The sequence below is a fragment of the Barbatula barbatula genome (assembly GCF_947034865.1).
Source record: "Barbatula barbatula genome assembly, chromosome: 6".
In the NCBI taxonomy this organism is placed as follows: Eukaryota; Metazoa; Chordata; class Actinopteri; order Cypriniformes; family Nemacheilidae; genus Barbatula; species Barbatula barbatula.
Window position 1 is genome coordinate 25151646 of NC_136765.1, and position 126144 is coordinate 25277789.

The 126144-nt window shown below is 38.3% G+C and overlaps 8 protein-coding genes across 10 annotated transcripts in view; 2 read left to right on the plus strand and 6 right to left on the minus strand.

Moving 5' to 3' along the window:
• dnajc17 (DnaJ (Hsp40) homolog, subfamily C, member 17) overlaps positions 1 to 24983 on the plus strand; it is a 31725-nt gene extending 6742 nt beyond the window's left edge. The window contains exons 7-11 of one of the 2 annotated variants that reach the window (XM_079458297.1): positions 676 to 704; positions 2169 to 2246; positions 3775 to 3855; positions 5607 to 5729; positions 23314 to 24983. In XM_079458297.1, coding sequence (XP_079314423.1) covers positions 676 to 704; positions 2169 to 2246; positions 3775 to 3855; positions 5607 to 5729; positions 23314 to 23433 — 431 coding nt within the window. In that variant the 3' untranslated portion in view covers positions 23434 to 24983. Of the gene's footprint in view, positions 1 to 672; positions 705 to 2168; positions 2247 to 3774; positions 3856 to 5606; positions 5730 to 23313 lie in introns of both variants that reach the window. The other variant, XM_079458296.1, reaches the window with a different exon arrangement.
• LOC306895217 (cdc42 effector protein 2) lies at positions 12428 to 16577 on the minus strand. Of its 2 annotated transcripts, none has more exons than XM_079458298.1 (3): positions 16071 to 16577; positions 15693 to 15783; positions 12428 to 13750 (listed from the first exon to the last, which is right to left on the minus strand). In XM_079458298.1, the coding sequence occupies exon 3, from the start codon at positions 13709 to 13711 to the stop codon at positions 13127 to 13129; it is 585 nt and encodes a 194-aa protein (XP_079314424.1). In that variant the 5' UTR covers positions 13712 to 13750; positions 15693 to 15783; positions 16071 to 16577; the 3' UTR covers positions 12428 to 13126. The 2 variants fall into 2 exon arrangements, with proteins under 2 accessions (XP_079314424.1, XP_079314425.1); XM_079458299.1 differs by having other exon boundaries at positions 15693 to 15842; positions 16071 to 16196.
• On the minus strand, positions 24969 to 27467 carry gchfr (GTP cyclohydrolase I feedback regulator). Its single transcript, XM_079458300.1, has 3 exons — positions 27297 to 27467; positions 26223 to 26317; positions 24969 to 25965 (listed from the first exon to the last, which is right to left on the minus strand). The coding sequence occupies exons 1-3, from the start codon at positions 27330 to 27332 to the stop codon at positions 25827 to 25829; spliced, it is 270 nt and encodes an 89-aa protein (XP_079314426.1). The 5' UTR covers positions 27333 to 27467; the 3' UTR covers positions 24969 to 25826.
• Positions 27468 to 46420: 18953 nt separating this feature from the next.
• Positions 46421 to 51909, minus strand: cyp1c1 (cytochrome P450, family 1, subfamily C, polypeptide 1). Its single transcript, XM_079459256.1, has one exon. It carries the CDS (start codon positions 49665 to 49667, stop codon positions 48081 to 48083), a length of 1587 nt encoding a protein of 528 aa, XP_079315382.1. The 5' UTR covers positions 49668 to 51909; the 3' UTR covers positions 46421 to 48080.
• A 16639-nt stretch (positions 51910 to 68548) lies between these two features.
• Positions 68549 to 75735, minus strand: LOC306895292 (adhesion G-protein coupled receptor G5-like). Its single transcript, XM_079458446.1, has 17 exons — positions 75709 to 75735; positions 75550 to 75626; positions 75131 to 75202; positions 73615 to 73776; positions 73503 to 73535; positions 72500 to 72541; positions 72014 to 72116; positions 71775 to 71943; positions 71563 to 71703; positions 71172 to 71285; positions 71059 to 71095; positions 70880 to 70977; positions 70478 to 70599; positions 69864 to 70129; positions 69696 to 69786; positions 69331 to 69614; positions 68549 to 69248 (listed from the first exon to the last, which is right to left on the minus strand). Exons 1-17 carry the CDS (start codon positions 75714 to 75716, stop codon positions 69115 to 69117), a joined length of 1953 nt encoding a protein of 650 aa, XP_079314572.1. The 5' UTR covers positions 75717 to 75735; the 3' UTR covers positions 68549 to 69114.
• A 607-nt stretch (positions 75736 to 76342) lies between these two features.
• On the minus strand, positions 76343 to 83468 carry LOC306895114 (uncharacterized protein). The gene is made up of 16 exons (XM_079458112.1): positions 83357 to 83468; positions 83078 to 83134; positions 82862 to 82942; positions 82558 to 82719; positions 80930 to 81046; positions 79622 to 80207; positions 79390 to 79549; positions 79178 to 79318; positions 78692 to 78805; positions 78570 to 78606; positions 78390 to 78487; positions 77836 to 77957; positions 77402 to 77667; positions 77234 to 77324; positions 76869 to 77152; positions 76343 to 76786 (listed from the first exon to the last, which is right to left on the minus strand). Exons 1-16 carry the CDS (start codon positions 83463 to 83465, stop codon positions 76653 to 76655), a joined length of 2559 nt encoding a protein of 852 aa, XP_079314238.1. The 5' UTR covers positions 83466 to 83468; the 3' UTR covers positions 76343 to 76652.
• A 3803-nt stretch (positions 83469 to 87271) lies between these two features.
• LOC306895814 (uncharacterized protein) lies at positions 87272 to 91547 on the minus strand. The gene is made up of 14 exons (XM_079459354.1): positions 91527 to 91547; positions 91371 to 91447; positions 91099 to 91164; positions 90921 to 91007; positions 90638 to 90796; positions 90397 to 90510; positions 89329 to 89428; positions 89089 to 89257; positions 88877 to 89017; positions 88615 to 88728; positions 88491 to 88527; positions 88327 to 88424; positions 87990 to 88087; positions 87272 to 87895 (listed from the first exon to the last, which is right to left on the minus strand). The coding sequence occupies exons 2-14, from the start codon at positions 91426 to 91428 to the stop codon at positions 87826 to 87828; spliced, it is 1311 nt and encodes a 436-aa protein (XP_079315480.1). The 5' UTR covers positions 91429 to 91447; positions 91527 to 91547; the 3' UTR covers positions 87272 to 87825.
• Positions 91548 to 111031: 19484 nt separating this feature from the next.
• On the plus strand, positions 111032 to 126144 carry bmf1 (BCL2 modifying factor 1). The gene is made up of 4 exons (XM_079459248.1): positions 111032 to 111151; positions 114398 to 114585; positions 115714 to 115892; positions 122815 to 126144. Exons 2-4 carry the CDS (start codon positions 114414 to 114416, stop codon positions 122917 to 122919), a joined length of 456 nt encoding a protein of 151 aa, XP_079315374.1. The 5' UTR covers positions 111032 to 111151; positions 114398 to 114413; the 3' UTR covers positions 122920 to 126144.

Genomic DNA, 126144 nt, shown 5'->3' on the forward strand with positions numbered 1-126144 from the left:
CACACACACACACACACACACACACACACACACAGGTGCTTACACACGCACACGCACACAGGTGCTTACACAGGCACACATAGAAACACACAGGGGCTTACACACACACAAACACACACACACACACGGGTGCTTACGCACACACGCACGCACGCACGCACACACACACACACACACATACACTGTTCATGGCATCTTCTGAACTTTGAACTGCTCTTTCCTTTCAACAAGACTAAAATATCAACATTGTAATGCTTGAAGTTGGTTAAATGTGTCGTGTCAATGTCTCAGGTAGCGCTGCAGGTGCTCATGGGCAGGAATTTGTCGTTCTGTAAAAATAAACAATATCTATGAAACACATTAAAATCTATCACGCTGAGGGACAATAAAAGCAGCGCTGAGGGGCAGACTTGCTCTTTGAGGATGATATATAGAATACAGGAAGAAAAGTGTGCGTGTTGCTGAGAGTTCTTGGCAAACACCATAAATCCAGACTCACCTCTCAGTGTTTGCACGCTAGCGGGACCCTCGGGGGTCCGTCGAATGTCTGCGGTGAGGAGACGTGCTGGAAACAATCATTGTTCCACTTAAAGCTTCTGTTCTGTAGAAAGAGACAGAGGTCTGACACTTTACCTGAGCTGACTGTTCTTCTCTCTTTCTTCTTTATGTCAGCAGGACGGGCGAATGTCACTCCTAAACTGAAGGTAGATGTTTTTTTCTTTGCCAAGACATGAATTACTGTCAATGTTGTCTATTGTTCGTGTTTGTTTTACGCACCTCAAATCATGATGATTGTGGAAAAACATGTGAAAAAATATGGTTTTAATTTTATGTCTCAGTTCAGTTATAAATTCAGAATAGATGTGAATATTAATTATTAAAAGCATCTCAGTGTGAGACCTCAAGAATCGCTTAATAATAAGACATTTCTGTTATGTCTTTAAATTCAACACAAAATCAAATTATTTTTTTTTATTTCTAAGGCACAAAGCAAGATTTACATTCGTGTTATTCTATAGTGTCTATACGTTTTCTGTTAATGTAAAATATAATTATTATAGGGCCTGTCCCCATATGGTTACCGAGTCGGTAAGCAATAACCCAAAACAATTTGGCATCTGCATAGCAGCACACTTAAATGAAGTCTTCTCTAACAATCACATAGTGCAGTGAATTTTAAAGATTGAATGTGTATTGTATACGCCCAGGTTTCTTATGGGAATCATTTGAGCTCTGTGACCCGTCGTCCTCTTTACTGAATCTTTACTTCAGTGTCCATTAATGAAGCAGAGAGAGAACATTAGCTAATGTGTTTGTGTTTTTAATCTCATTAATCCAAACACAAAACCTTCGGACGGATTCACTTCACCTTTGTCTGCTCTTGTCGGAACAATAAACACCAGCGTTCATTTTGCGGTGTGTTACGTCAGGTTTGGCGTGAACGCATTTCCCAGCAGCGTCTGACAGATGTCTGATAAACGCTGTGATTCACACACATCTCTGCGTGATTATTTTTATATGAAGTCTTGTCTCTCTCAGTGGGGACGGTCTGATTAAACACATTTATTTGGATTAATGAAGACTGAGAGGCTGTGCACAAAGGTTGTTTGATTTAGCGGAAACGCACATACTTGTGATGGCGATTCTCTCTGTAAGGGTTAGGGTAATTGGGTCTGTAATTTCGTTCATGCTGATTGAGAGGTCAGAGGACACTGAATCCAGATCTCACTGCACCCCAGATGACCAAAATAGAAAAGAGCATTTAGATAATAGAGCATTGATAATATCAATAAACAAGAAGTTTTACGCGCCACGCACAAACCATACACGGTCCCAAGTATAGTGAATAATACATGTGCAGTAAAATGATATACACGATAAAAGTGAGCATAAACAAATGTAGAGAATTAAGAAAATCTATTTTATTATTATTAATATTGTACAACAGCAGCAATAATAACATTATAATAATAATGTAACCTTCTCATTATTATTAGTATTATATTAAATATTATATCATCATTGTTTTTGCTGTTTTTAAAACTATTATTATTATTAGTAGTATTAATAATAATAGTAATGGTCATTTTAAACTTTATTACTTATTATGTATATTACTGTAATGATATTTACTTTGTAATGTTGACCGGTTCTGGTTTCTTTCTCAGTTGAAGTGGAAATGTAAAAAAGACGACGCCACTAATGCTGGATATTCTCAAGAATGTCTTCAAAACCTCTTTCAGAAGGTGAGATCTGTTTAAAGATTTTAAAGTGATGATGGAAATTCTGTCATTATTGACTCACTCTCTTGTCATGTCAAAGACTTTATTTCTTCTGCAGAACACAAAAGAAGACATTTTGAAGAATGTTGTTAGCGTCGACTTGGCGTTTATTACTTTTAATCTGATTATCTGAACCGTCATGGCGGTCTTTGCAGGTTACGTTGTTTTCAAGATGTGTGAGAAAGTGATCTTGTGTGTGAATAAACAGTTTTGAGTTCTTAATGAGATCAGTCTGGTGTCCAGCACCCGCGGGTCTCGGCGTTTGCATGACATCAGCTATTAAAGCGCTTTTATTTCTCCCCCGTGCGCGAGCCCCATTAAGTTTTGCAGCGCCTAGGGCCACGCAGTACCCTCTTAAAGCGGCGCAGGCCACCGTTACGGCCCCGGCCTCACAGACCCGTTTAGTGCCGTCGGGAGACCTGCTAGAAAATGTGCTCTTCACATGCAACCCACGGCACGCCCCCTCCAGAAACTTCTGGCAACAGCGGCGGGCCGCTCAGGAGTATGGCCAGGGCGTTAATGACGTCAGGACTCTCGTTGTAATCAATTGTCCCTCGACACGCACGTCTTTATTAGTCGGCATCAGCGCAAACAGCTCACGAATCTCCGGCCCGTTATGGACAACGCCAAGCGTTGTTGATGTAAAGAATGAAAACACTTCAGCAGCGAGTGTGTTTTGGCCTTCTTGAATTTGACATCAGCACAGGTCGAGTCCCGAGAGAGGTTTGGAAACGTTTGGAAATGTGAAAGAGGCATCCGTTGGGACTCTGCTGTGTCACTCTTGGCACGTCCACACTTTGAGTTCTGAATGTCAAATACATTCCCAGTCGGCGATAAAACAGATTTTCAGGGACATGGAGTTCTCAGAAACGTCTTTCTTGCTTAACGCTCATTGCGGTTAACTAAAAAATACAAATTCTGCCCTTACGGACTCGCCCACGCTTAAGACGTTTTAAAGATCGTTTAAACGATCAGGCGCTCTTAAACTTCTCACCTTTGTGTTGTAAAGAATAAAGTCACCTGGGTTTTCATTTGTGAGAAACTCTTGTGTAACGAAAGCCTTCGGGTCGGTGTAATGATGTTGTAAAGCAATTGAAGGGTCAGTTTGTGGTCAGTCTGGACTTCTTTATTCACTTTGAGGGCCAAAGGTCAAATACTGACCGTTGCAATGTTCACTCCCAGAAGATGTGAAATCTTTCTGGCAGGCAGCCGGAGCAGATGCACGGCTCATTTCAAACCCTTCAACCGTGCTGAACGTTCTCACTCGCTGGCGGGAGGAGAAGAGGATACAGGGAGTGAATGTAGAGGCGGACATTATTCAAACACGCTGACTGTTTCTCGAAAAAGTCGAGGCTTTCTCATGAAAGAGATGCTATTATAGTTGTTGTCAGACAGAAATGTATGAGGCATGATGGGATCTTGTCCAGTTGTCTATCGGTTTAAAAAATAAAAACGTGAATTTGTACTCGCATGTGTGTTTTGTGTTTTTCAGTATGGTGACGTGTTGAACATTTTAATCTCCAGTAAGAAGGCCGGCAGCGCTGTGATCGAGTTCGGATCAGTCAAAGCGGCTGTAAGTATTTCACAAAATCAAACCCATCTGCGGTGTATTACACATGTTGTTCACAAATTGGTTTAATCTTGTGGAAGCCATATTTCAAATGAAGTCTGTTTCATGAACATGAAGGGTTTTTCTTATTTCCATGAGAATTAAATACGCATTTCCTCCAAATTCCCTTTACTGTCAAATGTTTTTTTCCTCATGATTCTCATTTTTATTTTCTTGTTACTGTAACAAATGATTTATTTTTACGTAACCGTAATTTTCTTGAAGCTCAATATAATTCCTTAGGATTTTGTGTTAAAAATGTGTAAACCCACTTTGATTTTTTTAAAATATTTTGTATGTACAGCCCCTGCAAAAATTAAGAGACCATTTCAAAATTATGTAAGATTTTCCAAACAATTTATAAATTAGGTAAAATTGTAAAACAGTAGAGTCAGTAAGTGTGTTTGTTTGTTTATATATATATATATATATATATGTCCTAAGGAATTATATTGAGCATCAAGAAAATTACGGTTACGGTGTGTTACAGTAACAAGAACATGAAAATGAGAATCATGAGAAAAAAAACATTTGACAGTAAAGACAATATATGTATATATGAAGAGTTTGGTTCCAAAAGTTTTTTATTATATCGTCATGTTTTTATTATGTTAGTTCGCTGAATTCTTCTAGTTATTTTGGCTTAAATCAAACAAACCAATTGCAGTTTGATTGATATTAATTGGATTGCGCAATAAAAAAAACCTGATTTAAAAAAAGAAGATATCAAATTTTGGAACCAAACTCTTCATATATCATATGTTTTATGTGCTGTATATTAACAGTATTTCTCCCAAGTTTAAATCAGTATAATCAGTCGTGTCTGAAGTGTTTGTTGTAAATTGATTCTACAAACTTGGTGTAGAATCAGAAAGGCATGTTTTTATCGCATGTTGCATATCACAATATCAGGTCAGTTATGGCATTTCACATTTTATTTTAATGTCTTTCAATCCTTATTTTGAAGCATAAGATCTGCGTGTGTGGGGATTTCACAACACATGAAAGCGTGTTTAACGTGGAGCAGAATCGCTGGTGTTTCCTTGACCTGTTGACTGTCTGAGATTTCAGTCGAGGACTGTTGTGGGTTCGACTCCAGCATGCGGTTTACCCCGTCTGAGAATCAGGCCACAGTCATTGGCTCTGTGTGGGGCATGATGATGAGTCCTGAAGGCACATGTGTGTCTGCTCGCACACGATATTCTGTTTTAGAAACTCATTTTTGAAGCGTTTCTAAAACAAACATCTTTCCAATAGTGCAAAATACACATTTGTTTGAAACATTTCAGCGTGAATCCCACAAAAAACCACAATGGGATGACATGCAAAAAACGTCACGCTTCACATCTGATCCTGTGTGAATTTACACGGGATTGACATGTTCCATATGCGATCGTGTGTGAAAAACTAAATTCTTGTTTTCTTTCTGTATTTGTTGTTTATCGTCCTGCAGAGTTTGTTCCTGAAATCATGTGTCTCGAGCTGAAATGTGAAATTTCTTTCCTAAGCAAAAAAAGCAGACATCCCGACAGCCGTCCTTTTTCATAGTGGTGTGATGGTGTTGAACCCGTGACCTTTGCGTTGCCAGCACGATGCACTTTAGAAAATCTAGTTTTGTTTATCTGGTTTATAAATGGAATTCGAGAGAACCTCACGTATTTTACAGCATTGCCAGTCCTGTTTTATTTTATGACAGTTTTACGTTTTATTTGCAGGATCTGGCGTTTAGAAACGAGAGCGGTCTGACCGGGAACCCTTTGAAAATCACATGGCTGGAGGGTCAACCTGAGCCGGCGTCACACAACAACACCGCGGCAGATGTTTTCTCCTCTTTGCAGGTATAGTTTACCTGCGCTGAATCCTTCACCACCTTTACATGCGTGACAGTTCGGTCTGGTGCGGTTAAAACAGGAACCAAACATGTCTGTTTGAAACGCGGGCTTGAGCAGAACCGAGTTTAATCTGACCGTGACGTGCCCGTAAGTGTGGCCGCGCTTCTGTGCGTGAGTGTAACGTTACGGCAGCGCTCAAGACCATCCCGTGGATCTGGCACGCAATGTGAAAAGCATATTTTATATATCTGTCAAGACAAGTATGTAAACATTCAAGGTTTTATCGCTGTGCAAATACGTCCACCGAGTTTCACGAACAATACGTTTAGTGGGTTTGTTTGACTTGGACGGCACTACACGCACGCTAGAGGCTTTCTGGACCCCCAGCACGCGTCTCATTAACGTCTGACCCTCCAGAATCAGACGGAACGCTCGGTCTGAACACGGGGGTGGGGGTGGAGTGGCATGTGTAATGTGTGACTGGCACGAGATGTTGCCCCCCTCACAAGCCCCCAAAAGGGTTCCTGATCTCTCTCTCTCTCTCTTTCCCTCTACCTGCACTTCCACACGTTTCTCCGTCTTTAGATTCTGTGTACTTACTGCATGGTTCCTTTGAGCCGATCTCGTACCTCTGACAAGACCTTATGCCACGACAGAAGTCATCCAGACCTCTGACTATGTCCGTAGAGTAAAACTAAAGATATATATGTAGAGTCTGATGGAAAATGTCTTTTCTGTACTGAATGCAGTGTTGTAAAGTGATACTTCACCCAATTTACTCGCGTTCGAGTTGTTCCAAATCTGCATGAGGCCAATTCCAACATTATGGTTACATTTTGCGTTATAGACGTGACATAAAAATGCTCAGAGAATGCATTTGTTACGACCATATTGAACCATCTGTTTATATTTTACTAAACCCTTTTTGATAGTCTAAACAAATCTTCTATTTTAAAGAAAGGAAATAAACATGTTATGGATGTGACAAAAAAGGACGTGTTTTTTTGGAGACGACAAACTTTGGGTATTATTGCATTTTATTTCACAGAGATCCTTCAATGAATGGAGAAGTGATGCCTCATCATAGACCATTAAAGACTTTATTTAAATTTTCCATTTATGAGGAACATGTAGCGGATGTGACAATCCTGAAAACGGCTCTTACCTGCACAATGAGAAATCTCATGCATTACAAATAAAACAAATACTGTACAAAGTGAGATCTCACGTGGGTATTTGAACCACAGAATGTTGATATTTGTGCTGTTACCGTACTAAAACCATTGGTTGAATTTTTTCATGGTAAGGTTGACATTTTCACAGTATTGCCCATAAATGTCTTTGTTCTGATGAACACGGAGAAAGATATTTGGAAGAATGCTCATAACCAAGCAGATCTTCCCCCCCATTGACTCCCATAGTAGGAAAAATGCAAAGGTAGTCAAAACATCCTACATTCTTCAAAATGTCTTTTTCTGTGGTCAACAAAACATCTTCTATAGGATTCTGGTTATAAGCATTCTTCCAAATATCTTTCTCTCTTTTCCTCGGAACGAAGACATTTATACACATTTGGACATTTTATACACAAAATGAAAATTTTGGGTGAAGTATCCCTTCACAAGTGTAGTGTTTTGTAAACATTCAGACTAAATGACATTCAAACTATTGCGTTTTAAAGTTTGTTCTACATTTAAATGAATAGTTCACCTTCAAGAGGAAAATTCTGTCATCATTTACATGATGTTCTTTCTACTGCAAAACACAAAAGCAGATATTTTGAAGAATGTTGGTCCCCATCGACCACTATTGTATGGACACAAAACCAATGCTAGTCAACGGGGACCAATGGTTCTTTTGAAACTCAGGAGGGTGTGTAAAACTACTATCTACCGGAAGTTAAGTTTGGGCCACTAACGTTTGATTATGTCGTTGCTGCTTAAACCGTCTATAAACTATTGCTCACAGTTAGTGGTTGTTTTTTGATGTTTCTGCTTGTTGGGATCAATTTCACAGCACCACAAGTACAACACTTCACTTTTAAAGAAGGTGGCCCGGTTCCAGAAAGTAAAGCGCACTCAATTGAATCCATTTGGCTCTTAAAAATACCAGATTTGAGTTACTTTAATAACCCAGGTTGGTTCAGGGTGGGATTGTGGATCGGGGTCCGGGTCCAAACTCGGGACTTTCCAAAACGATGTGCACGCACCTTATTATGGCAACTGGCTTCACGTTGCCTATTTTTAATTCGGATCCTTTTCATGACTTTTTAGACACTAGTGAAGAAAACATGATTATGACGGGGTCATTCTCACTTTGTCTCACAGTGAAGAGATGAGTGCGTTTCTACACGCCAGCCAAGGTCAACTGAGACCATCTCTATCCCATAATTCCATTTGTGTATTTATCTATACATGTATACTGTATCTGTCATGAGCAATATTTTATATTTACTATCTGGGAATATGCGATGTATATCTAACAGTGAACGCTGGATGAGATTTTCAGTTTCTCATGTGGAGTTTAGCGTGAATGAATGTTCTCTGTGTAATTGTTCCCCGTTCACGACTCTGGTAATAAATCCACATTATTTGGATTGGATTTAGTTTCACCTCTATAGTCCGCTGTGTTTTCTATCACTCCTCCGCGCAGCGCTTCTCAGCGCTTGTGAAATTTCTTGGACCTGGAAATAAATGACTAATAACACTTTTAAGGATTTTTGTTTATTTTCTTAAATATATGCTCGTAACAGCAGTCGAGTTTGAGCGATAGGTTTGGTGTTACTCAATGTTTCTTCTCCAGGCTTCTTATCTGTAGTTTTTCCTTTTTCCTGTCTTACAGAGACTTTAAATGATTGTTTATCATGATTGATTGTTCATAACGTTCTAAGAAAAGAGAGGGTAAATTCGTCGTGCAAAAGCCATGTGTAAATCTTAAAGGTCTTTGCATGTCATGATCTGTCAGGTTTCTACGGAGATAAAAGTGCAAACTCTGAGAAATGTTTTAATTTCTCGCCAAACGCGTCGGGATTTCTGCCAGAAACAACAGGAGCTCCGAGCACATTTCCTTTTAACAGTTGCACAATTCTCCCTAAAATAAATGCTGAAGTGTCTGCTGTGGGTCTTGATCTGCTCTTGGCAGACTGACTTTGCTTCTCCTTCCCTACATTGAAGTCCAGGAGAGGTTTCTGGGAATTCTGGTGGGCTCTTTGACCTCGTGTTGGCGGTCACTGGTTAGTTTGTGGTGCTTTTGTGAGAGACAGTGGCACATTTGAACGCTTCAACGAAACTCCGATCTGTACATTTTGCAGATTTTTTCGTCTTAATGTTTTATTTCCTTTTACTGAAGAAGACAGCGATTTCACCAAGTTGTTTTACTGTGATTTAAATGAGTATTTCATTGTTAAAATAAATCTCAAATCTGTGTTTTGGTTTAAACAAAAATTTGTGACCGAGTAGGGCGGCACGATTCATCTTAATAGTAACTAAATCCACAAATCCAACAAAACTAATTACAGCTTTAAGCAAGAAAGCACATTCGAATGGGAAACAAGAAAGATGCTAACAATTCTAGTTTGAATAAATGAAACACCAAAAACTGTATGCGGAACCATGGCGAAGAGGAACTGTTCGGTTGATACATGAAAATATGGAGGGATTGTTGAATGGCATCGCTTGTAAGCCATTAATCGAACGATGTAAAACAGGAACATGAAAGGTATATTCCTAAAATAACTCATGGAAACACCTTAATCGTAATATTAGCTTGCACAGAATAAGGCAAAGAATTGGATTACTGATGTCCATGTAACCTTGGTCATTGTTGTGTCATTAATGTTTTAAAAGCAAGCAAAATAAGCACAACTGATAAGGTCCAAAAACCATCTCTGTCGGACTAAAAGCTTGTATCTATTAAACAGCGACTTTACATGAATTATTTGTATAATTATTGTAAATTATTGTATTATTTGAATCCTTCTTTTGCAAAAGGTTTCATTCCGGTCACAAAATGTTCATTTTTGGGGCAGAGTGTTAGGACGATAGCGTACGTTGAGATACGATGTGGAAGTAGTTTAATGGCTGCAGATTAAAACATATATGAATTGTCTGCAAAGTGTGTTAAACACGCTAAAGTGAAATTAAATGAAATGTTTTGAACTGACAGAATATAATTTTGAGCCAAATAATCGTGATGATCATTTTTCCCATAGTCGTGCAGCCCCAATGATTGAGCAAGTACACAAAAATCTTTGTTTAAAACTCTTTCTCTACCCTGATTTACGATGGTGGCCGTATCATGATGATGTAAAGTTCGAGCTGTCGGGTATGATTTCAGGGGAAAAGTGTATTTGACGTCAGAAAATAAACCTTAAAATAATCCGAAATTTTTTGTTGCGATAGAAAGACGATTTTTCATGGCATTTTTAGTTGCAGTCGACATTCGGAGGTGTAGAATGTGTAGCTCTGAAGTGGATCGGGTGTATCTGTAACATCTTTCAAACGCGACCTATGAAACTCACGACGATTGGATCTCTGCAAGACTGAGAAAACAGAGATGTGTTTTTTTCATCATGATGTGAAAATATTAGGTTGATGTACTCCGATGTCTGTTGTGTCCCATGCGTGTGGGTGCGTCTGCATCGCGTGTGCCGTCGCAGAGGTTTGGGTTTGGGAGCGCTGGAGGATCTTGCGTGTCAAAGTCGGTTGAGTTTCTGCTGGAAACGGGCTGGTTTTGATGATGAACAGCACGTAGCGTGCGTTATGCTTCTGAGAAGCTTTTGGGACGGGCTCAAGCTCGGTAATCGCATTTGCCGGCTTTGACTTACAGCACGATGCTCAGTGTTTGAATGTCAATAGTGAAAAAAAGTGAAGTCCGCTCCTGTCTGCAGTCTGTTATCACTCTACCTGCGCGTCTTGACTTTCTCCGCGACTTTCAGTTTGTTTTTCTATTGATTTCTTGCACGTATTGATTAATGGAGCTTGTGCTCCAGAACCATAAACCACTGACTTAAGAGAAATCCATTGTTTAAAAGTACATCGTGTTCTCATGCGATATTCATTCATGAAGGTCTCAGCAGACGGATCTGAACTTCAGCTGTGATTCTGCAATGGTGATTCATTTCAAATATGTATTGTGTTGACTTCATTCAGCCACGCGAAACCCTGTTACTGCTCCTGGTATAGTTTGGGGGAACACAGTCCGTGTACCGTGATGTGTCGGTGATGTTTTGGGCCGTATGAAGAGGAACGCTGCCGTCCGAGGTTACTCTGCAGTGGATTTAGGAGCGGTTGGGATGTGTGGTCGTGCGTGCCGTTCAGGGATTTAACTTTCAGCTGACCTATTCTGAAAACAATGCAAACACGATTAGATTTCCGATAAACAGGGCTGAGCAATATATTTAAATTCAGTGATTTTAAAAATAAACATTGGTCTGTTCCAATACTGGATTCTGATTGGCTGGAAGGTGCGCATTAAAACCCTTTACGCATCGGGTAGCTCCAGTCAGTTTGATTACATTTGAGATTAACTGACAAAATAAATATTGATCTAAAATTACACTGTAAACATCATTCAAAGCTTTAAAGGCGGGGTGTCCAATTTCCCAATTAGCTTGTTTAGACAAAGTCTGGCCGAGGACCAAAACAACCTTGTGGACAATCAGCAGTAAGGTGCACAGTGCACGGACGGACATTAGTCGAGCCGAGCGCTGACAAAAGAGAAAGGGAGGGGTCGGGTGTGTTTGTTTTGGTGATTTGAACATTAACAGCGGCTAAGAGAAATCAAACCTATATCTTGTCAAATGTCCATGGTATAAGTGGGATAGCCGTGCGTTTTTAATGCACTCCACTTCGTGTCAGATGGGTCTTTGGCCTCCGGGTCGTGCATTCAACACACGGCTAGCTGTGGATTATCCCTTACTTAAAGCATGTTTATGTGGCTTTATATTGCTTTTATTTATGTGGGTGTTTTTAAGTATAAAAAAGAAAGTAATCTATCAGCGATATGACAGATACTCTTTACATTGCTGAGCACTTGGTTAAGCTAAAACTCACCAGCGCCATCTTGTGCAACTAGCCCATTAAAGCAGCAGGAAGAGCTTAAACGGACAAATCACTCAAAAATGTTAAACATTGAATTATTCATCATCGTATCATTTCAAACCTGTATGAGTTTCTGTCTTCTGCGGGACACAAAAGAAAATATTTTGATGAACTTCGGTAACCAAACAAAACTGAACCCCATTTACTTCCATTATATGAACACAAAACCACAGAGACATTTCTCGAAATATCTTCTTTTGAGTTTTCGAACAACATAAGAGTAAATAATTGGCAACAGTATTTTATTTTGGGCTCCAAAGCTGATGTTATGTATGGTGTCGTCGCTGTCCTCGCGGATCCTTGGATGTCCAAATTCACTGTTTAAATTAATAAATATATGGAATTTGTCAAAATTGTTCGATGTTTGGAGAACTCCGTGACAACCATAATAAGTTACTAATATACAGACGCACGGTTGAAGAGGTGAAATAAATTCTGCTCAATGATTAGCTAGATTTCAGCACACATTGACTAACACTTTTCAAGAACGCATAACTGTATCCGGACAATCACCTCAACGCGCATGTAGGCCTACCGTCCCTTTAAGTGTCTCACTTATATATAGTTCTAAAAAAATGTATGAAAATGACAACTAATAAGTTATATAAAGCATTACATTTATTCAATCATTTTTTTATTTAAGCCTTTTATCCTTTTCAAGTAACCTTTAGCCCATAATGAAGCACTTTAACTACATGAGCAAAGCTCATTCACACACTACGTTCTCTTGTGTGTTGAATGATTTACTGATCAAATTGAAGTCATTTCTTATCGAGTCCTTCTGATCGCAATGTGCGTTCATACTGGCGAACTCGCCGGGAACAGAATAACACTGATTCAACGAGCCAACTTATAAACATTTTCATTTAGTAAAGAGTTAATTTAGGAAACCTTTTCAAGAAATTGAACACAAAACACCTAAACAGCTCTTAATAAAGCTCTTTTACTGAACTCTACAGCGTCTCACAGTGTTGGTCATGAAACAGCGCCTCTACAAATGACAATCTGTTTCATGCACGCAGTGTTTTTTGTGTCCGAGATGAAATTTAAGCAGGAAAAACCCTGAATCTCATGAAATGTGGAGTTACTTCTGTACAGCCAGACAGCCACTCTTTATATAACAGATTTCAACCCAATGGGATATTTTGTCTTTAAAAGGGTGTATGGTTTGGACCAAAAAACACGTTTCAGTCTGGAAAACAGTTTCCCAATCCTACATTTCCAGGAAGAAGTTCTTCGTTGTGCAACATTAAGCAAATGTTCAGCATTGTTGTTATCAGATGGGTCAGTTCACGCTCCGTCTCACTTCTGCTGGTGGAGTTTGTCCATCACTTGCAGGACGTCGTCCAATATCGAGGGTCCCAGATCCAAACTGAACGCTGAATCCATCTCATCCGCCTGCGATTCCTCCGAGTATGTTTGCGTTGAATCTCGTCCAGAACTGAGACTTCCGCGATCGGGACTGTTGGCCGGCTCAAGGGACGAGGGCCGCTTCCCATCGTCCGCTTCCTCGCTGTCCAGGAGGGGCATCGAGCTGCATTTCTGTCTTTGAATGACAGGCGTGTGTTCCCAGACGGGACTGCAGCAGCCCTCCACCGGGTTCAGCCGGGGGGGTTTCGGCGGCGGGCCGCAGGCGAGAAAGAGGTTCTGTTCGCTTTGAGAGCTCTGGAGGATCAGGCTGTTTCCCGCCGTCTTTAAGAAGGAGAGATCTCCAAAGCTGCGGTCCATCTGACTGTCAGAGCTGATGTGTGAAAGGTGTGTGAAGTCTCCGAGAGGAAGACTGATCATGTTGACAGACAGAACGTCTCTGCGGTTGGATGATCTCCTCGTCCATTTTCCAGACGCTGGTTTGCGGTGCAGCGACGTCCTCAGCGGCATTTTGATCATTCAGATCTTATTTGAGTAGCTCGTGGAGATCGGTTGCTTCTGAAGCAGATTATAGAAAAACAGTTTCGTCAGAAAATGACAGTAGGCATGACGCAACAAACCAGTGACTGATATAAACCATCTTTTCTAAAATTCCAGTAGAAATTTTGATGTTGTAATACTCTGTTGAAACCACAATAAATGCGAGGAAATGTTGTTAAGGCATTTTAATGAAGTTGTATTTGTTAACGCATTAGCATTAGCTAACATGAACTAACAAGGAATAATTCATCCTACTTCAACGAAAACATTTGCTAAATAAATTGGCTAACAATAACAGTTTTATAACAAATGCAAACTTATTGTGAAATGCTACCAAAATTTACAGGAAACATCAAATTTGTTTTTTTATTCTTTGCTATGTGTGATTTCTTTCCACAAATGTTGTATCCCCCCAAAAATGTGTAAGAGGGCACAGGTTCTCCGTGGGTCTCTGTGTGCAGCTCTGCAGAACCTTCACTTCACATGCGGCTTCAATGAAAAATGTTGTATTTCTTTATTAACTTGTTTTTATCTGATCCAGGACTGGTAACAGCGAACACTGTGTTTACACCGGATGCTTTAGAACCCATTGTACCCATCCGGTGTAGATACGGTTCGAGCGTTGTTAAAAGAGCAGAGATTTGCAGGGACCATAATCACACTGTACTTTAACCGCGGGTCATTTATATATTAATTTATTGCGGTTATTGCAACATCTTTACAGCAGTCTTTGTAAAGTGTCATAGTTGCAGGCTTGATTTTTTGTAACATGCATTCTGAGGCTGCAAGATCTATGTAAATGATTGAATTATCCTATTATAGTCCAAGACCGAGAGATTGCATTCTTTTATTCCAGAAAGAATTTTAAACACGTTTGTTTAAAAAATATTTAAATGAAATAGTTTTTACACAATATTTAGCAAGTGACTGCATATCAGAATTGTCTTCAATGTCGTGCAACCCTACTGCGTTCTCATAAAAAGACGTTTTGACATAATTCCATGTATAACATCAATTAGATGTACAGGTTAATCTGTCCCATTTGTTTTGGCAGCGTCCGGTTCGCACCTCTGTTGTGCGAGTAACGCTTCCTCACGCATTAGATCAGCGTTCGTGACTCGCAGCCCTCGCTCTTTAAATCCATACGGCACTACAGAAACATGTTTTGTCGGCCTATAAAGGTTTAATCCGCACTTTAGTATCAGCGGGAGACGATGAGCCCGAACATTACAACATTCCTTTACAAACATGCAACACGCAGCGGGGAGGAAAACACCCGACTGTTTGGAAGGAAACGCAGGATTTCGAGGGTTTCAACTAATAAAGATCTGAAACACCTGAAATTAGGTACAAACATTAACAACTGGTAACAGAAACACACTTGTTCATTAAATATAAAAGTGATGTCTAAAATATATATAATAATGAAATACAAAAGTGATGTCTCTTTGGCATATTTGTGTAATGTTTGCACTTTTAGGGGCTACCTAAGGTTGGTTCACATTTCGCATCTTTTGCGCGCGCAAGTTCTTTATTTTAAATGTAGACACGAGGCAGTTGCGGTTTTGGACGCGAACTGCAGATTGCCCCCAAAGCGTCAAGATAAAGATATTGGAGAGCTAAATTTGGAAAAATTTATTTATTTTACAAATTCATTCGGCAAATGCATAGAAAAACACAAAAGTTATCAGTTAATAAACTAAATATTGAGTCGAGTTGATCAGTTTAGTTGTTTCTCTCATGTTTTAGACTACAGCAGTCATTTAAACACCGTAAAGACTCATATGTTGCTTGTCTTTTTGCCAAATATTTAATTCTTTAAGCCGAGTTTTACTTTACATTCCAAACACAACATAGACAATCTTTAATTCGTCTTTATTAATACAATTAACGTGATTGTATAAGATCTGATCACAGTCTAAAGGGTTGTTGAGCAGAACGTTTGACAGCCGAGTCTTACCTTGAAAGATGTGCAGGTACAATGTGAAGTTCTCACGCCCTCATCTGAACAAGAGCGAATGTAAGACGCGTTTACGCCAACAGGACCAGACCTGTCGGGTTAGAAAACAAATCCATCCGATTGAACTTGAATCAGTCGATGATCTTCTACCTAACACATGTCATAAAGTCATAAAGGTACAATTCTCTTGCTCAACAACATTTCAATTGATTCAACTGACACATGAAACAGGTGAATTTCTGAATATGGATGTGAATGCTTTTGTTTAAGAATACAAACAGCCATGTTGCCTTTATGTCTTTGCACAAGCGTGACAGCGTGTAATGATTGTGGAAGTAATTCGAGGTGTCACTCCAGGCACAGAGAGATTTCTCTTACCGTATCTCAAAGACTCTTCACCGACTGAAGTTTTCTCTCAGATCAGGTGCTTTCTATTTTTCCCGTCCAACTCGATCCCTTGTCTTAAAATCCAGATCTTTGCATCGTTCCGGTATGGCGATGAGGAATGAACGGCAGGTATAGGTGAGATTGAGTTTCGTCTTCCTCTTTAGTGCAGTGTTTGTTTGGTCGGCAGCCGCGTCACACCTGGCAACCGGCACTCGCTCTTATACACAGAGGAAGCCTCGTCGCACCTGAGCCGTCTCGCCCTCGAGGTCTCTCTCTCATCATCACAGCACATTATGATGTTGTCGTTTACTAATGTCTGTGTCATTGTCTGATGTTTCATGTCTTTTCAGTGTAAGTTCAAAAGAACAAGGTCTGTCGCTCTGATACATGTATGTACAGGCTGACAAGCCTTTGCGCAAGTTCTGTTGACATGTGGTAATTCCAGCCCACACGCCCGCAGCGGCACACACATCAAGAGCTTCTTTTGTCTCCAGATTTACTATTGTTGGGTTTCCCAGTAGAGAGAACGACATGTAACGCATGACGTCAGAGGAAGTTAATCAATGGTGATGGCTGTAAATGTCAAGAATATTATGCGTCTGTGTGATCTTTTAAAGAAGATTTTATCGCTCGGTGAGATTTGATGTTTCATTTAAATATTTAAACTTTAATGGAAATAAAAATGGAATGAGTCCATGGAGGTGTAAATGAATGTAGATTGTCGAAGTAAATGTGATGTGAAATGTTTGAGTTCATCTTGAGATCTTCACTAATATTGACTTTCGATCGCAGACTTGACTGAGCTCAGATTGACACATTGTTGACGTCTCTTCTGAAACTCGGATGACTTTAGAAAGGAGTGACGATCAAAGTCTTTTTTATATTTGTAGGAAATATGTCATAAACTTTGCCGATGTCTATGTTGTTTCGCCGTTCTGACCGGAGCGTTGTTCAGATGGTCCATTTGTGTTCCATGACAAAAGTCTTCATTGCACGATATACGAGCGCTTTTTTAATCCAAACAACGTTTTATTTTAATTTTATTTTTCTGTCGTAAACAAATGGCTCCTGGTCAGTTCCCGGATGGTCGGAGGGGAATCTCGCAGAGAACACGAACAGGGTTTTCTCCTTTAAAAGGCGTCCAGCAAACAAAGAGCCGCCCGTCCGTCATCTGCTTCAGAAGATCCAGGTCTTTCTCTACACATGCAATCGTTCACATAAACCAAACATCAGCTCTTCATCATAACATTTATCCAGTACTGGAACTGTGAATTTCAACAAGCACTCATTCTGCCGTGACGAGGAACGCTTTCATGCAAACACATCATCAAAATATTAAGTGGCTTTCGCCGTCTCAGGCCAAACGTCCGCACCGAACGCGCCAGACGTTCGAGGTGAAACAGCATCAGGTTATTTCTGGAATGTACTTTAGAGGATGGCTTGATTATTTTTGGCCGTGTTATTGAGAGGCGGAGATCGTTGAGTTTGATCCAGACTCTTGGGCGCTGGGTCTTTCTGTTTTCTTGCTGCTGGGAAATGCTGGCAGATATAAAAGCCTCGAGCGCTTTCAGAATTATGAATTGTGGTGTCTTCGTGTAATTGTTGGTGTTTTTTGTGTTTAGTCTAAATGGATCATTTATAAACACGTAAACCGTTCTTGAGGTAGTGATTCTATAACTTTAATTCCTTAAAGTTTCGGATGACTTGAGACATCTGCTTTGTTTTAAAACCTTAGTGCCTTCGTGAATTTATTACTGCCAATTTATTGAGCTGCCTTCTAACCTCGTGTGTACACCGGACGCGTTGTGGCGCGATGCTAAAGTGATTGTCGCGTCGCATCCAGTGTGGACACGATTTAAAATTATAATGGGTTCTAATGCGTTCTATTGCAACTTGTCGCAACACTTCTGGTGGTAAGGACGCATTCTGATGCTAAGTCAACATGATGTTTAAAGCATAAAAATACCTAGCAAATAGTGCATGAGATAGTTCATAAAAGTAGATCTAGTACATTTCTATTTTGAGTGGATTGCAATGCATTCTGGGATTGAAGGATACATGGAAGAATGGCCTGTATATGTATATGTATATGAAGAGTTTGTTTCCAAAAAGAGATAACACTTGCATGCTTTAAAGCAGATTGCATGCTTTAAAATCCTTTAACACACGGCTAGCTGTGGATTATCCCGCTGATACCATGGTCATGTGCCAAGTTAAAGCTCTTATTGATGTTTACAGTGTCATTTTAGATAAAATTTAAGTCATTTTGTCAGTTCATTTCAAATCAGGTCAAACTGAGCTACCCGTGCGTTAAAGGGTTATAATGCACATTGGCTTCCAGCCAATCAGAATCCAGTATTCAAACAGACCACGCTATAAATATATATATAGATATAATAAAACATTATTTTATATCAGGAATGAAATATCATATTGGCTCTAGAATATTTCTTGTTAATAATCTTGTTGTTGTTATCATTGGAAGAATCCGTGTGGTTTTCTGGTGGTTTGTGGATGTTTACGTCCTCCCATCTCTTGGCTCTGGATGATGTGTGATTATTCAATCAGGAATGTTCGGTTTGGATGGTCTGCGAGTCTCTGCTCATAGAGCATTATTTGGACTCGGCGTTCATACACAGCTTGCTCATTGCACATAAATGAGATGAGATGTCAGGCTCGTGTGATTCGGGCTGAAATGCATAATAGCGGCTGTATGTAGTTCCATATCGGCAGTATATTCAATGCCATTGAGGCCGTTTCAATAAATGAGCTCAGATGTAAAATCGCTGTGTTTATATGATATAGTGAATATTTGAAAGCATATGTCTTGTGTAGATGTTGGCTGGGATTTCTGGACATGATGTGTGGAGCTGTGCCACAGCGCTGAAGAGGTTTTTATATTAGAGATCGGTGATATGCGCTGCACGTTTGAGTTTGGAGAGATGAAAATGCGCTTCATTTACGTGCCCTCACATTGTTGCAAACTGACTTGATTTGAGTGACTTTATGCTATTCCAATGAGTAGAAAATAACAATGTCCACATGACCATCTGTTTCACTAAATGTTTAGTTTATTAATAGCATTAGTGCTGTTAGTGTTAATCTCATGAGCGTCACAGAGATTACATGAAGTAATGCAGGTTTGGAATAGATACGAGTGAGTAAAAGATGACCGGGAGTATTTTCTTTGTCTTTATTTTGTATTGTGTATGTGTTGTCTCTGTATTGTGTCTGTGTTGTCTCTTTGTGTGTGTGTGTGTGTGTGTGTTGTTGTGTCTGTTGCCTATATGTTATTGTGTATGCATTATTGTGTGTGTGTGTGTTGTGTCTGTTGTTTTCACGTTGTGTATGTGTTGTGTTTGATTTGTCTTTGTATTGTGTTTGTGTAGTTTCGTCTGCTCTTTCCATGTTGTGTATGTGTTGTCTGTGTTGACCCTTCTGTATTGTGTTTGCAGGAGGAAGCATCTCTGTTTTTACACAATACCTGGAAGTTGTATTGTGTCATATTGTCACTTGATGTGTTTTTTTCATGATAATTGCTGTAGTGTATTTTGAGTTCACACACACACAACCTCTGTAGAAATGTGTGACTCTCATTTATCAAGCTGACCGCAGTCTGTCATCAGATCAAAGTAAATATGTAGTTGTGACCATCTTTTCTCCAGCAGAGCGTGAGCAGACCACCTCTCGTGGACGCTGTTGAAAGAAACGTCTCTGTGTAATGGTCTTGGGCTCGTATCTGAACCCGCTTGAGAACATCCATGCGTTCTTAACTTCACCCAGAGACCGAGTGTGAGGAGGGAGATGATCTTGATGTTGTTCAGTGTCTTGTGTTTGTCTGGCCGTGGGGAATAACTGAACCGTGATGGCCGCCAGATGCAGCTACTGATGAAGAGTGCGTGTTGAAGTCGTCTCGTGTGTGTATGTTTGTATGTTATATACACACACGCTGCTTTTGTGTGTGCGTTATAAATACGGCTGTGTCGTGTCGTGGTTACAGATCTGTGTACTCTACTTTACTTTTTTGTGGGTTTTCGAGGTCCCTGCTGCTCTCGTGTGTTGCTGCGACACATTTAGCAGTTGCGACTCTCTCTGGACCGCTTTGACTGCGGCAGTCAGAGTTTTCCAGCCTGATTCATCACACATACACACGAGCGCTGACGGTGATGTCATCGGCCAACCTGCTATTGGTTTCATCCCTCTGACCGCAAACAGGAAAACCCTGGAGCTGAGAGATGTGACATCAGCGCTGTAGCGGCGGCGCGAGAGAGCATGTGATGTCACCTGCGGCTGCTGAGTTTCTGCTCGAGGGCTCTTTGCGTGTTCATGAATCACATTTATCATCTCTGAAGCTTCAACAGAAGTGCTGTGTCGTGTGATTTCGATTAGGAAAAACAAACTCTTCAGGCTTTTACATTCGAGATGAGTCGTCGTCTTCTTTCCGATGAGAAAGTTCTCGTCATGCATCATTTTCAAGCTTCTTTACATGTGCATTCAACGCTGATAGCTGAATATTATTGATTTAAAATGTTCATTTATTATTTGAATTATTATTATAAAAATGATTGATTTATAATTAAATAGTTCATGTTTTATAGCACTTTTCACATTTTGACATTTTTGCAAAGCAGCTTTACGTTTAATACATATTTGCAAAGATGCACAAAGGTGCTTAAAAAGTTGTTCACAGAGATGCCATGGAAGAACCATTTTTGGTTCCATGAAGAACCATCTCTTCCTGACCTTTTTATAAAGGTCTTCAGATGTTAAAGGTTCTTTATGGAACCAAACGGTTCTTCTATGGCATCAAAGAACCCTTTGAAGCACCTTTTTTTTAAGAGTGCATGCTGAGAAATAGCATTGAAATAAAAAAGAAAATAGTATAAAAAAACAGGACAATGACCAAATATATGTAAAATCTTACAATCGCTACATTTTACTAGCTGTAATATAATTTAAAGTAATTATTAAAAAACTTAGACATTGTGTTGCCGTTCATATTCAGTGTACAAAACTGTGTGTCCACAAAATGTCACATTATTAAAACGTTGATAAAGTCCAACATTAAACAGATTTATTGTGACATTGCTGGTGACATTTGTGTGTTTATTTTCTATCTGTTGAATTTCAGTGGTATCGTGTTCTTGGCAACATGGTTGTCTGTGTTTGTCCTCTTTTTCGATTGAAGCCGTATTTACGTTCGTGTTATATTCTCTTTGACCTTGCATACTTTTGCTCGTGATTTTTGAGGATGTCCGTATTAGCACGAGTTTAAGTTGCTTACATCAGAGCTAGAAATACAGTAGAGTTCGATCCCATGACGGCACGGCCTTCAGCAATAGAAGATACTTTCATTAACAACATTTTCATTTTCCTGCTTTCAGAACAGACACGCAAACCAGATTCGAGCGGCTCATCTCCTCGTGACCCCCGTCTGACTCGTCTCGTCTGCCGTGACACTAAAACCAAACCGGGACGCTTTGTGTCATTCTGGGCCTGGATTCAACTCGCTCTTTAAGGAGACGCTCCTTCTTTTCCCTCCGTGTTGTTTAGTTTATTGAAGATGTAGAGGTTGTTTATTTACTTGGTTGAGATTGCGTGATATTTGGTGGTTAGGTGCTTGATGGAGGAATGAGCTCATGGCATTGGAATGCTAATAGCAGCCTCGCTTCCGGAATGCTACGCTTCCCTCTCTCTCTCTCTTTGCTCTTTTTTTCATGGCACACGAATAGTGGTTGAAGCGAGAGACCCCATTCATCTCTTCCAGATGCACAATCACTTTCTCTCCTGCTATTCCTAGTTTCAGTAGACACGCACATGCTGGAAGCCAGAGACGGCTTTCTCTGGCAGTATTGATCTCTGGCCTTAAAACCTTAACAACACGTTTGTTTTGCAGAACGGCCATGCTGTGTTGTTATTTATTTATAGTTCAGCGGGGGGTGAAAGATCCCTGTTCTTCTTTTTTGACTCATTACACCGCACGTAATCCTGCAGTAGAAATAAGGTCGGTTTGATATCGGCAGAATAGATCAGACACATGCTTCGTAAATAAATGAGGGATTACATGTCTTCATGTTTAGCATTTCGAAATGACACACTTTATACTGAATGACCGTTGAATTCTTCATTCTGAAGTGTTGACAGATTGTTCGAGATGCTAAAACACTATTTTCTGACCTCCGGCGTTTTCTGCATCAGGACATTTAACATCATTGATGGATGAATGAAAGAAATACTCTGAGTGTCCGCGTGTGATCTAATACTCTGAATAATGCATCGGCGAGGCCAAACGCTTCAGCAAACCTTCACAGCAGAATGCCTGAGTCAGGATTGTGACCTCAGATTCTCTGAAACGCTGTTGCGTGATCGAAAACAGGCCAGTCATTCGGGACGCGAGTATAAACAAAGCGTACCAGTTTTCTATTTGTATTTCTGCTCGGCAACCGCCGAGAGCTTCGAGCCAGTTTCTGGCCGGAGAAGAACTTGTTCGTTTACATCGCTGACATTGATCGTTTCAGATGTTTTTACAATAAAACTACAGGACTGCGAAATGTCGCTTGTTTTATTTCTCGGGGCGTTTCTGAAGTCGAGCGTAACTGTTGATATTGGCCGATTGAATTGAGTCCTCCGCATTAAATCTTTGATGTCTCATTCGTCCCACAGCGGTTGTGCTACAGATATCCTCAAATCACACGGCCTGTTGAGAAGTTTTATATTGTTTTTCCAGGAAAATCATATTTAGAGACCAGAATGTCAGATGGTGGAAGTGAAGAAAACAGCGTTCATTTGCTTTGCTCGCGTCTTAAAGTGAAAGTTCACCCAAAAATGTTAATTCTGTCATCATTTACTCACCCTGGTGTCATTTCAAACCCTTCCACACGACACAAAAGAAGATATTTTGAAAAAAGTTGGTAAAGGAACAACACTGGACCCCCATTTTCTTTTATTGCAAAAACACAAAACCAATGCCAGTTAACAACATTCTTCAAAATATCTTCTTTTGTGTTGTGCGGAAGAAAGTCATAAAGGGTTTGAAATGACACGAGGGTAAGTACATGATGACAGAGTTTTTATTTTTGGGTGAACTGTCACTTTAAGAATTTGCTTTGCTTTGTATGATGTCATTGTGTGATTTCCATGAAATAAATCCCTGGTTTAGCAGAACGTATATATGTGAAAATAAGAAAAACCAAAGTGAAACCGCAGGATATTAATTTTATGTTTGTGTCTGTAGGGTTCTCTGCGTAGCGAGCGTGACTACGAGAGCGTGGTGCTGATGAGACTGAGACAGGCCGAAGAGAGGAAGACACTGATCGAGCAGATGAAGAGAGATGAAGAGGACGAGACGGCGTGACCTCACACACACTTTGTTTTATTATGACTTTTTACCTTTTTGTGTAAATAAACAAATACAGATCAATAAAACTCCTCTGGGAGAAAAAAGTCTCGTTTTGATTTCTTATGAAACATTTTTACGGCAGTCATTTGACAGATGTTATTGTGATTATATAGAACTCTGTCAAAAATGTTTTTATGTGGTTGTAAATCTGACTCTTTCTTCAGTGGAACACAACAGAAGATACAGCATCTTCTCTGAGGTTTTGTGTTCACACAATGGAGATCAAAATATCTCCTGTTGTGTTCTGCAGAAGAACAAAGACTATTCTTTTTGGGTGAACTGTCCCTTTAAGTGTCCATGAGAAACTGCGGTGGCTATAATCATTGCTTTTCTAGCCATTTCCATTTATATGTATTCATTATACAGTATAAACATTCATGTTGTTCTTTAGACTCATGTGGCATCTTCATTCATGAATAATGTCGACTGCTTTCATCATGTGGTCTACAGGAGTTTCTCCTCAGATCTCTCATCATCATCTTCATCAGTCTGTGGTGACACACAAAGCAGTACAACACTGGAAAAACAATTACAGCTTCAATTTATTACAATTGGCAAATAGAATTTTGGAACATGTGTGTGGAAACCTTTTTCATCGTTTCTTTAGTCTGTATACTCTGAGCTCTTCAGTGATAAAAGTGATAATGTATGAAGCATGTTAGTTTTAGCCACAGATGCATTTTGTTCAGAACCGTCCACAGACGGGTAAAACCCGAATCAAAACACACTCTAAAGTGACCAAATACAGTTTAATTCGTTTTCTCCTTTAATGAATGTATAGATAACAGTGAAGAAATGTTGACATTGTCAGTAAGTATTGTCACAGACTGACCACTAAACAGAATCTTCAGTTTTGCTCTTTAATGTCTAGTCAATCTGGCAAATGTTGTCAAATCTAGTTCTTAGATGCGTTACTTATAATATCCTCCGAGTCACAGTGTCCCGGTGGACTATAGAAAAGCATGTGCACACGTCACGTCACACTTCTGTCTGATAATCTTGGATGTTGTAACGTGCATCAGATGCTTTAAGTCAATTGAACGAATCTGACTTTTAAGCGTGTCACAACTTTGGATCACATAAAACATTCGACTTGCAAGAACATTCTCCCAACAAAGATAAACGTAGCACTTTTAGTTAAAGGAGTCAAATGATTGTTTTGCATGTAAACATCTTTGCCTAAACAAAGATTTGTTGACTGGACTGGTCAAAATGCGTAAGAAAGTTTGACCAATTTACAAAACAGTCTTGCAAGAGTTCCCAAGATGCATTGCAGCATGTTCAGTTCTGTGTTTCTTATTTGTTTTCTTATAAAGACAAGTGTTTTAGTTCTTGCTGGCTTAATTTATGCTTTAATATTGGTGTTAATGTTGATTATCTGTTGTGTTTATAGTTTTTTTAATGAATGATTGTTTTTATTGTTAACATGGTTGAGGTTTGTGTGTTCAATGTTGAGATGTAAGTGCATGACACAATGGCAAAACCGATATAAATGTACTCAACACAAATTGACTAAACACTTATTTGATCAACATTTTGGTCTGTTTGAGGCAGAAAACATGTACAATTGTAATAAAAGACTAATACATTTGTTTATTTTCAATAATCAATCTATATTTTCTTTACGTTCAGCCAACAAAAAATATTTGTTTCTGTTGTTCATTCGGTAAACTTGACAATGTTGTGAAAACTAATGACTTAAACAGAAGTTTTTAAGTTGGGTGGGCTTCAGTCTCTGTTTGTAAAGTTAACTCAACACCTGCCTCTGATAGGTTGCCTTATTATTTTAAGTTGACTCCAAAAATGAAGTTGAAATATTCTTTATTACAGTTCCTCACACAAGCAAAGGTTATACTGCCATGAACATGAATTCTCATCTTTACAATACAAGAAACCTGGAATGTACCTGTAACAAAGCTTTGAGATGCTTTTAGTAAAAGAAAATCTTCAAGAAAACCCAAAAGAAGGTCACGATTTAGGGAGAGATTCAACACTTCATATTCCACATGCTTTATCAACATACTACAACACTTTGTGACGTAGCCCAACTTCAATGTCTGCTGTCCTTACATATATAATGACACCATTATTCAGAGAATGACTTCTCATGCATAAAGGTAATAAACTGATAAACCTGTAAACGTGTCGGTTCTCTGCTTTTCTTCTTTGTATGAAAAGTTCTGTTCATGTTAACATATAAGTTCAAGAGTCTCTTCGGCAAAGCAACAATAACACGTCTCATCATGATATGTCAATGAGCTTTAACTGCATCTTCGCTTTTATGAAAATTCCCTGCTGTGTACAGCACCTTCATCTCATCTCAAACACATTTATCATGTTAACCTGAATTACAGAGAGTCACTCGTTTCTTTGTGAAGACACCAAACCAGCGTCTGTCCCACACCGGTCATCGTCACAACCCTGTAGCGGATCTTCTCCAGTTTGTCTAAGACCACTCTCGGAGGTTCATCCACGTGGTATTCCGAGCTGTAAGGCGTTAACAAACAGTTTACGTCTAAATGCAAACTCGGGAAGATGAAGATTCAACATCAGCCAGCAGACCGAATTTTAGAGGAAGATTGACATTGCTAGTTTTGAGTTCTGGCATTATCAGACCATCAAACACTTGCATTTAGACCCCTTTTGGGACACTTTGATTTAAATGTACAAGAACCGACACGAACAGAATGAGATTCAGGAGTAAAAGCCATTTAAGGGCAGAAAATTTGATTTTTTACACTTACAAGTTGTTTCCCAGTATGGTAGTTTTGCGGGCCCCGAGGTATCTCATGACAGCGGGATCTGAATTTTCGTCCCCGACCGTGGTCGGACCCGTCTCCTGAAACAAACACCATTTGTTCAATATACTCACTGTTGCTTGTGTTCCATTTGCGTATTCCAAGAAATACAATGTGCAAGAAATTAAGACTTTGGTTCCAAAATGAGATTTGAGACTCGTTTTTCCAAGATTTCAATAATTATGTTTTTGTGCAATCCAATAAATATCAATCAAACTGCAGTTGGTTGGGTTTGTTTTAAGCCATAATAACGCAAAATATACAGCTCGCTAACTAAGTAACACAACAAAAACGTGATGTTTTAAAAATGGAGTTATCTTATTTTGGAACAAAACTCTATTCTAAGAAAAGAAAACATGTTCAACATTACAAAACATGATATTACAAAAATGTCAAAATCCTGAAAAGCGTAATTGTTGTGTCTTAAAATAAATGTCACTTGGTATGTTGTTATCTAACGCAGTGACTTGTTTGGCACACACAGAAACGGCTGAATGCAACATACAACTGACATGCTTATAAAAATGTCTAATTGTGTAATGCACATCGCCTAAAGACAGACACCTTCTGAAACTAACTTCTAAAACTATTCCTTTCTAAAACACACATCTGCTGATATAATGATACTGTAGTCTTGTATTAGTGGACTTTAACGCATGCTAGAGTTACACTTTTGTTCACTCTCACTTTGGTTTTCAGTTTCAAAGGTATAATGACACGACAGCTCACACAATCACAAATGTAACATTTCACTTCCTCATTCTTAAAGCAGAACATAAACACATCACGTGTGATAATAACATGCGATGCTCACACACACACACACACACACACACACACACACACACACACACACACACACACACACACACACACACACACACACACACACACACACACACACACACACACACACACACACACGTAGGTGAATTATATAACAACGTAAGTGTGTATAATCCTGTAATGCATAACATGAGAATGACAGGCGTCATGTGCTCGTTCACGTCCCATACACACCAGTCGGATCTGTGTGCTGATGAGGATGTACGGCATCGCGCTTCTTTCCAGCGGAGGGTCTCGAGACTCGAGTCGGAGCGTCGAGCGTGTTCTGTGTTCCCCCCGCGCGCGCCCGCGAGTGTGTGCGCGCTCCCGGCGGAAACACCCACCGCTTTGGACCAATCAGCGTGCGCTTCACATCTAGACGTTCGGTTTAACATGATCTTATATTAATACGATGGGCTAAATACATACAATTAAATAAGTAAACACTTGTGTTTAACACTCGACATAGAGAATTTCGTTCAGTATTTTGACACAGATGTTTACACAGATGTTGCTTGCTTGGTAATAGCATGCGTGATTAAGATCTTTAGACAATAACGGTTTCTGTAAGATGTTTTGGTTGATATTTGATGTTATACGATTTCGAAAGTAAAACAATTTCGTGTATCGTGTTAAAGTGTCTGTGATTATGGCAAGCCGTATTAGCTTTTAATCATTCTCAGTATTATGATTTTTTTATATCAACAATTACATTTGTATTAGTGAAAACTATAATTCTTGATATCAAGAATGGAATTTCTACTGGTAACGATTGATATTTTTTATATCAGTAATTGCATTTGCACTTGTAAAAATGTGAATTCTTGATATCAACGATGACGTCATCACTCGCAATGTGTATTCTTGATATCAAAAATTGAATTACAACTAGTAAAAAACCTAATTCTTTATATCTGTAATTGCATTTTTTACTAGTTAAATATCGCAATAGAATGCCATTTGAATTCAATTTCAGATATCAATAATACACGTTCATGTTAAAAATCTTATTTCAGATATCAGAAATGCAATTCTTACTAGAAAAAACATAATATTTTATATCAACAATTAACTTGTTACTAGTAAAAATGTTAATTACTGATATCAATAATTCGATTTTCACTAGTTGAAATGCTGATTCTTGATTTCTGTAAATGAATTTTAACATTTCGCATGAATTTAGCATTTGGTATTTCTGATATGTGACCCTGGATAACAAAACCAGTCTTATGGGTAAATTTTTCGAAATTGAGATTTTTACATTCACTGAAAGCTTAATAGTTAAGCTTTTTATTGATATATGGGTTGTTAAGATGGGACAATATCTGGTGGAGATACAAGAGTGTAAAACTCTGGAAGTTAAGGGTGCAAAAAATCTCAATATTGAGAAAATTGCCTTTGAAGTTGTAAATCAGAGGCACTGTAGCAGGCCATCCACTCACAAAAATAAAGTTCTTATATATTTTGGGTTGAAAATGTACAAAATATCTTTATGGAACATGATCTTTACTTAATATCCTAATGATTTTTGGCATAAAAGAAAAATCTATAATTTTGACCCACACAATGTATTTTTGGCTTTTACTAAAAATGTTCCCGTGCTACTTAAGACTGGTTTTGTGATATAGGGTCACATATCAGGAAATAGATTTCAGATATCAATAAATCTAAGAGTAATTGTAGATATCTAAAATGGCTTTCTTACTAGTAACAATCACATTATTTATATCAAGGATTAACATTGTCACTAGTTATTCTATTCTTGATATCAAGAATATACATAATCACTAGTGACCACACCATTATTGATATCAAAATTATGTTTTTTTACTAGTAGGAATTGCATATCTGATATCTGGAGTAAGACTTTTAACATAAAATTAAAAAAAAATTTATATCTGAAATTGAATTTGAATGGCAGTCTACTGTGATATTTAAATAGTAAAAATGCAATTACAGATATCAAGTATAACGTAATTTACTATTTGAAATTACATTTGATATCAAGACCCCCCTAGTGGCCACAATTAGTTAACTTGCAGCGATTTCAAACGCACCTAATAACAGAAAGGTCTGACTCAATCAAAACCTCTAATTCAGCGAGGAGGTGGGCTTGACCCTCAGCCAGTTCATTTACAGGAACTGCTTGATATGTGTTCATGCTATTTAGTTTCAATAATTATTGATATCTCAAATTTTATTACATTTTAAAGTTTCGAAATGTTCCCGACAATTTTTGGCATAGTGGTGTTACCCCTGGCATATAAACACAATCATGCAGTGCACAAATCAAATAATTGATTCCATAACAAAGGCGGTTTATTTTTATACCAAGCTGTAAGTAATGTTGTGTGCTATTATATGGTTCAAAGTCATATAAATCCAGGTTATATATATATATATATAACATATAATTCCATATAGGCCTACTCAATATTACTGTTGCGCAATTCAAAGAACAAATGTTAGTATGTGGGGGGCCGTCAGGTCTTGACTTTGCTTACGGCCCCCAAAATGAAAAACATGCCCCTGTACACCTTAGGAAGGCCTAACGTGACTGTCAGTCATTTTTAGCTTGGTGTTTTACTTATCTACCAGCCCTGAATGGTATTCAAATGAATGCAGTGTTATGTTTGTTATCCGAGAATACTATAGAAAATGTACAATGAACATGAGTATGAATAAGAATATATAGATGAAGATGTAGTCAATGTAAATGACAGACGGATGTCTAGAGATCAGATCATAAATGTGACAGGTGCCACAAGGTGTATATATCTGCATATGACAGACCTTTAGAACTGTGTGTGGAGACTCTCTTTTATTTCATCAAGAACTTGTTCTTTAATTATGATGCTTGGATATTTAATTTCCTTTGACAGAATGGCTAATTTCCTTCTCAAAGCAGGTCTAATCATTCTAATATGTGGTTACAGTCTCCCTGACCGCCGAGGAAATTCATCTTTTCTGGTTGAAGAACAGAGTAAGCTTGATAAAATCACCAATAAGGCCAGAAATCACAAATCTGTGAGGCCTTTACACATGTGCACTTGTTATAATCCTTCAGTGTATATCACGCTGACAAATCCGTTTACACGTGTGTAAGTTCACCGCAGAAACGTTGGCCTTCATTCACAGTTCATTTACATACAATATAGTTTCTAGTAAGTTCTGCATTTGTTTGCATCGCAGTGTAGAAAGCAGTTGGTGTGTCTTTTAAGTAATGAGTAAACCAATCACTGTGTAGTTGTTCTGCACACACCTGCCTCATTGACCAATGAGAGAGAGATTCATATGATCATAAGTACGGTGAGCGTGGTGAGGGTGACTTTTTAATGGAATTGCTCTGCCCATTTGCTTCTTTTTAGTTGTGTTAATGTGAGAGAAGGTCTCGGCTTCTGTGTATAAGATGTACAATGAAATCGGATAAATAAAAACATTTAAATCAAATGAGTTTATGCTGCAAATGACCTCCACAGAAGTGATGTTTAGTTTAAGCACGCTTGAGTTTAGAAATGCTCATCGGCATGAGATGTCAAGAGTTCTTTGGCAGCTGAATTTCTGGTGTGTAATGGACGTGTCTTTAAAGACTTCAGAAATATTCCAGCTTATTTTTGGGGGCTGTTTTTTTAGTAAAGAAAACAGGAAACCGCACAGCCTTGTATCTTCACAGTCATGCCAGAATATGTTCCTGGAGTACTACCAACTTCCTGCGTGTCCCGCGGTGACTTCCTGCCCCGGGCGATGGGGTTGTTTTATTAAGCGAGAGTCACTATCTGTGTAGTCGAGGTGATGTGGGGTCTTTTCCCGTGGGCTGCCTGGAGGAAGCGGTTTGGATTCAGAACAAAGGTCACGTCCGTCCTTTCACACCATGCGGTGTTTATAGAGTTTTATTTATATGAATTGAATATCAGAAAGGGCTGAACGAGCTTGAAAGTTCATAGTGAACACTCAAATGATCATGTTGTAGAAATATGGTTATTTATTATGTTAATATGATGGCATTTACTTAAGTGTAGGTATTTTTAATTTTGCCCATTACAACGAGAAAATGATTCCAAGCTATTATTAAGTTTGTCTTTTGATTTGAAAGGAAATCCTGTTTGACACATTTTAGGGAAGGAAACGCACGGCACATGTCTTGTGTTGGCTGATTTAGACACTGTATCCAGATCTCTTGTGACACCAGTGCGGCTAAAGTCATTTTCTGTGGATAGGGCACAATTTTGTGGCCGGGACTAAACCACTTAGTTGTAAGGGAAGAGCAATATCCCACAGGAACACATTATTTCTCAGATGTTGCTCTTTCACGGCTTAAAATATTTGATGGAGTAGTTGTGTTTCATTAGAACTAATGAAATTGCTCCTCGAAATGTTTGGAAGAAACAAATGAGATTGATGAAACACATGGAGGTGTAAAATGAATGTAGATTTGAGTAAATTCGATGAGAAATGTTCGAGTTCATATCGACATCTTGACTAATATTGACTTTTGATGTCAGACTTGACCAATGTGAGCTCAGTCTGACACATTGTTGACGTCTCTTCTCAAACTCTTATGACGGACACATGTGTCCGATTTCTGAATCTTTTTCTCAAATAGATTATTTCACAGAGATATCATCTATAATTTTTGTTTCTTATGGAATTTATTTGCAGTGATGAAGGTAAATTAATATATTGTGGCACACTATGGTTGTCAAACTGTGTTTTGGTTAAAGGAGAGCATACAGTATAAAGGACAAAACTGAATCCGAACGCAGAGATTTAACCTAAGATGGGAGTTTTTAGTTTTTCTCTTGTTGGAAAATCTATTTGTTTTTTTCCATGAGATTTATCTGTTCTTCAGATGAAGACATCTGTTTGACTACATCTCAAACACATGAATGTGTTTTTAGGGAGGGATGGATGGGAGTCTAGAAAAGATACAGCTGCTGTAGGCAAACTGCCATCCCAAACTGACACAAGAATCTGATGTACTGTCATCATTGATCACACAGATCCAGGAACAGACTCATAATCACTTCATAAGGTTTAGACAAATCAACTCTTAGTTTGGCGGCTTTCTTTATTCTGCCCGTGTGTTGCCCAACAAAAGCTGTTGATGATCTCGGGATGAAGATGAACGGGAAATCTGCGGTCATTAACACGACATTATTTTAGATTAATAGGTTGAGGTTGTGTTTACATGATGGAGATGTGATGTGTGATTCTGATGTATGATCAACAGTCTCCTGCTGCTTTAAAACGAAGACGGCACTGATAACTGGACAGAGGAAGCTTAAGTTTGTGTCGGGCGGTAAGCAGATGAAATGCGTCATTGACACATCTGTGGAGACTGGATGAACTTGGGTTGCTTCACATCTGTCTAAAGAAGAGCATTGACCTCTCCGGATTCAAATGTGTTCGAATTTACATTTATATACCAATATTATTCAAACGTCAGCGGACGGCATGTTTTTAAGTGTTTGTAATGTCAAATAGATTATTTAGTACAAAACAGTCTTTACAGTATATGAAAATGTATTTGTCTTGTGTGATATCCGTCAGGGGAGCTCAAGTGAATGTGTCCGATGAGAGAGACGTCCAACGTGTGCTTTTCCGAGACTCTGGATTCAATCTAATGCAATCGAATTGAAGAATCGAACAGATGCTTCAGAAGGTCAAATTCAATTCAGAATTATTTCTATAGCTCTTTTCACAATTTTGCGTGCTTTCTTTGCAGCAAATATTCAACGATTCACTCACGATGCAATGCGATTCACGATACTCATCTCACAATACGATTTATTCACAATTTATTTTTACCAAATGAGTTGGGATACTGCCCTTGTAATATTTCTCCAATGCTGCACATTTCTTTGTAAAATAAAAATATATTTTATGTCAAATAACAAAACTAAACTGCAATTTTAAAGCAAGTAAAAAATTAATAATACAAAAGTTTGAGTTTCTCTTTTGCTTTTCTTGGAAATTTTACATTTAAGAAATATCAGCATGTCAATGTTTTTCAAATCTGCAGTAAACTCAGCGGACCCTGCTGTTCAAAACATGCATTGCCATTCAAATAACATCTCAACCATATTATAATTGAAATTTTCAAATGGTTACATCCCTAATGTTAATAAAGATTGTGGTGACAGAAGTTGAAAAGAAATTAAATAGAATGTGTTTGGCAACTCTTGATTCTGACAGCCGGGTTGTTTTTTGTTAGTTTTTTTTATAAACTCTTAAAATTAAAGGGTCGTTTGCAACAGTGAATCATTTTTGGATCCCACCAAAAACTTCAAAGAATCTATATTTATGGTCTGAACCATATTCCACTACCAAAACCCTTTTGTGAAACGGAAAGCTTCAGTGGATGTTAAAGGTTCTTTATGGAACCATTTAGGAACCTTTATTTATAAAAGTATAGTACTTGCCAGTAAAGTAATTGTGTTGTGGTTCTTCGGGTTAAGTTGATAAACTGCATCTTTGATAATCTGTTTAAAGATCTTGTATAATGAAATACACTTAAGCTGCTAATTTATGATCCGCTGATATTTGGAAACACTTCACGTTCTCTCGTTCTGGTGACCTGTAGTAACCGGAAGCCTTCTGTCGGAGTCATAGATATTTTCTCAGATTCAGGGAGTCGGTGAGGTAAAGCAGACGGATGAGATGACAGTCTGTTAAGTGGCGGTGATGTAAGTGCACTACTGCTTTTGAGGAGATCCATGTGTCTGTAAGGTCCCGTCAAGTTCTCGCTGCTTGCGCTCGTAAATCAAAGCCAGATCGAGGAGCTGCAGAACGTGACCGGACGGATCTATGAGAGGTGTTACATTGTCCCCAGACTCCCAGCGTGATGTGCGAGGATCATAGGAGGTCACGACTAGCAGAAACACGTGTAGATAAGTTGTGGAGTCTTAAAGCTCTTTTTAAAGCATGTGTGGCACACAGATTTTGTGATTGCACATGTTGCCTTTAACCAGAGCTTGTCCATCTGTGTTTTAAATGGAACTGAATCTGGCATGTGTGCACACAATACAACATGATGTTGTTTCAAAGATAATATTTAGTTTCTCTCGAGTCACAGGGCTACGTTGACTTGAGTCCAAAATGCCAAATTTATAACCGGAAGAACCTTTTTCGCCTCAAAGAACCAGCTGTTAAAGGTTAAGATGTTCTATGGCATTGAAGAACCTTTTGAAGCACCTTTTTAGGAGTTCGTGGCAAAAGCTTTACCGCTTCGAGAAGTTGTTTCTTGGGGTAAAACTTTCTTAGTTCCTTTTTAACTTTGTTAAAGTTCAGTTTTATATTTCAGTGACTGACCTGTTTTAATTTGCATGAAGAAGTAAATAATTTCATTAATAAAATAAGTGTCATTTCATCTTGAATAGGACTGGAACGATTCCACGAATAACTCGAATAATAACTCGAGTAATTCGAATACAAAAAATAATAGAGGCCAATTATTTGGCAGAATGAATTACAGACAAATATACAGAATACACAAATTTCTGCTCTGATGACCGCAAGACAAACACTGTGTGTGAGAGAGAGAATGGTGAGAGAACATTGAGCTTGGTACGTTCCTTATCTTTAAATCTTCAAGTTTATCCTGTCTGACTAGCGCGCTTCTCATAACCAGATGTTTGATGACCAGCTGTCCTTCAGTAATCACATTGAAAATACAACACGCTCATGTCGATTTGCTTTATTTCATTGCCGTGTTTCATCAGTTCAGAGCGAGGTTATCACATCTCTCATGTCTCTTCTGATGGGCTGCATAAAGACACACAGATCACACAACAAAGATTGTGTGTGTTATCAGAGGTTATCAGGCGTGTTGAGTTAATGGCTCGCAACAGTCTGATCTCATAGGGGTGAAAATGTAAAAAGGCATAAAGGTTTGTGTGATTATAAGGTTTATGTGTTGGAGTATGGTTAGAGTATAGACTATATCATAAGGCTGATATAAAAACAATGGAAGTCTATTAAATGTCCCAATAAAACATGTGCATGTGTATGCGTGCGTGCATGAGTGTGTATGTATGTAATGGTGCGTGTCTCTGACAGAGCTGCTATTGTCTTCTCTAGTGATAATGTTGCTCAATCTGTGTTTGCTTTACCTCAAGGGGTCCGCGTCTCTCCTCTCAGCGTGCTGCATGCGCTCCATCACGTACCCCTACAACCTCTGGACCTCCGTGTCGCTCACACTGTATGGATTGGCCAGAGACCCAGACTGCAAAGCATCATGGTAGAGCGGGGGTGTATTTTGGACCTCTCGCAGGTGTCCGTATGAGAGTATGAAACTGGACTCGACCGCTGGATCTCTTGGGTGGGATACGCTCTCTTTCCCGGGCGTATTTCCCAACAACTCAATCCTGCGCAGTCATTAGACTCATGTAATGCTGCTCGTGACCTCAGTCTGTAGAGATCCGACCCTCCAGCATAACGCGGCTCCCAACGGCTGAACCTTTAACCTGTGGAAGCTGGACTGTTTGAATTGGCATCTGATTCTTCTCTAGAGAGAAACAGACAAAAGCGTTGACTGTTTTCCTGAAGGCTTTGTGTTGTTTTCTGTGTGTTAAATAGGGAATAGTGTAGAAATGTGAAAATGGGAATGCAACGTTAAATATATCAAACAGTAATGCACTCCATTAGATCTCTTAAAAATCTGCTTATTTTGCAAATCTCTGTTACAATTTAATGCAGATGCTAAAAACTGCAGTTGAAACGGTTTGGTTCATTAAAGGTCAGGCACATTGCATTATGGGATGGAGTATATCTCACCCAGTATGTGTACTGTGTTTTCTAGAGATGGTAAAAGCAGTGTGCTGCTCTAAACGCGGTCGTCATGGTTCTGCCTCTCTCTGAACTCTTAACTCCTGTCTGGTTTGTCGTGGTCCAATGGGAAAATTATCCTGAAAATTGGATTGTTAGATTATTGTTGTTGTACTCGTGTAAACATTCAGAGAGCGCAGGAAACTCTTGACTGAGCTTGAAATACAACTTAAAAATAGTTCTCGTTTGTGTACACCAGTTAAATCATGACATATCAAAAGTGTTTGATTTAGTCTACAAAACTAGGAATCTCTAAGAATAATGATGTGAATTGTTAAAGCGGACCTAACTCAGACAGTTTCTGTATTTCTCATGTTAATCTTGAGTACTTACAGAATAGTATCGCACCCTTCAAATATCCGCAGAGTCTTTAGATTGATCACATTTATAAAAGACAGATACAGCTGTACGATTATTTCCGAAAACATGTGACGCGTGTGGGGGCGCATACATGAAAACAGTTTGACTTACCACGTGAGGTTCATGTCCAGAATCTTTTAGCGCTGGGACTGCCGCTCCATCTGTCAGTTTCAAACGATCTCCAAATCCAGCGTTATATCCAGTGTTTAGATAACATTCATCATCCAAATGTACGAACCTGTACGAACGCTGGGGGAGTGTATCGAGCACAGAAATACTACGTAATACGTCCGACTCGTTTTTTGACAAGTTGACCATGTTAAGCATGAGAAGACGGCACGTTTAACATTGTAAAGAAGTCAGAATGCATGACACACCGTTGCACCACTCATTTAAAGGCACGATTAGGATTTTACAAGTAGGATTTTACAAAATGCATACATTTACATTTCTTCATTTGGCAGACGCTTTTATCCAACGCGACTTACAAGTAGGAGAGCATATAAACATTTTGTGTTACCACGCCAAACAGTACCGTTAGTTTAAAACAACTTCCGTACAGCATACAAATAATGCACCAAATTGCTAAAACATACGTTTTCTTTGATTTGCAATGAGATGATTATTCTTTCAAAATGTCTTTCTTTCAGAAAATCTGGACATAGTTTATAGATGGTTCAGGATGTGTCATGTAATATTTTATATTATATTCACTCTGTTTCCTTGCAAAACTGGTTTGTAAAGGCAGTTGTTGACATACAGTATAGAGCTTTAGTATAATCTTTTGTAAAAGGACTGATTGCTCATTGGAAAAGAGGTTTAATAGGAATGAATGTGACTGGTTTCCTGAATGTATGTGTGTGAAATACAGCTCATTGGTTTAGCTTATAAAACTGGACTTTTATTGTTGTAGATCTGTTTCTCTGTTCAGTTGAAATTAAATTAAATCAACAACGCTTGTTTAGAATACAGCATCACCGAAGTGTTTTTTCTTCAAATAAAAACATTTTATTTCTCAATAAACATGATTTTACAAGTCAAATGCTGTTGGCCTGATGGCTACACTTCAAATCAACACGCTATTATAAAAGCACGAGTCATTGATTCAAATAAAACCTCAATATTGAAGTTTTGTTGTTGAATGTTAGAAAACTTTGAAGTTCATTGCAGATTGGTTAATATCTGGTTTGACTAACGTTCAAATTTAGATTTCCAGAACCTGACATTGGCATTGGGTCAATTCTTGGTTTATGTTTGAGGTTAATCTAAATAGAAACAAATGTAGGGTCACATTGAGATGAATGGCAAAAAGTTTTTGAACCACGTGGTCAGAAATGATCGGGGCTGTGACACCACTGCAAAACATTAGGGGCGGTTTCCCGGACAAGGATTATCTTAAACCAGGACTAGGCTTTAGTTCAATTGAAATCATTTTAACAAAAACACACTTAGACAACAAAATGCCATTGACAGCTCTAACATTTATTTTAGTCTTGGACTAGTCTTAAGCCTTGTCTGGGAAACCGCCCCTAAAACAGGTACTTTTCCCCATTTTAAACCTAGTTTAAAGCTGTGATAGAATGAGAATTGGTCTGATATCTCAAATAAATCCTTGTTTCATTGCAATGAAGCGTGCAACATATGCACATACATAAATTGAAAGTCTAGCAGTATTCTCAGTTCTTTTCATGAGGGTTTATTGGTAATGTTTGAGGTCACGCTGGAGAACACAGACACACAGCGTGAGTGCTGTTGAGTTAATTCTGCATGTGTACAGAGGTCGAGAGAGAGAAGCATGCAGTCCCATCAGCACACTTCTCCTGCGGTTTGACTCTCAGACTCTCTAATAGATTTAACAGCTGTTCAATCTCGAGAGAGAGAGAGAGAGAGAGAGAGAGAGAGAGAGAGAGAGAGTCGGATCCAGAGAGCCGTTCAACTGCCCTTCATCTGATTGACTTTGACTTGTGGGTTTTAACTAATGTACTCGTTGTTCTCATATTATAAGATTGAAAACATGTTTATATAGAGGAATATAATCATGGTTACTTACATCATTTACCTCAATATTGTAGGAATCTTTCTGCATTTTCTAAGGCAGTTCTGGCTAATATGAAGATTGCTATCTACTAGATTATTTATAAATATTTCCTTCAAAAGTTGTTGCAGTTGCTGTATTGTTCTGAAATGTTTTCTAGTCCAAGTAAAAATGTTCATACCCCGTGAGATATTGAATGACTTCAGTTATTACAGCTCATCTCAGCAATCCTACAACTTTATTTATAATGTTTATCAACTTGAAAACCAATTTAAGTTGCCAAAAGATCTGTTAGTCACCTTTTGTTCTGTCTTAAAGAACCGTATATTTCTCATTTTTATAGTGGTAAAATAGTGTTATATAGTGGTAATGTTATAGTTACATTCTTTGTGTTTCCCTACTAAGGGAACAAGTTACATTCTTATGTGAACTACCTTTACACAAAAATAGGTTATTAATATTTCCTATATATTAACCGTCAATATAACAAATCTTTTAATATGTTTGAAAATATATAGAATACATTGTTAACATATCAATATGTTGAAAAAGTACTTGGTTCCAATATATGAAACATTATTTGTATTTAATATTGCTTTATGTTTTCCAGTATATTCCCATATTATTTGTATTTCAGGTTATCAACGAAAATAGCTGAGAAACCCTCTGAATGGCGCAGACATTTAAAGGAAAGTCTGTCGAGCCCTTAAATCCTGAGGTTTGTCATGTGCTTGCGACATGACATCTATGTGTTTCTCCCAATTCTTACATCACATGCAAATAGACGAATACACCTATAGTAGAAACATAACTCTTCCTGTAGCTTAGTCCTTAGAGCAATGTGTTTGCCACCCTAGGAAACACACATACTGATGTAAAAATGTATAGATTGAATGCACTGTGTGTCATTTTGGATAAAAGCGTCTGCCAAATGTGTAAATGTAACCAAACACAATGTAGCTTTCGCCGGTATTCCCCACAGTTTCAGGTCTGGTATTGGTGGGTTTCCAGAAGGAGCAGACGCTGTTTATTTGGTCTGGCAGCATGACCAAGCACTACCTTAAGGGGGGACGAATACCCCCCAAAAACCCATTTGGAAAGAGATTTGATGGGGGAAAGAGGCCTCGACTGCTGGCGAGTCAGCCAAAGTGCAAGAGTCTCCTAATGGCCTCGGCACGGCTGCTGAGAGAATTTGAGCAGACACCCCGTCTCCACAACCGGCGTCTCACAGGCACCTGCCCTCATCGTGACTGCCTCTCTTATTAATCTCGCATTCAGAGCCTTAAATGACATCTGATGTGATTTATACAGACGGTATAGTATCGTGGTCATTCCAGACCAGTGTTTGTTGAATTTCAACAAAATTAAACCTCAGGCGTTTACGTAAAGTCATGCAACAGCAACGTGAAAGACTTACAGCATGACAAGACACATCAAAACTACTGTCATAAAAATACACAATCCTGAACTTGTTTTCTTTGCGGTATTTGAAGTCACACAGAGCATCTTTTCTGCTATTTTCACCTGTTTTTCCAGTTTTCATTTTCTGAAAATAAATGCAAATAGAAACATTATTTTTGTCTGAAATTTGGGAGAAATATAGTTACTAGATCACAGATTAAAACAAAAAGGATCATTTTATCTAAACGCATGCCTTTTAATGCATCTAAACGCATTTCGTACTTGCCTGTGATTTTCAGTTGACCTTTAAAAACAGTGAAATGTCAGTGATGAGCTGTCAACTCAAAGGCGGTCTTTCTCAATCTGCTGTATAGTGTTTCATTCTCTCAGCATGTCTTCAGAACGCTGTGTTTGTCAGGTCGTTCTCATGAACTCCTTCACGCTGTTTGGGATCTACAGAACCTTTAACAAATGTCCTGAGTGTTTGTGAGGTCTCGACCGGCCACATGTTAAGCTATCAGACTACACGCTGTTTGAGAAAGATGTGATGCAGATTTTCACACAGTACAGTATTCACTGATAAAACAGATACACCGTAAGAGTTACACTGTGTTCAATACAAATCAAGAGAATTTGACCTCTTTTTGGATTTGTTAAATAGTTATCGGTGCTTACTGTAGCATCATTTTGACTATTTTCTTTTTACAGAATGTAAGAAATGCTTTACAGAAATGATACAGTTGTACAGAAAAAATCCATAATAACCGTAATGAAATGCATTCTCGTTTTTATTTTATGGGGTGAGATTGATGGTTGAATATTGATGTCAGGCCACTCCGGACATTTCCCGTTTCTCTGTTTCCTATTCCCAAACACTTTTTTATAACTGGCGTGCGTGTTTTTTTGTTTGTCACTTGCTGATGTAATCCCACGGAGAGGAATTATTTTCTCTTCCATGTGAATCCAGCATCATTTTGCTTTTCCTTTTCCAGATGAGCTAAATCACAGTTCCAGGAACAGCCCGGTCCGAGGAACATCCCTGAACTGGGATGGCTGTGTTCTTGTTTATTGTGTGTGTGTGTTTGTTATGAATGGAAAGCTTTGAATTGCTGCAGTAATAAAGTCCCATTGCCTGGTAATTCCAGTTCATGCGAGCGGTGTGCGAGTCTGTGCAGAACTGCAGTCGGGTTAATAGAGCCAGAAGAACTTGTGATGTGCAAAACGACATATTTATATAATGAATACACACATCTTTGCCAGTGACCATTTCTATTCATTTCTTGGTCAAACAGAATGGTGTCAGTCTGTCTGTCTCTCTGTTATGTAACCATATTTCTCTCTCTCTCTCTCTCTCTCTCTCTCTCTCACACACACAGGCAGGTAAAGGATGCGTGTGAACAGACACTTGTACTCATGTCTGTATATTGTATGTGAGCGCGTGTTTGCATTTACGGGCTCCGCTTCTCTTATGTCAGGGAAAAACATTTCAAGTAAAATCCTCCAAACTGTAAACATTTAGATTACGCCGTTCAGTGAGTAACAGTCTTCACTTTTATATCGCTGCCGTGTTTCCATCAGGCCACTTTGGACTCATTTCAGACACATTTACTGAGTTTTCATCTCAATTATTGCACATAAAGGAACGGATCGACAAATTAAACTGGATTTTTTTACATTCGAGAGGTTTTTATTTGTGCTTGATGATGGTAAGGTTGTTACATTTGCATTTACATTTTGTCATTTAGCAGACGCTTTTATCCAAAGCGACTTACAGATGAGGAAACATTAGAAGCAATTATAACAACATAGGCAACAAAATACATAAGTGCATCAAACTAGTCCATTAAAGCCTAGCACAGTATAAAAAGCTAATAATAGTGAGGTTAGTAATATATATATATATATATTTTTTTTTTTTGCCAGGGCGTTTCTAGATAGTCACACACTTGGCTATACTTCAGATCAGTGTTGTGTATTTTGGCTAAGAATAATGTATTGCTTAAACAGGGTTTTTCTTGCATAGCAGTGCCACTGTGTGTATTCTGTCAACAGACTGTCAATTTTTCAAACTTTAATTGCGTAATCACACCACAAGGGAGGCGCTGTTTCCTTTTCAGCCCGGTGTGGCAGTGAAGAGTCGCAGCGCAAGAGCTAACAGGAGTTGTATTAGCTGTGTTTCGCGGCTTTTTAGATGAATATTGTTTGTTTTGCATCCAATTACGTTCAATTTCTTAAACGGTTTCTTAACGTACATCATTGTATAATGTTTTAGACTGTGTAGTCGGCCTGTTGGATCGGTGCAATACTGCACACAGTGAGTTTGCCAGTATGAACACACATGACTCCTTTGAACAGATTTGTTTAAGCTGTTGAAACTTTTCAGTCATTAGCGATTATAAAAGATCATTGAATTACTCAAACACCAAGTAAACACCAAGACGATGTCAATGAGCTTTGCAAATTGAGTGGTTAATTTAGTTGGCTATTGTGGGCTGAAAAGCATAAAAAGCTTTATTTGATTTAAAACATTTCTGTTTGGTTGAATAAAAGTAATGTTTTTCCATTTTTATCCAATTTTTATGTTTCAATATGTAAAAGTGTTTGGTTAAGCCACTTAAAGGTGCAAACCCATTGAAAAACAGAGTTACGCCACTCGCATAAGCTGTGTCTGGTTTCGGAAGGCTGCGTCCCCCCGGAGGTCTCATTTGAAGCCTGCTACATCATCGAGGTTGTCTCGTTTCATAAAGGCAGTTACGACACTCTGTATGCACTCCTCTAATGCAACCTACTTTCACGACAATTCGGAGGACACATGAGGCGTATACTTCGTTGCATAATTCTATGCGTCGGCCAACGTCAGTTATTTGAATAAACGGGTGCAGCTGCAGATTCAATCAAATATGTGGTGTTTTAATGTTAACAGTTTACAATTTCTGTCACATTCTTTTAATCTTAGCAGGCAGATGTAGTAAATAGGTTTATTAGTGTTTAGTGATTTTAAACGTTTTAAAACAGTAAGGCAAAAATGGTACATCTGTTTAACTCTTTTGGCATTGTTTAGGGTAGAAAGTAACCAACGTTTTACCTCTTAAAATTATATAGAAATAGTTTTAATTAATTAGACAGGTGTGCGAGTTCAACGTGTTGTCATAGCAACGTGGTACTTCCTGCTTCCTTTTCTGTCCTATGAATGACGGCTTGTTTATTTCTAAGTTGAGGGTCCTCTGTATACCGCATCCTTTTGACAAAGATGCAGCCTTCTGAAACGACACACAGCTATAGACGTCCGTTGGAAGAATGGAAAACGGAAGTAACTCGTGTCATGGAGCGACCAATAGTTCCAAACACTGCACCGAGGCCCATTCACATCAATGTCTCCTAAACGCATTCGCCTTACAGTTGGTGAAATAACGGCATGTTTATAAATTTGAACGTGTTGTCGGACATACCTTGTATTCATAGAACTAATATTCATATTATTATATATTATATTCATATTAATTATGCTGTTATCTGTCTCGCTAAAATCTATTTAAATAGTTTGACAGCACGAATCTGTTTGGAACTATTGAGGGCTCCATGAACCATGTGACCACACAGTGGCGAGATGTCGTAATGCTCATATTCAATGGCTCAAGGTAGGCCACACGTACGTGTGTGTACAAGATAAGCATGGCACCATCCGCCTCGTTTTGAGCTTGGAAAAACACCCTGTGTCACATTTATTCGTTTTCACTGTTTAACTGACAAATTATTGGACTGTTTTAACTCTTTACTGACAAACGCAAAAGTCTCTTTCCATGAAAATGTTTATTTGACGCCAAAATGTTTGACTGTTTCCCTGAAATAGTGCTATATTTGTGTTGTCTGATTCTATATCAAATATCTAGGCAATAGTCTAGACTTTATCAAATAGACGTGACCATAAGTGTTATTTTATTGTTCCCTGTGTGTCTGGGGTCTTGGAGAAAGACAGTCTTTCAGTGTGGAGGTTTATCATACAGTCACGTCATCTTTGCATGCGTGTGTGGCGTGCTGCAGTAAATCAGGACGTGTACTCTGGCTGTCCTGCACGGCCCGTAACAGCCTGGCCGTCCTCCAGATCGCAGAAGTATCATGACAGAGAGCGCGAGAGAGAGAGGACGGTGGTGTGTGTCTGCTCTGAATAAAACAGTGTTAATGTAAGATCCCTCTGAGATGCACGCGGCCATCTTTTTCCACGAGCTGTGCTTACACAAGTCATATCTACTTGTAAGTAAATGAGTTAGTACTTTTACACATATAAATCACATGAACTACAAGCAGCATCTTGTCAAAGGGAGTTTTAGTACCATGTCAAACAGACACAGGAGGTAGAAGTATGAACTTTCAGCCACATTTAATGTTTATTACAGTAGTCACTGTGTCAGATTGTGATTTTGATGCGGTGTGTTCCAAAGGGGATATATTGCCCTCCAAGGGCCCTTCGGAAAAGGGACACCATACAAAACATCGCTCAAAGTAAGTGTTTTTTTATTGTCCCTAATTAAATTATCTAAGCGCGTGGTTTAAGACGCAAGAGACCTTAGGGCGTATCCGAATCCACATTTGCTAGTTTAAGGACGGGAAAAATGGTCGGCAATACCGGCACATGGTCTAAAAGGGTTGAGTCATTGGTGTGTTCTCATGGGTGTGTTTTGGGCAAAGCGTGCAGTAAACCAATCAGAGTCTGATCTCCCATTCCTTTTAAGAGCCAGTTGCCTCAAAATAGCAGCGCGCCAACAATGCGCCTGAATACACCTCGTTCTCAGACCAGCAAGCCCATGGGCGAATTGGGAGTGCAAATGCATTTGCTATTCAACAACGTGGCGTTGGACGTGACAGTTACAACTGCGTTGGGCTGAAACTAGCAAAAAACACTTGCATTGCGCCTCGTGCAGCATTGCGTCTAGTGTATATGACCCTAAAAGAGAGATACAATTGCGTTTCTCCCTCCAGAGTTTACACATCAGGAGCTTTACTCTATGAAGGTAGTAGGGAATAGGAAAGATCGCTTCGGAACATTCATGCAGTGTCACAGACATGTCAGACTGCACATCGCTTCCTGACCGATGATGTGCCATCTTTAATGACATGTGTGATGTCATCGAGACGGCGGAACTACACAACGGAGTGAGTTTTGTCCCACAATTAACAAAAACATAAGGGATTATGTTTTATTTTTAAAAAGACATCCTGATATGTGTGTGCAACACATTGTCACTCCAGACTCGTCACATATTGCCACTCGGTCAGCGCCCCTCGCCGTCACATGATGCTATTCAGGCAGTTTGAGCAAGTAATGAAACTGAAAATGTTTATTTATCGTAATTTAAAACACAAGATTGAAGCGGTGCAGGGGCGCAGATGGGGGGGACCAAGCTGTCAGCTAATGATTTCAACTCAGTTAGATATTTTGTGTAATTTGCGTAACAAGTAGCTCACTGAGACATTTCTCAGAATATCTTCTTTGTTTTACACAGATGAAAGACTCGTGCAGGTTTTGAATGAAAATGAGGGTGAATTAAGGACAGAGTAGTTATTTTGGGGTGTAATATCCCTTTAAGAAGCGTTATTTATGCTTTAGAGTTGCTGTCGGTACGCACTTGACTGTGTTTAAGAAACGGCACTTAATAAAGTTCCTCTGGGTTTGGTGCTGATGTTATAATAATGCGGCCTCAGGGTTAAACCGTAAGAGCAGTTTAAAGTCAAATTCTGTTTAGGGTCTCGCTCAAACACCACAGTGTCTTTGGGGATGTGGAGACCCTCAATGGTCTCGCAGGACCACAAAACTGGTATAGAGCATGGTCTCGTAGATGAACACGTCAAGGTAACCCAGAGCGCTTTTGTCTTCTATTGAGGGGAGTCTGTCACGACCCACCGCTTTATCGATCTGCTCTTGAAGCTTGATTCGGATCGATGGATATTTCACCAACAGAAGCAGCATCCAGTGCAACGTCATGCTTTTTCCTCCAGACACGGAGCATAAACGCAAAATCCGGTCGGCCCGTAATGTCGATTTTCATTTTACAGTTCAGTATTGTCTCTCAAGTAGAAGTTTAAGCAACAGGTTCATGTATTTCACAAATGCACTTGGATGCATAGATGACTCTGATGCCACTAGGGAGATCATGTTCACAAACATGAGAGAAACAGAGATGTCGTGGGAAAGAGAACACGTCTGTCATGTCAGGCACAACTCAATTATTACTGCTAAATAAAGTTTGATCTCCTTATAGTAAGGGGTGATTCCTTCTGTGTATTTTTGAGGTTATTTGTATCTATTGTAATGCTCCGCTGAATACATAACATCAATAAAGTCATAAAAGTGCAAATCAGTTTATTGTTAGGAATATATAAACACAAGTTCTCAAGTCTGCTTTCATAGGATTTCAAATTGTGAATGTTACTGAAATATAGTCTGAAACCGGTGAAGGGTTTGAGATTTTGACACATGTAGTTGAATCTGTAGCATGACGGTCTGTAAGTCGCTCTGGTTAAATGATGTTAATGTTTTTATCATGACACAGAATGTAATTCAAGTCTGTTTAGAATTTCACCTTTAAAATGTGTTTCTGTAAAGCTGAAAAACTCAATGTAATAAACGTTAGCAATAAAACAAGATTCAAGCTTTATGGACACTGTAAAAAACACCTATAGGATTTCAATTTGTCAAGTTTTGCACACTGTTTTATTAAAGTCAATTTTACTTAATTGTTTAGTTACAAACGGTGTACAAATAACACAAAAAAAGTAAAACGTATCATTGTTTTTTTTGCAGTGTATGGGTTTTGTACAGATGCAGATCATTCTGATCCTATAACAGTGAGTAAGTTGTGATGATCAGATGTGTACGTGTGTGTGATGTGTAATATAATTTCTTATATATTTCTTTAAAGATTAATTTAAATGATAAAAGAGAGAGATCGACTACACGGTTACGTTTAAACAGCGTTTTATTTAGTCCACATGTAGCTTATTTACCTTGTGTAAAAACATAAAAACACATATAATCTAAGAATGCTTGAGTAAAAATGTGATTTCCAAATAAGTGGTATAGATTCCTGAAGACATGCACTTTAATTCTAAAAACGTTCAGTGTAAACATTACCATAATGCTTATTATACAATAAAGGAATACATCATGGAAATTCATCTGATTTAAACCAACATGTTTGATTTTGTAGGTACTGTGAAAAGAGGATTTGAGAGAACCTTTACGATGACATCATCAAGACGACATGAAGAGTACATCGCAAACAAAAAATCTGAATATATAATTTATTTTCAACACAATTATCTAAACCCCCTTAAAACAAGATTTATTTACTTGCAAAATGATAGACAATTTTCTTAAAAAAAATTATTCCGATAATTATGTGGGGAAACATGACGAAAAAAACAGAGTAAGATCGTGATCTTTTCTCTCTCTCTCTCTCTCTCTCTCTCTCTCTTTTTGCAGTGAGATGACATCATGATGAAGAGCGGGACACTGAAGACCACCTCATGTTCTGAATCTGAACAGCTGATGTTTATAGCAACACTTCTATTGCACAGATTTCCTTATAACTAACAGAATCTCGTTCAAAACATAAGAAACATAAAAAATTGTGTTTACACTTACGGTGTAGTAAGAATAAATATAAATGCTTTTAAATACCTGAAGCTTATAATCACATCAGCATGTCTTTGCTTAATTTTTGCAAGCACTGCTGTGCAAACTCTGCATAAAAAATGATTGATTGAAGGGAAACGCATGTTCTGAAACACATTATCCACAAACAAACCATTGCATATCATATCAGAATCATTGATACAGTGGCTTCCTATTAGACCATAAACATCATACATTGCAGTCCTGCTTTAGAAAGTAAAAAAAGAGATTAACGAGTCCGCCAACGACGTGACACACACACTCATTCTACGGTTGTGATTGAAATCATCATTTAAAAGGACAGTTCACCCGAGAATAAAAATTCTGTCACTTATTCACTCCGGTGTGGTTGTAAATCTGCATGCAAGTCTTTCTTCAGTGGCACACAAAAGAAGATATTTTGAGAAATGTCTCTGTGGTTTTGTGTTCGTACAATGGAAATCAATGGAGTTCTTCTGCAGACGAAAAAACAACAGATTTTGACAAGAGGGCAAGTAAATGAATTTTAGTAGATGAACTGTCCCTTCAATCATAGCATACATGTATATTTGTTAAATATAATACAGAATACTACATCATTCAGTGCAGCTTCACTAATACTCATTGTTATGTTGAATATACACTTTAAAATTCAGTCTTTTCAGTCACAACATGAGCACTGTGAGAAAGAAGAAATGCCTTTCACTCATGCTGGAGACACCAAGCCAAGAAGTTTTCCTCTGAGCTTTGCCGAGATTGTGAAATGGAGAGGCTTCAGCGTTAAACCGTACGAGCAGTCCAGAGAGAGGTCCTGCGATGCGTTGCTCTCGAATGAACACTGATGCAGCAGGATCGCCGAGACTAAAAAAACCTCCACCTTGGCGATCTGGTCACCGATGCACCTCCTCTTACCCGTGGAGAATATCATTACGCCGTTGGTCAGGTCTTTATCCAGATCTCCGTTCTCATCCATGAATCTGGACGGGTCGAAGATATGAGGGTCTCTCCACTTCTCTGGGTCGTGGTTGACGGACCACTGATTGATGAACACCACGGTGTCTTTGGGGATGTGGAGACCCTCAATGGTCACGTCGGAGGTGGTGGAGTGCGGTATGGTGACCGGTACAAAACTGGTGTAGCGCATGGTCTCGTAGATGAACGCGTCCAGGTAAGCCAGAGCGCTTTTGTCTTCTATTGAGGGGAGTCTGTCACGACCCACCACTTTATCGATCTGCTCTTGAAGTTTGCTTTGGATGGATGGATATTTCACCAACAGAAGCAGCATCCAGTGCAGGGCGGTGGAGACGGTGTCCTGTCCTGCTCCGATGAGATCGGTGACCGTCCCTTCCACGTAGTCTTTGCTCAGCGTGAGTGTGCTGTCTGTCCCGTGCTCAATGACCCCGATGATGGCGTCGCTGATGTCACGGGTCACACTGGGGTCGTATGTGTCTCGGTGCTGCACAACTTTATCCTTCACATAAGCGAAAAACTCCTCGTTGAGGTTCTTGAAGTTCCGGTAGACGGTTCGCACAGGGTTTGGAAAGAATTGCAGCCAGGGCATGACATCAACCAAACTACCGGCTCCCACAGTCTGTCCAAACTTATCCACACGACTCAGGAGCATCCTGAACTCTGGGTCGTCGTGGCCGTAGCGCTTCCCGAAGCAAAGCGCGCATATGACGTTGGCAGCAGCGACCGTGAGTTCGTGGGACGGGTTGAATTGTCGCCCGTCCGTGCTGAGCCTGAGGAAAATCTGGACCAGGTCCATGGCTTCCCCGGCCACGTGCTGCTCGAACGCTTTTTTGGTTTTGCTGTTGGCTGACGAGAACGCCCTCAAAGTTGACTGAGCGACTTTGCGGTGCATCTTCCACTCTTTGCTGTAGTTACTGAACGTCATGCTTCGACCTCCGGATATCATCCTAAACGACACGAAATCCGGTCGGCCGGCGAATTCAGTGCCACGCTGGACGAGCGCCTGTCTTATGGCTGCATCACCGTTCAGCACCACGATGTCGCTGGAGCCCAGTCTGATCTGATAGACGTTTCCGTACTTTTTCGCCAGCTTGGAAAAAGTGATATGTGGCATTTGTCCCAGCTGCATTGCGTTGCCCACAACGGGCCAGGCGAACGGGCCCGGCAGTCTTCTCTTGAACGTGAGGTTCCTGACCCACAGACACGCCTCCATGAAGAAGAGGATGATGAATGATGCTATGAGAGCCGGTTGGACCTGCCCCGTCCATTCCTTAATGATGCTGCTGCCCTGGGGTCCAAAATCAGCATCGTTCAGCGCCATTTCGATGAACTTTTATTCTTCTTAAGAGGATAAAAAATGTAGTTTTCTTCTCAAATAGGACACCGTTGAAAAATATAATGTGTCAAGTGGTCGTATAATATTTCCCTTCTTTATGCCAGCAAAAATTCACAATGCAAACTCTCCCATTTCAAAGCATCAGTTTAACATGGCAATCAATCCAGAGCCACAAGTTTTCTGTTCTGTTCTCACCTTTCCAAGTTAAGCACACATGCGTTTATAAGTCTAGTTTGTTTGACCACTGTCTTTTATATATGTTTGTAACACAGGGGGCCGGACCCGCAGATAAAGTCACTCCTCCCACTGTGGAAGCTTCAGGGACTCCGTGAGATGATCTGAGCCGAACGCGGAGATCCAGCTGCGCAACCGGGACATAAACCTTCCCAAATCTGCGGTGAAACTATTGCGCAAAAGCACTTTTCTTTAATTTGCAACCGTGTGCTCTGTGTCACAACAGTTTGTGGCAGTACTCCTGTGCGGGTTATGCACGTATCGTGCGTGCAAGTGAGAATGTCCGCGTGTCTGTGTTTGGCAAGAGCGTACTTTTATTTCTTGACGCGCTGCGCGCTGCGCACTGGAGACCGTTCCGTTGCTTCTGCTCTGCGCAGCGTTACGCACATTATTTTAATCGTCATGCAATCATTAAAAACACAAACTAACATCCTGAAGAGTGTTTCGTAACCGTTTGTAATACTTACATAATATACAGCAACATGCGATATACCGTAGGTATGTATAGGCTACGATACATTTGACATTAAAAAGCATGCACGACACGAAGATCTTTCGTAACTGTTTATATTTATTTATATAAAAATTAAGTTATAAGCTCGCATTGCAATGAGAATTTCATGACGTAGATGTATTATGGAATCTGTATCATTCAGTTTTTCCAGCACAGTGCATTCAATCAAAAGCCATACAAGCAGTTGACTTCTGTAGATGTCAACATTGTTTAAATGTATTTTCTGAAGGAGCTTTACACAAGCGAAATCTCACGTTCTGTGTACATGTATAGGGTACATAATGTTCTGGGGTCTCTGATCTCATCAGTAAACGTGCCAGGATCTCTCTTTTCTCCACACACATTCAGGATAATTTTTCACATGTGTATTTTTTTGGGGGGTATTGAGAGATTACATAATTGCAAGCATGCTTTTCCTCATAATGTACAGTAAAGCGAAGTTACACACCCTTGAGAGGAACATAAAAGTGTCATGTGTCTGAGATGATATAATTAATCTAATGTATCATGTAATATAATTTATTTTCAACACAATGATCTAAAACCCCTTAAAACGAATTCAAAAGGAAAAAACACCAACAATTGGAGATAATTATGTGGGGAAACATGACAAAAATACAGAGTAAGATCGTGATCTTCTCTCTCTCTCTCTCTCTCTCTCTCTCTCTCTCTTTTTGCAGTGAGATGACATCATGATGAAGAGCGGGACACTGAAGACCACCTCATGTTCTGAATCTGAACAGCTGATGTTTATAGCAACACTTCTATTGCACAGATTTCCTAGAACATAAAAGTGTCACGTGTTTCATTACTTGTGTCTAGCGTGTATGTAGTGCATATGTTTATCAGGCATTGTGACCTGCCGCATCTCTTTGACCCAGAAACACATTGAGAGATTCAGATATCATAAAATAAAAACGCTTATTATCATCTCACGGTTAAAGTGAGCCACATAACGCGTTAAACGTGTGAGATCTCAAAAGCAGCGATTCAATGATGATTTAAGCCGTAGAACTAAATGTTCCTGATGTGAAATGATTGTCTGGTGAGCGCAGGCCGGATATCTCAATCCCTGCTTTCCTCGGCAGGAGGAGTTTATTTGTGCAGGGATCTAATGACTGTAATTGCAGCGTTGTAGTGTTTCCAGAGCTCTACAGACAGTAGCCTTGATTTCTTGCTGATAGCATCACTTTTTCTGAGCGCACTAAAATGAGATTCCCATTGAGGAGAGAGAAGAAACCAAGCCAAATATAATCAGATCCAATCTGCGTGGATTTAAAGATCCTGCTGTGTTTGGTCCCCAGGAGAGAACACACACACACACGCACGTATACAGTATATATTTTTATAGATACACACATATAGAAAGACATAATATGATAAGAATGATTTTAATTCTGTTTAGTTAAAGTGTTTTACTTTCCCTTTAGTGTTTGTTTTATGTTTTGATGCTCAAGATGAATAAAAAATGTGTCCGAAACAATTACATCACAGTCTTGAGTAGTGTTTCTTCTCATGAACTTTTTTTGAATGGAATAAGAGTGTTTCTTATTTCTATTATAAGGGACCCTTGTGAAGCACGAGTGTTCATAAAGACACCGAAAGTGGTTTAAGGCCGTCCCAATAAAATGTGAAACTGTGAGTATTAAAAACTCATTGAAAGATTTAGATCTACTTTATAATAAATCAAGGCAATGTAACCCTGGCTAAATGAGAGCTTTTAAGCCATATTTTTCATTTAATGTACCGTTATCTTTTTTTTATTAAAACATCAAGGAATTAATGCGACACAGTGGGTTTGTAAGACTTCGTTTTTTTCTGTTACTATTGAAACTTTAAAATGTTAAATTGACGTCGTAAAACACACATGTGAGACTATATATCATGCTTGTGTGTTTCTTCAGGAATCCCATGATTCTCTGCACACACACATATAGTGTCTCACGTCAGCGTCCGCACTAATAAGAGCCAGGCTTTTGCGGTGAGTTGGTGTGTGTGTTGCGTGAGGTTGGCGTGTTTGCCTGTGATTATTCTCTTTAACCTGGCTGTGAAAGGCTGGCCGTGACCTCAGGCCGACTCTGGAGGGGGTGACGGGTCAGGAAGGTCAAGGACTTGGCAGGCGCCGTGGACAGGCCTATCCCGGTCTGGAGCTAATCACTGTTTACTACACTCATTTCCACTTTTCAGCGAGCTACTGTCACGCACGGCCCCTGGTGCAGGCGGGGGGAGCGGGTCCAATAGGCTGTTTAGGAGCCAGTGGGATTTAGGGGAGACCGGTTGAAACTAACTGTAGGAACGTGAATATAGATCAGACGCCAGCCGTGATCCGGAAATAAAAATGAATGTGGTGCCAGGTCTGACGGGCGCTATTAAGGGCATCTGCAATATCAAACTTCCTCTCTCTTGCTAATAGTTCATGACTCATCAGCGCCATCTTGACCAAGTTTAGAGTAGATGGAGTTTATTAAAGGTTTGTGTCATGATGCTGATGTGGTGAAATGCTTCACTAGAGAATTTGAACTATTTAGATTTCTGATGAAAAGGGTTCCTGTAGAGCTTAAGAGTGCATTGTGTTAGCATCACAACGGTCGTGGGTTCGAGTCTCTGGGAACACACAAACTGAAAAAACATGTATGAGCACTTTGGATGGAAGCATCTGTCAAATGCATAAGTGCATGAATGTAAATATGGGTGGAAAATCTATGTCAGAATGTCAAATTTAGATTTTTTAATGGATAGTCCAGTTGCTTAAAGCAAATAACGTCAAAGACATTAAAATGAAAAAGATGCGCCACTGCCGTTACAACGATTACATAATGTTCTTTTTTTATTGCAGAGAACAGAAACATACATAAGAATAAGCATACGTCACATAAATCAACCACAAAAAAAGACAACAAATCCCAAACAAAAATGCAGATAAGATGAATGGGCGAGGGATGCAACGCTCAATATGACGTTAGGAAAGTCCCGCCTCCCAGTCAAACGAGCCAATCGTCAATCAGTAAAGACTGATGTTTCTCTGGGGCGGTCTGCGTGCGTTAATTTATTGATCTGAAATATGCTATTTAATTGTGATTTTTGCCTGCGAATTTAGAAATATATGCTTTCCCAGTTCAAGTAGACCCGACTGTGGACTTGCTATGACGTAAATAGCGGCCCAGAGGAGTTACAAACATGGCCGACGTGTGGCACGACTTCCGTAAACGGACTTTGATAACTACTTAACACGTAGTGTAAAAAATGATGCCCGTAACAAAAATGTGATTTTTACATTTATGCATGTGACTGTAGTTGAATCGTGTACTCACAACATTTCAAGGGTTTATTCAGTTCAGTTTGAGCAACAATAAAGGATGTGTATTTTAAACAAGCGCATCAAAAATTCAGTTTGTGACATTGTTGATATGCATGAACATTTTGTTTTTATTATATAAATCTCCTCAGAAAAATCCAAGCTCTCAAAATACCAAAACACGACTATCTGCGATTCAATCCGCTAACTTTATTAAATTATTGAGGTCGGTTCTAAAATCAGAGAAAGTTGCCTAAAGGAATATTTGTGCACAAACATTTTACAGTGGGTACCTTCAACCCCAATCTCCATTTACTCTGACCTCCGCTTGACTCTGAGAGCCAATCAGGAATGTGTGCGTGTCCTCCGAGATCAGAGATGATGATGATGATGTTTAATGTCCGTCGGTGACGGATGTAACAGTAACAGATGCTTCTGCATCATCATGTTTGACTTGCGAATGTTTCAAAGAGCGATTTGGCTAAAAAGAAATGTGACTTCTAGGTTATGAAATAACATAACACGTGTTCCAAAAGACGCACTACACTCTGCATCATGTACTTTATCATCTAGTGTATGGATTTTAGAAGGGTCATATCATATCAAATGGTTTTTACTAATCGTAAGTGTGATGTCCCAAATGATGTCAAATGCCAAACGTGAAAATTGCACATTGAACTTTTAATGTCAATGTTTTTTTTGCCCAACATGACCTCACACGTACAATAGTGCATAAGTATGCGATTTTGGATTCAAACCGTTATTCAGTGTCTAAAAAGGTTTTGTATCTCTTTTTAGAATCGTAAGTTTTCCTCTCATTCATTGCAAACGTTTGCACCACATGCAAATGTTTTGGAATGGAAAATAATTCCTTATATAGGCTAGTAACTTAAGTTCCTTAAAATAGTTGCGCCTTTGCACAATGCATTGTCCCATTTCTTGTAATGAAATAAAGAAGCGTTTGTTTGCTTGTTTGTTTGTGCCCAGCAGAAGACACAATGGGGTAAGTGAGGTATGTGGTTATTTTTAGCTTTGCAGAGCTTTGTGTTTGTGTTTCACTCTGTGGTGAAATGACCTGATATCACTGAATCAATCTTCAGCTGTTTTGGCGTGATTCCTGACAGATTCAAGAATATTCAGATACGCAGACAGATGTGTGAAACGACCGTCGTGAATTTTTTCTTTCCCCCTCTATAGGCACTTGTGCGTTTTGCAAATGAATCCTGCAGAATACATCAGATTTCGTCTTTTTTTGCGTGCGAGGATGAGTTGCGTGCCACACCGACCTAGCGTGCACAGATCCCGGTCAACGGGCCCCGACCTCCCCTGGGAGGAGGAGGAGATTAAAATGAGACGGAGAAAAGGAAAAAAATACGGCGAGAAATGGCTTCCAGATGACCCCGATTTGAGTTGGGTTAGCTCATTTGTATTTGGCAGAAGGACTTTGACAGACACACAGACCCACACACACACAGAGAGAGAGAGACATCTGCAGCTTCATGCAACGGATCAATGAAACATAAATAAAAAAAATGATTATACTTCACTATAGAGATACGAAGATGACATGTTCACATACAATGTATGAATTTGCTTAACATTTTGATATGCATTCAATGCGTACAGAGTGTACATAGTATGTTCAATATCATTAGCTCGGAACGTGTAAATGGATTGAACAATATTAAAGTAAAAAGAAAGAAAAAACAAACATAAGGGTAAGAAATAAAGTTATTTATTAGTTACAGTTCACATAAATGAAAGTGCTTACAAAGTGAAATGCTTTTAGCTGCTTTCTTATTTAATGAAGGTGAAAGAGCATCCATATACATCTCACAATCTAAATTTTTTGACATTATTCTGCTATATACACACACTTTGTATGAATTTGTGTAATAGTACAATTCAATGCGGTATGTGGTACAACTTTTGTGCCAGTGATGGTTACAGGTTTAATTTATTGTACATTTTTGTACAATTACAAATTTTGGAAAAAACGTGTCAAATCAGTTTGACAAAAGAGCCCTTTAAATACATTTATGTGTGTTTTAGTGCACAAGTTGTGTATTATGTGCACAGGTGCCTGTTAAATGTTTGCTTTATCTGTATTTTTTACAGTTGTACTACAAAAGCATAGAATGCATTTATTTTAATTGTAAATACATTGTATATATTTTATACATATTATAAACGTTTAAAAAATATATTTTTTCAATGTAAAAAATATTTGATAGCAAATTTACCCTTATTCTATCGCAACTTTCAGTCATTTTATAATATTCTTTTTGGTCATTCAGGAGTTGTTGAAATGCTATAGAAATGTATATTTTGATAAAACAATTGTTAGCTCTACTGTAAATGTATATTAAAACAATTGTGATATGTCCCCATTTATATAGCTTAAGTAAACATATGTCATATGATCGGTATTAACAGCATCTTAGACATCACTGAGATCAAATATAGAGCAAATGATGTGAACGTTCTTGTAACATTTACTCACTTTCGTGTTATTTCAAACCTGCCTGACTTTTTTTTCTAAATATCTTCTTTTGTGTTCTGAAGAAGTAAGAAAGTCTTACGCGTTTGAAATGACAACATTGTGAGTAAGTGATAACAGAATTTGTATCTTTGGATGAACTATCATCTCATCTGCGTCTCAGAAATAAGAAAGAGTTAGAAATCTCAAAATGTCTCCATTAGAGTTTCAAAAGAGATCTTAACAATCTGATACTGAACTGAGATGTTCCAATAAATCTCCTGAGTCAATAAAGAGCACCCAACAACAGTTTTTTTCTCTGCGTTTCATGAGAAGCTTCATTGAATTCATATAATGTTGTGAAGCTAAAGTGGTTTCAAGAGGGGATGAGACAGTAAATGTGTGTGTGGTCTCTGTAGTGGTGTTTATGATGAATATCACACTGACAAACCACAGTCATTCACATGGAAGCGTGTAAACCGTCTTTATTCCACACTTTCTTCATTCTGATGTTCATTAAGGGCTTGAAAGTGTGCAGTAACTTCAGTGAATTAGGACCGCCGGCTTCGTCTGTTCCAAATCTTGTTTACAGGCTATACATGGGGTGCGTTTAATAGTCATGATGTGGCCGGGACAGTAACAGCTTGTAAGAATGAAGGATTTTTATGAAGATAAATCAGAAGCAAAACTTAATTTGGGAACTTGTATTTGTACACATAGACTTTGTTCTTTAAAATCAAGAAACTGTTCCAAGTTTGAAAAATCACTTATGACAGTTATAAAACATTCTTTATGATCGCTGTCAGGATCTTCTCCATCACTCGAGTCTCTAAACTTTTCCAATAATATATGTATACGGTAAAGCATACTTCAAGTTAATTTTCTTAAGTAGACTTCATTAAAATTCAAGTGTTTTTTTAAGTATTCTTAATGGCGTAAGTGTACTGATAATGTACTAGTATGCTTGTACAGTAAGTGTGTTATTTCAATGCCGCGTGGGACTAAATTGGCCAACTTTTAGTTTTTTTATAATGTACTTTTAAGAACACTATGTGTGACTGTGGAAAATCGGAAAAAAATTGCAACAAGCCTTGTGCTAGTTCAGTACTTGTAGCACATTTTAAGTTAAGTTTCTTAAGTTTAACAAAGTACAGTTTAGTAGTATAAGTATATTCACACTAAACCGCTATTTTATTCTGCAAGTATACTTGTAAGTTTCTTTAAGTGAACGTAAGATCATAGTTATTGTTTGTTAACAATATATCTCATAATATCAATTGTTACTATATAAACTTTAACATGCAAGTTTATAAAATAGTGTCCAAAAATATTGACAAAGTATTTGACTGTCTAGTAAATATATATATAACATTTATTGTACTAAACTTTTTAGAAACTTACTTGCAAGTTTCTTGTAAGTGTCTTTAAATGAACTTTACATCAAATGTATTGTTTACTATATATTATATAACATAAATATATATTATATTCATATAATATTGTTGTAGTGTGTACAACTGTGTAGAAAAGTATCGAATAGTCTACTCAAAAGTGTAAACAACTAAACGGCAAGTATACTTCATCATACCTTTAAGTATATCGCCATCAAAAGACGAAGTACTTAAACATTTCTGTCGGTTTATGTCTAGGAGTCATTTTAAAAGTACACTGAAAGTATATCAGTATAAAGTATGTTGACATGGCCCACTTGAATAAACGTATTCTTTTGTAAGCGAAGCTTTTTTGGCTCCAGACGTAATTTCCACAAACAATGTGCTGATTTTGATTCTCTGGTGTGTGTTTGTGTCATGTCATTCCTGAGGGAGTCGGATATTATTATGTTTTAATTGAACGACTCTCTGGGACACTTGACATAATGAACACTTGTTTCCTCCGGCCTGAAGCTTTCTGTAATGTTGCCCAACATGTGCTTATGACCGTGTGTCACTAGAGCTTCTTTCTCTTCTCCTGTTTATAACATCACTCACATCATCTGTCATTAAAATCAGTCTCCGACATACTATTAATATTATTTGCTCAATCTGTTTTTCTATGCTATGTTTGCTCTGGAACAACAGCGTCGGTTTAGAAGACGCGTAAATGATTTTAATCTGGCGAATAGATTGAGGGTTTATGTCTTTAACAGATCTGCATTTACATGCATTTCGCTTACTTTGGAACAGTCTTCCCTGCAATGTCCGGGAGGCGGACACACTCTGTCAGTTTAAATCTAGACTAAAGACGCATCTTTTTAATCTTGCATACACTAGATTATCATAATACATGTATTTCAAAGATCTAGGCTGCACTAGTTAGATCAACCGGAACCAGGGACACTTCCAATAACAACTGATGCATTTGTTGCATCAAAGAGTGCAGAACAGTACTCTACTCTCAGCCAGTCTTGTCTCATTGTTCCAAGGTTACAAGAGCGGAGCGGGCAGGGCGCAATCCATTCCTAGACCTGACAAATGCTGGACGAAGGAAGTGACGTCCCTACAAAACTTCAGTCGCTATTAGATTATTAATGATAATTTTAAATCTAATTTTTTTTTTTATTTTCGCCTTGTTGTGCAAGCACTGTTGAGCTTGTGCAGAGGCTGCAGTTTTTGCCAGAGGGGAACTGGAATCCCCTGGTTAGGCCTGGTTTCCCTCCGAGGTTTTTTTTCTCCTCCAATGGAGTTTTGGGTTCCTCGCCACCGTTTGCATACTGTTTTGCACTGTTTTGCCTGGCCGGGGGGCTGCTAGAATTTGGTTGTCTTATTTAATTAACACTGCATATAGGAATTTATTGTGTGTCTGATATTTGACCTGTGTTTTGAATTCCATAACCTTTTATGTTTTACTTATAGTCATTTTTTTCTTGTACAGCTGCTTTGTAACAATGAAAATTGTAAAAAGCGCTATATAAATAAAGCTGACTTGACTTGACTTGACATGCTTCACTGAAGTTCACCCAAAACTCTGTCATCATTTACTCACCCTCAGATTGACTCCCATTGTATTTATTTTCCCCTACGATGTCAGTAAATAGGGGAAGAGATCTGTTTTGTTACTGACATTCTTCCAAATATCTTCCTTTGTGTTTACCAGGTTTGGATCGAAAATACAAATGATAGTATTACTAATTTTCTTTAATTCGATTCCTAATCCGAACTTCTTATAATAAAGAACAATAGCGTTCCAAAGATCATGTATTTGTCACAGACAAACACAACTGAAGAGCGCTGCATCGATCCCACAATCCTTTTTTTGATAAAAGAGTGCATGTGGTTTTAGTGTTAAAACTGTATGTAATATTGTACAATATATGCTTTATTGATAGTCTGTGTGAGGCCAGACAGAAGTAGATTTTTTAATTTGTTTTGAGGAGTAAATGGCTGTTATATATTTGGGAAACACTGATGTAGAGGAAAATGTTGAAAACGGAAGAGTGGATTATACATAACAGTTCAAAGCCTTTTCTTCAGAAGACCGCACCCTCCCTCACCGGTGTTTCTTTTTTTGTCACTTTTTCCATTTTTCTCCGCTGTCAGAGAAAAACTTTCCACGTGTTTGTTGAATGCTGTGGTCGGAGTGATCAGGGTCGGTGAGCGCTCATCCTAATCTCATCCAGCGCCAGAACGCACGTGTCTGTACGTACAGACGGAGAAAGATTTCTTATTTGAGGTAATGTCATGCAATCTATATTTTATGTTCTCCACTTACCTAAAGTGCAACGTTTATTGTTATATTAATATTATTTTTATTAGGTTGTGCGGGATTATTAAAGTTGTGTTCTGTTAGAGTTGATGTGATGTGAGAGGGCGGTCCGGGTTCTGTTTTCTTTGCGTGACCATGTTCTGCCCGTCTCTCACCTCCGGGCCACGTTCACACTCTAGTTGTTTTGGCATGTTGCCCGTGTGAAGCTGGCAGCTCGGGGAAGAGAACTCAAGGCTGCGTGTGAGTTTTGATACGTCCCCATAAGCAGAGGTCATACAGAGGTCATTTGAGATCACACTTTAATCTACAGTATGTGATATTTACATAGGACCCTATTACTCATCTCTCGTCTATATTTAATGAGTAAAACTGTCTATTTGTTGCTTTTATTTTTCTCAAACCTTTTGGTTTTTGGTAATGATGCTTATATGCTATAATATTTTGTAATATGATAAACGAAAGAGGTTAAACATTTTGTTATGTATTTTAATAACTCTTGAGATTTTTGAGATTTTACAACACTTATATGTCAGAGCTACTCATTTCCGTTTTATAAAGGTGTTTTTATCTAAACATTCAAACTTTGGTATCCCATCACTTAAAAAACTAATCCGTAAAAAAACTAATTTTCAGGAAACAAATTGTCAAATATATTATCCCTGTAAAATTATATGATATAAACCCATTTTTTCTCGTTCATTTGTTGTAATTTTATAGATTTTGATCGTATTTCAAGAACAAACTGTAAAAACAGAAATTTTCCGCCAGCTGCCGCTTCAGAAATGTTTTACAGTGCGTGTAAAAGTTTGTTAGTATACTTGCACAATGGGATACGCTCACTCTTGAATACCGTTCCAGGTTTAGTGTGCGTAAGGGCAGTGCACTTTTACACTTTTTTTAATTGAACATATTGAACCGAATAGACATATAATGGCTACTTTGGCATTTTTAAGACGTGGGAAGGTGACCTCCTGTCACATGCATGCTTTCAAATGGCCAAGACCGCAAGTGTGGGTATTTGGACCAGGCCTATATTTGCTCTATACTTGTACACAATATTTTGATTCTGATATTAGTATACTAAATATACTTGTAATAAACTTGAACTTCATTGTACATTATACTTTGTTACTAAAACGAACTTTAAGTAAACTTATTTTTTTGTTAAAGTTTGGTTGGCCAATTTCCCTCCAGTAAAGGAAGAGAATTGGTGATGGTTGCCTATAGCTGTTGTGTTGGGGATATACTGTAAGATTCAATGGAAAGTGGTTTAAGGGTTCAGAAGATGAAAACGTTAAAAGTGAATAATTGTCTGTGTTTTATGACCTAAATCCTTCAGCGGGTTGGGTTGCTGGAGTTCTTTGCCAAACGCTGAAACAGGAGGTCAGTTTTTGTGCACTGTAATGGATGTCATGAAAATAAAAGAGCAGTTTGCTGTGATTGTCTAAAAACACTCGTTATTAATAAGATGTCACAAGCCTAATTTCACTTTTCCATCTTTGTTTGGATTCAGCTTTTAGACTTTCAGCCGTGTTTTGGCTTTTCGGTCTGAATCTCGTCCAGTGGAAAATGGGCCAGTGAGTGATATTTACTGGTCGTGGTTGTTTCGTGGTACGATGGAACAATAAATATTAATTACAGGAAGGCCGGTGTGGTGACTCAGAAGTACATTAGATTAACTCAATTGGAAAGGACATTTAACCTCATAGAAAGTCTCAGGTGGCTCCTCCCACTTTTAAAATGACCAATAGTGTTTCCATTTTATTTGTCACAAACACATCAGTATACAACTTGTAGTGAAATTAAAGTGATGAAGACGAAGTGCAGAGTGATGTCGTAAAAAAGGTTGATCTATATTTGAATGCTTTTATCTTCTGAATTTCGACACTAGTTTATAGATATCTATAAGTCTAACATATTCATACTAGTTCAAGCCTAGATATTTTTATTTAATGTGAACTATAATATATGTGTGTGTGTATTTACGTATACAGTATATATATATATATATGGTTGTTTCAGTGTCTCATAACAGAGTGTAGTTGTCAGTGTTAAATAATGATTTTGAGTTTGAAGAGATTAGCTGTTAGTGTGATTTGTTAAATAGAATGTGTGTATCATAATTCAATCCTTCAAACTGGACAGACGCTGGAAACCAGACGCTAAGAGTAATAAATCACTGGATTCATGACACTTCGATGAAATGTCTGGTGCTTTGTGTGGATCAACCTTTGACCCCAGCTGATTTCACTCTTTACTTCCTCTCAGTTCTCGGCGGGATCCATCAATGTGGGCATACGTGACCAAACGTGCGGCCCACATGTAGCAAAGTCTTCCCTTAAAGGGACAGACGCAACGATTATGTCATTATTAGTCACTCAATTGTTGTGATTTAAATGTCTTTTTTCACTTTATTCAAAATGTCTTCTGAGTCATACGATATTATCACAGAATAACATTCGATTGATTGAAAACATGTATTTACCCAGAGGAAACCATGTTTGGTCAGATGCTCATTTCTATGATGCGTTTCGTTTTAGTGTCAACTTAGTCTCAGATGTTTCTCTTAATAAAAACGAGAGCGTAATTGTTGAATCACATTAAGAGTCTGGTGCTGTTAAATGAATGTAGATTGTCGAGGTCAAATCATCAGGATTGGAGCAAATTTGGTGAGAGATCATATGGAGATCTTCAATAATAATATTGACTTTTGATTGAAGACGTGTCAACAATGTCTCAAACTGAGCTCGGATCGGTCATCTTTTCTGAAACTCTAACGACGGAGACTCTTTCTGACTCTTTTCCTCGAGAGAAATATAATATAAAACGAGTGTATATGAGGATGACATTAGGTGGATTAAACAAAAACATCCTTTTCAAATCATCCTTTATGCAAATTGGAATCCAACAAAGTGGCTGAAGGGCACAAACCTGAGTTTTATCCAAAGACGGTGATAGTGGGAGTGAAATGGTGCACAAGGAGCCGTCGGCGAGGGCAGATAATGCGGTTTGTTTGACCGTGCTTTCAACAGAGCCACATTATTGTTTTGCCACGATACCCCACAGGCCCGGCCCAACCACATCCGAAACACAAGCCTACAATACAAATGAGAATTGTTCTTAAACTTTCCTATTTCCAGTTCATGTTTCCTCGCAGGAACGAGCGGGTGGTCTTATAATGAGACCTCTCAATGCAAGCACAGACCTTTATGAGAGTTGATAAAAAAATCCCACGATCTTTCAGACCGATGCAGGATTATTTATCTAAGATGTGTAGCTCAGTGTGCGAAGATGATGGTGTATGAGCACGTGTGTACAGACATAACACACGGCAGAAGCACACGGGATAAACCAGAAACAGATCCGTAACCCCTGAAACTCCAAGAAACTTTATATTCACGCACACTGAAATAATAGCTGTGTGGATTTGACAGATAGCGTGCACATGGACATCAGTCGTGTGAATGTATACGGTTAGTCACGTATCTAAAGGTATTCAATATTTTGAACCTCATCTTTATATATAGTACATACAGTTTCTTTTGAAAAGTCATGCGGTGTGAAAACCTTAAAAACGTCAAAGTATTTTATATGGTTTCTGAATTATTATATGGAGATAAAAGATTGTGTGCATAAAAAGTAAAATATGTTTTTTTTTGTAATTCTGTGACCGGAGCAAATGCAAACCTCATGTGAATCTATTGTGGATGTTTCGGTTGGTTTGTGTCAACTGTCGTGAGAAGAACGCAGCAGGAGATCAGAGAGGTCGAGCTCTCCGCCTGAACCCTTTCGCAGGTTCCTGACCTCTCTTACACACACACACATCAGGAAACTCAAGTGATGGAGAATGATCATCAGATCTTCTGACTCTGTAAAGATGTGTCTGTGTGGTTGTCTTTAGCTTTGACCTTTGACCCTAAACCAGCACTTATATCTTGAGGTCATCGACTGGTGTCGCAGACAGACACAGTGGGTGAGTGAACGTTTTATTGATTCATCTGGCAGTGCTTCTGTCATGGGTCTTAAAATACAAATGGAACAATGGGAAAATAATTATTGATTTTATACAGACAAATACAGACAAAGGAAAAGGAAAAATAATAATATATATAGGAAATATATATAGAATATTTGGTATTATAATAAACTGAATTTTTGCACATATTTCGTAAGACGTATATTAGCACTACACTGAAAAAATAACTTAATAAAATCCTCGTAACAATTAGCACAATATTTTTTAAAGTAAATTTGCTGCTATAATTCAAGTAGAATTTACTAACCAGAATAATGTAAATTCTACTTATTAAATACATTTAGTGTTTGTTAAAATATCAAGTAAATGTTATTTAAAGTAAACAAACAAAATGACGCCGAACAAAACCATTTGTCTAACTCAAACTTCACGAATCACTTACTTTCATATTAAAATATACTATTTACATATTCATATTCAAGATTTTTACATTATTTTAAAACATAAAAAATGCACCGTAAAAAACTTTAACTTGCACTTAAAAACTTGTATATTTTGTTAAATCAAATTGGATTTTGAAGTCAATCGAACTGATAAATGATACTAACCTGACTTAGAAAATCAAGTTATATTTTGTATTACTTCATTTTATAAATGATACATTTTATAAACTAGATTTTTCAATCCAGTTGACATTTGATTTAACATAAAAATGTAAGTGAAACTTTGTAAGTAAAGTTGATTTTTTTACACTGTGCTATGTTCATGGTTATGAAAAAAAGTTTTAAAACCTAAAACCTTTGAAAATCTAAATATATATCATTTGAAGAAATGGTCATGCATCACAAATACTCGTGATTTCATCTAAAAGCTTGTACTGTATCTTTATGTTTATTTCTGTTGCCTTTACTCATCATTTCACGTTAGATTGATGGCACAGTTTTTAGCACCGTATAAGACCCAGTCGACCAGAGACGTCTGTCTGATGCGTTCATACACCAACATTTAAAAACATCTCAGAATGGAGAACGCATCAGACCTACATTAACTTTCTTTTGTTTAAACGACCCCTCATACGAACTCCACGTCATTAGGAATCTATAAAATAAATGATAGCTTTCCAGATGCCCGTGTGGTGCGCTTCATTTCCAAACACACCGAGCGTCCCCCGCCTCTGCCCCTCCGCGAGGTCTACAGTCACGCAAACGCTGCCCCGAGCGCAGACCTCTGCTTTTAACTGCAGGAGAGCCAGACACTCGACAGACCCACAATCACTCATTTCAAGGACATATAAGGAAAAAACACAACAGCACCAGACCTGAACTAATACTGAGTTTATCCATGACATCACGTTCACTACACTACTTTTCTTTACGGAGATGAGCATCACACTTTTCATGTTTATTGTGTCTGTGATCTGAATTATGATCTTTGTTAAACTTCAATGTTTGTGAAAGACAAATCATCTCTTTAATGTCTCAATTATTTCGCCTCCTAGACATCAATGAGATTAAATTAAGAGCTAATAGAAGTGTAGAAGTCATTAGAGTTTGACAAGAGACGTCAACAATGTGTCAAACTGAGCTCAGATTTGTCTCGTCTGCAATCAAAAGTCAATATTAGCGAAGATCTCGATATGAACTCAAACATTTCTCATCACAACATTTCTGAATCCACATTCATCTATACAATCTACTTTCATTTTACACCTCCAGACTCTTCGTGGAGTTGCACAATTACGCTCTCGTTTGATTTCTTCTAAGCATTTTTTTGAGAAACATCAGAAATGAAACACACCTGAAAACTCACAGAGATATGAAAGAGCAACGACGTGAGGAGAGATGCGATATCATTCCTCTAAATGATCAGATGCTTGTCAACCATCTTTTTTGGTAAAATACTTGAGAATGTACAAAGATTGTTTAATCAATTGTACATACAGGTATAAAATATATATAAAGTGTTCTGTACATATTTCACACATAGCCCCAGAATGGGTACATGGACTCCTCTAATGAGCGCTGAAGGAATTTGGATGTGTCTGCCAGCACTGAAACACCATTTGGCCGTCCACCAGACCACAGATTCATATTGGAGTTTGTGGCGTACAGGAGAACGCTGATCTATCAGTCCTGGAACATTTCATTTAATCACAAAGTGCTGCTCGGTGTTCATTCTTCAGTCGTGTGTTTTACAATCATCTGCCAAACTGTGGAAAGCTCAGGTTTGAGAGAAATGCACGAGACGCATCTAATGTGAAGCGTGGGGATGAAACGATAGCTCGACTTAAACTCATTGGGAATGCACAATCCTGGCACTCGTCTGGACGTAAAATATTGCAGATTTGCTACACATTAATCTTCATGTTCAGAACGCTGAGGCTTTTTATAAAGAGTTTTATAATAACGGTCATAAATTATGAAATGTTTATTAAGATAACTTAATTAATAACCACATTTTAATCGCGTTGGTAATAGATCTGCTCGTAAATTTGTCTTCACCGCAATCGAGTAATCGTGACCAGACATTTCTTATAAAGTTGCACTTCAGAGCCAAAAAATAAGAAAATATTGTTTACTTAATCTAAACCGACGAAATCCTTAAAACTATCATTTTGAGTTCATAATACTTGAAATCTCTGTGTCTAATCATACGACATCCTGAGGCTGTGCGGGGGGGAGGAACTAAATCACGAGCTCAGAATACATCATCGAATTGTTTTGATTCACTATAAGTTCGTGTTGTTTACATTATGCACGTACACACCGTTGTGACTTAGTTTGACTTACTAACACCTGTTCATGTCCGGCATCTTTTAGCTCCGGGACTGCGCCATCTATCAGTTTCAAACCATCTCCAAATCCAGCGTTATATCCACCGTTTATATAACATCCATCACTGAAATGCAGTGAACAAACAAACACACCTTAACTTCTCTCACTATAGCAAGAGTAAGGACCACTGCACAGCCAATCTTGATGGTAAGCGGGCCTTCCTATCGCTTGTCGGTTGCCACGTGGGCAGGCTTTTTCTTTCTTCTTGCCGTGGATGTACATTTCCGGGAGAATTGCCCAATAAAGTACTACATTTTTCTTGTTAGAAAAAAAAACATAACGAACCTTAGTACGTAATACGTCAATCTCGTGACAAGTTGATCTTGTACAGCATGAGAAGACAGCACGTTTAACATTGTAAAGAAATCAGAATGCAAGACACACCGTTAAATCTCGCCTTTAAAGTTTAAGCCCTTAGTGTTTTAAATGCAGAAAATAAATTTTAAGCAAACGATTGATAAAGAGTTATGTGAACTAATGGTTTTAAGTAAAGACTACTAACATTAACCTGTCTACGGAATAAGATTCTATATTAACACAAGTTTAGTTTCAATTTGTTTAAACACTAACAACTTGGAAGCAACTGACAAATAAATAAGTATACTTCAAGTTTATTTCATTAGGTATACTTGAGTATATACTTAATTTTACGTGTAATTTAAAAACTAGTATACTTTTTAGTGTACCATTTTAATAGCACTTAATTGGCCCACTTCTTAGTTTATACTTTAAAGTGTATTCCAGGTATAACAGTAAAAGAAGTTCAGTAAACTAATAGCACACTGTTTGATTCTATAAATAAGGCCCAGGGCAAAACCTCTACTTGCAACTATACAACATCACATTAATCACCGAAATAAGTTAAACTGAAACTGTAAACAAACCTGCCGTGCTCTTAAAAGAGAGAAACAAATCTGCAGTCTGTTGTTTGGCACTAATAATTCAGACTATTATTCATCTTCAAACAGACAAACATTTGTCATGAATGTTCATGTCTCTGACAGCTCAGACAGCGTCCGGCCTTCGGTTCAAGAGCATCGCTGCCTGTTGCGCATCAGACGTGATGACTTTCCCACACATTTCCTCATCTGAATCCACACTCGCCACATCAGACCGAGGTTCTGATCCTTGTAAACATTTCTCATGCACCGCACTTCTTTTCCCGGTCCTTCCCTGTCGCCAAAGAGATGATTTGAAAGGAAGCTGCTGGAGCCACACACGGAGATTCTGAAGCGTCTGTACACATGTGAGTCTGAGACGGATACCATGAAGAATGCACAGGATGATATTCAAACTTCTGTGCTGATTGACACTGAACCAATACATCATTGTCTTGGCATGTCAGTAGCCTCTATTATAGGGATGTGAAAAAAACAATTCCGATGTTTAGGTGCCAATGAGACCAGATGTGTTGTGAAATAATCATGATAAACTCGAGCGCTGTTTTAAAGCCAAATGTGATGTTGTGACGTCAATCATTACAAACTGAATTCAGAAGGTCGATTCTTCGCTGTAGTAAATAATGAGTCAATGGCTGACTGTAATAGCAAGAGTAAGAGTCATGAATCTGAAAGATTTACATCCACTGAATCATGTTTCAATCTGTGTCTCATGAAGGTCCCTCAACTCCAGCTGAGATTCATTCATGAGTTTCATTTACAGCAAAATCTGAAACCTCACAGCGCCCTCTTATGGACCATCCAGCTGTATGCATTTACTTTTCTTAGCTGTATGCATTTACTTTATGTACAATTTTTCTACGCATTTTCATTTTGTGTCAGAAATATGTGTTGAACATTTTATTCAGATTTTAGAAATAAGTCTTGCTATTTGGGGAGGCAATTCCAACACCTATAAATGATTTTAATAAGAGGTTATTATGACATGTATACAGTTCACACAGTAACAATATCTGAAAGAAAACGATTTAGGATAAATATGCAATGTTTACAAAGAAAAGCAGTGATATTCTTTATTAATGTTATTGCGAAAGCCTAGGTGAATGCAGTTTATATTTAGTGATGTTTGCAAAGTTAGAAATCACTATTGCTGATGTTTAATTCTAATTCAAAACAGTGATGATAGTTATTTGAAAACAATGAATATTTGGTAAATATGCTGATTATAGGATACCACATATGTGTCTGTCTTGAACCTACAACTTAAAACCCAGAGATTAAATAGACAGGATGTTAGAAATGGAAAAGAATAATTATAACAAACTCACTCAATTTTAATCCTTTGAAATGGATTCAGATCTTATTATTATGTCTTATTTTTATCTTCCCCTATACAGTAGCAGTGAACCCCTAAGATACCACATTAATGGAGTATAGAACCGAACAAGACACCTGCTTTAGTACACAAAACACAGAAGTCTAGTAGTAAAACACAGATCTTATGTAGAGATATTCTCTTGCGTATTGTTAATGGTGGATTGAGAAAGTGTGGAAGTGGATCTGTCCGGATCCTCAGAGAAACTGCCCTCGGCATCATTACGAATGTGATAATAATACAGAAAGAGAAAAAACCCTGAAGAACCACAAAGAAACAATTAGAGACAAATCCTTCATCCTTAAAACGCACGTGATATATTGACACATGTATTCCTCACCCTGAAAAGAGTTCAGCACACAGAAGATATAGTAGGACGGGATGAGCATGTCTCCATAACTGAAGAAAGCCACGCCCCACGTCAAGCCCATGAGAACAAACAGACTCAAGATCATCATCAGACGTTTCTTCAACGTTAATTTCTTGACGTGACCCACACGCACGTTTCTTGCTTGAATCATTTTGCAGACGATCATGATGAAGACCCCTGTTGTGAAACTGAAGACCAAGGAATAGTAGCCGATGTTCACTATGTAGTGAATGTAGAGATTTGAGATCCAGCACCTGTGATGAGAAAGTCAAAGACTGTGAAGATGAACGTCTCAATATTTACAGTCCCGTGACACGTGAAGACGCTAAACTCACATTCGTGTTGTTTTTTCAGCCGTGGATTTAATGATCAACGACTTGTATTCTCCAAGAGCAGCAATAATCACAACTACTGGACACGAAACACCTGAAAACAGATCGAGACGAATTCAACTGTCTGTGAGTTTTCACATCCTCCCAAAAATGACGTTTTATTAAACTCACTCCATCCTGACACAATGATCTTCCTCATATAGTTTTTGATGGTGATAGTTTTTGGGATGAGCCAGAAATACATATGAAGAGCTTGAAGGAAGAACCAGGTGAATGTTGACAGCATAGAGTAATGCATGAGCAACGCTATGACAGTACACGCTGGGCCGGATTGTTTGTCGGCGATGCTCTCGTTGGACAAAAACGATAAGTTCAGTAAAAATAAAGCCACAAACATATTGATCAGGATCGTCGTGGACTGATTCGATTTGTTTTTCCTGTAACAATAAAAATTTATAATACAAACGTTTATATTTTCATCAGGTATAGTGGAACACGCAGCCATAATGTTTGTAATGTTTGTTTTTTGAAGGATTTGAAGTCCATTGAACAGTATTGATTTATTTAAAGAATAAAGAGCTCACTAAACTACTAAATGTAAATCTAATCGAAACTAAATTGCATTTCATCCGTCTATGAATATCTGCGTTACATCCTCTAAAATGTGTTGATATTTAAAGAATCTAAATACAATGTCTGACACAGGACAAGTTATACCTCAAAGATAAATAATGCAAACATCACTACTGTGTTTCTATGTGTGATTACAGTACGTGATACTTTACCGTAACAAGAAATGCATGAACAGAGCGATGCCCAGAAAAAACATGGATAAACCACAACCAATATAAGAGATATAAGTCAATGTGTCCACATGTGGTGAGGTGATGTTTGCATTGGGAATCGACTGAAAGATAAAAGAACAGATGGGTACACATTACATTTACATTTATTCATTTGGCAGACACTTTTATCCAAAGCGACTTACAAGTAGTTTTTTACAGTGTCACATTACTGCAGAGCAATCAGGGGTAAGGTGCCTTGCTCAAGGGCCCTTCAGTCATGACCTGCTGGTACTGAGATTAGAACCAGCAACCTTCTGATCACAAGCGCAACGCTCTAACCACCAGGCCTACTTTAATTGAAAATGAAGACCCGAGGTATGAAAGAGCAAACTTTGATCTCACCATCAGCACAGCGAAGAACGTCAGATGTGAACATGAGCACGTGATGTGGGTCAAATTAACTTCTGTGTCACAGCCGAACGTCGTCCACGTCAGGTTTCCTACACACAAACAAAAAAGAGAAAACAACGATGAGAGATATTTCATACGAGTTGTGCTGTACTTTATGAATCTGCGTTTACCTCTGCCATCCCACGAATTGCAAGACACATTACCAACCTGTACAAAAACAACAAGTCTTACTTTTATCTTTGCCACAATCGTAACAGTGTCTTTCTTAAAAAAACTGAATTACCAGATTTCCTGTTCTGATGAATATCTCAATATTGTCAGTAAGATTTGAGATGTTGGCTCCCATTGTTATTCCATAAACCTCATCATTCAAAACAATGTGATTTTGATCACTGCCCTAAATCAGAAATGATAACGTGATGTTTAATATTGCTGAATGCAACAGTTTTACAGAGACCGGCATGTTTAAAGCCAACCAATATCTAAAGAAACAGTACAGAAGATCTATTATTTTAAGATGTTGGTGCCGGGGAGGTTTGAATAACCCCAGTCGTACGACAAAAACAATGGTTATTGAAGAAAGAAGCTTGGTTAATTTGCAGATTATAAAGAGCCCAGACAGAAGCGGAATGCAGATACAAGAAGTAAATGTGTAGAAATAAAAGTGTATTTACATTGATGTCCATGTTTTTGAACTGAAGAACTCCAACAAATGCGCTTCCGTTGTTTTTCTGACGGGATCGCTTGAATGCCTCCGCTGAGATCTTCACAAACCAGGAATACTGTTTCTGTGTGATATTTTGAGGATCAGTAACCTGTAAATAAACAAGATAAATGAAAGATCACACAACAGATGAAGAGTATCTGAACGTTTCTCGAGACCTACAGTTATCTCATCCTGATCTGATGAGGAGAACATGATGACGTCTTTGGGTTCTGTGTTTCTGTTCTGTCTGTACACGAGACCTTTAACGCCTTCCATGTCAATCTCTTCTGTAATTTCATTGTTTACCTCCATGTCATCCGCTATGGTCTTGAGGTCATCCATCAAATCTCTGAAACATGGTTGAAGTCACATGATGTTCTGCAGTAGAGATTAAAACAACAGGCGACGGGTTCACCTACGATGCTTCTGAAGCATTGATGGATGCTGTCGAATTCAGAGATGGAGGACTGCATGTCATACACACAATTTTCTTCTCTTTCACAAGCAGAAGATATTTGCTTCCTGAAAATAAAATATATATTATAAGCATTTTGTTGTGGGGACCAGCTAGTGTCCGCACAATTCAAATTGAGTATCATGCAATGTTTATTTGAAAATCAAACATTCCTGTGATAGTATAAGGTTAAGTAAAAAAAACAGTTTGTGCGTCATAGAAATAAAACAAAAATGTATTTTGTAGATTTTACATATACAGATATCATCTGCTACTTAACTTGACCAAAGTGGCATTCAGGTGTACATGACATTTTCACAAAGTTTAGGACCTACACTAAAAGTGGTTCCCCTATGGTAACGGGCAAAGAAGTACTTTTAGTACTATATATTTCACTCTTTTTTTAGTGTACAGAACTGTGTTATAGCAGAAAGTTTAACATTGAAAATACCTGAAACATCATGCAGGCAGTGGCAGTGGCAGTGGCTGTGACCTGTCAAAAAGAATCTGTTAGTCTGTTTTGTGATGATGGAGGCACAGAGATGACACACTTCCCATTAAATCTGTATGTTGATGATGCAATATATCTCTCCCTATACAGGAGAGGAAACTGAGTTTGATTAATTTCACCCGAGTTTGTTATATACTCTTTTCATACTGTGCTTTAGTTAGTAGAGAAAATAATGATGCACATGTGTCTCTTAATGCACTTAAGTCACTTTGGACCAAAGCATCTGCCAAGTTCATATAGTGTTTCATATCAACGTTTTTTTACATATCAGTTACTAACGTATATTCTAAATAAAGCCCTACAGTAAGTAAGAGAATGCACAGACAGCCCACTGTCATCGCAGAACAAATCCCCACAGGGTGATCAGGACCTGACGCTTAAAACCAGCCGCATGTATATGATCCTGCAAATTGTACAGCTACTTACCTCATTCAGTATATTTTTGGATATGAATTTTTTTGTATGCTTATCAGAATGCAGACCTTGCATGAGGAAAATCCACACATCCACATATTTTTATTGCATTTACGTATAATTTAAAGTTCAATGGTCATGATGACTACGTTACCAAGATGACCCTGTGCGGTTATTATGGGGGATACCCTGAAATGTCCCGGCTGTGTCATGGCTCCGCCACTAGATCAAGAAAGACATGACGCGAAGAGGAAGAACCATGACAGAACCTCATGTTTTATGTGGAGAGAGGCAATTATGGCCCTTATGGACTTCCATACACTCTCTCTAGTCTAATCCAGTTATTTGTATTTAAGGTCAATGTTTATTTTCAGTCCTGTCTAGTTTAGTTAGTCCGTGTTCCTGTTTATCTGTCATGTTTATATATTTGTTATTTTACCCCTTGTGTGTTTTTGTTTGTTATTATTAAAGTCTGTTTTTAACCCCTGTCCCGCTGTCTGTGCCTGTGTCCTCTGTCCTTGTGTCTCACCTTGTTTATTGCAGGCTGATGGTCCAGAGAGCCCTGTAGTAATAGAAGATATAAGCTGAGACACAATATAATCTTTCCTGTCTGTATGAATAAGAGTAAGTGTGACACACACCTGTTAGATTGTTACAGACAACTGATGTCAGATTTTGTAACTGATTTGACCTGAACAACATTGTGATGTAATCCTCAATTTTATTACTCGCTGTTACTCTATATATGTCCCCTTTATTTGTATATAGAAATGTAATTTTTCCATTGTCAGTTTTGCATTCATCTAAAAAGCAAAGAGATCATGTTACATTTGCTGAAACATTTATAATTAAATAGGAACTAATAAAAAAAAATTCTATCATGAATTACCCTCAAGTCGTTCATCAACCCCAGGACCCCTGTTTATCTTCTGTACACAAATTAAGATAGTTCAGGACTGGAGGCTTTCTGACCCCCACTGCAACGCAACTGCCTTTCAAAGACATCATAGAAATAGTCCATGTCACTGCAGTGGTTCAGCTTTAACTATATAAAGTGACGATCAATAATAATGACAATATCCAACTATTTCTTGACTTCCGCATCAAATCGCCCAGACGACCACAAGACACATGCATGTGATGCTGACGTGAAACGCCAGCTCCTGCGTCTGATCAACATGCATGATTTGTGAACACTAGCTCCAGCATCAGCATCGCACGCATGTGTTGTAGACTTCAGTGTTCTTAATAGGAACGGATGTCGTAGAGATGTTGAATGACTTGAGGGTAAGTAATTCATGACGGAGTATCCCTTTCTAGGCATTGTTTGAACTTCGGAAAGGGTGCCACCATTACTACACACAGTTCAAATGAATAGAGCATACATTATTAGAAGTTAAAAAATAAATAGAAAATTCCCAAAGGACGGAAACAAGCCCCATCGTACATATTTTTCCCGATATATATCACATTTCAGAAAAAACACCATTACAACTATTGTTTTAATGCCGACATCCACAAGAAGTCGACATGAAACCAAAATGAAAGGGACTTTAGTATGAATACGTTAGGGAGATCTATTAAGGCACTCCATAAAAATTCAACAAAAAAGCGTTCAAAGCGAGCATGTTAAATACATGTTTCCCTTTATGTAACTCTAAATATTTAAAACACATACATTTTAACATAGGTAGATTCCGTCATGATTCAACCGCACCATTTCATGTTTCTCGTGGTTTAGTGGCAGGATCATGACAGAACCTCATGTTTTGTGTGCAGAGAGGCATTTATGGCCCTTATGGCCTTCCATACACTCTCTCCGGTCTCGCCTCTGTTCCTGACCCTGTTATTAATGCTATGCCCTACACCTGTTCTCCTCTTGATTTGATCCCTTATTTAATGCCCTTGTGTCTTGTGCTGGTTCATTTCGATTCATGTGGTGAGTTCTTCTGTCTTGTTGAGTGATTTTAGTTCTTTGTATTTAATTCAAGCGTTGTCTTGGTCTAGTCTAGTCTAGTCTAGTCCAGTGTAGTTAGTTTGTGTTCCTGTTTACCCGTCATGTTTTATTCCCTTGTTCTTTGTTTTACCCCTCGTGGGTTTTGGTTTTGTCTCTGTATTAATGTCTGTTAACTCATTACGTATCTTGCCTGTGCTCACCAAACTTGATAGAATGTCTCATTATGCATCGGTTCCTATTCAGCTTATCACTGTAGCATGTCAGGTTTAAAGCTGTAGGAAAGAAAGAAATAATTGAATGTATTTGTCAGTTTTTCATCCAGAAATTAAATATTCTGCTAACATGAGTGTGGACAAATTCTATACTTACCAGGACAACAATATAAAACCATAAACAAATTTGTGCATTTATTTACATGGTCATCGTAATCTTAACACAAATCCCAGACTACAAATTATATTTCTATACGTCACTTAGGAATCCTAGTGTATTTTTTACCTTAACAGTATTTTTGCAATCAAACAGATTACATAGAGAACACAAACCAAACACCTTTATTAGCACTATATTACCTTAAAATAAATAATGAATGAAAACAGGTTATCAGAAAGCAACATACTTATCTGGTGTGTAGCACAGAAGAGGATCCAGAGAAAAGTGTGTTTTTGCCACGACATCGTCCTCGGTGACAGCGGCCTGTGAGAAACACTAAACTCTGTTATAAACCATTAATGATTGTTCTGATGAAGATAAAAAGTTTATCCACAGATGATTTCACCTGTTCATATATAAATCCACAAGATCGTGTGTTGACTCTTCACTGAAGTTCATTTACATTTTCAAACATGCAAATCAAGTTTCAGTTAAAGACACTCCTCTACCGACCCAAAAACCCATAACTGTTAAAGCCCAGTAACAACATTCTCATTCAGTCAACGTTTATATTTATTTTTTCATTTAACAGAAACGTGAAACTTTCTATAAGAACAGTATAGTGTGTTTCTTTATTTGTCAGATGCTTTTATCCAACGACGACTTACAGAGTAGAATAAAAAATCATATTCAAAAACGAAAGAAAACAAACATTATATTCATTTACATGGCAAGACGTAAACCCGAACACATCGAAACATTTCATCTATGTTTAATGTTACATGTTTTTATATATTTCGATTTTCTTTTGATGTTTGATTTATCATTTATAAGAAACATAAAATGATGAACGGATTATGAAACTGTGTTGCGTGCAGCATTTTACATAATCAAATCTAATCTTTCCGCATTCATGTACATCACGACATTCTCTGGTACAATGCAAATATGTTTTCTAGAAGAGGCCTTTTTACAAGCCATATATGTGTTCAGTTCTTACACCATGTTGATTCTAATGAATAACTACACGAAGACCTGTTTATATATCTCATATCATTTTGTTTTTATTTCATTTGAAAAGCCTTGGAAGTGTGTCCATACAAAGCAGATATTGATCATCAGTTACAGACAGATCTGATGATCGTTCATAACTATATCTGAGAGTTTGCTCAACTTTAACAACTTTGAGTAATAGGGACTCACAAAACCACCTAAATTGTGTCTTCAGGAAAGATTAGTAAATCAAATATGATTAATATCTATCAAGTTAAGTATCTGAAATATACACGACACATGAAATTGTATGTGGTGATGTGTACTGATATGAGAGGAAACTCAGCATCTTCACTCTTAAGTATAGATATTCTCTTGCGTATTGTTAATGGTGGATTGAAAAAGTGTGGAAGTGGATCTGTCCGGATCCTCAGAGAAACTGCCCTCGGCATCATTACGAATGTGATAATAATACAGAAAGAGAAAAAACCCTGAAGAACCACAAAGAAACAATTAGAGACAAATCCTTCATCCTTAAAACACACGTGATATATTGACACATGTATTCCTCACCCTGAAAAGAGTTCAGCACACAGAAGATATAGTAGGACGGGATGAGCATGTCTCCATAACTGAAGAAAGCCACGCCCCACGTCAAGCCCATGAGAACAAACAGACTCAAGATCATCATCAGACGTTTCTTCAACGTTAATTTCTTGACGTGACCCACACGCACGTTTCTTGCTTGAATCATTTTGCAGACGATCATGACGAAGACCCCTGTTGTGAAACTGAAGACCAAGGAATAGTAGCCGATGTTCACTATGTAGTGAATGTAGAGATTTGAGATCCAGCACCTGTGATGAGAAAGTCAAAGACTGTGAAGATGAACGTCTCAATATTTACAGTCCCGTGACACATGAAGACGCTAAACTCACATTCGTGTTGTTTTTTCAGCCGTGGATTTAATGATCAACGACTTGTATTCTCCAAGAGCAGCAATAATCACAACTACTGGACACGAAACACCTGAAAACAGATCGAGACGAATTCAACTGTCTGTGAGTTTTCACATCCTCCCAAAAATGACGTTTTATTAAACTCACTCCATCCTGACACAATGATCTTCCTCATATAGTTTTTGATGGTGATAGTTTTTGGGATGAGCCAGAAATACATATGAAGAGCTTGAAGGAAGAACCAGGTGAATGTTGACAGCATAGAGTAATGCATGAGCAACGCTATGACAGTACACGCTGGGCCGGATTGTTTGTCGGCGATGCTCTCGTTGGACAAAAACGATAAGTTCAGTAAAAATAAAGCCACAAACATATTGATCAGGATCGTTGTGGACTGATTCGATTTGTTTTTCCTGTAACAATAAAAAAAGCAAAAGTCACCTTTTATAATGTCTGAAGCACAACTGATGCAGGATGAGTTATAAATATAAATAATAAACAAGCATCAGTAAGAGTGATTTGTGACTTTACAAACATCACTACTGTGTTTCTATGTGTGATTACAGTACGTGATACTTTACCGTAACAAGAAATGCATGAACAGAGCGATGCCCAGAAAAAACATGGATAAACCACAACCAATATAAGAGATATAAGTCAATGTGTCCACATGTGGTGAGGTGATGTTTGCATTGGGAATCGACTGAAAGATAAAAGAACAGAGATGGTTAATTTTCATATTTACCACTTAAGACAAATTTGATCTCTGTAATATCTAAAACGTTTTTTCAGAGATAGTAACAAGATTAAATTGAGAGTAAATGAAGATGCACATAAGTCAGTACACTACAGTTGCACATACAGTATACAGTATATTTCTATTTTTACATATCTATTGTATATTCCACCGTTGCAGCATGGTTTTAGCTTTATTTAGTATGTGTGTGTTGCACTTTCTCTGGCATTCACTGTGGACAGCAAAGAAAGAATTACGTTGCAAAGGGAAACTTGTTTTCCTTACTCTGAACATGACAGTAAATTCTTTGAATTGAAAGAGAATCATGTGATACAAAGCTGATACTTTATTGTAAATTTAAGAGTTTTGAAGAAGCAAACTTTGAGTAATACATCTTACCATCAGCACCGCGAAGAATGTCAGATGTGAACATGAGCATGTGATGATGGTGTTATTTCTTTGCGTGTCACAGCCGAACATCGTCCATGTCAGGTTTCCTGAACAAAATCCAAAGAATAAAGCAACGATGAGCAGAATTTGATGCGTATTGTGAATATAAGTGTCTTTAACTGTGTTTACCTCTGCCATCCCAAGAATTGCAAGACACATCACCAGTCTGTACAAGAAGAGAAGATTTATTTTCATTTTCTCCCAATGTAAATTCATCATAACAATGTCTTACTCAAAAATGAAAAGATTACCAGATTTTCCGTCCGGATGACAATTTCGATATTTTTAGAAAGATTTGAGATATTTGCTCCCATCGATATTCCATAAACCGCTTTGTTTAAAACAACGCGACTTTTATCTCTGTCCTAAATCAGAAATCATGCAATGGAGTAAACGATTCAATTCAAAAATGTTTAAAAAACAAAAACAGCTAAAGAAATAATATTCCTACAAGCAGCCCGAGCACCAGAGGGCAGACGTGTTTAAACCTGAACACTTTCTAAAGAATCAGAGTAAAATTTTGGTATTATAGTTTGAGATAATGAGATTATCACTTCATTTCTAGGTTATTTCTAAGTCATACTGTATGTAGAAAGAGGTGGAGATTTTCATATGTTGTGATGCTTGAGAAAGACCCTAACTTCTAGTGTAATAGATGCTAACTTTCACAACATTTGTTTCAGACAGAGGCAGAAAGCAGATTGCATTAAATTGCTAAATTAAACTGGTACGATTACATTGACGTCCATGTTTTTGAACTGTAGAACTCCAACAAATGCGCTTCCGTTGTTTTCCTGACGGGATTTATTAAATGCCTCATCTGAGATTTTCACATACCAAGAAAAACTTCTCTGGCTGATGTTTTGAGCATCAGAAACCTGTAAATAAACAAGATAAATGAAAGATCACTCATCATAGGAACTGTTTTTGAATGTTTCTCAATACTTACAGTTATCCCATCCTGGTCTGATGAGGAGAAAATGACGTCTTTGGGTTCTGTACACTGTCTGTAGAGAACACCTTTAATGCCTTCCTCCACAATGGGTTTAGTGGTTTGATTGTTTTTTTCCATCGCATTTACAATGTTCTCAAGGTTGTCCACCATCTCTCTGCAATATTATTCTAAAATCACATGATGTTCAGCAGTAGAGATTAAAACAATTGATGACAGGTTGACTTACACAGCTTTTGAAGCACTGATGGTATTTGGTGAATTGGTAGTTGTGGATGGAGTCGATTTTGTGGATGAGGTCATGGTCGTGGAAGGAGTCGTGTTTGTGAACGTAGTCGATTTTGTGGATGAGGTCATGGTCGTGGAAGGAGTCGTGTTTGTGAACGTAGTCGATTTTGTGGATGAGGTCATGGTCGTGGAAGGAGTCGTGTTTGTGGATGTAGTCGTGTAAGTGGATGGAGTCTTTTCTGTGGATGAGGTCATGGTCATGGAAGGAGTCGTGTTTGTGGATGTAGTCGTGTAAGTGGATGGAGTCTTTTCTGTGGATGAGGTCATGGTCATGGAAGGAGTCGTGTTTGTGGATGTAGTCGATTTTCTGGATGAGGTCATGGTCGTGGAAGGAGTCGTGTTTGTGGATGTAGTCGATTCTGTGGATGAGGTCATGGTCATGGAAGATGTCGTGTTTGTGAAAGCAGTCGTGTGTGTGGATAGAGTCATGGTTGTAGAGGGTAATGTGGTCGTAGATGTCTGGATGCAGGTCACACATGTTGTTTTATTACCATTTACATTAAAAATGTATGCGCTTCCTTCTTTCTCTACATCAAATGGAAAGAAACAAGGTTTTATTCCCTTTCTGTCTTGTAGGGATATTGTTCGTGCAAGCACAAAAGAGAAGTTAATAAGTGTGCGATGTCTGATAGATTCTGACGCAGCCTTTAGCCCATGTTTACACCAGACAGACAGACGTCGCATTGCGTTGAGCCGTGTTCCACAGCCAGAAGTGGTCTATCTACACTGGATGTGTCAATACAACCATTTAACTATAAGAAAGTCTAACTTTAAAATCCGTGCTTTAGTGTATTTGTAATACTTTGGTCAGTTAATAATACTACTTTATTTAGTTTTATATTCTTTATTTGAGTGAATTTAAAGAGCCATTTCATGTCTATCCCTGAATCACTGAACTAATCGGTTGATGTAGGATATGGAAAGTAATTAGTAATAAGTAATTAAATACTTTTTGCAGAGAGTCATTTATACAGTAATGTAATTACACTTTTGAACATGTCATTCGTAACTAGTAATTCATTACATTTTCAGAGTAACTTACCCAACACTGGCGTAACAGTTATTCATCTTTATGTTCCCCCTTACTTGTATTAACATTTATATGATATGATCGATTTTGTGACACAAATGAAGACATAATATACTCGAAAAGACTACACATCTATTAGCTGGTGGGTGTGTAAAGTACCAGAGAAATATTTCCAAAAAAGAATGTTGTAAAACGCTAATTAGAAATCTTCAGACTTACTGCAGTACGAACTGTAGGCCGCCTCTTTACAAATCTTTTCCGGCTTAACAAGAGATCTATTGACATTTAAAATATGTTTAAGCTTACACTGGCAGATGTGGGATGTGTTTGTGGAGTCTGTTGAAAAAAACAGATTAGAGGCACAAAGTTGACACACTTCCCCTTTAAATCTATACATTGATAATGCAGTAACATTCTCCACCAGCTGAGGGCGCTCGACACATCAGACTGCACAAAACACAGGATTTATTTGTCTTGCCTGTGGCCCTTTTTAATAAGGAGGTTCAACCATCTCTAGGTTGAACCTTGAACTCCCAGTTGGTTTACTTTGAAATTAGAAACTTAAAGAGTTTTTGTTTTCAAAACAGCTGATTTGAGTAAGTGACTCTGGGTGGGTTTACCCTGGGTTAACCACGACTATAAAAATACATTATCAATGGAGCTCCGATATTACGATTCGCCATGGTTAGGCACCAAAAAGCAACATGGCGGCAGAAAGCACTTGAGTGCAAGGCACTCTTTCCGCTCTGCATACAGTGGATTTACTGATGTGCTGAAAATGACTTAATAAATAGATAGATAAATGTACCAATAAATAAATAAATGAATAATTTAATGAATGAAACAACAGACGTAATAAATAATCATTGTATGTTCTCACTCGCCATCACTGCTCTAGTTACGTTATTCTGACGTCATGGTGTATAGGACACCTATAGGGCGTCAGAGTCTTGTGTTAAGTCAGCTGCTCTGAGCAGATTTGAGTTCAATGGCTGCACGTCAAAATAAATTGTTTATAGCCTTTATCGCTTCATTGTCTGTATTTATTCATTTTATTATTCATGCACTTTATTTACACAGTTTTAAGTCATTTCTCATCGTCCATAGCAAATTATGCTCTGATGTAATACACGTGAGACGGCTGATGTTATTGATGTAAGGATGGATGAGATATATTTTGATATATCTAATTCACTGTAAAGAAAAACGGTACAGTTTCAATATAAATGCACAGGGAAATGACAAAATTCGGGTCCTAAATTGCTCTCCTGAAATCAAAGTACATCCCTGGGATTAAATGCAGCCTCTTCATGTACTGAATCCTCTATAAAAGCACGTGTGGCATATTACTCACTGAGATGGTCTCTGTGCGGTCATGACATGTGCCATGAATGACCCTATTAATGAATTTGCACTTTAAAAAGGGAAGGAGATGGAAATAAACTCTGGGTTTACCAATGAAAACCGGCTTCTGACCAGGTTAGGTTCTGAGAGTAAGTTACTATGGTTACTGACTCTGAGTATAAGTGACCTGTCTTTTGGAAACGGGTCTTGAGTTGCCCCGCTGTCCCGGGTTTGACCAACCTCATATTCTGAAACGGAAATCCCAGAGTTTCCCTCATTTCAGGGTTAATATATTTAGAGTTTTCACTAAACCTCCTTAAACGGCCCCTGGTGCGTATGGTGTCAGTGTTATAGATTTGCATTTGTTCTGTTTGCGTAGTGTGTTTTTTATCAAACTGCTTCTCTGTTCCTGAAGTTCAATGAATAAGTCATAAACTGAGACAAACTCTTTAAACACCACGATCTTTCCTTTCCGTGTGTATGAACGTAACTTTGACACCCACCTGTTAAATTCAGACAGACGTCTAATGGCAGATATTGCGGTTGATCTGGCAGGAATAACATTGTGATGTTTGTTACTTCCTCGTTTAGCATTACTTCATATTCACTCCCATTGTTTGTTATATTGAAATTAAATGTTTTTCCAGATTCCTTTTGGCAATGTCCTGAAAAGCAGAAAGATAATGTTGCATTTACATTTGCTAAGGAAATTGTCTTTAAAGAATTAGTTCGAACTGAAGACATTATTATTATATAAGAAATGTAACAGTATACTGATTATTAAAATATTAAGCAAATAGACTTTACCTGTAGAAGATGTGTTTTGTTTGACATCCATTAAGCAATATTTCCCCAGTGTGTCATTGCTTTTTTTGCACTCTTTTGTCACTGTAGGTGCAGGAGAAAGAAATATGAGATCACTCAGAAATCAACAGGTTATATATTTGTGTACATACTGTATACAGTTTATCCACAGTATATTTTACAGGCAATAAAATAATATATTGAAATAAAGACATCTACCTGGACAGCCTGAATAAACAGTCAGGTTATGACCCACAATCATTATTTTTGAGAAGGCTGCAAAACAAAACGACAAAATGACATGAGCAGAAAATACTCGTGAACTTTATGTGTCAAAATGTTTGGTATGGTATTAATATGGTCTTTACAAGTTTCAGACTACATCTTTCGTTAAATTGTAACATAAAGGTATAATTGTAATCGAGGTCTAAAAAGTATTTTTGCAACCAGGCAGATTATGTCAGCACTTTTATTTGATATGTAATGAAAGCAACATACTTATCTGGCGTGTAGCACAGAAGAGGATCCAGAGAAAAGTGTGTTTTTGCCAAAACATCGTCCTCGGTGACAGCGGCCTGTGAGAAACACTAAACTCATTAATGATCATTCTGATGAAGATGAAATGATAATCCACAGAGACACATACATGGTTTTACCTTTGCATGTGCAAATAATCACATCCCGTTTTGATCACACACACACACCTCTGTGTTTGATGCAAATATAATTCTGTGTTAAGCCTAGAAGTAACTTATAGATGACAAAGAAAAAACATTGTCTTTATATGTGAACAACAGACAATATTGACATTCATTTAAAATATTTAAATTCCCATACAGCAGAACCTGTTTTGAACTGAATCTGCCCATAGAAAAACAACATTACATTAGATGAATTTATCAATTTATTTAAAAAACATTATATATACAAAATGAGTGTTGTGTTGTTTTTTCATAACCAGATACAATACCACACACCTGTCAATGTGCTAATGCATTATTTTAAAGAGCTGATGTTTTGGAGCTCTTGTAGTGCTCAGGTTTTCAAACTATACGTAGTATATTGTGTTAAATGTGTTCAGTAAGTGATCTCAAATCTTTCATGAAAATAATGTAATTATTGTATAGAACTGAATTCAAATATTGGGTATATTAGTTTGGTTTTGGAGATCAGGTTGGTACGATGACTAATGTGAATAACAGGGCCATACAATATGTCCAGTCCAGCAACTTTTTCGAGGCCCTGACCTACATCTGTGCATTTCATTTCAGTAGCTATAAAACCTTGTCCGTCTTTTCATTGCATCTGTGTCAAAGATGAGGAAAGGGAAGTAAACAAATAACGTTTACATGCAAATATTACCACAGTAAAAAACAACCTTCTATGTTTCATAGACGTGGGTTTGGAAAGATATCGGTTATGTAAATAAAATAATTTCCAGGTGAACCATTGTCATTACATTAGAATTCATCTATAAAACTGATGCTGAATATTAAATGTTCACATTCTTACTCTACAACGCGAGGGAGGCGAGGAGCATTTCAAAATGGCAATGGTGCTTGTCTCAGGCTCGGCCGGCCTCTGTCGTCTTTTGGCCTGCCTCTGTCGTCTTTTGGCCTGCCTCTGTCGTCTCTTGGCCTGCCTCTGTCGTCTCTTGGCCTGCCTCTGTCGTCTTTTGGCCTGCCTCTGTCGTCTCTTGGCCTGCCTCTGTCGTCTCTTGGCCTGCCTCTGTCGTCTTTTGGCCTGCCTCTGTCGTCTCTTGGCCTGCCTCTGTCGTCTCTTGGCCTGCCTCTGTCGTCTTTTGGCCTGCCTCTGTCGTCTTTTGGCCTGCCTCTGTCGTCTTTTGGCCTGCCTCTGTCGTCTCTTGGCCTGCTTCTGTCGTCTCTTGGCCTGCCTCTGTCGTCTTTTGGCCTGCCTCTGTCGTCTTTTGGCCTGCCTCTGTCGTCTTTTGGCCTGCCTCTGTCGTCTCTTGGCCTGCCTCTGTCGTCTCTTGGCCTGCCTCTGTCGTCTCTTGGCCTGCCTCTGTCATCTCTTGGCCTGCCTCTGTTGTCTTTTGGCCTGCCTCTGTCGTCTCTTGGCCTGCCTCTGTCGTCTCTTGGCCTGCCTCTGTCATCTCTTGGCCTGCCTCTGTTGTCTTTTGGCCTGCCTCTGTCGTCTTTTGGCCTGCCTCTGTTGTCTTTTGGCCTGCCTCTGTCGTCTTTTGGCCTGCTTCTGTCGTCTCTTGGCCTGCCTCTGTCGTCTCTTGGCCTGCCTCTGTCGTCTTTTGGCCTGCCTCTGTCGTCTTTTGGCCTGCCTCTGTCGTCTCTTGGCCTGCCTCTGTCATCTCTTGGCCTGCCTCTGTTGTCTTTTGGCCTGCCTCTGTCGTCTTTTGGCCTGCCTCTGTTGTCTTTTGGCCTGCCTCTGTTGTCTTTTGGCCTGCCTCTGTCGTCTCTTGGCCTGCCTCTGTCGTCTCTTGGCCTGCCTCTGTCGTCTTTTGGCCTGCCTCTGTCGTCTTTTGGCCTGCCTCTGTCGTCTTTTGGCCTGCCTCTGTCGTCTCTTGGCCTGCTTCTGTCGTCTCTTGGCCTGCCTCTGTCGTCTCTTGGCCTGCCTCTGTCGTCTTTTGGCCTGCCTCTGTCGTCTTTTGGCCTGCCTCTGTCGTCTCTTGGCCTGCTTCTGTCGTCTCTTGGCCTGCCTCTGTCGTCTTTTGGCCTGCCTCTGTCGTCTTTTGGCCTGCCTCTGTCGTCTTTTGGCCTGCCTCTGTCGTCTCTTGGCCTGCCTCTGTCGTCTCTTGGCCTGCCTCTGTCGTCTCTTGGCCTGCCTCTGTCATCTCTTGGCCTGCCTCTGTTGTCTTTTGGCCTGCCTCTGTCGTCTCTTGGCCTGCCTCTGTCGTCTCTTGGCCTGCCTCTGTCGTCTCTTGGCCTGCCTCTGTCGTCTCTTGGCCTGCCTCTGTCGTCTCTTGGCCTGCCTCTGTCGTCTCTTGGCCTGCCTCTGTCGTCTCTTGGCCTGCTTCTGTCGTCTCTTGGCCTGCCTCTGTCGTCTCTTGGCCTGCCTCTGTCATCTCTTGGCCTGCCTCTGTTGTCTTTTGGCCTGCCTCTGTCGTCTTTTGGCCTGCCTCTGTTGTCTTTTGGCCTGCCTCTGTCGTCTCTTGGCCTGCCTCTGTCGTCTCTTGACCTGCCTCTGTCGTCTCTTGGCCTGCCTCTGTCGTCTCTTGGCCTGCCTCTGTTGTCTTTTGGCCTGCTTCTGTCGTCTCTTGGCCTGCCTCTGTCGTCTCTTGGCCTGCCTCTGTCGTCTCTTGGCCTGCCCCAGCACCTCCTGCCTTCTTTGGCCATTCATTTAAACCTTCTTGCATTTGATTGGCTATATCAATCATTTTGACATTGATCAAGCAGGCACTATCTGAAACCAAGGCCGTTTCTCAATATGTGTTTTTCAGCGATCTTGTTTCCTCATGTTCTCACTCTACATCATCAATAACCTTCAAATTCAGGTTCAAATACAAATACAAATGTACACAACAGCACACATAACACCTCACATAGCGTGTTGTGTTCTCAATAAGTGCCACAAGTGCTGCGGTTATGTTGTGATTTTGGCATGTAACGTGTTTTTTTGTCCAATACATACATCTAATATTTATATGTATATATGAAGAGTTTGGTTCCAAAATGAAATAACTCATGATAACAGATTATGTTATCATGTTTTTATTGTGTTTTATTGTGTTAGTTAGCTGTATTCATTGGATTATTATGGCTTAAATCCAAACAAACCAACTAAAGTTTCATTGATGTTAATTGGAATTTTATCTAATTTTGGAACCACAATCTTAATATATTTACACAACATCTGCCCACTGTTTTAAAAATAATGTACATATAAATAATGAAAATAATAAAAAAGTTTAATGCTTATGTCTGTAAACCGCGGTGTCTCAAAGTAGGTTAAAAATTCATCGTAATCGTCAATTTTGGCCTTCATCAATTACAAAAAGAAAATAGAAGAGATGAGATTAGATTCAACTTTATTGTCATTACACATATACAGTGTAAGGAAATGTAGTTTAGGTCTAACCAGAATTGCAGTAAGCAAGCGCAGGATATAGAAAAATATTATACAGTGGGTATGGATTATGAAAATAAATCACAATATAATCGAGGTAAACGATTATTGTGCAGTATTCCATTTAGCATGGATCCTCTTTTTTCTTGTGGTATAAATCCACAGCGCACACTTTCCTTTATAGTGGTTAAGCAAATTTTATTTTTACAGTTTAAATGCCAAGTTTTATTATTATCTATGTTGTTTTAAAGGTTAATCATTTTAAATAATCGGGATCTCAACATTGGCCAAAATAATCGCGATTATGATTTGTGTCATAATCCAGCAGCCCTATCACAAAGCAACATATGTGACTTTAAATATGCAAAAGATAATGATTATTATAATGGTCGTTGCCTTTAATGATTATTATAAATGTCAATTAATAGACACATAGTACATTCTTATTCTTACATCACAAATAAATACATGAAAAATTCTTGAAAAATGTTCATGAAAAGTCTTTATACAATAGACAGAACAATCCAAGAAGTGTTTTTGAATGATTTTATTGATGTTTTATGTATTAGTAAATCAAGACCTTACATCGGTTATCTTAGTAGCATGAAAACAAAACAGATATTCAAAATAGTTTATGAAAAAGCGAGCCAAGACCGTATAATGAATCATATATATGAATGATTATAATAAGTGAAGACGACTGTATAAACCTATGTATGATTATCATTTTAAACATTAAACATTTAGGATGAATCCTATGCAAAATACAATGAAATTATAGAGCTGATGTATTGCTGTATTAAAAAATGTCCATTCATTTTCACATCATTTTAATAGCAACAGTAGTAATGAATTCATTTATTTCAAAATGACTTTTGATGTTTTTCAGTCTCTGTGTCCAAGTCAAACCTCGAGTCGTTTCCTGTGACTTATTTGCAGCTTGACCTGCAGACTTGAGTTTCCATCGCGATCATCGTTGACTGGTTCGGTCTGTTTTTCCTACCAATATAAAAAGGTGTCAATTTGTAAGAAATTCAGCCTTTTATGGACATTTTCTTCATTGTTTCATTGATTACTGTAAACAGTACTGTACCGAAACAGGACACACGTGTACAGACAGATGAATAGAAGAACTATGGCTAAAAAGTAGCCATAGGTCAAAGGTCTGAAATAGACATGATTGGGCTTCGTCTGAAAAATAACAGAACAGAGATGGTTAAACATAGATGAGTCAGATGATATTTAAAGCAAAGAATGAATGAAGAGCTCATTGAGTTTACAGCTCACACTCGAGTGTTAATGTTTGTCAATAATTGACATGTTTGTTTCCCTTCAATAGAAACGTCTGAGACAAATCTGATACCTTAACGAAACCCTAATTGAAGTATCAAATGTTGAGCAAAACATTTATCATGTGATAAACATCTTACCCCCAGCACAGCGAAGAACGTCAGATGTGAACATGAACACTTGATGATGGTCGTATTCAATTCTGTGACACAGCCGAACGTCGTCCACGTCAGGTTTCCTGAACAAAAACAAAATGAGACGATGAGAAATATTTGCACGTAGAGTAAATCCAAGCTGTATTTACCTCTGCCATCCCAGGAATTGCAGGACACGTCACCGACCTGTACAAAAACGTGAAGTTTTATTTTCATATTTGACATGAGTTACGAGTTACCATTAGAACGCGTTTCTCAAAAACAATTTATTACCAGATTTTTCACTCTGATGAATATCTCGATATTGTCATTGAGATTTGAGATGTTGGCTCCCATCGATATTCCATAAATCTCATCATTCAAAACAATGAGATTTTGAGCTTTGTCCTAAATCAGTAAAAATGATTACATTTTAACATGTCAACCTTTAGTATCATAGATGTCAAGACTCCTAAGAACCAGATACATGTGGAAAATTGTACAACACTTTGCCCCAGGACTTTTGAAAATTGTGTAGAAATAAAAGTGTGTTTACATTGATGTCCATGTTTTTGAACTGAAGAACTCCAACAAATGCGCCTCCGTTGTTTTTCTGACGGGATCGCTTGAATGCCTCCGCTGAGATCTTCACAAACCAGGAATACTGTATCTGTGTGATATTTTGAGGATCAGTAACCTGTAAATAAACAAGATAAATGAAAGATCACACAACAGATGAAGAGTGTCTGAACGTTTCTCGAGACCTACAGTTATCTCATCCTTATCTGATGAGGAGAATATGATGACGTCTTTGGGTTCTGTGTTTCTTTCCTGTCTGTACACGAGACCTTTAACGCCTTCCATGTTAATGGGTTTAATGCTTTGATAGTTTTGTCCCATCCTGGTTGCAATGTTCTGGAGGTCGTCCATCATCTCTCTGAAACATGATTTTAAACTCACATGATGTTCTGCACTTGAGATTAAAACAAGTGATGACGGGTTGCTTACGAAGCTTTTGAGGAATTGATGGTTGTTGGTGGTTTGATGCAGGTCACACACGTCGTTTGAGTCCCATTGACCTGCAGGACGTATTTGCTTCCTTTTTTTCCTGTAGCTCATGGAAACACATGAGAGTTTATTTTCTTTCTGTGTGTCTTTATTTTCTCTGTCCTTAATATTGAGTCTGTGACCCTGGACCACGAAACCAGACATAAGTTGCATCGCCCGCAATACATTGTCTGGGTCAAAATTATAGATTTTTCTTTTATGCCAAAAATCATTAGGATATTAAGCAAAGATCGTGTTCCATGAAGATATTTAGTACATTTCCTATCGTAAATATACCAAAACTTTATTTTTGTGAAATTGCTAACAAAAGAGTTAAAACAAACCTGTTTCTTCTTAACAACAGCCTGCTACAGCACCCCTGGTGGCCATTTTCTCAATGTTTAGATTTTTTTGCACCCAAAAATTCCAGATTTTTATGTAGTTGTCTCTCTGCTTATTTATTCAGTTTTTATATTGTTTAAAAATCTCATGACTGGTTTTGTTGTCCAGTGTCACATTTATTAGCCGATGAGTCTATATAGTATTTTTGTCAGGGTATTTAGCTATTTTTTCATGAAATCAGTTATTGTAAATGACGACTGGTGACGGGAAAGGTGCTAATATCAGAGAGACCTTTTGGTTGTCTAAAAAAGAAATCTTAAAGTCCCGTGAACCGAAACTGCGATTATGTTTATTTTGACGCACTTCAGAGTGAATTCGAATTTCGAATGAGTAAAATAGTGGGCGTGTCTTTCGTCGTTCGCTGCAATTTGATTGGATGTATAGCCGTTGCATTTTGAAATGGAACAGGGAGTCGTCTAACATACAGTACATCATTTAAGATGGAAAGTCACTACAGGATGGAATTGCATTTTCAGATTTTAACTGAAGATTATGAGGGTACATGATCTTTATTAAGAGAATGACCCACAGTTAATTACAAACTATTTACAATAGACGCAGCAATATTTCATGAAAAATCTGAATTGTCATTTTTTATTTCACTGGGACTTTAAGACGCATATTTACCTTCGCATGCAGAATGGTTGTAGGCCGCCACATCACAGGTCTCCTGAGGATCAACAAGATATTCATTGACATTTAAAATACCTCCAAGATCACGCAGGCAGATTAAAGAGTAACCTGTTAAACATGAAAACAAAAATGTTTTTTGTGATTCTGTCATAGAAATGACACACATCCATACGCATCAATTCATTCTGATACAGTAAATTCTCTCTGTGTGTATAAAAGTAAGTTTGACACACACCTGATAAATTCTGATAAACTTTTGATGGCAGATATTGCGGTTGATCTGGCATAAACAACATTGTGACGTCTCTCATGGTCTCATACATCATTACTTCATATTCACTCCCATGGTTTGTTATGCTGAAATGAAATGTTTCTCCAGATTCTATGTAGTTTCCTGAACATCAGAAACATAATTCCCATAGCAAATGTAAGATGTTATAAAGACTTTTGAAGACTTGGATCTCATGCATTGATGCAAAATGTAAGTGTACATACAAATACTCAAACAAATACTGTACCTATTGAAGATGCTTCTTGTTTCACATTCATTATGCAAAAGTTCTTTGTTGGTATATCGTTGCGTGGTTGGCACGTCAGTTGTATAGCTAGATGAAAAAATAACTAGGTTTTCATGGGTACATTCATCATTTAAATATGCTCAAATGTACGTGGGGATGTATTGATATGTTCATTTACCTGGACAGCCTGTGTCTCCTGAATAAACACTCAGGTTATGACCCACAATCATCATTTTTAAGCAGGCTGAACAACAAAAAAGACAAAATGATATGAGCATAAATTATTTGTGAAATTTAAATGTATACTAGTATTTATATGGTCATTCAAAAATGATTTAAAAAGTAATTGTGCTCTCAAAAGTATTTTTGCAACCATATTTATGTACAACATGTTAACTTATGTTAGCTTTCTTTAAAATAAAGAATAGGAATTGTTCAAAAGCAACATACTTATCTGGCGTGTAGCACAGAAGATGATCCAGAGAAAAGTGTGTTTTTGCCAAAACATCGTCCTCGGTGACAGCGGCCTGTGAGAAACACTAAACTCTGTTAGAAACAACCATTAATGTTAAAGTTGATATCAAATGATAATCCAAAGAGACGCACAGCTGATTTACCTGTTCGTACATCAATCCACTTCATGTGTTGAATCCATTTACATCTTCAAACATGCAAATGACTTTATTTTCAGTTCTGTGCACTCCTCCGTTGATGCAAATATAATTATTTGTTAAAGTTCAGTAACAACACTTGTTATAAAATAATGGTTTATCACTAAATAAACCTTTTTTTGAGTATTTAATACACAACCATCATCCAACATTATTCAAACATATTTAAACTATAGCTACCCGTTCTCATCGTTCTCATGCGTATAAAATGGTTTGAAATTGAAGTCTACAGTATTTGTGTATTTGTTTTGATATTCTGTTGATGTTTTATATAGCAGAACTAAGAAGAATGTAATGATTATTAAACAGTGTTTTTCACATCCAAATATAGCATGCTAACATCACGCGCATGTGCAACTGTTACAGTGCACTATCATGCAAAAGACTCGGTTGACATCAGGACATTCTGTGTTAGGATGAAATTAGTTTACATCTATTTATATTTATATTTGTTTACCAACCTTATACGGCGCTATAAGCATTAGTTGCGATGGATCAAAGCGTCTGTCACATAATGTAATGTATTCAGTTCAAAATTTCATCTTTTAAGATTGCATTGATCCTTTAGAATTGGATTCCTGCTTAACTAAGAGTTACCATTTTTAAAACCAAATAATTTAAACAGTAAACAGTTTTACAATGTTTATGGAAACGTTGGAGAATGACTGAAGCCTGTCATCTCAAGAGGCCTTTGCTGGGACCTGAAGTCAAGAGCTGATGTAAAGCAAGAGCGCCCTCTTGCAGTTTAAAACGGCCATTGCACATTAAAGAGATGACTTCAGTTTAAATGTTCAGCCTTTATTTTCAACATGCCACACGAGAATCATCAGCTTTTGCTTCTTAACAGAACCAAGATTGTTAACAGGACCAGTTCTCTTTATAGATGTATAAGAGAATGCAGTTAGATGACCCCAAGGCTTTGTGCCTTTAATTGAAATGACAGGCTTTGAACTTCACATTAAAGAATATATTGATTGACATTTTATTGACTGAAGACACTGATCGATTGAGGGTCACCTGACAGTGATGTCATTGGTTTTATTAATGGGTAGCTGTCTGTTTTTCATTGATTCACATGTTTGCCTGCAGTCATTGGTCAATAAACCTGACACGGTACAATTGTTTATTATAGGCATTTGGGAGGAATATAATGGTTACCTGTCAGTAATAACTCTTTTTGGCTACATGTTGTTAACGTCTTGCTTTTGTGTAAGATTAAAATAAGAACTTAGTTGTACTGTATATTCTACAAACAATAAAAAAATCTTGTGGCGACCAAATGCGTGTTTTGTATTGCTCGTTGGGTTTGAGTTCCTCCAGTTTTTTTGCTTCTTTAATGTGATAGATTTGTTGTCATCCATCCATCAAAACATGTTATTAAATAATGTTTGAAAGATCCCACACACACACATGAAATCACATATAGTGTGTAAAGATCAGTAAACCAGATCGTAACGGTTCTGATGGACGGATGCTGATGCCATTGATAAAACCTGTTCAGAAATATTTCTCATCGCTGGTATAAACCTCAACGTTTCTGTTCTGATGACCGAACGTCAGCGTGCATGAGAAGCAAAGAAAACGAGTCGACATAATTCATGACCCCGGGAGCTTTTAAATGAGCGAAACAAAGCGAGCGCTCATGTTTCCCACATTAATATTTGATGGGTTTTCTTTTACGAGGTCACAGGGTGGCACCTTAAACTGGACATCAGCCTCCTGCTTCCATTTAACAAACAAACAAACAATCAATGGGAAAAGTGACGAGCCCGTGCTGCTCTGATGTTTTATCAAATGCCTGTATCAATAATAATGATCTTAATGGCTGATAACCGATAATTCTTCAACTTTAGAAGCCGATAACCGATATATTGGCATATATACCGTATCTAAACATTAATATAACATTTTCTGAGAATGAAAATGATTTTCCCCCCTGAAAATCTATTTTAACTAATTAAAGATCCTTTAACTTTTCAACTTTTCTGGTATAATGTTTATTTAATAAACAAATTAAAACAAGCTCACTTAAATCATCATTTTAGTCATTGTGGTGGTGGTATTGGCAATAAACATGATATAAATAATTGTGATTCTTGACCAGGGTTATTATAGTTTTGATTTTAGTTTCATCAATGTTTTAAATTAGCTTTTATATTTAGATTTTTAGTTTCTGTGTCATTTTTTGTTAAAGTTATAGCAATTTTTGGTTTATGCTTTTGTCATTTTACAATTTCTTGGTTTATTTTTTATTAATTATAAAAATGAAAGATGAATACCTATGTTTTGTTTTTGTAAGTCTTTTTTTCCGTTTTTGTTGATTATTATAATTTAAGTACTTTAAACTTATTTCAGTTTATTTTTGAGGCAACATTTCCATTTTTCCTTCGGTAAAGTTTTTCCAATAATCTCTGGGTCAATATTTGATTTGATTTCAATGAACAGAAACATTTTCAAAGTTTTAATTGCTCTGTCATTGTGTAATATCATTATATTGTAAATAATTCAGTGACCTGAATATAGTATGTTTGTGTTACAATCAGTACATGTTTACCATTTTATCTTAAGACACACTGTATACAAACTGTCTTTCTGCCTCGTGGCACTCCTGTGGGGACACACAAAATAACAAAGAAATTAAACTCAGGTTTGACCTGAAGCATCGTTTTTTTATATTCATATATTCTGTTATCATAATTCTTAGGGGCACAATAATTGTGTTGTTAAAATGTGATATTGTGACGTCATAATATGAACGATGAGCTTTATGCTCATACGCACAAATATATAAATGTGTATTGTGTGTGTGTGGGGGGGGGGGGGGGGCTTGCGGGTTTGGCTACTTATAAAAATGTTCTCAGACTCATTTAAAATAATTTTGTAGGTGGTGAGTAAACAATAGATGTCTGTGGTATCCCTCTAATTTAGGGGTGAACACACATGATTCACTTTCTGCTCAGACATGCAGCCATTGTTGCAAACGATGACATCATCCAGTTCGAGGTGTGTGTCTTCTCCGGACCTCCAGGGCTTCTGTGGATTCACAAGTGATGGGATAAAGACATCTAAACCAGGTCAGTCATACCGTGGACGGCAAATGTCTGTAGATACCACTGTAAGGACAGGCTTGTTTGATGGGGGGTCAGAGTTTGCTAATCCCTCATGGTGACACTTGGGTGTGAAGTGTCCTGCTGTGGCTGGAGATTACAGCCGTTCTACATCACAACAGTTCAGGAATGTCACGCAGAAGATCAATAACTATCATTAAAAACCACACAAGTGTTTATTAAAGGAAAAGCTTTGGTTTGAAAGTCTAAATTGTAATGAATAATATATGGCCTGTTGTTTTGACCTCATCTCACCTGAAAAATGCCGTCATTAAAAACTTAAGATAATGACATAAACACTGAACCAGGATGGATACAAAACTGACACAGTAAATAACTTTTATGTCCTAAACAAACACTAGATAATGTCATTTCTGTTTTGCATAGGACATCTATGCCCTTCATTTTATTGTATATAGCACAATATTAATATTATCTTAATTAAATAATTTTCATCCCATTGAATTTGGAATCGTATTTAAGGAGACGACGACCTCCTCTACAAGACAGTGGATTACTTCGTAAATACAGGTGAAGTCAAACGTTTACATCCCCCTTGCAAAATCTGGAAAATACTGAAAATTTTGGGGGAATATTTGGGGGATTTTTTTATTTAGCCCTGCCCTGAACAAGTTAATATACAAAAGATAAGTCAACGTAACGTTCACACTAAAGAACAAAACAAAAGTTTATATTTAATTTCCTGAGAATCATATATGTATTTTAATAGCTTCTGAAAGACATTACTATAGTGAAAAAATTAATATATAAACAAAACCATAACTATTTACACCAAAAAACCTTTTCACAGATTTACACCCACCTGACTTTAAATGAATCGTGTTGCTTTGAGCATCATTGAATGTCTCACGATCGTCCTCAATATAAACAGATGAATGTCAACATCAAACTATTACTGATGGACATGAGTCAAATATACAGAAATGCTGAAAAAGCAAAGATTCTGAAGGACCTGAATCATTTTTCTGAAGATCACAAGGGGGAAACAAGAAACCTTTACACAATATTACAAAACACCAAAACTGTCGACATCTGTATTACGAATCAGAGGGATGTAAACTTTTGACCTGAACTATTTTTAGAAATTCTGTTATTATCCTTTGGTGGGAACGTTATATTAACATTTCTTTAGTAAATATAACTTGTACATTGCAGGACTAATTTAAAAAAACGAATCCTTCATTTTTTGTTTTCCTCTTATTTTCCCCCAAAATGTCTAGATTCTGCAAGGCAGATGTAATCTTTTGACTTGAAATCGTCTCTTTTCTATAGATAGAATTATCAACATTTTTATCCCAAAACTTTGATTTGATCAGGTTGTCTTGTGAATGTGTGTTTGCTGAAGTACACAGTGAATAACCTGCTGTGAAGAATAACATGATGAGAGAGTGTTAAAGATGCAGTAATGACCTGACAGTGCCACACAGTTTGTGTAAATGAAGCTCTCCGAGGCTTGAATAGAGTTAAAGAGGCGCTCTGAACGTCATTCATGTGGAAATGGAGAGAGGAGTCTCACAGCAGGACGTGTGCAGGAAAGGAAACATTCTGCTGCGCTGATGTCATCACTGATGCAGGTGGTCAGAGATCTTCACAAGCGCAGCGTCAGCATGTTTGCATTAGCGTTTGAATGGAGCGGATTATCAGCGCAGGTTAAAGGTGACGGGTCTCCTGCCGTGAGGAGCGGCCGTCTAATGCACAGGTGTCACGACACACAACAGTGTATGAAAAATGGAATCCCATTATAAAGAGAAATTTACCAAGGATTAGGATTTTGACTTTTTTCAATAAATCTAACATTTCGATAAAGATTCTGAATCAAAGCTATAGTTAATTACATGAGCCTATATTTCTTTAGATTTTAATTTCAATTACATTTTAATCGTAGTTTTTGCTATATGCTTTCGTCATTTTATTATTTATTTATTTTTATGTTGCCGTGTAACATTCATATATAAGATTAATTACAATTGAGAAGATTAATTTATTTTTATTTTACTTGAGCTTTAAAATTACTTCAGTTTAGGCAACATTTACATTTTCCATGTTCTTTAGGTTTTTCCCCCCAAAAATAATAACCTTGTTCTGAATTGTAATTTCTCACATGTCCAAGCGAATCTGTGACATTGACCAAGTTCTCTTTTGAAGATCAGAAGCCTTGCTTGTTGCTCTTTTCATAACGTTTTGTAATTTGCATGTGAGATTTAATTTTACTTAGATAAATAAGAAAACTCATGCGCTTATGCAAAACAAAAAGGCAAAATAAAAGCATTGTCTGTACTGTCCAATTGAACGCATACACTAAAATGAGTTGCAAGTTTAACATGGTGACGTTTGTCTGTTTTTCTAGGGGACAAATTAAAGCGCTTTGGTCCCCGAAATAAAAAATAAAAAAACACGTCCAACAGAGAAATAGATGAAAAACTTTTTTTATTTAAAGAACTTTTGCGTAAACAATCCCAGCGCTCACGGGTTTATATATTGATTGTTTTGTGATATAGTCTGGCTCTCTTCTTCTGCTCATATCATGAAGCACACAAATCAATAGCACTGCTTTCATCCGAGTCTTCATAACACACGTTCACTGAAGCCATGAGGTCGAGCAGATGAAAGTTCAGCACTCAGATGTCTCATATGATTAAGGTTTTCAATGATTTCTGATATGTTATGAACTTTGTCAGAATACCAGACGAGAAATATTAATCTAAACGTGTAAACCTGTCCAAAGCCGTTCTTCATTTATAATTCAAGCACTCTTGCGGTCATGACGGTCATGTAGTACAAAGTCAACTATTTCTTTTTTTGAAAATGATGTTAGCAGACCACAGACAGCGCCTGGAGCTTCTGAGACACACACACAGTCCGGCGAAACAAAAGATGAAACCTCATTTAGATCAAAGACACAGGAGCGATGGAGAGCAGGTATTGATTGAGAACAACAGGACAGAGTTCAGGAGCATGCGTGCCGAGCGAGAGGAGACCGCTGGCTGTTTTCACAGTCTCAGATCCGTGTGTGATGTTCCTTCACAATAGTGCCACGCTGGTATTAAAGTAAACACAGAAACAACAGCCGAAGAATACCATTAAGACAAAGCCATGAATAGACTGGAGGTGTAAAACCGAACGTATAATCGGGATTTGCGTAGATTTGATGAGAAATGTTTGAATTCATCTTGAGATCTTCAATATTTTTACTTTTGATCGCAGACTTGACAAATCTGAGCTCAGTTTGCCACACTGTTGACATCTCTTCTCAAACTCGAACGGAGATTTTGGTGAGATCAGTGAGTCTCAGTGAGGTTAACATCAAGGAGTGTTTATTAACATGACCTCATCACTCCAGAATGTGGTGACACACTGGTCAACATTAATGTGGTCGACGTACTATAAATAAAGCCCCTGATCCTACACACACACATGCTGTGTTTCCGTGTTTTTTAGGGACTTTCCACAGACATAATGACCTTCACACTGTATTTTCAAGCCTTAAAGAACACTTTCTGCATTATGGGGCAGTTTCCCAGACAGGGATACACTAGTCCTGACTATAATAAATGTAAGAGCTGGCCAAACGGAAAACCACTTGACATATCGTAAAATACATCATTGCCTTTGTGTCGTCTCCAAATGCACACAAGCGATGTTTTTAGTGAGGCATGTTTGTTCAAATCACTTCAATTCCCAATGGAACTAAGGCCTTGTCCTAGTTTAAGATAATCCCTGTCCGGGAAACCACCTCTTTAACATAAAACCACATTTGTGACCCAGTCTGTGAAATCCAGTCAAATGTAAAAATCAAATTTTGGGATTATGAGCATTAAAGTTTAATTTCAACTATTCATTTGAATCTTTGACACGGCTTTACTGTAAATCCATAAGAAATGTGTCACGCAGGGTTTCACGTCACAATTTAGTGTTTCTCAAGTTATCCAAATGGAAATGTCGCATTTAAAAACATTGTTTCTTTATCATCTACATTGTATATTTAAAGGGATACTTCACTCGAAATTTTGTCATCATGTACTCACCTTCCAAATGTGTATAAATGTCTTTGTGATGAACACAGAGAAAGATATTTGGAAGAATGCTTGTAGACAGATTTCCCCCCTTGACTCCCGTAGTAGGAAAACATTAAATGGGAGTCAAAAGTGCCCCGGAACCGTTTGCACTTCATTAACACATCTTTTGTGGTCAACTGAACAAAAAAATGATAAAGTAATTTTATACAATGGGAGTCTATCTGGTTATGCGCATTCTTCCAAATGTCTTTCTCTCATTTATACACATTTGGAACAACCGGAAGGTGAGTAAAGGATGACCGAATTTTCACTTTTGTGTGAAGTATCAGTTTAACAAATGACAATGATTTAATTCACTTTCAGATTCAGCGTCATATCAGGTTTTGTCTGCGATTTCAATTCAGAGATTTCATAAACAAGACTCCTTTATGCTTTTACAATTGATCTGTTGTAATTGATCTTACGGTTATATTAAGTGGCCCTAACACCTGTGATCGGTAACTAGATGTGTACTTAGTATGTAACCACAGTGTTAGTACACATTGGTACATAATATCTACAGCTGTACTATTTGTGAATCTACACACATGTATCAACCCACTGAACGCTGGTCTATGTACAAATGTGTAACAGGACATTGGTAAGAACATTTCAATAAGTGCACATGTGTAACAGGAATTATGTAACTACATTTTGCAACAACAATATAGTCGCAGAAGTTTGTCCAATTCATTAGTCTTCAATGTCGGCTAAAGGCAATGTTGAATCAAGGTTTCACCTTGTTATACCAGTGTACTTGCATGGTAGCTCCTCGGGAACTGTCCACTCAATATAAAGTGTAAAACAGTCACCGTGTCATTACACTGCTATAACAAGGTGAAACCATATTATTGATTCAACATTAGTCAAGCCTTTCGTCATGTGTTAAAAACATGGCATGCACATAGGAATCATCATTGACTTCCATAAAGTGCCGTTGTATTCCAAACTGTAACATTGAAGACTAATGAATTGGACAAACTTCTGCGACTATATTGTTGTTGCAAAATGTAGTTACATAATTCCTGTTACACATGTGCACTTATTGAAATGTTCTTACCAATGTCCTGTTACACATTTGTACATAGACCAGCGTTCAGTGGGTTGATACATGTGTGTAGATCCACAAATAGTACAGCTGTAGATATTATGTACCAATGTGTACTAACACTGTGGTTACATACTAAGTACACATCTAGTTACCGATCACAGGTGATAGGGCCACTTAATATAAAGTGGGACCAAGGATTTTTAGAAGAAAGATCTGAGACGGAGCGAGTTGATGTTTACACAACACATAATTGGAAAAATGTTCTTGCATTAAAAGCATGAATAAACAGGTTATACACAAAGACACTGCACCACAACATGATTTCATTGTCACCATCGTGTTGGTGAGACACAGACAGAGGACCCAGACGCAGACAGCTTTGTTTAACATAAAACAAAACTCACGAGGGGGTAACATAACAAAACAGGGGAATATAATAACATGACAAGAGGACTAAGACTAACTACACTTAAACAAGAATAAAACTAACTTTTGACATGAACTACAAATAACCACACAAGACAAGAACGCACCAAACAAATCACAATGAGCCAGCACGGGACAGAAGACAGGGGGGCATTAAATAAGGGAACAAACCAAGAGGTGTGAACAGCAAAAAAGGGCCAAACATTCCCCTCTCCTCACAAAACATGAGGTTCTGTCATGATCCTGCAACCAAACCAAGAGAAACATGACATGGTGCGGCAGAATCATGACATTCATACTGTAAATAAACTGACATTTGGTCACATGCTTTTCTGGAGCAGATGATGTCATACCTCACTCTCAGGGCTGTGAGATTCTGTAATGTGGTAAAATGCAAATGATCATCTCACCAGAAGGTTTTCCCCTGACATCTTCATTTTGTGGTTAAAGCTGAACTCCTGTACTGTTAAGACTGTAAGCCTTTTGACAGCATCTTGAACTGCTGTAACTCATGAAAATGGCTTCAATTATTTGAACGATTCATGTTGTATTCATTTTACATTTATATAACATTAATGCATCTCTCAGCAAACTTACATTTCTTCGTACGGTGACTTACTGATCATGTGCTTTGTGACACGTGTACATGCAGTCAAAATGTTCATTTAACAGAAAATAAATCATAAGGAATCTCTTCTTTGTCACAACACGGAGCATTTTAAACAGTGACCACATGTTCAAGTGTTTGAACTTATCACGGATTTGTTTTTAAAAAACACGTGTTCACTAACATAAGAGATGTTACTTATTGATTCAGACTTTTTTAACTAATGTGTCCAAACGCTCTGTGTACTGTGTCATGTACTGTGCTGTGCATCACAATGCGTTTGATCAAATGTTTTTTGGAGATCAGCACATCACAGCCGTGGGTTCATCGGTTTGAAAAACAGAGATGTTGATGATCTGTCTGGCCTGAGCTGATTGACACAACGTTTGTTTCCGTGCATTAAAGAATCTGACATCACTCTGTTCACAACCTAGAGGTCACCGCAGACCAATGACCCTTCACAACGTCTGAAGGTTAGATGAGGACGTGTGGGCGACACGTCATCACCATAAAAACACTGTACAGACGTTTACACACAAACACACACCCAGGGGGATGCAACTTGAATATTTCATGTCAAATGCACGAAGATATATTTATGGATTAAGACACAAGGTGAATCTCATTCAATGTGGCTGATTTAAATGGTGGATCAGTGATTGATTTTCTGTCTGCGGATGAATAATTCAGAGTCATAGCGCACAACACCTCTGCTGTATTCATTACAGGAACTCAAGCGTGTTTTTTATGCTTACAGCGTGATAATATGAGCATTATTTGAAACTGACCGACCTGAATAAATGAAGAGGAGAAGATCATCCGCACAGATAGACCTGCGTTATGTTGCTTTAAAAAAAGGCACTGTAACACACACACACAATCCGATCTATCGATGTGTGCGTGTGTGTGTGTGTGTGTGTGCGTGTGCGCCCGCGGCTGGCAGAGCGAGTGACTTTCTCTCTCGGTCTGTCTGCTTCTGATGGTATTTCTGAGCTGAAATGAGATATGGGCTGTTCTGAGGTCAGTCTCTGATTACCTGTTCCCACCGCGGCTCAGTTGACACTTAAATGTGTTGTTTACACTTCAACCTCAGCTGACTTTGGGTTGAGACCAGATATTCAGACAGACCAGATGCAATAACACGTTCTGATCAATCGACTTGAGTCTTTTTTACAGTGCGGTTAGTTGTGTTAGGGGTTTAACTCAGTCGCCCTCATGTGAATAACTTTGCAAACATGTCATCCTTAAAGAGCATCCATACGTTGTGCACATATCTGGAGCACATGACCATCTTAAACCAGCACATGACCATCTCAAACCAGCACATGACCATCTTAAACCAGCACATGGCCATCCTAAACCAGCACATGACCATCTCAAACCAGCACATGACCATCTCAAACCAGCACATGACCATCTCAAACCAGCACATCACCAGCTTAAACCAGCACATGACCATCTCAAACCAGCACATGATCATCTCAAACCAGCACATCACCAGCTTAAACCAGCACATCACCAGCTTAAACCAGCATATGACCATCTCAAACCAGCACATCACCATCTTAAACCAGCATATGACCATCTCAAACCAGCACATCACCATCTTAAACCAGCATATGACCATCTCAAACCAGCACATCACCAGCTTAAACCAGCACATGACCATCTCAAACCAGCACATGACCATCTCAAACCAGCACATCACCAGCTTAAACCAGCACATGACCATCTCAAACCAGCACATGACCATCTCAAACCAGCACATCACCAGCTTAAACCAGCACATGACCATCTCAAACCAGCACATCACCAGCTTAAACCAGCACATGACCATCTCAAACCAGCACATGACCATCTCAAACCAGCACATCACCAGCTTAAACCAGCACATGACCATCTCAAACCAGCACATCACCAGCTTAAACCAGCACATGACCATCTCAAACCAGCACATCACCATCTTAAACCAGCACATCACCATCTTAAACCAGCACATCACCAGCTTAAACCAGCACATGACCATCTCAAACCAGCACATCACCATCTTAAACCAGCACATCACCAGCTTAAACCAGCACATGACTATCCCAAACCAGCACATGGCCATCTTAAACCAGCACATCACCAGCTTAAACCAGCACATCACCAGCTTAAACCAGCACATGACCATTTTAAACCAGCACATCACCAGCTTAAACCAGCACATCACCATCTTAAACCAGCACATCACCAACTTAAACCAGCACATCACCAGTTTAAACCAGCACATGGCCATCTTAAACCAGCACATCACCAGCTTAAACCAGCACATCACCAGCTTAAACCAGCACATGACCATCTCAAACCAGCACATCACCAGCTGAAACCAGCACATGATCATCTCAAACCAGCACATCACCAGCTCAAACCAGCACATGACCAGTTTAAACCAGCACATCACCAGCTTAAACCAGCACATCACCAGCTTAAACCAGCACATGACCATCTCAAACCAGCACATCACCAGCTTAAACCAGCACATGACCAGTTTAAACCAGCACAAACCAGCTTAAACCAGCACATGACCAGTTTAAACCAGCACAAACCAGCTTAAACCAGCACATGACCAGCTTAAACCAGCACATGACCAGTTTAAACCAGCACATCACCAGCTTAAACCAGCACATGACCAGTTTAAACCAGCACAAACCAGCTTAAACCAGCACATGACCAGTTTAAACCAGCACAAACCAGCTACCATATGCTGGTTTTTCAACAGGGTTACGGAAAGGTGCTTCAAAAGGTTCTTCACAAAGATGCCTTAGAAGAACCATTTTTGGGATGGTCTCCACAGACGCACACCTAGCCCAAGTTAACTTCTGGTCTGTGTTTGTTTATAATAACAATTTGTTTATATTTATTGTATTTTCATATTCATTTAATTTATTATTTTTCATCATTTTATTCTTTATAAGTCTTGTTATATGCGCACATTTCAGCTCTTGTTTTCTACACAGGCCCAATATGTTTATTTTATATCACTATACCATGTGTGATCTATTTGTACTTTTTCACTTTATTATCTTTTTTTACTGAATTTGTAAAAACAACATTCCATTGCTCACGTTATTGCTGCACGTTTGACCTCGCAGGAAATGACATCATATAAATATAATGATGCCTCACGTGTATGAGCATAGCTGCTCGATTTCATGGTAAATGGCACAAGCGAAACAGGGGTTTCAATGACATCATTGGAGCTAAAAATATACTGTAGCTTTAATACGAATGTTTACTCTTCCCAAAAAATTTACGTTGACATCATTCATTCGTCTCATGACAAACCTGAATGATTTATTTCATTGAACAAAAGGAGATGTTTAGAACAATTCTCACAAAGCTCTCGCATGTGTTTACACAATGCCAGAGTAATAACCACAAACGTTCAGCTCTCCTCCTTTTGTGTTCCATTGAAATAAAAAGGTCACACAGGTTTGGATGTCAGTAAACGATAACAGACAGTTGAGCTTTGGATGAAAAAATCCCTAAATGATGACAAGAGACACTTTATACTGCCGATTTTGGCAAGAAAATCCTGTAAATGTTGAATCTCAGTGAGGTTCATATCCTGGTAAAATACAGGAGAAAAGAATGTGGGCAGAACTATCCACAGCATCACTGGGACTTTCCTAAGCCAAGAATATTTGAATATAGCTGCAGTAAATGTCCTTTACTCATGACTCATTAAATTCCATCAGTGTGTGATTATCCCCACATTCCCCTCACACACACACACACACACACACACACACAGAGCCGAGATGCCAGGCAAACACACCTGGGATAGGTTAACTTGTTGACTCACAGGTAGAAAGGAGATATTAGAGAGCTTTCTTGTTTAATAGCTCCTGCATATTTCAGGAGGCGAGGCGGGATTAAGTTACAGCTGGCGGTGGGCCGGCCGCGTCTGCAGAAACAAAGAAGGGTGGATAATTATTCCCACGACTGTAAGTACAAATTGTAGAATGACTCCTGGATGAGCTCATTTACAAACAGATGCATGACTGTTTTCACAAGCATTACTAACCGTGAAATAGAGTTAATTCAATTGAAAAAGCATTAGCTGACTCAATTCATTTCTAGTTGCGTTTAATAAACCTGTTGACTTAACTAATATTATGAAGTTGAATTACCTTTACTTTTTAAGGCAACCACAATAAGTTCCCTGTTACCTTGAGTTAATTCAACTTAAAACTGATCAGTTAACTCAATGGATTTCTCATTGAGGAGACTAAGCACGTTGAGTTAACTCAAAACTTTAAGGTAATTTTTTTTTTAGTTGAACCAACAAAACTACTAATCATTGTTTTACAGTTACATGTTATAAAAATAAGCCGCGACAACATGTTTTCGTTACTTTTACTCTTCAAAATAATTTTTATAGACTTGCATGAAATAAACAGTATAGGCTAATGGTCCAGAAGCACTTCCTGTTTCAGATTTTTTGTTTGTTTTTCATTTCTCACCTATGAATAGATTTGAAAGATCTATCATTTGATTCAGTTATACATCAAAGTTCTGTTGGTGTTGTTCTGCTGTAACAGGCAATTTATCATTTGACAAAGTTTTAAAAAGCAAGTTGAAATGATTTGTACAGATAATTTGATTACATTTACAATTTGGACAGAAGAAAGTAATTACACAAATAAAGAAATTCTGCTAAATACACTTTTACGGTTAGTAAAAAAACAATAACAAAAATACAATAACACAATGATCTCTTGCTGAATCTTCCATTCTTCCAAAAAAAGTCATGTGTCATTCTGTATAAACATGCTCATTCACACCTCAAATCTCACACCGATCTGAGAAAAAGTCTCACAAATTCCAGAGAACAAAGGAAGGACAACATTCCACAAAAACAGAGAAGAGACAAACATCTGAATTCAACATTTTGCGCTTGTGTTTGAAATTTAAACCCATATTTGAAGGTTAATGTATAAGGCATACTTTGATATGAATCATATTAAAAGCAAAAAATTATAATTAGATTTTGTCGATTCAGCTGACGTTAAGGTTAAGATGAAATGTTTTCCCTGGAAAAAGTGTTATTTGTGCTATTAGATTTACTTCATACAATGTTGTCATTTCACATTTTTGTTTGTGTGTGCTTTGTTGTTATTTTGTGTTTGGAGTCTCCTTCCAACAGTGTCGGCCAATAATGTGTCAGATTAAAAATTGATGGTGGCTGATACATGTTTAGTATCTGGACTAAAGCCTGACACCAGATCCGACGGACTGCAGGCAGAATAATGAGCAGCTGTTGAGAGACACACTCTCAGGGGCGCGTGGAGGAGAAGTTCCTCCATCCTCGCTGTTTTCAACCCTTCACGCACAATTAAACCATAAATAAACTTCAGAGGATTTACTACTCAAACATTTCAAGAGATAGTCAACCAGATCTTTTTATTAGACGCAACACAATAGACATTAATGTGGACAAATTCCCCCCTCCAAAAGATTTTTAAACCTTCAGGTTAATAAAAATTCCTCAACATTTCATTCATCGGCAACGAAATGTCCAAAAGCCAAACTGAGCGCATTTACGTAAATGAATTGTTTTTATCTTCATTCCAAAGTTGCTTTTTAAAAATCTTGTACTGTTTCATAAGAATCTAAAGTAACAGTTGAATTGAGTCAATTCAATCAAGGTGACCAAATAAAGCTTAATATGTCATCGCTTTTCATATTGAAAATCAAATATGACACGTGCACCGAAGAATAAAGGTTAACAGAAGATGGAGCCTGTCAGTAACCGATGACAGTGACTTCAGATGAAGGGTCCTTCTGCGCTGTTCTGAAAACATATCTCTGATCTTTGATGGGAAAAAACAAATACCATGCTTTCACAACAACACGAGGGTGAATTACTTTAAAGAGATTCAGACATAACATATCTTCATGTCACTTATGTATGCGGGATATGATAATTTGGCTCAACTGATTTGCTTCTAAACAAACAATTTCGCAGAGACGTGTCATCAGAAACACTCTGTGTCGGTCGTCTGGACGTAATCTCAGCGCGTGAAACGCTCTGTGTGTTTTCCAGACAGTAGCTGCTCTTCTGTCTGGCGCGTCAGATACCTATGCGGATCGAGTGTCATTGCTTTAATAAGAGAGAGAGCAAGAGACAGAGAGAGACTCCCGCTATCTGTCTGTGTGTGGGTGTCGGGGGTCAGACCCATATGACCCCTCCTGCCCGCCCGCTTTATTATTCATGACAGCTTTACCTGAGATGAGTGACAGACTCGTGTGTGTCCTGGACTGATCTCTCTGTATGACAGCTCTGTGTGCGTTAAACACCTCACGTATGACCGTCTCAATGGCGATCAGGATCTATAATGTGCATTGTACACATGTCCTTTGTGGTTTAAAATATTAATGTTTACCAATATACAGTCATTGAAACAAAATAGCTCAAATGATTAAAATACCCAACTGTTTTGTATAATGTATTTGTGTGTGTATGAGAGAAAGTTAATTTGACTATTTTTCTTATTTTATCCTTCACACAATATATTATTTTAATATCACATGATATTGTACAATTCGTTAATAAGTTAATAATAAGTTGTTTTATATTGTACAGTTTTCTTCAATACAAGCTCAATACTGCATTTGTTTAATAATTATTTTGTGTTCTTAATTTATTGAATTCATGTTTATTGTTTGTAATTTGCTGTCTCTTTTGACAGGAAAGGACAAAACATGAATTTCATAGATGGCAATAAAGATTTTTAATCTTGAACTACTTTTAAATTGAAAATTGGAAGAGGAAGAATGACAGACAGAGAGAGATTTTTTAAAGGACGCATTAATTATAGAGCCTATATTTTATAGTTATATATTTTATATGCTTCTATTAATGCTAATGCAAGTGTAAATGTTTACAGTTGCAATAAGGTTTCAAGTATGATGCATCTTGAGCGAGAAGTGTAGGCAAGTGCATAAGATTCTTGAGGGCTATAGAGGAAGTGGAACATGTTATGTGTGTTTGTGCACACGTGTGTGTGCGTGTGTGTGTGTGTGTGTGTGTTTGTGCATGTGTGCATTCTCTATCCTCAGTTGTGGTTTCTGACGCAATCGTAAATGAAGTACTCTCACAGGAGAAGGGTGTTTTATGCCCCGCACGCTGCACCAATGATGCTGCTGTTGCCATCAGAGCAGAGCGCACATGAAACCAGGTTATTTTGCCTCCTCGTCCCCTGCTGTTACCATAGAGACAGAGTGAGTTCAATGTAGACCTTATGAATGATTCAACATAGTTTCAGCATCATAATATAAAGACACACATACAAATGACAAATTGTACAAGGGTCACCCCTCAGCCGCAATATATTTATAGCAGATTTACAGCGAATAACAGATATCGCTTTCCATATTTCTTTTTTATTGCGAAATAATAATGAATATGAGGGTTTAATATAAGGGTTTATTCCGTACAAAATGATGCATGATTCTATTATCTTACACTTAAGGGGTGGTTCACACAAAAATGAAAATTCTGTCATGAATTTCTCACTTTCTAGTTGTTCCAAACCTGTATAAATGTTTTTGTTAGATATTTGGAAGAATGCGTGTACCCATGCCTGTGTTCTTGGACCTCATTGACAACCATAGTGGGAAATTTGAAGTGGTAGTCAAAAGTTGCACAGAACTGTTTGCTACATTCTTCAAAATATCTTCTTTTGTGTTCAACAGAACAAAATAAATATAAAGTATTTTTCCCATATGACAGTCAACGGGGACACATATACAAATTTCTTCCAAATATCTTTCTCCGTGTTCATCAAAACAAAGACATTTATACAGAAATACAGAGTCAACTCAAGGTGAGTAAATGATGACAGAATCTTTATCTTTGGATGAACTATATCTTTACTAACATACTGTAAATGATGTTATATACAGTATATCGTGCGTGTAGTTTGACAAGCACAAATAAATAGTTCAAAGTAAAATGTTTTTATATAAACAATCAAACTGCATGTAAACACACAGATTGATTGTTTACAATATGTTTGTCATTTAAAGAGTCTGTTTGTGATTTTACTATTTTGAAGAGAACAGACTTTATTACGTGTGTGTGTGTGTGTGTGTTTGAGCTGGCACTGGACAGTGATATATATCTGTGTCCCAGGAATGAACCTGATAATTGCCCAATGTTTTGGCAGGACTCCAGCAAACTCCATGTGAACTTTAGAGGTGAACCTACATCTCTTTTTTGAGGAGAGGGGATTATTAACAAAAGGAATAATATTACATGACTATATTTTGAGGAAAGGGTAACAGATGTTTCATTTACTCTTGGAGGGAAAAAATGTTTATGCATAAAGACATTACACCATTTTAACACAGAGAGAATTGTTGAGAATGTATAAATAAACCAAAAAACAAATGCATCTAAATATATCCTAATATTACCATTTATTCACAGAAGCAGAGGTGTGTGTCCAAACCAACCTAAAATTAAGCAAAGACATTTATTTATTTATTATAAAGGAGTTCAGACTAATACTTGTACATAAGGAAAGAGGTTTTCTTTCAATTTTAAGGTACTTGATTGGAATGATTGTGTTTAGTTTCAAAGCCAAAGCATTGTATATAAATCAAGCAGTACTAGATATACACACAATAACAACAAACAATAAGGTGATATTAAAGTAAAGTCCTAGCCAAAGGATCTTGTTTTTCTAACTTTCTCACACATGCTGCAGAGTCCTAACATACAGTATTCATTTTAAGCACAGGGTGTGGTAGGTATTCACACTGTTATTTACTACAGTTTCATCATAGTAACAGTGCAGGACGGGATTATTTGGCGGGGACCTGCCCCCTGTGAAAGAATGTAGGGTGATTCTGTGACTCAGCTGTCCAAGTGTTTATTGATCGGTCAAGACCCCCTGGGGTGGAGAGAGGTCATAACAATCAGCATCTGCCCCCGAGAGCTCATACCAGAGCCGGACACCCGACACACCACTGAATCAGCTGTGTTTGGACGGATCCGAGACTTCATCCCTGAGCTAAGATTCAAGAAAGACACTTTGTGACATTTTAGCTCATGTTTCATTTGAGTGTCTGCATAAAGTGTCAAAAAGTATTCTGCATCAGACCGTGTTAGAATAAAATCACAAGATGAGCGCACAGCAGTGGAACCACAAACACTACAGCTGTGGGAATTTCCCATCCACGTGTCAGAAAACAACACAAGGGGGACGGACCAAAACAAATGCTGTCACTGGCCAGAGATCACATGACTGAGGTCTTAAAGGAGCAGGTTCAACATACTTCCATGAGCAATGTCAACCACATTTACACCATGCCTGGAATCACTGGATTGACATAGAAGCCTTTACAGTCTCAGTGTATAGTATAATCACGATATTTAAAAGGCCATTGTGGAAATACGCTTTACAGTATTCCTCAAAAAGCAGTACAGCGAGGATGATGTCACAGTTTAACAATGACAACGCCTTTAGACAAAAATATCAACTTGTGTACATTGTGTAATAGGCCTATTCCAAAAAAACAAATGCATACCTATTTTTAATTTACCGCTATGGTTCACATTATCATACATTTATTTTTAATTGCATTCAAATAAAGCATTGAGTTTTAAAGTAGACTAAGACCTTGAACATAATAAATCTTTCTCAAACCCCTACATTATATTATCTTGCATATATGGACACGCATGATATGTTGTAAATGCATTTACACACATTTGGATATTTTATCTATAAACCCCAATAGCTGTGATGTATTTACTTTTACATTTAGTCTTTTATCCAAAGCGACTTACAAAGAGTTCAGGGAGCAATAAGCGATATGTCATAAAAGAGCAACAGTACATCAGGTGCTAATACAAAGTTACTAGTTTCAACTAAAGCTAAACCACTACCTGTTGAGAGAGTACTTTTTTATTTTTTTTACTTTCTTTTTATTTTCTCTTGTATTGTTATTAATAATAAAGTATAAAAACAATACATATGACACCATTTATATCAAAAGTTGTACATTTATCTTATTTTGCAGTGACTCGCAATATGAAATGCGCTTCTGGTGCTTTAAGCGCGTGCGTGTGTTTTACGCACGACGCGTGACGTGCAGTGGGCGGTCGCTGCGGCGCGGGGACGCGAGAGCGCGCGAGGATCCGGCGGCAGAATGAGTTGAGCTGAGGAGAGCAGCGCACGAACTTCGATCGATTATTTTCACGAATGTTTCTCACCTGGACGACACACAGGCACACAGGTATGACACGAATACTCATCTTACTAGTGTCTACTACTGAGGGAGCAGGGAATCCTGCCGTGTCGTGCTAACACGTTCTGCTAGTGGAGAATGTGTGTAGATATTAGGGAAAGTCGTGTTATGTGTGTCGGTTTCGGTCTTTGTGTTGTATTTCTTGAGAAGAGTTCTTGTTGTAATAGCGTGACATTTATATGAACTAGTCGTCATTTATAAAGTGAGTGGATTTGTTGTTGTTGTATAAGCCGGTGACACATTGGCCGCGTTTTAAACCCTAGCGAGTGAGCGAGTGAGCGAGTGGTCTCCTGTGCAGGCAGCACACTTCGCTTTCGCACTGCCCGCTTTACCAGTGTGTGGGATCTCCAGCAAGTGTTGTTTTCTAGTTTGATGTCTTTCTTTAACACTTAACTTATGAAATCAAGTAATGTTGCTTTCTAGATAGTCTGCTCGATAGGAGATGTGACACATCCCCAGCGTTATGCATAAGACACATGTCTCTAATGGCAGTGCTGTAAACCGATGTGAGTTTTATCAACATCACTGTTATTATGTCATTATTAGTGTTTTATCATAGTTGTGTGGTGCAATGAGTGATTTGTTATGATAAGGTGACTACAGTGGGAGTGTACTGTACTACTGTAATGGCATTTAGATAGGGATGTTGTCATTGTTCCCTGGTTGGACGGTCTATATGTCAGATGGAGAATCAGACTTATAAACACTGGTTTTATTGGTTTATTGAACTATTGTGCTGCAGTTGGACTGTTTTATTATCAAGATGCCATTCTGTAAATGAAACCGTATGCTGTAGTAAACACTGACCGGGAGTCTGCTGGAAAGTGTGCCAGTGATTTGTAATGTAGAGAGTCCTGTGTGTGTGTGTGTGTGTGTGTGTGTGTGTGTGTGTGTGTGTGTGTGTGTGTGTTTGTCACTCACGCCACAGATCATGTCACTACTACAACGTCTAGACGACTTTAGGTGATGCTGTACACAACATCATTTCACTATTCAACACAATACAGAGTAAGAAAGAGTGGATTCATACTTATTAACACTATTAAGGCAAAGTTAAAAGAGAAAGCGTCAGTCATCATTTGTTCCCCCTCGTGTGGTTGTAAATCTCTATGTGAGTCTTTCTTCGGTGGAACACAAAAGAAGATATTTTGAGAAATGTCTCTGTGGTTTTGTTTTCGTAAAGTGGAAGTCAATGGGGTTCGTTGTTGTATGGTTGTCATCATTATTCAAAATATCTTCTTTTGTGTTCTGCTGACGAAAGAAACTCACACAGATTTTTCATGATCACAAGGTGAAATCATTTGTATTTTTGGGCGGATAATGTCACCAGGTTTCAAGACTCGGTCCGTGTGTTAACATGCGAGTTGTCAGTGTGTCAGGCTCGTGTTGTCGGTGGCAGGTGATGTGAAACTGTGGTTTAGTGGTAAGATGACAGAATCTCTTGTGGTTTGATTGTTTGTAACAATCTGAACAGTGTTTATTAAAGAGGTTTAATTTTTCTTGTGTCAATTATTATTCACAGATTCCTCTCTTGTGTTTCTTTATGAATGCATTATTGTTTTGAATTGTGTGTACATGCGTGTGTGTCTGCAGGAGCTGCGTGTGGTGTTTTGCAGCGTCATTTTTATGCTCATTGAGCGGATCAGACGGGGTGGTTTGTGTGTCTGAACATAAACAACAGTTCACACGCACGTCTGAGAGTCCAACACTTTCCATTTGCGATATATGACCCGGTCACGGAAAAAACTGGTCTCTGGATATTACTCATGACTGATATGAACGGCTTATTGGAAACTTGAGGTTTTGAAAGTGTCTGTGACAGGTTTGTAAATTTGGTGAAGAAGGAAGTTCCTGTAGATCAGTTATTAGCACAGAGGAGATGCAAAGTCATGTCATGCTTGAACAAAAAATGATCAAAAGCCATTACCATTTTTTGCATCTTATATTATTACAGTTAGTAATGCTTTGTCTAGCTACCTTTTTTTTACTTTTACTTTTATATATTTGATTATATATAGTATCTTTTTTAGTAATATTTTTTATATTATAGATAATGTAATATGTAAATATTAGGGCTGTCAAATGATTAATCGCGATTAATCGCATCCAGAATAAAAGTTAATATTGTATTTATAAACACACATACATGCATATATTTAAGAGAAATATAACATTTTAACATTTATAAACATTTTTATATAATTTAAATGATTTGTCAATATTAATACATACATGTAAATATTTCCAAAATATGTATACATTAATGTGTTTGTCTTTATAAATACAAAATAAATATGCACAGACATATATTATCTATTCACAAACTTTTATTCTGGATGCAATGAATTGCAATTAATCGTTTGAGAGACACATTATATTTGACCAATGACACATGTGCGATTTTAATGTTATTAATGTCGCAGAGCAAAAATACTTACGTGTTGGAAACTGTTTGTTTAATGACCGTTGTGGTAAACATAAGCTTTTAAAATAACACAGTGATGGGTGATTATATATATAAAAATCCCCTTAAATCGAGCATAGGGTCAAACAGTGAATGTATATATTGTCTTTCAGACTTGTCGCTACTCACAAAGCCAAAGCAACGCTAAAGAACATGGAAAGTGTAGGCGAGACCGTCTCTGCCTGCCAAACCTCAGGCGGGTTAAATATAGTAAACCATCCGTTTAACCACAGCCTGAGTGTGTAGTTTCATCACGCCTGTACGTCTGAATCAGTACGGCCAGTGCCCACAAGACACGCTAATCTGTAGCCTCATTATCCTTCCATTAACCAACCGGTTATCAAGCTGAGACGTGTCTGACATTAAGTGAAGGTTTTCTGGTTTAGTGGTAGACCGGTGTGGACTGATTTTGCCACAGCACCCAGATTTTACATTAGACATCAAGTGATGATCCAACATATATGAACTGTATTAAAGGGATAGTTCGGCCAAGAATAAAAACCATCCTGCGCTTTAAAACCTTTCTGTGGAACACAAAAGAAGATATTTTGAGAAATGTCTCTGTGGTTTCGTGTTCGTAGACATACGATAGTTATCAATGGGGTTCTTCAAAATATCTTATTGTGTGTTCTGCAGAAGAAAGAAACTCATACAGGTTTGAAATGACACGAGGATGAATAAAAATTATAAAATAACTTTCATTCTTGGGTAGACTATGCCTTTCATGTACTCCGCAAAGGATTTAACATCTTCTCTCCTCCTGTATTCAGGTGAGAAGCTCGGCTAATGGATGAAGATGAAGATGATGTCTTCGGGAAGGGTCTACAGTGCTGTCCTTCTTCCCACCGACAGATAAAGCAGACAGAGAGGGGTCCTCAGCGAGTGGGGCGTCCCCCCGCACCGCCCAACGGCATGCTGCCCTGTCGGATGCACGAGGAGCGCAGACGCCCTCTTAACGGTACGCCACAGACAGAAAGACTCACACACGCGTCTTGTCTCTTTCGTTGTATATTTTACTGTAATTACCTGCATGTGTCATAAGTCGCTTTGCTATTCAAAAGTTGTTTTCTAGCCTTACACACCTCGGAAGAAGTCACACTTTGAAACCTAATATGGGTTCTGTTCAGAATCAGATCTGGTCCAGGAATATTACTAATATGCTTGTATCTTAGCTTTCGGTGAGTAAAACGCGATGAGAAGACTGTGAAACATTTCACAGATGACGATTAGATAATCTTTTGTTTGTGTTGTCTCACTGGTTGCTCAACAGCCACTCAGCATGAGTCCATCATCATGATCTGATCATTTGACATTTCTGCTCCTGACTTTATCCTAGAGAAAACAAAACGCATTTTTTCACCTGTTACCATGTTCACACAGAAAGGAGCTCTTTGTTCTCATCTGTAGTCCCTCTTTATTAAAAAGAGCAACTTCCTTTTAAAGTTCTGTGAAAATCACCTACACGGTTTACTGACTCATCATCTCTCACCCCAGTGAGACCGCAGAGAGTAGCTCTCTCGCACTTTTTCTTTTAAATCTTTTATGACTGTTTCCCATAACCTGATGTAGAATGTGATGTCTGGGAAGGACATGAGTTTGATCTGGTTAGCAGAACTGAACGGCTAGCTGGTTGATAACGTTTTTAATAACTATCATTGGATCAAGACGCGGATATGTATCACACAGCTTTTTGGAACATGATGGTGATTGGTCGATAAAAGGCTTGAGATGTTTCCTCGCTTAAGGAAGAGTTTACTGAAACTTCTTTCATCGTCTATTCATTATTCTGGAGAACACGAAAAAAAATATATTTTGAAGAACGTTGATAACCGAGCCACATTAAACTTCACTGACATCCATTGTATGAACACAAAACCCCTGAGACATTTCTCAAGATATCTTCTTTTGTGTTTCACTGAGATTTACACATGAGAGAGAATTCATTTTGAGAGATTATTTATTTTAACAGTAGACGGATCATCAGTGTTGATTAAAGTGTAGAAAGTAACCCAAAGTTGTGTTGATGAAGTTATTCAGACAACTAGTGTGTGTTAGTATTTGAGTTTGTGTGTGTATGTTTGAACAGGTAATGCTGGCCTGCTGTTGCTCGGTCCGCCCGCCCGCTCGCCGCCTTTAGACATCGCGTTACGGGAAAACCTGCAGCCGATGGATCCGCCTGCTCTGCGGCACCCGCAGAATGTCGAGACCGTCATCGGTCAGAAACTCCAGCGGATCGGAGATCAGTTCTATCAGGAACATATGATGGTAGGTCAAATAAAGTCCTCCTGTTCACATCTGGAGATCCTGTAAATCCGAGCTTCTCAAGGGACACAGTAGAGCTGCACAATTAATCTCTAAAAGATCGCGATTTAAACACCATCACTATTTCATTCATGAAAATCAACGATTCTCCTGCATCTATTTCACCTTCGACTTAGTCATAACGCTTCAATCTGTGTTGGCGCTGCCTCCGAAGCAGAGAAAGCATCATCATCATTAGGCATGGAACGGCGTCACAAACAGTCTTTTCAGACACACTATCATTATTTCTGTGTCAAATGATCACAGAGGTACTGGGATTAAAGCAGAGTTTTCATCAAGTTACCCAGCATTTCCTGTATCCAGGTTATTTTATAACTGTTTATAAGGTGAAAATACTGTGTTGTTATGTTCATCAGTTGTGTGTTTCTTTAAAGACCACTTCAAGATGTCTGTAGATGTCAGGCAAATTGATAAATCTTTCTAAAGACCTTTAATTGCAAGTGTCCCCTTATACATTTGTTTTACTGGTGTATATATATATATATTTATATATATATATGAAGAGTTTGGTTCCAAAATGAGATAACTCAGTTCAATAATTTTTTTCAATTATGATGTTTTTATTGTGTTAGTTAGCTGTATTTGTTAAGTTATTATGGTTTAACTCAAACCAACTGCAGTTTGATTGATGCTAATTGCATATGCACATACAAAACTGGTTCCAAAATGGGATAACTCAGTTTTTAACTCAATCTCTTCATCTAGATGTATTTCTAGTTTCTTCAATGCATTTATACTTTTTAGGAAGTTTAACTTCTGGATTTAGAGAAAAACTTAACTACTATAGTTTAACTATGGTATTTGTTGTAAAAACGTTTCACTATAGTAACTATAGTTAAATTATGAAGCAAAGTCCTAAATGTACATTTATGCATTTGGCAGACGCTTTTATCCAAAGTGACTTGCATTGCATTATACTATACATTGTATCCAAGTATGTGCAATCCTCTATTGAACCCATGACCTTGGCGTTGTTAGCGCCATGCTCTAACCGCTGAGCTACAGGAAAGCAGGAAATATTACCTAACCCAAATTAACTTTTTTTTAAACTATTCTTTGTAAGACCCTCTAGTAAATGATGCATTACTTTAAGTCGTCATTCAGAATCGTAAGAGAATCGCGATCTTAATTTGAAACGAAAGAACCGTGATTCTCAATTTATCCAGAATGGTGCAGCTCTGGGTCACAGGTCTTTTGTTGATGTCAGAGTACAGTATTCTGCATCACATTGTGATGCCCACATTCTCAAAGCCATGATAGAAACTAAACAAGGTCAAAGTAGACTACAGTAAACAGCGTTGAGTCGTGTGTTGGGTGGTGGGTTGATGTGTAAAGTCTGGCTCATGGTTTTCATACACAGTTTGTGTTTGCACACATTGTTGTGTTGTATGGCGGTGTGTCTAGTATCAGCTCACGTCTACACAAACGCATTTTCTGTGTCCTGTGTTTGTTTTGGCCGGACTGTTTCCTGAATGTAGTGTAGTTGTGTGACCTCTTGTTCTGCCCACTCGACACGAGTCAACTCGGACAATCTCTCTCTCTCTCTCTCTCTCTCTCTGTCTTCCTGTTTACTGTACTCCTTTCCTCCTTTGTGTATCTCAGTACCGCAGTGTCTAATGTGTGTGTTATTTACTACACATACTGTATATCATTTTTAATTTTTGTGCTTTTACCGCTCCAATAAGTTATATCTCAGGGCTTAGCATTTGTAATTCAATCCCTGATGTCAATTGTGAGGCTTTTGAACAGAAGTGCCCTCTTGTGCGGGAGTCCCGGGCATCAGCGGTGGTCAGGGAGACTCATACCCTGCGTCAGAAGCAGCCACAGGAGACAGACCAGAGGCTTGTGAAACGGCGGGGGTGAACATTTCCCTCACAGCGGACAGTTTTTTTGTGTGGGGAAGGCTCTACAGCACTGGTGCATTGTGGGAAATGAAGTTCTGATGCTGTTTAGTGTCAGTTTTAGGTGTGTCAGATGAGATCGATTCAAATCAGATGTTTTTAAAGAGGCCACGTATGTAAATTACGCGGGTGAAAAATTTGACACTGTGATGTAAGGTACGACAATGAAATTCAGAGCCACCGTAAGTACTTTAATTCACACATAAATCTTTTTTAATTGGTTAATACCTGACACATTATTACATGGCTCTCTGGAATACTCGATTCTGATTGGTCAGTTGTAAAATGTAGAAGTTTATTATTTCCCAATAAAGTGATAAAACTGATAAAGTCTGAGTAGTGCAGGGGAATACTTAACATACACTTAACATTTAATAAACATATTAAAGTAAATTTATATGAACGTTAAAAAAGACATATTGGTTATAGTTATATTTATGTATGATCAAACCAAAGGTTAAAGCAGATATGGCTCATTTTTACGATCTGTCTTTCCAAATTAAGAGGGATTTGTTGAGCTGAGTTTCAGTCTGTTCTGTCGTATCTGTGTGTTTTTTTCGGATGGATTGTGTAATATTGTCTTGAGTATCAGGATAGATAAAACACCACAGGCTATTGACATTTCTCTCTCTTTCTGCTCTGTTTTTCTCTTTTAGTCTTTTGTTTGCATGTTTTTCTTTACTCTGGTACCTTGATATTTCTTTGATTTAGTTCAGCACCGGCTGATAAGGTAACGTGTGTTACCGGAAAACGCTGTCTAGGTAGGCACCTTGCTAGGTTTTGGTTACATCACACAGTGTGGGGAAGGTGTGCATTTTATCAGATGAAGTAGGAGTTGTTTTCATCAGCAGTCGGTTCAGACTCCCTGCGGCGTGTGTGAATGCAACGGCACCTGTGCTGCTGATAGAGACTAAACGGCTCACTCCAGACGCCTCTGTGAGCGCCCTGAGGGTGTTACTGACACACACACAGACATGCAAAGTGACTTCAAGAACGTTTGATTTCCTCTGGATGTTTCTGGATTTTTCACGGGAAATAAAAATAATAACAAGTGTAATTGTTAAAACACAAAAAGAGTCTGGAGGTGTAACTGAAAGTTGAAATAGTAGTCAAATAATCTAGATTTGAGTAAATGTGATGAGAAATGTTTGAGTTCATATTGAGATCTTCACTAATATTGACTTTTGATTGCGGACTCGACAAATCTTAGCTCAGGTTGTCACATTGTTGACATCTCTTTTGAAACTCGGAGTCTGCGTCCGAAATCGCATACTGTGACGGTACGTACTGAATTTGAATATACACCTATGGGCCGTTAAAACAGTAAGTTCTATACAGTATGAGTGTGAATTGTATGAATACATTTCGGACATACTGAGTCCGCCATGTTTTATGGTCATGTGACCCTTATGTACAGCGTTGATAAAAAACATAATTTCATTTATTGGCACTTACGTTAAAAAAGGACCTCCTCCTTTACGTTTTCCGCTATATTTATTTGATTTACTTTTTAAATCGTCGCTCAGCACCCGTGGCATCATGGGATAGAAAAGAGTCCATCCGATCCAAACTCACGAATCTCGGCGGAAGTAGTAGACCATCCGGGTAATTATCGCCTATTGTTTTTGTCAGACTCGTACGCATTTTCGCCTACTATATAGTATGGAAGTAGGCGATTTTGGACGCTGCCATAGACATCTGTAACATTTTCTGATGAGAAATATCGGAGACGCATGTCTTATGTTTTGATGGTATTAACAATCATGGGAGATAAATAAATGTTTTATTTTCATGTTGTTGTGTTTTAGATGCGACACTGTTTGTCAAATCTTTTTTTATTTTTTTTATTGAATGAAGATGAAACGCATCCGTGTCAGCACGAGTAGCTGTGTTTATATGTGTGTGCAGTATGTTTACCAGAAAGGCAGCATTTTGGTCGCTTCAGAGAAACGGGGATGTGATTTAATGGACTGATTTCCTGTGAAACCTCTAGTCCGTAGTTCACACAAACCCTCACAGAAGCAGCGCAGCCGCTGAAACAATGCCTGCCCAAATCCTCAAGAGATCTGATCTTTTCCTGTCCCTTTTACAGAATCACCGCAGGAAAAAAAACAAATCTTCAGTCTGTCCTGATGAATGTTAACCACATGCATTCTTAGCCTACAGATATTTATGGAGATCCTTGTTTTTATTATTCAAGCGTCAAGTAAAATCTCTGTTTTGTGTAGAAATCTTTCATCGCAGATTTTGGGGACAGCTTGGGTTTTTTGAGAATCTACGGTTATCCCTCTGAGAAACATCACCTGTTTTATTACTCTTCGATGAAGCTGAAGTCACCCTCGGTCCGAGAGCGGTTGAGAGATAAGCGCAGACTCTCGGGAAGGTCAGCGGCTGATTGGCCGGCTGCACGCAGCTCTGATAAGAACGCCAGGGTGACGACACCGTGTGTGTGTGCATCTGGTTAAACTCCGTTCTTTATCTCGTTCTAAATTTAGCTGCTGACTCATTCCTGACAGTTAGCGGCACACACGCGAGCAGCTCAGACCGAGTTTGTGTTGTTTGTCGGGGTGAGAACGCTTCAGTATTAAAATGAAATGTGTGATAAGCCCTATTGACTCTATTGTTTTAAGTGCCTTGCGGTTCTTGAGCTTTGTGAATGAGAGAAAACTGGCACATGTGAAGCCCACGGCGGTTTCTGCTACTATTGTGAATCGGTCCAGGAGAACGGTGTTGAAACTCGAAGGCTTACGCAACACACTGCAACTCTCGTACAAATCTACTCGTGATCTCGAAAGCCTTTTGATATGAAGACTTTGACTTAAGGGCTGCGTGATATTGAAAAAAAACTAAAACTGCGAGGTCTTGCTTTGTATTGCGACCTGCAATATGCTGCAATGTCAATTTGAATTACATTAAGAACTCAAATGTATACTTTATAACCTACGTGTACATTTACACTCTCTCTCTGCTGTCTGCCCCACCTAAAACTTGACTAAACATATATTTTTAAGCATTCATTGTTTAGTTATTCCAAACCACTGTGATATGCACATTTACTAAGGTCAATTTATCTTGCAGCCCTGTTACACTTACAGGAATTTGTTGTGCCTTTGTGTACATTTCCACATAAAGCTTTTAAAATTTTTAGAGGTTGAGTTTGAGCAGATGGGAAGGATAACTAGCTAGTAAATGTCCGGCATACCGTTTAAAATGTCTTTATGGGCTGTCATCGAGATTAAAGGTGAACACTTGAATGAAGCTCAAATATTTGAGAGGTTTAAAGGAGTAGTTCACTATAAAATTAAAATGTCATGATAATTCACTCACCCACATCACACATGTTTATTTTGTTGTGTCGAAAACAAATTCAGGCTTTTGAGAGAAGATTTCCAGGCTTCTTCTCCATATAATGGACTTTAACGGGGGGCTGTTGGTTAAACACTTCAGTTTTAAAGCAGCTTCTAAAGGCTCTACATCATTCACATTTCAGGCCCTATTGAATCGAATGGTTTAAAGCTTACGGCATTCCCTTTAAGAGCCAGTTGCGCTCGCGCCATGGCTGATTGTCTATTAACATGGTGGAATTCGGAAATGCAGACACATCTCCAGAAAGGAAACACGTCTGCTCGTGCGAGAGTTTAAATCCCGCTTGCAGATCATCTACAGGACATGCTGGAGTTTTATCTTTATGCCCACAATAATAACATTATTACATACATAATTGACTATAGACTTTAGAGCAGGTTTGAGTTGGTCTATGGCGCAGTGTGTTTTCAGTTCCTCAAAATAGCAACGCGCCAACAATGCGCCTGAGCACACGGGCGCACAAATGAGAGCAAATGCATTTGCTTTTTAAAGGCAGTGTAGGCAATCCTGTCCAGAAAAGTTCAATCCCACTGCGCACCCTGTTCACGCAGACATCATACGTCATCAGCGCGCTCATGTGCGATGTGCAGGCAGCGGGACAATGGCGGACAGAGAGCAGGTACCTGGAGATGTTCGTTATTGTAGTAATGTAATTCACTTTGTAATATAATGTTTTGTCACCGGTGAATGTGACATGACTTCACTGGAATCGATCCAACAGCTTCTGGTCTGTGAGCGCGCTCGTGTTTTTTGGAGGAGGCGTGGCTTTGGATGATGATTCGCGAGAGGGAGGAATCGCTTGCAGGCAAACGTTAGCATTCTAGAGAGCTTATGATAGGACAGGAACTATGATAAGAATTGCGTAATGATGTCATCAACAGAATTGTGGAGGTTTTTTTGTTGGGGAGACTGTTTTGAATGCTTTTATAACCTTATGACTAACATGTCTGTACTAAAAGCCACACAATTTCAATTTAATGCCTTTAAGTTAGTTTGAAATATTCCTTGTTGAGCATGAATTGCATTTACATTTATGCATTTAGCAGATGCTTTTATCCTTAGCGACTTACGAAGAAGTTAGGAAACAATATAGCGGTTCATCATTAGGAACCATGTTCCTAGTTTTCACACAAAGCCAGAACAATACCTGTTGAGAGAGAGAGAGGTGGGGGTTCGTTCTTTTCTTGATCTTTGAGTGATGCAAATCCAGTTTTTGGACTCAGTATTCACCGATGTGTTATCAGAGCTGGATTTTGTCTCTCCGGAGAGCTGAGACAGCTCAAATAAAGACTTGTGTGTTTACATCTCCACCCTGAGTCACTGTAATCCCGTTTGATGAAATTATCTTATCTTCCCTCTTTCAATGACAGTGACTGTTATCCACTTAATCTGCTTGAATCCTGTTCCGCTCCGTGCCAGCATGAGCGTGAGAGCGGCCCGTTACACTTCAGTACAGTTTCATTTACATGACGTTACATTTATCGGACACATTTGGCTTTAATCTAAAGTGATATTATACATTGGTACATTTTGAGCTGTAGACCCTGATCTGTGATATGTGATGTGACATGAATGTCATTTGTGTTATTATCTTTCAGCGTCACAGAAGGGTCCAGCAACCGTTGTGGTGGCGTGCGGCGCTGGCGATTCAAGCGCTGTTGTTCACGAGAGAGGGGGTCGGCAGGAGGGACGGCCGCCGGTGAAAACGCCACCCATGTCCCGGTCTCACCACGGGCAGCACTGGTTCATATTTAACACGGGTATTGAGGGAAAAGACGAAAAAATTAATAAAGACAATGTCTCCGCAGGACGGGGACAGTTTTTTTAAACCACGTTATTTTCCCTACGAAGATGCCATGTTGTTCTTGAGATTGGAACAGGAACATATTTTCATAAGAAACGTGTTGAGGTATTTTGTACAGCACGCTGTTCTTGTTCGTTTTCGATTGCACTTCCAAACACGTATGTTTCGAGTGACCTCTGCCAGTCTTGGGAGGAGCCTTAATGCCCCGCCCCTCTTCTGAAGCAAGAGGTGGGCGGGGCTTTCCATTTAGAAATCTCCCATGGCGTCAATCAACTTAAGACAAATCTCCAAAGAGGCCATTTCTCTGAATGAAGCTTTTTGCACCTCTTTTCATCTTGTTTTTACTTCTATTTTTTGTTGCTTGTTTTGAATGTCAGTGTCTGGGTGATGTTTGTGTTTGTCGAGCATCAAGGAGTTTGCGTTCATTTCATTTCATTACTTTTATTTTACAGTCAAACTTCTGATGTTACTGGACTGTTTTCAATGAGACTGAGACTGCTCTCTTGTTTGCTCTGATATTATCTGGATAATGACATCGCTGTCCGACTGCTGAACTGATCCGGTGTCGTCTCAAAGGAAACCAACATATTGAGCTTGTCAAAACTATTTCAATTAGTTCAATGAGTAGTTAAATTAGCATTTATTCACAATCGTGGGATTTGTGCAGAACACAAAAGAAGATATTTTGAAGAACGTTGATTATGGAACCCATTGACTTCCATTACATGAACACAAAACCATTGAGACGTTTCTCAAAATATCTTCTTTTGTGTGCCACTGAAGAAAGAGTCACATACAGATTTACAACCACATGATTGAGAATAAATGATGACTGAATTTTTATTTTGGGGTGAACCGTCCCTTTAAAATACAGAACATTTAGCAAAATACAAGAAATGAGGGCAACGCTTTGGAACATATTTTATTTTTATTTCAGGTCTCACTCAGGTACTTCAATCCATAAATTCATAAAATATACGCATGTTCACATGTTTTAGTGCTACCTACATGAATACCAGGTCGTGTTTACAGTAACATACCGCATATATTCGGTGCACTTCAGCATTAGAAATCCTCTGATATTACAGTCATGGACACTTTAATCATTTCTGTGTTTTTCCATCATGTTAAACTAATAATCACGCCGTCTGCGAGCAATACTGTGTCATTCTGTGTTATTTCACTCTCAGGACACTTGGAAGGGATTTTAAATGTGCGTTTGTACTTTTATACTGTCAGGTGATCTCGTGTACATATTATTGTAATTCTTTTTTTAAATATGACCACTATTTTTTCTGCAGTTTTAATAAGAAGACACTGACTGACGCTGTTCCCGATGCTGTTTCTCTGTGGAAGTCTTTCCTGTTGTTTTTGTTTATTTTGAAGGAGTGATGCATATTTTGATATTCATCTTTGGCGAATCATGTAAGGATTTAATTAAGGTGTTTTTAGAAATGAGAGATGTTTTTAGTCTTTGGCAGAATGCAGACTGGTCTTATTCTTTTGAAGACATTAATGCTGATATCAAACCTGTGTCAAATCAAGTCATTAAAAATATACTTTTAGCGAAGAAAACAAAGCCAGTTTCTATTATCATCGAGACAGTTTGCATTTTGAGAATTTCCGTATGGTTTTTATAAACATGAAAGTTTCACAATGCAAAACATACCAAGCATCATTGTCCGTTTGTGAAGCATCATTTTTAGTTTTCGACTGTTCATGATTTTTGGGGAAATCCGACTCGGGCGTTTCTTCATGAGATTCATAGAGTTGAGTTTTTTTCACACATCTGTAGTTCATTGGTACAGCGGTGCGGTACATCAGCGTCTGTCTGTCAGGATTGTGGAGGCAGAGGTCATTTCTGTAAACGTGTCGAATTTTGAGATGAGATGAAGGTTTGATTCCTGCAGTTTGACAACACTGAGCCAGAGCCTGTATGACTCTCTGCCTCCTGATCTTTACACAATCCTTCCACATATTTTCAGTTTTCTTATTTATTTGATTTCTTTTTTTGTATATCGGTCTGTTGCTACTGTACACATTTGTGCAATTCTGTTCTTTATGGATGTCTTGATACTGGTGTTTCTCTCATGTCGATGGTGTTACTGGAAGTTCAGACGTATGAGTGTCGTATCTCAACATCTGTTCAGCTTTTCTTCGGTTCGCCTCGGTTTCTCCCGGATCAAAGTGCCAACAGATGAATTCAGCATAAAAACTATTTCATGACATTCTCGTCACCCCTCCACATTTCTTTACTGTAATTCTTTGAATGTTTACTTGGGTGTGTGTATTCCTTCATCGCCTATGTGATTTCTTTTTATTTCAATCTGGTCCTAAAAACATCATTCATTGTGTTAAATATAACTGTTTTAGTTCATTTGGGGATCTGGATATGTTCATAATATCAAAGATTAATGGTGACTTGTTCTTCTGTCTGAGTTTTTTGTGTTTATCAAATTGTTAATTATATAAAGACCCGCGTTAAGAAGAGCCGAATCTGGAGATTATTAGACCCGTTCGGTCGCTCATGTCTACTGTGTTATTGTGGGTGACGTACAGTATGAAGTGCTTTATCTCTGTTATTATTTCTTTTTCTTTCCTTTTAGTTTTTTACATGCACTGGAAAGTTTGTGTTTGATTTAATCTGAAGGCTTCTTTTACCCCGTCTCGCTTTTTGAAGTTCTTCAGATATCAGGAATGCATTTTTGTCTGTTTTATTTTCTTTTTTGGCATCCGACAATGTATTTGATTCACACTGCCGTGCCCAGTATTACTCATATGTGTGACCTGACCAGACGTCTATGTGTGCTGGAACCCGCTGTGTCTTTAAATGTGTTTTTGGTGAAATGGTTGGGGCTCATAGTTTTGTGTCTTTTTGAAGGCACATGTTTGAACACATTACATTATCAAATGTTATCTTGTATAAAATCAAGGGCTTTTAATCATCAAATGTGATGCACTCTTGTGTCAAAATGAAGGTGCATAAACCTCTTTGTCGTGGCCTGTATGACATTAACACAAAACAACAGCATCATCCTCTGTACATCCCTTCAGAAATGCAGTTTTTGCGAGTAACGCATCCGTCAGTCCTCACACGTTGACTGTAGAGCGAGAGATGAGACCC

Bases quoted from the DNA above. Each gene is read 5' to 3' on its own strand.
- cyp1c1 (XM_079459256.1), bottom strand. From the start codon at position 49,667: ATGGCGCTGAACGATGCTGATTTTGGACCCCAGGGCAGCAGCATCATT.
- LOC306895292 (XM_079458446.1), bottom strand. The intron at 71,096-71,171 runs GTAATTCAGTTT...GTTTTTGTACAG, and splicing joins TCATCAGAACAGGAAATCTG to GTTGGTAATGTGTCTTGCAA. The intron at 70,130-70,477 runs GTAAAGTATCAC...TTATTGTTACAG, and splicing joins TTCATGCATTTCTTGTTACG to GAAAAACAAATCGAATCAGT.
- LOC306895217 (XM_079458298.1), bottom strand. From the start codon at position 13,711: ATGATCAAAATGCCGCTGAGGACGTCGCTGCACCGCAAACCAGCGTCT.
- bmf1 (XM_079459248.1), top strand. From the start codon at position 114,414: ATGGATGAAGATGAAGATGATGTCTTCGGGAAGGGTCTACAGTGCTGT. The intron at 114,586-115,713 runs GTACGCCACAGA...ATGTTTGAACAG, and splicing joins GCGCAGACGCCCTCTTAACG to GTAATGCTGGCCTGCTGTTG. The intron at 115,893-122,814 runs GTAGGTCAAATA...ATTATCTTTCAG, and splicing joins TCTATCAGGAACATATGATG to CGTCACAGAAGGGTCCAGCA.
- LOC306895114 (XM_079458112.1), bottom strand. From the start codon at position 83,465: ATGATCATTAATGAGTTTAGTGTTTCTCACAGGCCGCTGTCACCGAGG. The intron at 79,319-79,389 runs GTAAGTATTGAG...GTTTATTTACAG, and splicing joins CAGACCAGGATGGGATAACT to GTTTCTGATGCTCAAAACAT. The intron at 77,958-78,389 runs GTAAGATGTATT...TTTATCTTTCAG, and splicing joins CATTCTTCGCGGTGCTGATG to TCGATTCCCAATGCAAACAT.
- gchfr (XM_079458300.1), bottom strand. From the start codon at position 27,332: ATGCCGTACATCCTCATCAGCACACAGATCCGACTG. The intron at 26,318-27,296 runs GTGTGTATGGGA...TGTTTGTTTCAG, and splicing joins TCAGCACACAGATCCGACTG to GAGACGGGTCCGACCACGGT. The intron at 25,966-26,222 runs GTAAGTGTAAAA...AACGCCTTACAG, and splicing joins ACCATACTGGGAAACAACTT to CTCGGAATACCACGTGGATG.
- LOC306895814 (XM_079459354.1), bottom strand. From the start codon at position 91,428: ATGTTTTGGCAAAAACACACTTTTCTCTGGATCATCTTCTGTGCTACA. The intron at 90,511-90,637 runs GTGTGTGTCAAA...CATGTTTAACAG, and splicing joins AGTTTATCAGAATTTATCAG to GTTACTCTTTAATCTGCCTG. The intron at 88,528-88,614 runs GTAATAAATTGT...GTTTTTGTACAG, and splicing joins TCATCAGAGTGAAAAATCTG to GTCGGTGACGTGTCCTGCAA.